At 50.4% G+C, this 127,583-nt stretch overlaps 4 protein-coding genes, 1 long non-coding RNA gene and 2 other non-coding genes across 11 annotated transcripts; 1 reads left to right on the top strand and 6 right to left on the bottom strand.

The window, feature by feature from the left end:
• Positions 1–16,129: 16,129 nt before the first annotated feature.
• Positions 16,130–20,187, bottom strand: LOC135976501 (uncharacterized). Its single transcript, XR_010593662.1, has 2 exons — positions 19,798–20,187; positions 16,130–18,210 (listed from the first exon to the last, which is right to left on the bottom strand). It is a non-coding gene; the product is annotated as an uncharacterized LOC135976501 (long non-coding RNA).
• Positions 20,188–34,075: 13,888 nt separating this feature from the next.
• Positions 34,076–40,083, bottom strand: RPL12 (ribosomal protein L12). The gene is made up of 7 exons (XM_005292645.5): positions 39,703–40,083; positions 39,138–39,211; positions 37,823–37,921; positions 36,772–36,853; positions 35,635–35,721; positions 34,272–34,384; positions 34,076–34,173 (listed from the first exon to the last, which is right to left on the bottom strand). The coding sequence occupies exons 1-7, from the start codon at positions 39,737–39,739 to the stop codon at positions 34,168–34,170; spliced, it is 498 nt and encodes a 165-aa protein (XP_005292702.1). The 5' UTR covers positions 39,740–40,083; the 3' UTR covers positions 34,076–34,167.
• On the bottom strand, positions 35,890–36,017 carry LOC112060524 (small nucleolar RNA SNORA65). The gene has a single exon (XR_002889833.2). It is a non-coding gene; the product is annotated as a small nucleolar RNA SNORA65 (small nucleolar RNA).
• On the bottom strand, positions 37,098–37,228 carry LOC112060525 (small nucleolar RNA SNORA65). Its single transcript, XR_002889834.1, has one exon. It is a non-coding gene; the product is annotated as a small nucleolar RNA SNORA65 (small nucleolar RNA).
• Positions 40,084–40,278: 195 nt separating the features above from the next.
• LRSAM1 (leucine rich repeat and sterile alpha motif containing 1) lies at positions 40,279–95,141 on the top strand. 5 transcript variants are annotated; one of them, XM_008174856.4, is made up of 25 exons: positions 40,279–40,417; positions 45,466–45,659; positions 48,233–48,289; positions 49,740–49,784; positions 53,138–53,215; positions 53,949–54,017; positions 59,083–59,167; positions 66,731–66,852; positions 67,279–67,369; positions 69,686–69,816; positions 72,270–72,299; positions 76,644–76,766; positions 77,284–77,423; positions 79,016–79,060; positions 80,249–80,319; positions 81,682–81,781; positions 82,786–82,873; positions 83,574–83,648; positions 85,590–85,670; positions 90,532–90,627; positions 91,321–91,419; positions 92,413–92,544; positions 93,107–93,188; positions 93,488–93,624; positions 94,481–95,141. In XM_008174856.4, the coding sequence occupies exons 2-25, from the start codon at positions 45,588–45,590 to the stop codon at positions 94,604–94,606; spliced, it is 2,175 nt and encodes a 724-aa protein (XP_008173078.2). In that variant the 5' UTR covers positions 40,279–40,417; positions 45,466–45,587; the 3' UTR covers positions 94,607–95,141. The 5 variants fall into 5 exon arrangements, with proteins under 5 accessions (XP_008173078.2, XP_005292701.2, XP_065428540.1 ...); XM_005292644.4 differs by having other exon boundaries at positions 40,284–40,417; positions 45,567–45,659; XM_065572468.1 differs by having other exon boundaries at positions 40,407–40,899; positions 45,567–45,659.
• A 13,975-nt stretch (positions 95,142–109,116) lies between these two features.
• On the bottom strand, positions 109,117–111,396 carry LOC135976500 (SRRM2 protein homolog rsr-2-like). Its single transcript, XM_065572469.1, has 2 exons — positions 110,738–111,396; positions 109,117–109,664 (listed from the first exon to the last, which is right to left on the bottom strand). Exons 1-2 carry the CDS (start codon positions 111,282–111,284, stop codon positions 109,117–109,119), a joined length of 1,095 nt encoding a protein of 364 aa, XP_065428541.1. The 5' UTR covers positions 111,285–111,396.
• A 5,203-nt stretch (positions 111,397–116,599) lies between these two features.
• On the bottom strand, positions 116,600–122,474 carry LOC112061361 (E3 ubiquitin-protein ligase TRIM23-like). The gene has a single exon (XM_024114335.3). It carries the CDS (start codon positions 121,870–121,872, stop codon positions 121,186–121,188), a length of 687 nt encoding a protein of 228 aa, XP_023970103.2. The 5' UTR covers positions 121,873–122,474; the 3' UTR covers positions 116,600–121,185.
• Positions 122,475–127,583: the final 5,109 nt, after the last annotated feature.

Genomic DNA, 127,583 nt, shown 5'->3' with positions numbered 1-127,583 from the left:
GCACTACCTTTGTAAATGGACTACATTTCACACATATCTCCTGTTCACAGGTGGCTCAGGAAATTGTTGGGCTGGTATGGAGAGGCTTAGTGACAGGGAGGGCAATATAGAGTTCATATTTTTAACACGCCAGCACATTGTAGCAAGAACGTTCAAGTTTCTATTAAAACTTCATTTTTAAATGCTTGTTTCATGGTTTGCACTTCCCAGTCTCCATTCTGAATTCCGAGTGGGGAGGGTGGGAGCAGGGGGATGCTAAGCCAATGGCATGCAATCTGCCATTAGCAGATGCACGCTGCTACCTGCAGCTGGTAATAACATTTGCATTGGTTCATAAATCAGAAATCCCTCCGATTCCTATATTAATACAAACATGGAGCTAGAAATTTATCAGGCTCTGGGGTAACATCTGCCTCTTTCATTTCTGCTGCTGGTTCTGCAGCAGGCTGCTCTTCTGGGAGTGATCAAAAAACTCCCCTGAGTAGGGACCCAGGATGTGCTGCAGCTGCTCAGGTGGCAAAGCTTCTCTGGGGACCCATGTCAGTAGCCTCCTCCAGTGCCTGCTGGCTCCCCTCCAGGCCTGTACAGGATTCAGGAGTAAGAAGATCGCCATCCCAACTGAACAGGCTGGCAGAAGGCACAGGTGGTGGCAGGAACTCAGCTGGCTCCTGGCGTGGTTGCCTAGCAACCCAATGAGCTTGGCTGGGCCACTCAGTGACCTCACTAAGTGACCGTGTTCTCTGATTGGACAGAAGGGCCAATAGATCCCTATTTAAGCCTGGTACCAACATCAGCACAGTGGCTGCTCAATGTGCTCCACATCTGAAGCTGCATCATACCTGCTTCCTGCTTCAGAGAATCATAGAATCTGAGAACTGGAGGGAACCTCGAGAGGTCATCTAGTCCAGTCCCCTGCACTCATGGCAGGACAAAATATTATCTAGATCAGCAGTGCAAGTAGGCCAGTACACTCCAGTATGCCGTACCAGCAAGCTATTTATAGCCAGTACAGCGTACCAGAAAGATACAGCAGCAGCCTGTCTGGAGGAGAGGGCTGGGAGTTCTGCTCCTTTCCCGCTGGCAAGGGCAGCAGCGGGGAAAGGAGCAGAATGCCAGCAGCTCCTCCAGTGGCTGTACTGCCCTGCCAGACTCACCCCTCCCAGCCCTGTCTCCTGTGCAGCAGGAGGAGGACAGAGCCCCCTCCCATCCCAGGTAACATGGGATGGATGTGGGGAGGGGACGGAAAGAGCGTGAGGGCCCTGGGCTAGGCGGTGAGGAGTCACATGGAGGGTCACATGGGGAGGTCACATGCCCCCCTTAGCTGGTGCTCCCACCCCTGTACTGGTAAGACATGAGTTTTACTTGCACCACTTATCTAGACCATCCCTGACAGGTGTTTGTCTAACTAGCCTTTAAAAATCTCCAATGACGAAGATTCCACAACCTCCCTGGGCAATTTATTCCAGTGCTTAACCACCCTGTCAGTCAGGAAGTTTTTCCTAATGTCCAACCTAAACCGTCCTTCCTGAAATTTTAGCCCATTGCTTCTTGTCCTATCCTCAGAGGCTAAGGAGAGCAACTTTTCTCCCTCCTCTTTGTAACAACCTTTTACGTACTTGAAAGCTATCATTATGTCTCCTCTCCGTCTTCTCTTCTTCAGACTCAACAAACCAAGTTTTTTCAATCTTCCCTCATAGGTCATGTTTTCTGGACCTTTAATCATTTGTGTTGCTCTTCTCTGGATTTTCTCCAATTTGTCCACATCTTTCCTGAAATATGGCACCCAGAACTGGACACTATACTCCAGTTGAGGTTTAATCAGCATGGAGTAGAGTGGAAAATTACTTCTTGTGTCTTGCTTACAACACTCCCGGCTAATACAACCCAGAATTATGTTTGCTTCTTTTCTTTTTCTTTTTGCAATAGTATTACACTGTTCGCTCATATTTAGCTTGTGATCCACTATAACTCGCAGATCCCTTTCTGCAGTACTCCTTCCTAGGCAGTCATTTCCCAGTTTGTATGTGTGAAACTGATTGTTCCTTCCTAAGTGGACTACTTTGCATTTGTCCTTATTGAATTTCATCCTATTTACTTCAGAACATTTCTCCAGTTTGTCCAGATCATTTCGAATTATAATCCTGTCCTCCAAAGGACTTGCAACCCCTCCCAGCTTGGTATCATCTACAAAGTGTACTCTCTATACCATTATCTAAATCACTGATGAAGATATTGAACAGAACTGGATCCAGAACTGATCCCTGTGGGACCCCACTCGTTATGCTCTTCCAGCTTGACTGTGAACCACTGATAACTACTCTCTGGGAATGGTTGTCCAACCAGTTATGTACCCACCTTATAGTAGCTCCATCTAGGTCAGGCCTGCACAACTCGTAAAGCGGCGAGGGCCACATTACTCCAAAGAAAACAACTGAGGGCCGAAACCCCCCAAGCACCGCCAACCCCCCCCCAGCGCCACCCAGCCCCCCTGAAACACAACCCCCCCAGCACCGCCCACCCCACGGAAACAACCTCCCCAGCGCCGCCGAACCCCCCCCCCCCCTGCGCCATCTGCTCCACGGAATTAAACCCTCTTCCCCAGCGCCGCCCCACCGAAACAGCAGTATTGAACCTCGGTAATATGTTATAGCGGCCCCTAAGGTAGTATAATTAAGGTAAAAGAAAAATGTCTTTTTGCTAGAAGTAGAATAAGATCTTCCCCCCCACTTTGTAATCAATTGCCCTGTTGAATGAATGAGGTGTGAATGAGGAAGGCGTGGAAGGCAGGCACCTCTGGACAGCTGCAACGCTTGGAGAGGGCAGGGATTTTTGCCGCCCCAAGCAAAAAAATTTTTGGCCGCCTCCTCTTTCTTTTTCGTGCCCCCGGCCCCACCCCAACTCCACCCCTTCCGAACCCCTTCCCCAAATCCCCAGTACCGCCTCCTCTCCTGGCGTGCCGCATTTCTTGCCCCCATTGCTTCCTACGGGCCCCCCGTGATGTCCCGCCCTAGCTCACCTCCGCTCCGCCTGCTCCCCCGGGCATGCCGCCGCTCTGCTTCTCCCCCGTCCCTCTCAGGCGAGGGAGGGCGGAGAAGCGGAGCAGCAGCGCGTTCAGGGGAGCAGGTGGAGCAGAGGTGAGCTAGGGTGGGGGGGCGCAGGAAGTAATGGGGGGGTTAGAGGAACCGCTCTCCACTCCAGCTCACCTCCGCTCCACCACCACCGCCTCCCCCGAGCGCCCACCGCTCGGCTTCTCCTCCCTTCCAGCCTTGCTGCGTGAAATAGCTGTTTCGCGCGTGGCAAGCCTGGAAGGGAGGGGGGAGAAGCGGAGCAGCGGCGCATTCAGGGGAATAGGCGGAGCGGAGGTGAGCTAAGGTGGGGGGTGCAGGAACTAACTGGGGGGTAGAGGAACCCTCCCCACTCCAGCTCACCTCCACCGCCTCCCCCGAGCGCCCCGCCGCTTGGCTTCTTCTCCCTCCCAACCTTGCTGCGCAAAACAGCTGTTTCGCGCGCAGCAAGCCTGGTAGGGAGGGAGAAGAAGCGGAGCGGTGGCGGCGCGCTCAGGGGAGCAGGTGGAGGCGGAGCGGAGGCGAGCTGGGGCAGCGAGGGTGCTTTTTTCCCATGCCCCGGAGTCGGCATCTATGATGGCCAGCGCCAGAATGCCGCCCCTAGAAATGTGCCGCCCCAAGCACCTGCTTGTTTTGCTGGTGCCTGGAGCCGGCCCTGGGAGAGGGGATGGAAGCAAGACCAGATCAGTAGAACAGGTCAGCAACCGACTCACCACTCGCCTCCTCAGCTCCTTTGCCCCGGCTCGCCTACTCACCCCCCGCCACTGCCCGCCCACTTGCCTCCTCAGCCCTCCACCCTCCCGGATCGCCTACTCATTCCCTGCCACTGCCCGCTCGCTCACCTACTCAGCCCCCCTCCCTCACCCGCTGCTTGTCTACTCACCCCCCCCTCCACCCGCGGGCCGCACAGTGAGCCCATCTACTCAACCCCCGCGGGCCGCACAATGAGCCCACGCGGGCCGCATGTGGCCCCCGGGCCGCATGTTGTGCAGGCCTGATCTAGGTTGTATTTTCCTAGTTTGTTTATGAGAAGGTCATGCGAGACAGTATCAAAAGCCTTACTAAAGTCAAGATGTCTGGCCCTTGTCTGCTCTGCTCCAGGCATAGGCACCGACTCTGGGACTCAAGCACCCTCGGAAAAAAAATAGTGGGTGCTCAGCACTTACCAGTCACAGCTGTTCGGCAGCGCCTGCCTGTGATAGGTTTCCCCCCAGGGTGCAACCTGGAACTGGGATACCACTGAGCCTTCTATCTCACCAGTCTGGGCTGTGTCTCACATTGTGCTGCTGTGACAAGCTGCAGACCACTCCCTGTCCTGCACTCACACAAACCTTGCCACAGGCAAGGACAAACCCAGCTGCAGTTACATGAAGGCTTCTTCTCCCCAACTCCACAGCCAAGGACCCCAGAACTTTACCGTTTTGCCCCGGTCAAAAGCATAACCGGTATAAGTTTATTACTCAGTCCACCTCTCCCTCAATGCACCAGTTTTTGTTCCTAAGCAGGTTTCCCAAGCCCACTTCTTCGGATGCAGTAGCCCACGAAAGCTTATGCTCTAATAAATTTGTTAGTCTCTAAGGTGCCACAAGTACTCCTGTTCTTTTTGCGGATACAGACTAACACGGCTGCTACTCTGAAACCTATAAATAGTGAGAGTACAGATCACAGCAGATTACCTAAGAAATAAGCAAAAATGCAGTCTAACCTTTATAAACTAGACAGGACTTGAACCAAGCAATATCTCGCCCTTTTAAATAGTACAAACAGTCCACCAAGCTTCCGTACACAGGCAGGCTTTATTTTTTCCTGCGTGGGACCTCCTTCCCCCATTCAGTCTTTGTTCCTAAGGTGTTTCCAGGTGCTGTTTGTAGGGGGGGAGTGAGGCCAAGTGATGATGTCACTTCCTACTTTTATATCTTCTTCCAGCTTGTTGGAATGATGTTTTACTGTGACATGGGTGAAACAGTCTCCATTGGGTACGTGCTATCTCTGAGAGGTTTCCACTGTCCACAGTTCCTGGGGTAATCCTTGTGAGCGTTCGTATTCTCCTCAATAGGCACTGTGACGGGATGGACTAGCCCTGAGGCCCCCTGCTGGAGGCCTTGTGGCACTCCTACCCCCTGCCCCAGAGAAGGGCAGTAGAGAGATCCTTCAAGCTGCCTAGAGCAGCTGCATGGGAAGCAGCCAATCAGGGCCCAGCAGGTCAGTATAAGAAGAGCTGCAGGGCCACAGTGAGTTCAGTTCCTTACTAGAGCTGGAGGAGAGTGGATGGTGCTCCAGGCTGGCTGTTGGGACTGCACAAGGACAAGGCCCTGAGGTAAGGATGAAGAATGTGCGGGAGCCATGGGGAAGTGGCCTAGGGAATTATAGCAGCATCACAGTTTATTTAAAGGGACATTGTGGATGGCTGCTATCTACAGGGTCCCTGGGCTGGGACCTGGAGTAGAGGGTGGGCCTGGGTCTGCCCCACCAACCAGCCACTGGGAAAGTGGCCTGCACTTTGAGGCACCCCAGAAGGGGAACTGAACTGTAGTGGCCCAGCTGAAGAGCGGGGGGCCAGAAAGGCCCTGAGAGGGCAAAGACACTACCTCCAGGGAAGGAGCCTTGGGGCACAGCTCTAGTGCAGAGCAGGGACAAACTGAGAGGCCCCTGTTGGACTTGTACCCGAAAGGGGTTTGCATTGCTTTTATCTCTCAGATTGTATATGACTTGGCTGGAGGGCTGAATCACTGAAGACCCACCACAAACACAGAGAGAGTGTAGGCATACACACTCAGCCAGGGGGTGCTCGCGAGAGGTGAGTGCAACCCCGTTACACTAGTACTGGAAGTGGGGATTATTCGGATCAGCCCCTGCAAACAAGGGGACCATGGAAAAGCAGATAAGAGCTGTAAGGCAGCAGGCTTCAGGAGCTGCAAAGCTCCAGAAAGTGGTCAGCAACAGCACGGCCATGGCGAAACCCTGGAGGAGCTTCAACAGTAGCAACTCCAGGATCACCAGTCTCACACTTGGTAGGGAGCTCAGCAGCCACAACAGTGTCCACCCAGGCCCAGCCGCCACAGAGGAAAGAGTCGGAAGACCCCCACTGTGGAGCGGCAGGTACTATGGGCAAGTGGGGCAGGCGAGATGGGTTTACCCTGATACAAGCCATGGTTGTAAGGCCAGACCAGTTGCCTTGAGCGCCACCAAGACCAGAGAAGTCCAGGCTGACCAAGACACCTGGCCATGAATGGCTGAGACCCAGGCTGTAGTGAAGGTGGAACAGAGAACCATCGGGACTCAGTTTAGGGCTTGGAAGGCTGCCCCCAGGACAATTTGTTTCTATTGCGGGGAAATGGGCCACATAAGAAGGTATTGCCCTGAAAAAAACTAACTCGGGAAAGCAGTACTGGTACTATCATAGACCCTGGCCTCCCTGTAGTTGGCAAACCTGGGTCAGACAAGGAAGCAGGACTGAGGCCCATGCGATAGAAATGGGAAAACATTCATGGGGCTTGAACAACCCTTTTGCTGAAGGCAAGACCCAGCCTACAGTCTCTGTTCTGAAGGAAGAGAACATGGGAAATGTGTCACAGGACCTAATGTGTCGCAGGACCAGGGCCCTGAAATGACTCCAGTGGAGAAGAGCCCAATGAGAGGCTGTGAGGAACAGTGGGGTTCCCTGATCAGGGCCGGCTCTAGGTTTTTTGCCGCCCCAAGCAAAAAAAAAAAAACCAACAACCTTTGAGAGCCTGACCCTGGGTCATTTTACCACGGTTTGGACCTCTCATGCCTTGTCAGCCCTTCTGCGTAGGGGCACAACCCAAGTCTTTTCGGCCCATCGTCAGCAACAGCTAGAGGCCGAACTCTTAGAAGACACTAACTTAATTTTTGAAAGGTGTGGGCCCCTTAATCCAGCTACCTTGCTTCCTGACCTGCCAGTCCTCCAGGATCAGCACGACTGTGTGGAAGTAGTTTATAGCATCTTACAGATAAGGGACAACCTGTTTGACGTGCCACTGGACAACCCTGATTGCATCCTCTTCTCGGACGGAAGCTCCTTCTATGTTGATGGCAAGCGTTTCACCGGTTATGCAGTCACCTCTGAATGGGACATTCAAGAGGCCGCCTCACTGCCAGGCAACTGGGGAGACCAAGCCGCCGAACTCTATGCCCTGGCCCGAGCTTGCCAGTTGGCCGCTGGTAAGACCGTTACCATTTTTACTGATAGCAAGTATGCTTTTGGAGTTGTGCATTGTCACATCCACCTCTGGAAGTTTCGAGGTTTCCAGACAGCTGCCGGTAAACCCATTCAGCACCTCCCCCTCATCCACAAGCTTTTGGACGCCCTCCAAGAACCCTCGGTTCTGGCTGTAGTTCACTGCCGGGCCCATACTAAAGATGATAGCCCCGTCACCCGTGGGAATGCCCTGGCTGACACCTCCGCCAAGACGGCTGCCGTCTTACCCTTAGCCATGCCCACGTTGGCTATTGCAGCCTCCTCCTTTACTCCACCGCACCCTGTACCAGTACCCACTGCTGAACTACAGTCGTGGGAGAGCCTCGGAGCCACTCTGGTCAAAGGGACCTGGCTTATGCAGGATGGCCAAGCCTGCCTCCCTTGCTCCACATACCCCGTGGCAGTTCGCTGGCACCATGATAAGGGGGGTCACTACGGCACGCACGCCCTTGTGGACACCATCGCTCACTTTTGGTATGCTCCAGGCATTCAACCCTACTGCCTGTCAATAGTGAAAGCATGCAGCACATGTCAGCGTAATGGACCTGCTCTGCCTCTTAACAAAATTAAGGGTGGAAGACCTCCGCCTGCTGCTCCATTTCAACATCTTCAAATTGACTTTGCAGATATGCCAAAGGCTTTTGGGGAAAAAGCACCTCCTTGTTTTGGTTTGCCCTCTGACTTCCTGGGTCGAAGCTTTTCCTACTGCTAATTGTACTGCTGCCACAGTGGCGAAGATTCTCCTTAGACATTGTACCCCGTTTTGGCATCCCTCTCGTGCTTGACTCAGATCGCAGACCTCACTTTACTGGTCATGTCCTTGGCCGTTTAGAACAAGGACTGGGCATTTCACACTCCTTTCATACACCCTACCACCCCCAGTCTAGCGGGAAAGTTGATTGTATGAATAGGGAGCTTAAGTTTACATTGGCTAAATACTGTCAGGAAACAGGGTTAAAGTGGCCTCAGGTACTTCCCTTGGTCCTGTTTCACCTTCGTACTCGCCCAACCCGTGTATTGGGATTATCCCCCTTTGAACTGCTCTATGGACACCCCCTTTCAAAGGCGGGGCGCTACCACGTGCTGATGTTTCATTATTGGGAGGGGATCATATGACCGCGTGCCAGTTTCTCTCCCTACAGGCTCGCCTCCGTACCCTTTGGAAAGCCTCGCAGTTTTCCCAGACCGTGCCGCTGGAAGAACAGATCCACCCGTTCCAACCAGGGGACTTCGTCTGGGCCAAAAAGTTCGTTCGTGGCGACACCCTCCAGCCGAGGTTTACTGGACCCCACCAGGTTCTTTTAACAACCCAGACTGCAGTGTTCCTGGAAGGACGCAAATCCTGGATCCACCACTCCCACGTCAAGCCAGCCGTAGTGGACCACAGTGACGGACCAGCAGCTCTTGCCACCACTGAGGACACTGCCTCCGACCAGTGGACCAGCTTACCTCTTTCAGACATCAGACTTAAATTGACTCGGCAAAAATGAGAGGACCTTTTATTCTGACAACTGTATGTTTTTTATTATGCCTTTTTAGTTTATTTTCTGCTTATGAAGATTAGATATTTCCACGAGGTTAAAACTCGTATTTTAGGAAATAGAAGTAATTGCTGGGTATGTACTCAATTTCCAGTAAATGCAGAACAGGGACTCCCCTTCACACCCATTCCCCTGACCACTGCTAATATGACTTGGATGCCACCGGCTAGAGTAAAAGATCCAGTCCAACACAATCTTACATGGGACAAAACAGGAGTGCCAATTAACAGATATCTCAGGGTAACCAATCAGACAGGATCACTGTGTTTTGTTAAAGAAAAGGGGTCAACTTTTGTGGGAACAAGTAAATGCAACATGTATTTTAATGGCACCGCCTTTAGTAAAAATCTTGGCTTCAAGCCCTGCGCATCCCACTTATCCCATATTTGGATCCCTCACCCCGATCCAACTTTTTCATGGGTGGGCAAGCCTTCAGAGTCAGCTTTTAAGAAGCCCTGCTCAGATCACGAGGGTGTCCAACTAATTGCTAAGGGACATACGATTGCCTTCTACAACTGCTCAAGCAGTACTACACTGCCCTTTGAAAACACCACTACCAAATTGTGCCTCTGCAGTTCGCACAATGACCCCTCTGCGTTACCAGGGGAACAGTGGTCCAACGGGTGGTGGGTTACCTCCTACTTTGAGAAATGGAATACCCAAAACGCATTGTATGCAACATACTGGGTGTGCGGGCCCAAAGCTTATTACTTTCTCTCCCCTGATTGGGCAGGGTCATGTTATTTAGCATGGTTAACACCGCCTTCTCGCATCTCCCTCACTCCCCCTCATTTTCCCCACGTTCGTAACATCCGTGAAACCTTCAGAGATATTAATATCCGTGATGGTTTGTCGTGGCAGCGATGGGCTGGTCTCATTAGCTTGAGGGGTGGTGTCATCCGTCTACAGGGACTACTAGAATCTTTAACCAATGAAACTGCGACCCTATTTGAGAATCAGGCCGGGGAAATGTCCCAGCTGCGCCAGTTAGCTTTGCAAAACCGAATGGCTTTAGACATAATGTTAGCAGCCCAGGGAGGAACTTGCACCCTCATAAATGAAAAATGCTGTGTTTTTGTAAATGACACCTACTCTGACACTTTTCAACGTACCAAACATCTAAGGGAAATGGCTAAGAACTACTCCTCTGGCCAGCCACCTTATGATTGGTGGGGAGCCTTATGGAATTGGCTGCCTGGATTTGGGTGGGTTAAAAAAACTCTTGGTGGGTATTGTTGGGGCCATAGTAATCCTTATAATACTGTGTTGCTGTATTCAGTGTGTCCCCTCCCTCATAGACTCATGTGGGTCAGTTTATTCTTTTCCTACTTCAGCCAAGGGCCTTACTGTCTTCGAGTTGGCCCAGGCTGAAATTGCCAAGCGGCCCTTGGCTCCTTAAAATGGGGTGTAGCTTTTGGTAAATAGTTATCCCAAAGCTACAAATGGAGGAATGTTGAGTCTGAACTTTTGATGAGCTTAAACTTAACCCAGACTTGATGTCTCTGTCTGAACTTTTAATCAAAGCTCTGACCTGCGAACTACTCATGACACCCCCCTCCCCTTAAGTAGCCATCTCCCCTTTTCTCTTGCTGAATTTACATTTTAACCTGTTTTATCCTGTAGAATCTTGATTGCTTATACATGACCATTATGATCTGTTAATCACTTTGTTTACTTCTGTGTATAAATATTGATGCTCACCCCTAATAAACTTGCCACACTTATTCTGAAGTCTTTCAAGCTAAGGATAGTGTGAGCCCGTTGATCAACGAATTAGTGTCTGGTCTCTGACAGATTGTGAGCCTTATACCAACTCCGCACGAACTCGGGTGCTGGAGAGGTGAGTAAGGACTTGCTTTTTACCTAACAATTGTACTGGGCTATCTTGATTATCACTTCAAAAGTTTTTTTCTCTTACTTAATTGGCCTCTCAGAGTTAGTAAGTCAACTCCCACCTGTTTATGCTTTCTGTGTGTGTGTGTGTGTGTGTATATATCTCCTCAACATTTATTCCACTCTATATGCATCCGAAGAAGTGGGCTGTAGTCCACGAAAGCTTATGCTCTAATAAATTTGTTAGTCTCTAAGGTGCCACAAGTACTCCTGTTCTTTTTGCGGATACAGACTAACACGGCTGCTACTCTGAAACCTGAACTTTGTTAGGAAATGTCTATTTAAAACTTAACTCATCTTTTAGTTTGCATCAACTGCTATCAAGTGCTTAACAGGTCTGAAAGCAACCACGTACTTGTTATTGCACAGTGTCACACAATTCATAGGCTCATTCATAAACAAAAGTAACAGCTGTATTGATTGATAACACTGGTCTACAATTTTTGAGAAGTCATCTGATTCAGAGATAAAATGTGCTATTTATTATGTATTTTGATGTGCTGAATTAAAATATGACAATTAAAACAACTGGCTACTGTTTCTAAGATATTTAAGTTTTTACATTTTATGTCTATGTATATTGTGTAGATGGTAGAGTTTTAATCATAAATTGTAAACCTAGGTCTTTTCATGTGTTTATGGTTGCTTTACATGATAATATTTCACCTGTCCTGTTTATGTAACACTTTAAAAATCAGTAAAAGGGTTATAAATAAAATTTATTATGAAACAAAAGGCAAAAAACTATTATGTACATAGTTTAGTCCTATTCAGTGTCTACTCGGCGCTTCTTGGCTTGTCTCTTGTATTCATTAAATGGAGCATCTCTTGTCACTGTCCAGCAATAGTCTGCAAGCATTGATGGGCTCCATTTGCCCTGATAGCGTTTCTCCATTGTTGCAATGTCCTGGTGAAATCACTCGCCGTGCTCGTCGCTCACTGCTCCGCAGTTCGGTGGAAAAAAAAATCTAGATGAGAGTGCAAAAAATATATCTTTAGTGACATGTTGCAACCAAGGCTTTTGTATGCCTTGAGGAGGTTTTCCACCAACAACCTGTAGTTGTCTGCCTTGTTGTTTCTGAGAAAATTTATTGCCCCAACTGGAAGGCTTTCCATGCCATCTTTTCCTTGCCAAGCAGTGCATGGTCAAATGCATCATCTCGAAGAAGTTCACAAATCTGAGGACCAACAAAGACACCTTCCTTTATCTTAGTTTCACTTAACCTTGGAAATTTTCCACGGAGGTACTTGAAAGCTGCTTGTGTTTTGTCAATGGCCTTGACAGAGTTCTTCATCAGACCCAGCTTGATGTGTAAGGGTGGTAACAAAATCTTCCTTGATTCAACAAGTGGAAGATGCTGAACACTTTTCCTCCAAGGCTCCAATGACTGTTGGAGTGGCCAATCTTTCTTGATGTAGTGGGAATCTCTTGCAGGACTATCCCATTCGCAGAGAAAACAGCAGTACTTTGTGTATCCAGTCTGCAGACCAAGCAAGAGAGCAACAACCTTCAAATCACCATAAAGCTGCCACTGATGTTGGTCATAGTTTATGCACCTCAAAAGTCGTTTCATGTTGTCCTAGGTTTCCTTCATATGGACTGCATGACCAACTGGAATTGATGGCAAAACATTGCCATTATGCAGTAAAACAGCTTTAAGACTCGTCTTCGATGAATCAATGAACAGTCTCCACTTATCTGGATCGTGAACGATGTTGAGGGCTGCCATCACACCATCGATGTTGTTGCAGGCTACAAGATCACCTTCCATGAAGAAGAATGGGACAAGATCCTTGTGACAGTCATGGAACTTGGAAACCCTAACATCACCTGCCAGGAGATTCCACTGCTGTAGTCTGGAGCCCAACAGCTCTGCCTTACTCTTGGGTAGTTCCAAATCCCTGACAAGGTCATTCAGTTCACCTTGCGTTATGAGGTGTGGTTCAGAGGAGGAGGATGGGAGAAAATGTGGGTCCTGTGACATTGATGGTTCAGGACCAGAAGTTTCATCCTCTTCCTCTTCCTCGTCTGACTCAAGTGAGAATGATTCTGGTGCATCAGGAACCGGCAGTCCTTCTCTGTGGGGTACTGGGCATATAGCTGATGGAATGTTTGGATAAAGCACGGTCCACTTTTTCTTCTTTGACACACCTTTCCCAACTGGAGGCACCATGCAGAAGTAACAATTGCTGGTATGATCTGTTGGCTCTCTCCAAATCATTGGCACTGCAAAAGGCATAGATTTCCTTCTCCTGTTCAACCACTGGCGAAGATTTGTTGCACAAGTGTTGCAGCATATGTGTGGGAACCACCTCTTGTCCTGATCTCTAATTTTGCAGCCAAAATAAAGGTGATAGGCTTTCTTAACCATAGTGGTTATACTGCGCTTATGTGATGCAAAAGTCACTTCACCACAAACATAGCAGAAGTTATCTTCACTGTTCACACAAGTACGAGGCATCTCTGCTCACTTTGGCTAAACAGAAATGTGTCCCTTTGCAAAATCAAACACTGACAAATAAGAGAGCATGACACTGTATGATTTCTAGAGCTGATATAAGGCAATTTGTTTAGCAGAGTGATGTAAGCTTCGTTATGATTGCATCATCCATGACTTCTAGGAATAACATGATGCAATTCATATCATGTATGACGCAATACCAGCTTCAGATTGCATCATTCATTGTTTTGCCTAAAAAGCAAGTACTGTCCAAACCCAGTCAAAGTTAGATCCAGTCAAAGATGTATTTTAGTCATTTCTGGTTTAAATTGAGATCCCTTCCCTTTATAACTCACTTATCCTCCGCCATTCCCAAGTCAAGGGTCATATATACTGACCCAATAGTCTTGAAAACTAGAGCCAATCAACAATTTTAAGCATCATTTTCGTTCTCAGTGACCCAGAATTAGTAAAGTTTGACTACATTTATTTCAGAAGCATTTTGGCTGTATAGCAGTGTAATCTTATACGCCTACATGTACAGCAATCACTACACAATTCCTAAGAGGCCACAAAAGAGCAGGACCAGGTAGAGCACAGTATAACAAAATGCATTACTATGGCTCACTGTTAAAATGGCCTTTCAAAGCCTCCCTGAGCCATATAGCTCCGCATTGAGCTCTTCTAATTGCCCTTGTGTCTGGCTGTTCAAACTCAGCAGACAGCTGTGCCACCTCCACCCCCTGGCAGAAAGTTTCCCCCTCCTTTGCTTCACAGATATTATGCAGGGCAAAGCAGGCAGCTATAATCATGGGGATATTTTTCTCATTGCGGTCCAATGAGACTTATGAGGAGAGGCTGAGCGAACTGGGATTGTTTAGTCTCCAGAAGAGAAGAATGAGGGGGGATTTGATAGCAGCCTTCAACTACCTGAAGGGGGGTTCCAAAGAGGATGGAGCTCGGCTGTTCTCAGTGGTGGCAGACGACAGAACAAGGAGCAATGGTCTCAAGTTGCAGTGGGGGAGGTCCAGGCTGGATATCAGGAAAAACTATTTCACTAGGAGGGTGGTGAAACACTGGAATGCGTTACCTAGGGAGGTGGTGGAGTCTCCTTCCTTGGAGGTTTTTAAGGCCCGGCTTGACAAAGCCCTGGCTGGGATGATTTAGCTGGGAATTGGTCCTGCTTTGAGCAGGGGGTTGGACTAGATGACCTCTTGAGGTCCCTTCCAACTCTGATATTCTATGATTCTATGAATGCCATGAGTAAACAACACTCAGATGACCAAAAGCATATTTGACTGTCATTCTGCACCTGCTGAGCTGGTAGTTGAATCATTCCTTGGTGCTGCTAAGGTGGCTGATGTACAGTTTCATTAGCCAGGGGAGCATGGGGTAGGCTGGGTCCCCCAGGATCTCTATTGGCATTTCAACATTCCCAATCTGCTGGTTGGAAAAGTCCCTGTTTGTAGCTTTCTGAACAGTCCTGTGTTCTTAAAGATGTGAGTATCATGCACCTTCCCTGACTACACTACACGGATGTTGGTGAAGCGTCCCTGCTGATCCACCAATGCTTGCATAACCATAGAAATGTAGCCCTTTCTGTTGATGTACTCTGCAGCAAGGTGGACTGGTGTCAAACTCAGGATATGCATGGTTAGGGTGATTAGACAGCAAATGTGAAAAATCGGGATGGGGTGGGGGGTAATAGGAGCCTATATAAGAAAAAGACCCAAAAATCGGGACTGTCCCTATAAAATCGGGATATCTGGTCACCCTATGCATGGTGGCTATTGCTCCACCGCAGTTTGGAAACACCATTGCTGCAAATCCATCCGCTGTCTTGCACATTGCCCAGTCACAGTCCTGCACAGCAGGAGATAATTAATGGCCCCCACTGTGGATTTCCTAACTCCCAATTGATTTCTGACTGACCAGTAGCAATCTGGTGTTGCAAGTTTCCACAGTGCAATCACCACTCACTTGTCCACTGTCAGTACAGATCTCCTTTTGGTATCCCTGTGCTGGAGGGTTGCAGCCAGCTCAGTGCACAGATCCAGAAATGTTGCCTTGCACATCCAAAAGTTCTGCAGCTACTGCTTGTCATCCCAAGTCTTCATTACCATGCAATCCCAACAGTCAGTGCTCTTTTCTCAGGTTTAGAAGTGGCACTCCACCATCTGCAGCTGCTCCATGAATGCCACAAACAACCATGAATTGGTTTTCGCTGTCCCACAGCAATTTGTTCTGCAAGAAATTGTCATGTCCTCCACTAATCTGGTTCTTCTTGCCGCTCTGCAAATACTCCAGGATCTTGCACCCAGTTCTTGCAACGCTTATGACAATATTGCAGAGCTGTGCAGGCTCCATGCTTTTGTTAGAGCTGGCAGACAGCAAAGAGGGCTGCACAGGTTTGTGGGATTTTTTAAAAAGATACAAAAATTATGGGATACAGATGACATTATGGGATGGCAACAGTTGAAAACTGGGAAGTTGACACCAACACTTCCAGTCACTCAGGTGACTCATTTTGTTCCCACCATGCATTGCCAAAACTTCCCAAAAGGCAGTGTGCTGGATGGTGGTGGGTTGCACAGTGGGATACCTTGTCATGGTTCACTGCACTGTGCATTGACAGAGACTCCTGGTGAGCGCACGCACGCACACACATACACACACAGAGCCAAGTATGCACGCATAGTAACTGTGGTGGCTTTATGCCAACATAACTTGCATTGAGATGAGTTTGTAGGGTAGACATGGCCACAATGACTGTGCTCCCTGATTGGACAGCAGGGCCAACAGATCACTATTTAAGCCTGGTAGTAACAACACCCTGATGGCTGCTCAATGTGTAAGCGGGGGAATGGTCCCACTATTGTGGGGAACTTTCCTGGCTTCTGCACTACCCCAGTGAAGTGGGCTAGCGAAAGGTGTGGCGACGACAGAGGAAAGGAAACAGAACGCCAGGTCTGTGGTAGCCAGAAAGCCTTAAAAGCCTCAAGCCGAAAAACCTCCCAGGAAAACTTTCCTGGGGTTTTTATTCTTTCTACCTCTCTGCTTACAACACTTCTAACTGGTTACATTCTTGCGCATAAGGAAAGCATACAGTGTACAACAACATGAGATAGCAAACCCATATCTTGTGCACGTGAAAGCCAGCTGCGAGGGAGACAAACAGGCCAGCCAAGAAGTTTCCCAAAACACAGACGCTGGGGTGAAGGCCACTCCTGCCTTGTAGCCATGGAAACAGTGTGCCGTAACCATGGGCTGGCAATTTGGGAGCTATGCATTCCTACATCCCCCCCCTTTTCTATTATAGATGCGGTGTTTAAACGGAGCACCCTCGCAGGGTAGCATGCACAATGCCACTAGATTGGGTACACACTAAACAAAGCAGCAAAATAAAACACTAAGGACTAAAACTAAAACCCCATACTATAAGAGGGTTTTTATCTACCCTGAGGGTAGCCATAACTAAATATAATTTCACTAAAAAGGAAAAACATCCTGGCAAATGACTTAAGCATAACATTTCAGCATATCAATTTGCTATTGCATGCAATTACTATTATCAGTAAGCTTAAAACAACACATTTCTTTTACTGTCTCACACCCCAGATGTTGCTGGGTGGTTTGCAGACAGGAACAAGGCAGGTACTTAACAGACCTTGCATGTCCGGGGCAACGGCCAGGCAGAAATCAGATTGATTTAATACTTGTGCCAGGTAAACCCAGATGTCTTGGTGAATTACCCAATCCCACATGCATCCTCCCCATGGACCCAGCAGGATACGGTATGTGGGATCCCACACCCCCTCAACCGGTCCATATGCTTGGAAGGAGCACTGAGAACGTGTGCACTTCCACCCAGAAAGTCTCCAAGTATGTCTCCATGGCCACAGATCAGATGGTACTCCTGATGTGTCTGTAAGGGCAGTGGGCCAAGCCTGATGCTCTAGATCATTTTGAATGGCCATTAGCTAGTCATTCCGGAAATCCTGAATTTCTGAACATGCTAGATCCCACTGCAATGCCTTCCCAGCCTCAGTGATATTCAATATCATCTCTGTCAGCAACTTCTGGGTCATTGACCTAAGGGCGGAAATGACATGTAACTCACCAACTCCAGCCTGTATCTGGGTTAATTGTACTCCAGAAACAAGGCCAATGGCCTTCTCTAATTGCCCCAATTTCTCATCATGTTCTTGGTTCTTAAAAATATTCCAAACTGCTGCTGCATTATTGGCCCCATCCCACAGGGATCTGGTCAAGTCTCTCTTCTTTCTAGAAGAAATAACCCAAGCCCTCTGTTGTGCTAATCTAATGGCAGACCCCTGTGAGCAATTTGGGTATGTAGAGGTAATCTGGAAACTGGATAAGGGCAATGAAAATTTAATAGTCCCTAGTGTAGTGTTAATCACAGTTCATTGATATCCTAATACATTTCTTTTTTGGTGTAGTACTATACCACATTCCCAAGCATGGGTCCCACAAGTTTCTTCCTGCCAGTGTATAATTCTTTGTTTCTTCACCAGGGTCAGTTCTTAATGTCTCTTGTAGTCAGGAATCCCTGGACTTTGGTGGTTCCAATGAAGCAAGTGTTCCTTCTTCTCTTTTCCTGAAACAGTGTGGTTTAGCATCATACAGGGGAGAGGTTACTAGCACATGACCCTGTAATGGTTTTGCTTCTTCTAGAAAAATCCAGAGGCACAGTAGGTCTGTCAGTGGACAAGGGAGAGGTTACTAGCACTTCACCTTGTCTTTTTTCCTTTTTCCTGCTGTCCAGAAGACACAGCAGAGCTAGAAGGAGAAATAGGCTTATCAGTCGGAGAGTCCTCCCGAGGTGGAGGGGTCTTTTTACAGTGAGAAGCATGGGTCCAGGCAGGTAGTCCTTGGCACTTCACAGCGGTGTTGGTGGTTAACAGGACTTGGAAAGGGCCTTTCCAGCATGGAGCCAAAGCAGTCTTTCGTTGATGGACTTTACATAGACTCAGTCTCCTGGTTTCAATGAATGGCAGGGGTGCTAGGGTCTTTGGGTAGCACTTCTCTACCTGTAAGAAAAGAAACCTAACACATTTAATTAATGCCTGGCAGTGTTTTGCAGATTTTACAGCTGCTTGGGCCCCCCTTTTCTTGGGGGTCAGCCAAGTTTTGGCTGTGACCTTGGATGAGCCTGCTGGCTGTATTTTCCTCTCAGTTAACTCATTCTGTGCTTTTTCCTCTTCTCCCTCTCTCAGCTTCTTTTAACCTACAAAGGAAACTTCCACTCTTCACTCATACACCTTTTCCCAACAATGAACACATACACATTGTCTTTATACAGTACATTAGTCTTATTATTTAATGTATGCCATGTACACCCTTCCAGTAAAATAACTTTATTACAGAGCTTTGGAGCAACAAACCGGGACAAGCACACCCACTTTTGAGGAGTCCACTCAGTACAACCTCTGGTGTCCAATAGCTTTCCTCCCTCCCCAGCCCTCTGGCTAGAAATCTGAGGTAGCCAGAAGGATCCCATGGGCAATATGGGGAGTGGGTTAACCTTCCATGTCCTTGTTTCCAAAGACTGTTGGTATGCAAATTTTAACAACAATTTTTCAATTAAAAAATCTGGCCAATGAAGTTTCTTTTTCTTACTTAAGCAAATGTATTGGACTTTAGTATATCACATTTTCCTGATTTATCCAAACACTTTGTATTCCAAGTTGAATAAAACAAGTATCTGCTTTTTGATTTAATCCTTCTATTTAATTTTGAGCTAGACTGTCTTAAGAAAATATTAAACCCAACAATTCTGGCCACAAGACAAACACCACAAGACAGGACAAAGAACACAAAAATAATCCCTATTGTACCAATAAATGCATGGTACATTGAATGCTGTTCAGCTGGCATCCGTTTTCTCTGATAATCTGAAAGACAAAAGAACCGAGGTCTACCCCTTCTGGGCAGTCAGTCATTGCTTAAAATATTTCCTTTATATACACATACTCTTGTTGATTTCAGGCAAAACAGAGGAATTACCCCATATTTCCTTGTATTTGTTTCATATGCAGCCCAGGTTTCAGTGGCTTCTACCTTATTAGTTAGAAAATTGCATTAATACAGATGCTTTCTGGCTTGCTTCCAGATCCAAAGCTATCCACAGCTTAAAGATTCTTACTTAAAAAGGGTCACAATTAACTTTCCCAGTCTTTTGATTGCCTTTTACTTCTAACTCCTGAAGACAGAAATTCATTAACCGGTTAACCAAAACCAAACCAAACCAGAACCAGATAGTGTCTCCTTATCCTATTAGGACTCACCTTATCGGAGCACGAACCCCAGGGGCTGCGGTGAAGCAGAGAAAAGGGGCGAAACACCCCGTTGGCGCCGTTCCCAGTTCGCCGCAGCCGTCCGGAGTCCAATGCCCGAGCTAGGAGAGTCCCGGCGGAGTCGCCAGAAACTGTTACCGAAATATCGGGTCCACCTAGCTGAGAGCCAATAACAGCCAGACAAGGATAAGGAGGAGTTGCTTTATTCTGCAGAATAAAGGAGAGCTTTGCACCTTGGTACAAAAACTCTGTCTCATACACATTTTACCATTCCAATTATCATCCTGGGGATTTGAAATCCCCATGCTTATAATTACTTACTCCTTTCCTTCCACTATGCCCTCAAAGTTTCCAACCTGTTTTCCAGTCAGGAAGCCATAACGACCCGCAGTCCGGATACCAGGGGCACTGGCGACCTATTTCCCTTAGAAGGTCCTCAATATGAGCGACTGGGAAAACGACACATGATCGCTGCCGTATAATCTTTTGTAACTCTCTTGCGTGCTCCTTCTGGGCACTGGAAAGTCCCCCCCCATACTCACGAATCAGGGGCGGCAAACGGCCGCGGGGGTGCACTCGGCGTATCCAGCCGGTGAGCAGGGGGTTATCACGTCGGGGTCACCAGCTGTGGCGACGACAGAGGAAAGGAAACAGAATGCCAGGTCTGTGGTAGCCAGAAAGCCTTAAAAGCCTCAAGCCGAAAAACCTCCCAGGAAAACTTTCCTGGGGTTTTTATTCTTTCTACCTCTCTGCTTACAACACTTCTAACTGGTTACATTCTTGCGCATAAGGAAAGCATACAGTGTACAACAACATGAGATAGCAAACCCATATCTTGTGCACGTGAAAGCCAGCTGCGAGGGAGACAAACAGGCCAGCCAAGAAGTTTCCCAAAACACAGACGCTGGGGTGAAGGTCACTCCTGCCTTGTAGCCATGGAAACAGTGTGCCGTAACCATGGGCTGGCAATTTGGGAGCTATGCATTCCTACAGAAAGGATCTGAGTCCTCGCTCCCACTTCCTTTACCCAGAGGCCTCCCTGCCCTTCAGGACTCCCCTTCCATTCTTCTGTCTGGCAGAGTCCTCATAAACCCCGACAAGGCTGGGCCCAGGATTCCTGGGGGGCTCGACCCCCAACCCTGCTGTGGTCACCCAGAACAGGGGCTAGGGTGTCCCCATTCTGGGGTACTCTCTTTGCACTGGGCACCTCCCTGACCCACTGATCATTTCATACAATTTAAAGCAAATACAAGTTGTTTAATTAACAATTAATTTTAAAAAAGAATAAGGAAAAATGGGAAAGGTTAAAGGAAAACACATCACCCCACTCTGTGGCAGGGAACATTACAAACAGTGTCTCTGGAACGTCAGGGCAGTTCACAGTCTGTTCCTTGTAGGTCCCAGGCTCCTTCTCAGGCCCTGGCTGTGCTGCAGAGACGCTGCCGGTTGGACACTTGCTCTGGCGGTGGCCACACGCTCTCAGGCTCTAGGTGGCAGGACCCTTTTTTCCAGCATCGCCCCTGCCCGGTCGGGGTTACGATCCCCCTCCAAGTCTGGCCTGCAGAGCCTCTTGGCTGAGGCGTCTCCTTGTGCTGGGCCCACTGCCCAGGGTCCCCCTCCTCTCCCCAGCTGCTCACCGCACCCAGCTCCGGACGGCTCCAGCCCCAGCTCCAGCCCCAGCCCCAGCCCCACTCGGCCTCAGCACGGCTGCTGCTGCTCTGCCTTCAGCTCCCTGGGCTGCTTGTCTGGCTCTGGTTGCTGCAGCTCTCCTCCCAGGGCAGGGCTGCTCTCTCTGGGCTGTGCTCTGGCTTTGGGGCTGCAGCTCTGCTCCCAGCAGCTCAGCTCGGGCCCCTGCTCTCTCCTTAGCTCGGCCCCACTCTGTCTGACCCAGGCAATTCCAGTTCACACGGAGGATTAGCTGCCCGCCCTGTCAATCAGGCTGATCTGGAGCATTGGCCTCTCCCCATTGTTCCTGGGGACTGTCCGTCTCAGGCTCCTGATTTGCCATCGACTCCTCCCCTTTTAGTGCTGGGAGCTAGCCAACCAAAACATTCCCACTGAATGTTAGTAAGGGGGCAACAGTCCCCTTACAAATGCATTCCACACCCACAGCTGCACCAGACCTGCTTCCTGTCCAGCCCTTGCTCCCGTCCTTCTCTGCTCCTCTACAGAGTCAGTCCCTGCCTGCCTCCAAACTCCTGATTTCTAATGCTCCAAACATTGGCTTGGATTTGACTCTGATGAGATGGCTTGCACCCTCAGCAAGTTCGCAGATGACACTAAGCTGAGGGGAGAGATAGATACACTGAGGGTAGGGATAGGGTCCAGGGTGAGCTAGACAAATTGGAGGATTAGGCCAAAAGAAATCTGATGAGGTTCAACAAGGACAAGTGCAGAGTCCTGCACGAAGGACAGAAGAATCTCATGCACTGCTTTAGGCTGGGGACCGACTGGCTAAGTGGCAGTTCTGCAGGAAAGGACCTGGAGATTACAGTGGATGAGAAGCTGGATATGAGTCAGCAGTGTGCCTTTGTTGTCAAGAAGGCCAACGGCATATTGGGCTGTATTAGGAGGAGCATTGCCAGCAGATCGAGGGAAGAGCTTATTCCCCTCTATTCGGCACTGGTGAGGCCACATCTGGAGTATTGCATCCAGTTCCACCCCCCCGCAAGGATGTGGACAAATTGGAGAGAGTCCAGCGGAGGGCAACAAAAATGATTAGAGGGCACATGATTTATGAGGAGAGGCTGAGGGAATGGGGGTTATTTAGCCTGCAGAAGAGAAGAGTGAGGGGGGATTTGATAGCAGCCTTCAACTACCTGAAAGGGGGGTCCAAAGAGGATGGAGCTAGGCTGTTCTCAGTGGTGGCAGATGACAGAGCAAGGAGCAATGATCTCAAGTTGCAGTGGGGGAGGTCTAGGTTGGATATTAGGAAACACTATTTCACTAGGAGGATGGTGAAGCACTGGAATTGGTTACCTAGGGAGGTGGTGGAATCTCCGTTCTTAGAGGTTGTTAAGGCCCAGCTTGACAAAGCCCTGGCTGGGATGATTTAGTTGGGGTTGGTCCTGCTTTGAGCAGGGGGTTGGACTAGATACCTCCTGAGGTCTCTTCCAACCCTAATCTTCTATGATTCTGGCTCTGCCTTCTGATTCTGCTCCAACCACTGGGTAGCACTGCCTACATCCCTGTGTGTGACAGGTGGTTCTGTGCTTGACGCAGTATCCAGCACTCCTTGTAAAAAGGAGAAGGATGATGGTGTATTCCAAGAGGTGTGGTTCTCATCCCTGGCTTTCCAGTAGTTGGTCATGAGCTGCTTAATCCTCTCTCTGCACTGGTCATCAGGCTGGTGAATCCCCAATGCTGCCAGCTTCTTCACTATTTCCTGGTACACATGGTCATTTCTTGTTAAAATTACACTTTTTGCTCATCTCACACCAGAGAGTCACCAAAATCTGGCTGTGCCTATGACCCGAAAACAGTGTGCTTGGCAAAGGACTTGTTCTGGTGGTGGCCATTGCAAATGCAGGAGCAGGTTCAATGCGTTTGCAGCTCAGCAATCAGAATAAAATTAAAGGGTTAAACACCGAGCTACTGTACTAGACCAAGAGGGGCCACTTCTGTGTCTTGGGAGTCATTCACCACTCTTGGAATAGAGAGGCTAAACAACACAACAGTGTCAGCAAACTCTCAGGGCCTGAGTCTGGGGGGGCCTTGGCCCAGGCCCAAGCTGTGTCCACACTGCAAAATGATGGCATTTGGGCTAGGGTTACCATTCGTCCGGATTCCCCCGGACATGTCCGGCTTTTTCGGGTTAAAAATAGCGTCCGGGGGGAATTTGTCAATGTCCGGACTTCCCCTCCCCCCCCCCCCCCATGCAGAGCATGCGCGCGGCTTACAGACCAGCCGGGGCTCCGACAGCCAGAGCCAGAGCCCTTCCTGCACTTCCCCCCGCCTCTCTCCTGAAACTTGACACCCCCCCTTCCTCTCTCTCCCTCCCCCTCCCTCCCTGCATTCACAGATCGCCGGGCTGTTCGTCTGGAGCTCCGAGCCTGCTGCCCTCCCCCGCTGTTGAGCGCGCTGCTCTGCAGCACAGTAAGGGGGCCGGGGGCCAGAGAAGCGGCAGGGAGGTTCTGGGGGAGGGGGTAATCAAGAGACAGGGAGCAGGGGGGAGGGTTGGATGGGTCAGGGAGTTCGGGGGGGGGCTGTCTGGGGGTTGGGGGTGTAAGGTTTTGGGCAGTCAGGGTACAGGTGGGGGGGTCTCAGGAGGGGGCAGTTAGGGGACAAGGAGCGGGGGGGGGTGTTTGGGAGTTCTGGGGGGGCTGTCTGGGGGTTGGGGGTGTAAGGTTTTGGGCAGTCAGGGTACAGGTGGGGGGGTCTCAGGAGGGGGCAGTTAGGGGACAAGAAACAGGGAGGCTTAGGTAGGGGGTGGGGTTCTGGAGGGCAGTTAGGAGCAGGGGGTCCCAGGAGGGGGCAGTCAGGGGACAAGGAGCGGGGGGGGGGGATCGGGAGTTCGGGGCGGGCTTTCTGGGGGAGGGTGGATAAGGTTTTGGGCAGTCAGGGTACAGGTAGGAGGTAGGGTCCTGGGGGACAGTTGGGGGGGGGGTCTTAGGAAGGGGCAGTTAGGGGATAAGGAACAGGGAGGCTTAGGTAGGGGGTGGGGTTCTGGAGGGCAGTTAGGAGCAGGGGTCCCAGGAGGGGGCAGTCAGGGGACAGGGAGCAGAGGGGTTTAGATGGGTCAGGAGTTCTGGGGGGGGGGCTGTCAGGGGGTGGGGGTGTGGCTAAGGGTTGGGGCAGTCAGGGGACAGGTAGGGGGTAGGGTCCTAGGGGGCCAGTTAGGATGTGGGGAAGGTCTCAGGAGCGGGCAGTCAGGGGACAAGAGGCAGGGAGTCTTAGGGAGGGGGTGGAGTCCTGGGGGGCAGTCAGGGGACAAGGAGTGGGGGGGAGGGTTGGGGGTTCTGAGGGGGCAGGAAGTGGGAGGGAGTGGAAGGGGCAGGGGCGGGGCTAGGACAGGACGGGGGCGGGGCTAGGACAGGGGCGGGGCTAGGGCGGGGCTCCTCCCGTCCTCTTTTTTGATTGTTGAAATATGGTAACCCTAATTTGGGCCTGAGCCCCCAGGGGAACCGACTTGACCCTTCCACCCCTGTGGAGTTCTGGGCCCAGGCCCAAGTCAGACAGAATTGTGTGTAAACTAACAGGGGGTTGGGCTTGCCCCTGGGTCTGAGCCCAGGCTTACATCACAATGTGTACGTACCCTAAGTCTCTCTGACGGGAGCCCTGCTTTGCACTGGTGCAGTGTCTCTACACTAGAGGTTTGAACTGATGTAACTGCTGGGGCAGAGTCCCCTAGTCTAGCCAGGCTCCAAGGGAGAGAGGGGAAGTGCCTTCCACAAGGTCAAGGCAGAGAGGGGAAGTGCCTTCCACAAGGTCACACAGGAAGGCTAGCAGAGTGGTTCCAGCTCCCCAGGGCTGCTGCAATAAGGGAGAATGGAACCTACAAATCTTCAGAATACAGGGACATGCTGATGTCATACAGAGGGGAGCTATTGTTCCACCCAATGGCTGGAGGACAGCCCCCCTCCCCCGCAGACACAAGGGCAATCCATCGCAGAAATGGAATATCAGCAAAAACTCACCAAATTTTTGGCCCAATACTACATGAACGGCAACCAGCACTGGAAACCACATGGGAAACCATTGCTTAACAAGCAGCACTCACAGTATCACTGGTAATGTTGGGCAAGCATGTTTAAAGAAGGGGAATTTTCTCGGTGCCCTCCCGTCTGCTGGGGCAGCTCCTGTGTGCCCAGGGGTTCTGCCCTTAGGATTGGTCACACACTCTGGAGGTGCCCATCTGAGGGTTTTCATTCTGCCCACAGAATCATGAGATTCTGATGCTGAGCTCAGGTTTGAAGAGTTAACTCAGATGTCGGGTTTGAGCTATTCGCTAACAGGACACTTCCATGACATTGTTAGAGCCCCCTTCCCTTTGGTTCACCAGGACTTCAGGGGAATGGCACTGGGACATTATGCCATTCACATTCAGATCACAGATTTTAGTAAGTCCAGACTGATAGCAACCAAACATATCACGACCTGACAGCTGTTCAGTGGCAGGGCAGCCGCTAGGTTGGTGGTCTCCAGTCACGGCATTCCCTCAATCTGCCATTTCCACCCCAATGGGCACCCTTGTCTGCAATCCCAGTGTGACTGAGCTCCATGATTCATCTCAGGGCTGGGTGGGGAAGATTACTGCTGCCTGAAACCAGCATTGAATGCTCTGTCACTCCCTAGCGCAACATCCCAGGCCAGGCCCTGTGCACAAGGGCTGGCCACAGACCCAGTTCTTTACTGTTTTTTGTGCTGTCTCTGTTGATTCCTGTTATAGTCTGTTTGTGCCGCTCCCCACATGCTCAAAGGCGCACTCTTTGAACACAGCTGGTATGATTCTATTTTATCTGTATTTGAAGCTGGTATCAGCTCCGTACCTTAATACTCACCTTGTCACTTGTGTGTGTCACGGGGGCAGCTCCTCCCAGAGAGGGCTCAGCGCTGCCCAAGGCTGTGGGGAGGGACTGACGCTCAATGTGTGTCTTGTTTGCAGGGGTCGCCTGAATAGAGAACCCAGCACGCTTCTGTTCCCGCAGATCAGCGCGCTGAAGGGCAGCAGTAAGTACAAGTGCTTCAGTGGCCTAGGCTAGGGGGAATCCTGCCTTCGACGGTGCTGCGGACCAGAGATGAGCTCAAACTACTTAGCTCAGCCAAGCTTGGGGTGCTCAGATCCGGCATTTTGCCCCATAGCCATATTTAGTAGGGATGAGAATCTCAGCAGGAATGACAATACTCTCTTCAGCACAAGCTTTCCGGGGAATTTTCACAGTGAAATGCTTTATCCTAGGGCCAGCAACTACTCCTTTTTATTTATTAACAAATGGCTGCTGCTGGAAAGCGGGGCCCTCCCTTCCCTCAGCCAGGCCGGCAAAAGCCCCCGTCCTGTCGACACCTGATGCTCCCCTGCTGCCAACCTTGTATCCCCTGCCCTCCTCCTGTTGGGATACCAAGGAGGCAGGTGTGCACTGTGCCGGATGGCTATGGTATGTCGGTGGCTACAATAGTCAGGCCGCAGGAGGCAATGGAGGCCGGCTCCCTCCCTTCCGAGTATCGTCATCCCTGCTGAGATTCTGGCCCCTACTCAATATGGCTATGGGGCAAAATGCCAGATTTGAGCACCCCAAGTTCATCTCCAGTTCCTACTGGTCTCCAAGAACAGGCATGCCAAGGGGGCTTTCACTGGGGTTTGGGGAGCAGCACTTGGCAGCACACAGTTGCAGGAGAGGGAGAAAGGTTAGCAGTAGCACAAATAGCCAGGCTCCCCATTTGCACGCCCATCTGCCCGAGACCACGTCCCAGGAGGAAGCATTGCTAGATTCCTAAAGCCCCAGTCAGATTAGCCAGCCCATGTGTGGGGAGGAAACTTCTCCCAACATTCCAGACCTGCCCAATGCAACCACAGTCGCAACCTAAAACGCTCTGCCGCTGGCTCTAACATGAAGGCCCGTGGTCCCGCCACAGAAGAGTCCCTGGTGTTTGAGCACAGGGAGGAGAGACCCCCATGGTTTGGGTCTAGGATCCAGAAGCCCAAACGTACACTGAGGTCACAAGGGAGGTATCTGCATTCTGCAGCACCAGCCATGCCAGGAGCCCGCCCCACTGTGCCAGGGCAGGGGGGGTGCCCAGAGCACAAGGTCTGTGAGGCAAGGCCAACCTACGCCTGTCACTCACCCTCCTACTGCACATCTACTGGAACAGCTGCTCCTGCTGTCCTCCACGATCCACCCAGCTCTGTCTTCACCCAGCTCTCCTCACAGGGGACCCCCCTCTCTTCTCACCAAACCATACCCCCGCTTTCCACGACAGGCCTCTCCTCGTCTCTCACTCTTCCACTCCCTCCCCAAAAAGCTATCTGCTCCCACTCTCCTCCCCACCCCACTGGGACAGGCTCTAGTTCTGGGTATTTCCCAACCAGTTGGATCAGACTTCTCCAAGCCCGTGCTGAGAGTGGCCTCCTCCTCCTCCACCCACAGAAGCACCAGGCTCTTGCTAGCACTGTGCCCCAGTGCCTTGTGCTGCTGCTGAGTCCAGCTGAGAGGCAGTTGGCAGAGGGGCTCGGGGCTCCTGTGTAGCCACGAGTGGCTCTATAGTGTTTAGAAGGCGTAGCATTGCTGTGCTAGAGCCACCTCCCACATGCCAGGGCACTGGCTTGGGCTGAACCAACCCAGGGATCTGATTGCTAAAACCTGGGACGGTACTGAACAGATGAGGGCTGCTAGCAGCTGTGCTTCCCCTGAAAGCCCAGCCAGCTCTGGAACAGCCCTGGAGCATGTAACTTACAGACGGGGCATGGACCACGCAGCTGGCCCTTTACCCCAATGAGCTTGGCTCCTTCACCACGTTGTGCTGTTTTCCTAGATTACAGAGAGGCAATGGGTAGCCGGCCACCGCTGGTCATCAATGTGGATAGCCCTGGACCAGCTGCCTACTCGCCCCCCACCATGAGCTGCAGGGAGAGCAGTGCTCCAGCCTACACTTTTGGGAGGAAGACACCCCCTAGAGGTACTCAGTGGGATGACCTGCTTTCAGTCACTGACGAGATGTCTCCCCTAGCTCCCTGGGGCATGAGTTGTGTCTTTGTTCTGTGTCTGGACAGCACCTAGCACCATGGTGTCCTGGCCCAGGACTGGGCCTGCTACATCCTACCCCAATCCAAACAATACTGGTATGTTTAACTTTTTGCCCTGGGACAGGGAGTAGTGAACTGCACAGCTGTGGCTCTGCAGGCATCTGTCTTGGTGGATTTGTTATTTCAGTCAGCTCTTCCCAAGTCCTATCAAGAGCTTGTATAGGTGGAGCAAAGGGCTCCTGGATGAAGGGAACAGCTCCCCAAACGTACCCTTTGCTGGTTGTTTTCTCCAGAGGGTGGAGGCCGCAGATCCTGGCAGAAGTCCTGGTTCCAGAGCAAAAGCCCCTTTACCAGGAAGGCGGATTTTAACACTGAGAGCAATGTAGGTGATGCTCGTTTTTCTCTTTGGTTGAATCTTTACAAATTCCTCTCCCCCAACAGAGCTCAGACTGGAAAAAACAGGAGGTGGTGTTCTCCCAGGCTCTGTCCTCTGCCAGCCCCACCCATCTGAGACAGAATGAGCAGCCATGGCATAGACTGTGTTTCTCACTCCTCTGGGTGCAAAGAGCCTTCATGGTGGGGAAAAAAGATTATTGCATGGCCCCGGACCTTGTGCAGCCATTCACAGCAGCCCAGAGCCAGTGCAAAAGGCTTGCCATTGGGAGCTGGTAGCATTTTACATCCACTCTGCATGAGTTTTACACTGGTGTACATGACTGTCCAAGGCACAGGGCAGGGATGGAAGAGGCTCAGACTCCAGTTGAGCCTGTGGCCAGCAGGATGACACAGGCAGTCACAGTCACATGGGGAGGATACCTCAGGCAGTAGGGGAAGCAGATAGCAAAGATAGTGTAGTCACAGGTTTCAGAGTAGCAGCCGTGTTAGTCTGTATCCGCAAAAAGAACAGGAGTACTTGTGGCACCTTAGAGGCTAACAAATTTATTAGAGCATCAGCATTTGAGTGTAGTCACAGCATTTAAAGAGCTCTACATCACCCAGTAGAAGTGGAGGAGCCTGGAGCCTCAGCAGCTGAGGCTTTGGAGTCTGCAGGCTGCTCCTCTTCACTAACGATCACCCTGACCATCACTTTAGCCACCCATGACCTCACCCTTTCTGTTAACTGAGGGGTCCCTGAGTGTTCTAGACCCTCTTTCCCCATAGACCCATGGTGCACGAGTCTCCTTGATGCTCCTGCAGTGGGATCTGCCCTGCACAGTAATGTCTGTTGCTTTGCTTAGCTCTGTGCTTTGATAAGAATAACTCTGTTCCGGTAGTGGCCGTCTCCATTCCACTACACTCAGCCCTCGACCCTGGGCCCCCGGCAGGCCAGCAGACCAGGGTACCCGAGCTACAGCATTGGGAGAAAGGGGAAATTCAGCCTGGTCAGCAAAGGTGAGTGCTCTGATCAGGGCCATAACCGGGTGGGCGAAGCAGGGCAGCAGCCCAGGGCACAAAGCCATGGGGGTGGAAAAATGACCAAAAAAACCCCATAGGGGGCACAAATATGCTCACTCACCCCAGATGCTAAAATGCCTAGTTACGGCTCTGCTATTAAGACCGACTCCTCCGAAGTTCCTGTGCCCAGTAAGGTGGGCTCCTCTTAACTCTCTGACCATCTTCCCCAGCACAACTCTCTGAGCTGCTGGCTTACACTTCACTGCGATGGATGGGTCCCTCTCTTCTGCCTAGCTGATCTCAGTGCAGCTCTCAGCATTAGCAGTACTCGGTTGTTCAAGGCCTCATTTAAGAAGCGTGCTTCCCAACACCAAGTGTCCGTAGTCTCTTGGTCTATCCAAGGCCATGATCAAGTGTCTTGATGTTTTTGGTCTTTTGGCCTTGAGATGAAAACCTTGTCTTTGCTTCTGGGACCTTGAAGTGAAAAAATATATTCTACTGTAACTCTCTAGCTGTCCCCCATGCAGACACTGAGAAGAGCTGGCATTTTACCTCTTAAAAGGACATGGTTAAAGTATTTTTTTTTCCATTCTTTTTCTTCACTGTTACTCAACCTCATAAAATTTTGCCCACTCAAGGAGGGGTGTGACTTGACAAGGCAGGTAAAATACACATCAAATCAAAAACCTGTTAGCACAAACACAGCACGTTGTTGCTGTAGAGCTACATGTGAACACAGGAGTTGTACACTGTAGTTGGTTGTTGAAAAGTCACAACACCTGTATATTATGGGAGCTACAGTCCTAGGGCCTGATTCTAAGCTGTTAGCAAGACAATAGGGCAGACCCCCAACACCACTATCTCTTCAAAGTGTCTCCAGATTTTGTTTTAGGCCTGAGTTTAGTGTCATACTTTCCCATTTATTTTTCCAGATGCTCAAATTAATCCAGCACCAAATAAATATGACACAACACCAGCGTATTTCCAGGTGTTGCAGACCTCACCTTCTTATTCTATAAGAAGCCGGCCACAGGGGACTCATCAATGGGACAGTTCAGGTAAAGAAACATCAAACCCCTCTGCAATTAAATCTATTGCTCTCTGGCTGCATATACACTTCACCATGCAAGCTGAACAGCAGTTAGCTACAGCACACTCCTTGTTCTTTTAACTTCCCACACACTCCCTGCATTATTGCAATTCATAGAATATCAGGGTTGGAAGGGACCTCAGGAGGTCATCCAGTCCAACCCCCTGCTCAAAGCAGGACCAATCCCCAGACAGATTTTTACCCCAGTTCCCTAAATGGCCCCCTCAAGGATTGAATTCACAACCCTGGGTTTAGCAGGCCAATGCTCAAACCACTGAGCTATCCCCCCCTCCCCTATTCTTCTTACCATGTTCCCATTTCTCTTCCTCTCTGAGATTTTTCAGGGGAAGGGACGGAGCAGACAGATGCCATTGTTGAAAACATGGGAGTAGGTCCTGTCAAGCTGGACACTAATAATTTCCACACTCATTGGTAACAGTGAAATGGCACCGACAGAAAAAACTGATTGAGCAGAAGTTACAACCTTTATGAAGATAAAACAGATAGCAGCAGCCAACCTGGGGGCCACATATTTTGTCAAAGTTCAGTATGAACTAGGAAACATTCAGTTCTATTCTACATGGGAAAGTACCCACAGCAAAACAAGCAGTTTTGACTTAGTCCAGTGGTTCTCACTATGGGTCATGACTCAATTTTTCTGCACTGTCTTTTTGACAATTCTGTGCTGGTTTAAAAAAAAAAAAAATCATTCCCCCCACCCACATTACTATAGTAGCTGAAGTGTAGAGCTGGCCTTGGTTGGCATTTGGACCAGAGAATTTTCAGATTTACAAGATTGTCAAGAGTTTAGCTCCCATTTAGGTACCTCAAGAAGTGGCAAGGTTTTTAGGATTGCTCAGCATCCCCTTGAAAATCTGACCTCAGAACACAGGAATTTCTCTCCCGAAAAAGGGAAGCTGAGATAGAAAGATGGAAATAGGGACTGCTTTGTTCTAATCCCAGCTGACACCACCTCAGCAGCCAGGTTGGATAAGTTACTTGAGCTCTCTGGCTCAGTTTCCCCTTGTAAACTGGAGAGGTGAGCTGGGGTGGGAGGTAGCACATGTGCTAGGTAACAGCTGCAAAGTATTTTGAACATGAAAGGCTGGACAGTTGACTATTGTTCATATTTAGGAGATGCACAGCACTGCACACACACTATTGTAAATACTTCCAGAGACACATCCCTGACCTTCACACCATGAAGAGTAGGCTGTTCTAGCTCAGGAGTTCCCCAGCAAAGGCTGCATTGTGTTTTGAGTTACAAGTTGTAGCCTGGTTCAGACAGACTGTATAATTGGCCTGATAGGAGTGGATGTTACACTGAGATGAGGAAGCCAGGACAAAAACCATGTACAGAATGTGGCTCTTACACACAGACTAAATATTTTAGGAGTAAATTCTGTGGTGAAACTGCCATTGTAAGTAGGAATGGCCCAAAGTTACTGGTGCACTGGGCACAAATCACCGAAAACATGCACTGGTGTTCCTGCCTAGGGTGATCAGATAGCCCAATTTTATAGGGACAGTCCTGATATTTGTGTGTTTTTCTTATATAGGTTCCTACAACCCCCCCTCTCCTTGTCTTGATTTTTCATATTTGCTGTCTGGTCACCCTATTCCTGCCATTCATGTATTTGGCTATTATTATGTGCAGTTACCCAGCCTAGCTCTAAAATTACTATTTTAAGCTCTCTGGAAATCTAGCTCTTCAAGCATTGTTTAAATTAGTACTTTTCCATTGAAGGGGTGGTTCACTTATTCTAGCATGTAGGCTCCTGCACTAGGGTATCTTCATAACTGGAACATTTAAATTAAAACAAGCAGGCTGCAGCATCTGAATTTCATTGGGTCTCTCTACATCTAAACAACCCAGGCAGACACATCAAGTGGGGCAGAAGCAGCTATGGAGTTGGTTGTTATGAGCTTGAGGATTTCACCTACAGCTGTAAGATGCATTTCACATGCTAGTAATTAATTCATGGACACAGCACTAAGATCCTGTTTTCATGTTGTTAGGAAAGCCACTGGTGAAATGCTGAGCAGAGACTTAGAGGGAGCCTTTTAGTACTAAGAGAAGGGCAGATAGTCCACAAGTTTAAAATGTACCAGCTGCTGGATTCTCTTCCTTTCAGGGAACACGCCAGGACCAGGATTATATGATGTTGAGAAGGGGCACAGAGCTCGTTTGCCCAGCTCCCCAAGTGTCATCATCCAGGGCATCAGAAGACCTAAGAGACATGAAACCGGGCCCTTCACAACTCTCTGAACAGGAGCTGCAAAGACCAAACTTTGCTCAATTTCCATCTGCTTGACAGCAGCCCATGTAGTGTGTTCATCAAAGAGGCTCACAAAGTTAACACAGCCTAAGATTCATTATGCCGTATACTTTATTACTAAGTCACCTCCCTACACTGTGATTCTGATCAGAAACTACCTGTTAATTCAGAGGCAGAAGTACAAGCCCAGTACACCTAAAAAGCTTGGAGCTGTACTGTAATAATGGGTAGCTTTCGCTGTTAGAAATTGAGGATGCTGCCATTCACCATACACTTACTAGTAATAAACCCTTGAAAATTGAATATTTGAATTGGACTAGGTGCCTATTACACACCAAGACTGAGGGTGCCTGCCTTCACTACCACTCAGGTTGAGGCGTTTGGAAGCACTCACTTTTCACCTGTTATTAAAACTGACTTGTCCAAGTATATTTAACATGGCTGGGTGTTCAGGAGAAACTTTCCATTTAAGAGGGTAGCGTTATATGTCAGGATCATACTGTATCCTGTTTCATCACTACCATGCATAAAAGCTTCATAATTTAAATGAGTTAGTGCTTAAGCTAGCCACCTGAACAATCTGCCTGCAGGCTGTACTACATTTTAAACCATGACTGCAGTTCTCCATAGCCTACACATGCAAAGATATCAGTATTATTTATGCTCTTCTAGCTGCTAGGTACACATAGCACTTGAGCATAAGTTAAGATTTGCACAGATTTACTATTCTAAATAAACCACCTGCTGGTGTCATAGCAAATATGACTAAGTAACTTCTGACAAGCAGTACATATATTTATGATGGCAAGTTTTAAGAGGGATAGGAGTTAAGCAAAGCCAGTTCGAGTACAGTGACACTTTATGTTCTACAACATGAGGTATTGTCTCTAATTCTAATGGAGACTATCTCCACTTTTAACCTTTGTAACATTTCTGTAGCATGTTTTCTCCATTCCAAAATGCAGGGGGTGTCTCAAGTACAACCCGTTAGCGTAGCTAGTAAATATTAGTTCACTGTGTGACCAGAAAAAATCCTGTAATCTTGATGTGGCATGTGGCAGAATACAGACTGTCTGGAACCAACCATGTGTTTGGATTCCAGCATTTTGCACCTTCAGATGACAACCTAAATCCTGTATTTAAACTACCAGACCATTCTCAGACAACTGCAGGTTTTATTGAGGTTTCGTAATTGTTACAAAAAAAATCTTTATTAACTTTCATGTTGTGAGTTCTTGGCTTCTGTCTCAGTTCTGTTGAAAAAAAGAAAAAAAAAATAAGCCTCCCATTAGTAAAGAGATATTTGTTCATAGTCAATGCTAGTCAATTTCAACTGAAGTTTGAGACTCACAGCTGGGCACTCTATTGTGCCACTGTTGATGTCGTCAATGACATCATGAGGATGTCTGCCATCGATATTGCAGCCAACAGACTGAGCAGTTCCTAGAATCTCCTTAATGGTTCCTGTAACAGAGAGACTGCATCTTAGCCCCACCCCACAACACAGTGGTGTGACATAGACCAAGCCTGACTTGCTTTCAGAGTTCAGCTTTTTCCATTAGAAGAATATGGGGGGGGAGGGGGAGGGAAGTGCCCCTGCTAGGTATGTTGGTAGCAGCAGTCAGTGACTTATGACAGCATGTTACTTCCTGTGCACATCTCCCACCTGGTGGAAGTCAGGGTCCAGTGACCCCTAAAAAAATGGAGGTGCAGACCCCTGTGGAAATCTTAGGCATAGTCTGGGGATCGCCAGGGATTGATGGAATCACAGGTTGAAAGCTACTGCCCTATGCCATTTTTCTACCTATACAAGCCATAACCTCCATTCTCAGAGGTCTGCAAGGTGCATTAGCAGGATTCACAGCTGAGGGGATAATGAGCATGTCCTGGAATGTGGGTCTCCTGCATGAGTGCAGAGCATTGACATACCCAGGAGATAACCTAGAAAGGTCACTGATGTTTCAGGACAGACAGGAAGGTACATGGAGCCTTCCAGAAGGACATTCACAAGTTCCCTTGGGGGGGGAGGGATAGCTCAGTGGTTTGAGCATTGGCCTGCTAAACCCAGGGTTGTGAGTTCAATCCCTGAGGGGGCCACTTGGCGATCTGGGGCAAAAAAAAAAAAAAAAAAAAAAAATCAGTAATTGGTCCTGCTAGTGAAGGCAGGGCCTGGACTCTATCTTTCAAGGTCCCTTCCAGTTCTAGGAGATGGGATATCTCCATTAATAATCCCCCTTAATAGCTGACTTGGCTGAATGTAAGACAGGCCTGTTACTAAATGGGTCTGACCAACTTCTAAGACTAAGGTATCTTGAGAAACTGAATCAGATATGCAAGCTACTCAAGAGGATTTATATTGTACTTTATGAAGCTAGCTAATGCCCAGGTACCTGTCAGCAGAGGACCAGTTAGTCCCCTTTGGGAACAGACTGCACTGTGACAGGGTCAGAAGTATGGGGCAAAAAACATGTTCTGCCTCTGCCAGCTTGACTGTCCAATGCTCTGAAACTACCACTTCACACCAGGAGTATTGTAAGTGAAAACCTACAGCAGAGGCTGAAGTTGCTGGCATGGAGCCCAGCTAGTGGGTAGAAGAGCAGGATGAGGGCCTCTGCAGCCCATCTGAGTTCAGAAGGCAGAGCTGGTTCAGGCACTCAGGACCAGCCTATGGCAGCCACCACATTAGTAACCCACTAGCAGCATACTGCTCTTACCAGAGAGCTCCCGGGCCAAGGACCTGTGCCTCATCTGGCGTGCGATGTTTACTATCTCATCAAAGCTGACACTGCCACTGTGTTTAACTGTGAACAAAATCAAACCACCTCTGAGTCCTCTGAAAAGTATTAACCAAATCAGTTCAACTTCTCAGCCTTGGGAGTGGAGAGGGTAGGGGGATAATAGGGAGTAGAGAGGGTAGGGGGATAATACACCAGCACACTCATTCCTTATGAGGTCTTGGTTTTATCATCGGGTGTTCCCAGACTTTGGCACAGAGTTACCCACAGAGAGAATAACCCTGTTTCCTAAGCTGGTGTTTTTTATCAGCTCACCACTGGATTGTACCAGCCACTTCATACTAGACAGGTACAGTGGCAGGTGGCTGTTTTACTGAAGTTTTAGACAAGTCAATCTCCAGCTAGTCCAGGGGTTCTCAAACTGGGCATTGTGACACCTCAAGGGGTCATGAGCTGTAGGCGCCAAACCCTGCTTTGCTTCCAGCGTTTATAATAGCATTAAATATAAAAATGTGTTTTTAATCTGTAAAGGGGGGTGTCACACCCAAGAGGTTTGCTGTGTGAAAGGGGTCACCAATACAAAAGTTTGAGAACCATTGAGCGGGTCGTACAAGTACATCATACACAGGCAGATCATTTCAATTCCCTGCATCCTAGGGAGTAATTTTCCCTTCAGATAGATTTGGATTGTACTTCTGTGCTTTGCAGGTTGGAATCTCGAAGTGTTTCACAACATTAATGAAGACCCACAATCCCCTACAAGGTTGGCAAATATTCCCATTTTGCAGAGGAGTAAACTGGAGGCAGGCAAGTTAAGTGACAGCCAGCCAGATCTGGGCTGGCTGGATGCACCACTTAGCACTAGTAACCAATGGAAGTTAGCAAAACGGAAATCTTAGGGGGCAGGGATAGCTCAGTGGTTTGAGCATTGGGCCTGCTAAACCCAGGCTTGTGAGCTCAATCCTTGAGGGGGCCACTTGGGGATCTGGGTCAAAATCAGTACTTGGTCCTGCTAGTGAAGGCAAGGGGCTGGACTCAATGACCTTTCAGGGTCCCTTCCAGTTCTATGAAATAGGTATCTCTCTATATTATATTATTATTATAAATTAATCTTACTGTTCTTCTGCTTCTTCCTGTCACGAGGAGGCTCCTTGAGGGCTTTGATGATTAGAGCAGAGGCAGAAGGGACAACCTCAATCTAAATGGGGGAGAGGCACATGTTTTCTTTAGGAGATACTGAGGTCAGAAAGCAAATGCAGAATCATTGACAGAAGAACTAGTCAGTCTCAGGACAGAGCTAACTAAACACATCCTCCGACTCACACAGAATTGTAATTAACCTAAATACATTGTATTTACTAGAAAATAATTACAATCACCCTCCCACCTGTGTGTACTGGACATGCCTGTTACTATTCTTCTCTATGGAAAGACGCGTGACTCAATGTTCCCAGCCTTTCGGCACAGAGCTCTCCACAAACAGAATAGCCCTGCTTCCTAAGCTGGGGATTCCCTCTCAGCTCACCACTGGAGTACACCAGTCACTTCAGTACAAGACAGGTATGGTTGTGGGTGGCTACAAGTATACTAAAGAGCAGTTGGAATATTTCGGTTTGGCACAGTGTTCCCCTGGTCTAAAAACTTGCTCTCCACCTCCCACCTCCAGTATTTATCAGTCAAAGGTTACACCTTAAATACTCTCGGAACCATGACAACACTAATATGATACCAACCCTGGCAGACCGATGAACCCATTTGTTTCTCTCCGCTCTGTTGTCATTAACCTTGATGGTCAGTTTGATGCCTGCTCTTGACTCAGAGACACACAGCTATTTCTGAGCACAGTGAAAAACACAGCACCGTCGGTCTAGACAGCCCTGAATTACACACTGAAATGCAGCCGCCTCTGGATGGTGGGCCAGAGGCAGTTCTGCCCTTGGATACTCCCCAGCTCTTCAGAGCCTACAGAGATTAGGAAGGACTTTGTTTTTAAGGTCTTGTCCAGGAGACCCCCACACAGTAAACTGCATGGAACTCATTTTATCTACCTCGAAAGGATGAAGGGCTGAGTCGACCCTGCCGGGATTGACATTTGTGGTTCCAGCTAATCCAGGTGTTTCAAGCCTGGCGCTTCTACCACTAAGCCATCCCTTCTGGCGTTTAGTACCTGAGCTTGCCTGTTCTGGATAGTGAGTTTCACTGTGATCCTCAGCCCCTTCCAGTCACCTGTTGCCTTGGCGATGTCATCACCAACCTTTTTGGGAGACTGAAGACAAGAACAAGCATTTAATTGACTTTCTCTTCAGAATGAGATTTTCCAACACACTCATTTATTTGAGCTCTTGTATTATGTTGTACACTTCATGCCCTGTACCTGGAGTTATTTTTATTGTTGTACTTGAAAGATTCCCCTCTTGCCAAACAGCCAGCTAAATTCACTGATGTAAGCAAATACAAACCCTCCTGTGTATCTCTGCAATCTCATGGAGAGAGAAATGCCTCAGCAGAGCAAGCCACAAACCCAGAAGTGGCAGCAGGGACTGCTGGACACACATTAGACAGCTTTCTGCAGCTTTTCCTCTGCCCTGACTGGCTATTTGCACCAGGCCCCTCCAACCCTCAGGCCTTGGCTACACTTGCGCTGTACAGCGCTGCAACTTGCTGCGCTCAGGGGTGTGAAAACGCCCCCTCCCCCCGAAGTGCAGCGCTGTAAAGCGCCAGTGTAATCAGCGCCTGCAGCACTGCAAGTTACTCCCCTCAGAGGTGGAGTACATACAGCGCGCTGGTGGCGTGACTACACTTGCGCTTCACAGCACTGCCTGAATTCCCAAGTGGAGCCAAGGCCAGAGTCATTCCCCATCACACTTCTCACTCCCTTCAATGGCCTTTTTATTTTGCTAATCTTCCTCCCCTCCCCCCCTCAAAAAACCCAGCTCAATACCACAGCCCCCTCACACACAGGGAGGTACACTAACATGTTCACACACCACACCCAAAGAGATACAATAGTCCAGTTATACAAAAACAATGCTAAATTCAATTTATTGCACATTTGCTCTCAGCCCAATCACAAGTATCAAACTCACATCTATGACAAACCCTACAGCATTTTAGAAGAGCCAATGCTTTTTATGTAGAGCAATTTTCATGCACTGAGAGTAGCTGAACACTTTACAGAGACTGCTAAGGAAGTAAACAGAATTCCTAGCTAAAAGGGAAGTGGGTACACTGGATTCCTGTAGTTAAAGAGGCAATTGACTCAGTCTAGCTCAGGACTCACACAGAGTTAGATTTCAGCTCATGGCTATTCTGCAGTGGGGTTTTAGAGGTTCACGTTGGGACAAAAATCTCTAGCTTAGACTAAAGTAATTTAACCCTAATTATACCCTTTTAATAGATTAGCCATCCAGGTATCAGTTACAGCAGCATCTGTTTTAATACCGTGAGCTACATATAGCAACATCTTTCCCAGCACTACTTACCAAACCCAAAGGGCCGATTTTAGGTGCCAGCGCAGAAGTGGCACCGACCTCCCCGCCGGTGCATCTCAGGAACACTAAGGTAAAAGCAATACAGAGAGGTCAGGGAGCTCACACAGCCCGCGGTCGCTTGTAAAGCTTTGCTATAGCCACCTGCACCCAATAACGAACCCAAAGAGGGTCCGGCTGTACGCAGCACGTGCAGCCTGAGCTGCCCACGGAGAACAGCAGCCACGTGGCACCCAGGGCCGTAGCCCAGGCCCCAGCCAGGCGGCAGCTGCGCAGGGGACACCGGCTGGCCGTGTCTCATCAGGCGGGATGGGATCGGCTGTAACGCTGCACAGCCCCCGGCTGACCGGGGCGCGCTGCCAGGCCTCGGTTAGTGGCGCGCTCAGGACCCAGGCCGGGCACCGGCAAAGCAGAGCGCGCCAGGCCGCCCCACGTCAGACAGCAGCGGAAAACACCTCAGGGAGCGCCGCGCTCTGCTCCCCGCCCGGGCACAGCGGCTCCCCGGCGTGTCGCGGCCCCAGACCCTGCATCTCCCGGGCCGCCCCCCCAACCAACGTACCGACTTTGATCTCGTTGGGGTCGAACTTGGGCGGCATGGTGGCGGCGGGCCCGAGCCAGATGGAGCCGGATCGGGGGCGCGAGAGACAGGCAACTTCCCGTCACCTCCCGGCCTAGGATAGCGCGCACAAGAGACCGGAACCGCCTCCGATCGCGCAACATATACTAACCGAGATCTCGCGAGACACATGCAAGCCACACCCTGGCCACCATGTTAGCTGTGGGCAAGAGCCCCCAGGAGGGCGGGGGAGCTCACCCGCCATGTTGTGTGTGGGCAAGGCCCCCAGAGGCTAGCTAGCCGCCATGTTAGGTGTGGGCAAAGGCCCCAGCAAGGAGGTTTTAGTCGCCGTATCAGGTGTGGGCACAGAACTCCGCGGAGGGAGAGGCCCAGCCGCCATGTTATCTGTGGGCAAGGCCCCCAAGGAGGGAAGGCCAAGCGGGGGCCTAGGTCTCTCCCCTTCCCTCACATCAGGCCCTGGTTCCTAGCGAGGAACGGGTGGGTCGCACGATAACAAATCCCCCGTCTAGCTGCAGGTCCCTATGACTTCGGATCGCGGAGTGGCTCGCTGTGTAAGCACAGCCCTCACCAGGCCCAAGCGAATGGGACGCTCTGGCCTCTCTTGTGGCTCATCTCTGTGGCGGGTAGGTTAGGTCATGTGACCCCGCAGCCGAGGGGGCGGGGCACCCGGAAGTCCCTATTATGACAGCGGAAAGTGGTGAGTAAGGGAGCGAGATCGGGCATGAGATAAGTCCGCCTGGGGCAATGCCTGGGGGCGGGGAGAGGCTGTCTGTGGGGCTCCCCGCCGCCTCTGGCTGTAGCCGTCTGGGGCTCCTGGCGTTGCCCCGGGCTCGCTGAGGCTGGGCTGGCTGTACCACCGCGCAGGTTGCCAAGGTCCCGTGGGGCTCCCCCCGCCAGAGGTTTCCGTGACAAGCTGGGGGGAGGGCTCCCCCCTCCCGGCCCCGCTGTTCGGCCTGAGCTGGGAGGGGAGCGGTTGGTTGCCTTGGCGTTGTCCCCTCTTTCAAACTGCCCGTCAGCCTCCCGTCCTTTCCGTCCTGGCGAAGGCCCCTTCCTGCCTCTGATGGGTTCTGCACCCAGGGGAGATTCTGGCTGCACAGCTGAGTGGCTGGCTCGGGGTTTGTCAGTATCTTCAGAGACAGGCTGGCACAGTCACCCTTTGCACATCGCAGGTGATATAAGGTACATGATAAAAGAAGTGTATCACAAGGCTGTGCAACTTAGCATGCTCACAGGTGTGATGTGCAAATAATACCCAGAAAACTGTTACAAGAACATTATTAAAGGTTTGAAGTTCAGGCATGATTCAAAGTTAGGAAATGCCAGTATTCAGACTGGAAATAAGGTGTAAATGTTTAACAGTGAGGGTAATTAACCACTGGTGCAACTTACTAAGGGTTGTGGTTGATTCTCCATCGCTGACCATTTTTAAATCAAGACTGGCTATTTTTCTAAAAGATCTGCTCTAGGAATTATTTTGGGGCAGGTCTGTGTTGTATAGAAAGTCAGACTAGTTAATCACAATGGTCCCTGCTGGCCTTGGAATGTATGAAAGAGTGCTTGTGAAACCTTAAATCAACCTCCTTGTGTGTATGTATGATACAGTCTGTAATTACATGGTCATATGGTATTTGACATATTGACACCCACATGTGTCATCAGTGTGGTTAGAACCTTTAGATCCACCACATAGACCTCGGCCACTTGAGCTAATGGAGTAACTGATAGCAGGTTGTGCACTGGAGGAGAATAAGAACATAAGAATGGTCATGCTTAGGGTTACCATACGTCCGGATTTTCCCGGACATGTCCGGCTTTTTGGGCTCCAAATCCCCTTCCGGGGGGAAATCCCAAAAAGCCGGACATGTCCGGGAAAATCGGGACATGCGGGGCCGGCGGTTGGCGGTGCCGAGCCTGGGGCTCGGGGGGCGGGCCGACAGTCTGCGGTGCCAAGCCTGGGGCTCGGGGGGCGGGCCGGCGGTCGGCGGTGCCGAGCCAGGGGCTCGGGGGGCGGGCCGGCTGTCGGCGGTGCCGAGCCAGGGGCTCGGGGGGCGGGCCGGCTGTCGGCGGTGCCGAGCCGGCGGTGTGGCCGGCACCCCAGGGCCCGAGCTGACCCAGGCTGGAGACGCTGGGGGGGCCAGACTGGGCCGCGCCTCCTCCCCCCACACCGCCCTTACCTGCTTCAGGCTTCCCGCGAATCAAATGTTCGCGGGAAGCAGGGGAGGGGGCGGAGACTTTGGGGAAGGGGCGGAGTTGGGGCGGGGCCGGGGCCGGGGCCCCGTGGAGTGTCCTCCTTTTGGAGGCACAAAATATGGTAACCCTAGTCATACTGGGTGAGACCAATGGTCCATCTAGCCCACTATCCTGTCTTCCAGCAATGGCCTAGTGCCAAGTGCTTCAGAAGGAATGAACAGATTGGGCAATCGAGTGATCCATCCCTTGTTGTCCACTCCCAACTTCTGGCAGAGGGTAGGAACACTCAGAGCATGGGGTTGCATCCCTGACTGTTCTGGGTAATAGCCATTGATGGACCTATCCTCCATGAACTTATCTAATTATTTTTTGAATCCTGTTGTGGTTTTGGCCTTCACAACATCCCCTGGCAACAAGTTCCACAGGTTGACTGTGTTGTGTGAAAAAGTACTTCCTTTTGATTGTTTTAAAACTGCTCCCTATTAATTTCATTGGATGAACCCTGGTTCTTATGTTATGTGAAGGAGTAAATAACACTTTCTTATTCACTTTTCCCACACCAGTCAAGATTTTATAGACCTTTCCACATGTTTGTTGACCCCCTCAAAGAATTCTAATAGATTGGTGAGGCATGATTTCCCTTTATAAAAGCCATAGTAACTGTTCTCCAACAAATTGTATTCATCTATGTGTCTGATCATTCTGTTCTTTACTATAGTTTCAACCAGTTTGCCTGGTACTGAAGCTAGGCTAACCGGCCTATAATTGCCGGGATTGCCTCTGGAGCCTTTTTTTAAAAATTGGCGTCACGTTAGCTATCTTCCAGTCATCTGGTACAGAAGCTGATTTAAATGATAGGTTACCGCAGTTAGTGGTCTTCATGTGATCTGAGTGTTCCACCCATCCAACTGGCTCCCAGCCTTTCCACCCTCTGTTTTCTTCATTGGCTCTCAGTTCCATTTTCCTCTCCATCCCCACCCCCCTCCATCTCAGTCCCAGTCTCCTTGTGCATCCAATTCCAGCCTATCCTCCCCACACCAGCTCCACGCCTTCTTGCCCAGCCAGCCTCCCTGCCAAACTAGTCCTAGCCTCCCCTTCCTTCCTGACTCTCAATCTAGCTCCTTGCCCAGCCAGTTCTAGTCTCTCCTTAACTTCCTGTCACAATCTGTTCCCCACCCAGTCCCAGTCTCACCAGACTCCTTGCCCCAGTCGACTCCTTTCCCACCCCCATGGTCCAGCTTTTGTCCCTTCTGTATTTGGATCCTCCACACAGCCTGGGTGCCAGCGAGGTGGTGGTGTCTCTGAGAACACTCTGAGGACACTGAGAGCTCCGTGCTCTCAGTTCCAGTGACCTGTTCCGCCCCAGTCTGGAGCAGTAATTACAGGTAAAGTCCAGTTTTTCCACTGTAGCCCTGGATTGGTGCATGCTCAGTCACTTTGTGGGGATGGCCCTAGCGCAATCTGGTCACAGGTAGAAGTTGTGAGAGGATGGCACATGTTTAACCTATGTGAATTGTGATTTTTTTCAAAAGGCTTATAACTCAGCCATGTTTGGGTGGATTTTCACACGGAAGACAAAAAGCCTTTGGGTCAGCAATGTGCCATCTCCTTGCTGAATGTCACCAGCTCCAAAGCATGAGGGCACTAGAGCATGTCAAAAGATCGCCAGATTTTTTTTTAAACATTGCAAAAGGACTTATTTTTCCCTAGCATTGTTCCTGGAAATGGCTGAACCATTTTGGCTGAAATTTTTGAAAATAATTCAGTCTGTGACAGACACCTGGCATGGAGAACTTTACCTTAAATGTTTGAAATCTGGCAAAGTTATAAACAATTGAAAATAGAGTGTTATAATGGGATGTGTCAGGCAACATTAATAGGCAGTACTACCAGCCCACCAATAATATAGTGATGAGATAGCTTTCATGTACACAGCACCTATGGAAAAATGATAGTCATGTAATACGTTCTGTTTATCATGCACCCCGGTCATGTGCTGTGTGCCAGCTAACCCACATCTGTTGGATGACTTCCTGAATTTCTGAGCAGTTTCCAAGCAGCTGCCATTTAAAGGACCCAATTTGCCAGACAACCGGTCGAAATTTCTCCTTCTAAACTGCCCTTCACAGCAATCTTCAGTCTTGGACTAGTGAAAGGCCCTGAACATTGTATCAGTTTAGAAACCTAAAATCTTGCAAACACTTTTACAGTGTTTGACATATATAAAATATATGTGGGGATACGGTAGGCATTAAGAAACCCTGCCTTCCCTGACTCACTTGTGCCTTCACTGCTTGTGAGTTATGCAGCTACCCCAACATCAGCCAATAAAACCTTTGTAATGGACCAGTAACGTTGTGTATTGTGTGTGTAAATTTCTACGTAGAGTATCATTTTATAAAGCATTAGGAGCCATTCAAACAGCCAGATCTGGCTTGGCTGAATATTCCTAATTCTCTCATTCTGCATCTGGTGCTAGCTGCTCTTAGTTTAGTTCTGACTGCTGGACTTTTCCATTTTAAGGTTATTCTGAGGGAATGAAAGCTGCCATATTTTTCATGAACTTAATGTCATTATTTTGTTGTTTATATTATAAATCTTAATAATGTCTGGTGCTGTGGTGCTCCCTCTGATGGGACTGTATCTGCCATGTGCATGTATAGCAGATAGTAATACATTAGTAATACATAGTTCCAGTCACAGCTCATCTGAGAAAGAACCATTCAGTTACTCTTTGCAACCCTGTATCCCAAAGCTCTTTGAGGTTTTTGGTACATTATCTCCAAATGGTAGTAACCCCCAGTACATGTTAGTTCATGCAGGCCTCATTTCTGAAGATAGGAATGGTCTTGGTGTACTACAACACTCTCACCTTATTGCTATTGTTGCTACATGACTTGCGGTATTGTTTGCATAGTTGCTGGTTAATTCAGGATTGGCCAAATGTGTCCCACAGAGTCCATAATTCGGTGTAACAAGGCCACCTTAGTGTTTAATATGGCAAGACTGTCTGCAAAAACTACAGGTCGCAGCATCAATACTCAAGCTTGAGCTGAGAGGCTTGTCCTCCGGGCACTGCAGTTTGGAATTTATCGTCTCTGCAGCCCATGCCACTGCATATGACTAACTCGGTGGCAATCAACTCTGATTTTATGGGCAAAGTTTAGGTGCACTTGCGTTAACATAGGTCAGAATGAAAGTGATTATCTCTTGAAAAGTCTGCCAACTGAAAATGGGCTTTAAACTACTAGATGTTTTAAGCAAAAGTATTAGGTGATTAAATTGGAGAAGTATCCTACTTGGATTCTGTATTTCTGTCTAAAAAGCAAGTGCCTGAAAAGTATTACATTAACACAAGGCAAAGGTGGGGTTTAAAAGCATAAAATAATCTACTGTAATGGCAGATACTGCCTGGATGCAAAATAAGCATCAAATTGGGCACTCTAATCCTTCTGCCAACATGGAGTCCCATTGATTTATGGGGATCATCTGGCAGAGTCAGAGCCTAAACAAAGACAAATGCAGAGATGGTGATTTTCTCTTCTTTTTACTTAGAGTGAAATTCCTTAACACAGGCTCCCTGTCAACACCTGTTACATACACTCCCTGACTCTTCTGCCTTTGTTTACACTGATCGCTTTCTGCCACTGAGACAGATCTGGAGTGAAAAGCTAAAGATGCTGCTGTTCTTCCGTAAAAGGAAACCCAGTGATGAGGCCCGGAAGCGCCTTGAATACCAAATGTGCCTGGTAAGCTTTGGCGTGGTGCTTTTCCCTTTTCTGTATCACTCTTTTGGATAAGGGTGCTAAGTTGAACTCCCAACCACTGGTAACTACAGATTCTATGCCACTTTCACTACTAGGTGCTACTGCAGTGCAAATAATAATAATGAATGAAAGTCCAGGTGTTTACCTGCACTGTGATTTGGCCAGGACAGCTGGGGTAGATCCTCAACTGGTATAAGTTGTCATAGCTACATTGAAGTGAATGAAACTACAATGCTTTATACCAGCTGAGGGTCTGTCCCCTGGTTTATATTCTGCTTCCTTAAAACAATCCCCAGGTAGTTTTTTTCACCACTTCTAAAAGTAGTTGTAGAGTGGTGCTGGCATAGGATGACTGCTATGTTGTACCCCAGAGGCTGCCACATTTCGGTAGCGGGAGATTGATTCCTATTTAAGCAGATAGCAAAGTGCTTCAGGATGAAAGGCCTTATGCACTGTATGAGGTGTAGCTGGTGTAACTGAGAAGAGATGAGTGGTTTTAGCCTTTTTTCCCTATTCATAATTTTAATCATTTAGAGACACTAGCTAGCCAAAGGATCAAATGTTGCTTTGGATGTCTGCATCCAATGTGTGTATTTTAAACTAGTATGATGTATTAGCTCTGCCTCTCTAAGCACTTCCTGCTATCTTGCTCTGCACTAAAACCTTCGTTTAAAGCTGAATTTGGCCCCTGTATTTTCTGACACGTATCTGCATGACATCAGTTTCACTACCCGGGTTAATAACAGTAGTTACATCTAATTGTCTGGTGAAAACAGGAATGATTAAATATGTATTAATAATGCTACTCCCTGAAGTCATTACTTTGGAAATGATTAGACCCCCAAAATGAAGCTGCAGAGGACTAGAAGAACTCTTCTTCCAACTGGTCATTGTATCTTTTAATAGCTCAGATGAGGATGCTGAGTGTTATGAAGAATTGCTCTTGTGACTTGCAGCTGCTTCTAATTCTTCCTAGTAACCCCAGCAGCCTGACCAGTGAAAGTGATGGTTTTCTTTGTGTCTGAACATTACCGTGATTCATTTGTTCAGAGTCCAATCAACTAATTGGACTGGCTTGGCAGTTGTTGTTAGCCTCTGTCGGGTTCCCAATCACAACTCCCTTTCACTTTTATGTTCATGTAAGCTGCCTTCATTTCAGTAGACTGTGTGAAATGAATTTGTGGGGAGGGGGTCTTTGGCTAGTTCCTAGTGGGACAGGTGTACATGTAACAAAATACACAAAAATGGTCACTTATTGACAGTCTCAGCAGAGAGGCCAAGGACAGTGAACCCAGATATGGTTGCACCATGTCAGGATTGGCATATTGGTGGGGCAGTAAAGGGGCAGCTTGCCCTGGGCATTGCTGGGACTTTACCTGTTCTGGAAATAAATGGGAACTTTGGTCTCCAGGGCTATCAATCTGTTACTCCACCATCCCTAAAATTCATTCAAACTTTCACCTTCACCGATAAAGCTTAGGTGGTGTTTGGAATTGACTTTTTGCTCCTTGAAACTTGTCTGAGGGGCCCCAATTCAGCAAGGTGCATAAGCACGATAGAGCTTTTGAGTCAGTAGGACTATTCACGAGTTTAAAGTTAGTCATGTACTTAAATATCCTCCTGGATCAGGGCCTAGGTGCTTATGCACTTGAAGACCCTGATCCATCCCCCCTTGAAGTGAGTGGTGAAACTCCTACTGCTTGTAGTGGTGCAGGGTCAGGCACAAAGTGTGTCTCTGCTCTGGAAAAGTGTCAGTAGAACTAGCACTGTGGGGCCTGGTGTTTGTTGTCCCAGGATTATTGCCATAGTGGCTGTGCTTAGTCTCCAAGTGAAAGGATTTTTTTTCTAACTGCCATCCCGGTAGACTCAGTCTTGGCTCCTAGTCAAGCTTTACTCTTTCCATCCTATGAGCCTCACTAATAATAACAAGTTTGAGAGGCCAAGTTATGCTCACTGGTGCAACCTCATTATTGCCTTCAGTGATAGCAACAGGTTTACACAAGTGCTACTAACTGGAACATAACCGCTTTACACAAGAAGGAATGAATCCCAGCTCCCCTTTCAGCAGCTGAGTTAGCCCTGTAGCAGGAATAGAAAGCAGCAGCAATTACTTTTGTTCCTATAGATAGCAGAATCTGATTCTCAATGCACAAAGGGAGTAAGTCTGATGACTAAGAGGTGTCATTTTTACAGTAGTCCCTTTATGTAGTAGAGCCTCCCTCTCATTCATGGCATGATCTATTTCTCTCCAGTCCTAGAGAACCAGGAATTATGTCACTAAAACACTTTCATATGCTCTCTGTTAAAATCTTCTCGCACAAGTGACATCTCTGCTCTTGATACAAAATTCACTTTGCTGCTGCATGAGCAGGGCTGCAGGTATAACTATGGAATATACTTTGCATCTAATACTTGCCCTTGATTGTGGTGGCCATAACAAAGAGCTGTGATTAAATTTCTATGTCAGCAGGGTAGTTTAGCCAACAAGAGGCCACTTGTCTCTCTAAGCATTCTAAAGCTGCAGCACATATCTCTATCTCTTTCTCGCTCTGTAGGCAAAAGAAGCTGGTGCTGATGACATTCTTGATATATCTAAATGTGAACTCTCCGAGGTATGTGATTTGCAGAGTGAGGGGACCTGTCCAGCTCTCTCATTTCCTCCCAGTACTGAACTTCCGTCGTTATACTCTGATGAGTCTAGAGCAGTGGTCACCAACCGGTCGGTTGTGATCGACTGGTCGATCCTGGAGGATCTCCCAGTTGATCGTGATCTCCAGCTGCACAGCGGGGCTGCCTGCCTGTCCCGGACCCATGCCGCTTCCAGAAGCAGCCAGGGGGGTCGGGGGGCAGAGGTCTCCCTCCACCACACTGCTCTTGCCTGTAAGCATCGCACTCACAGTTCCCATTGGCTGGGAATGGGGAACTGTGGCCAATGGGAGCTGCGGGGGCAGTGCTTGTAGAGAGGGGCAGCGCCCAAAGCCACGTGCCGCCCGCCCCCTCCCCCTAGGGGCCGCAGGGACGCATTGGCGCTTTCCAGGAGTGGCATGGGGCCGAGGTAGGCAGGGAGCCTGCCTTAGTGGCAGCCACACTGCATCGCCGACTGGGAGCTGCTGGAAGTAAGTGCTGCCCAGCGGGAGACCGCACCCCAACCTTCAGCCCCGAGCCCCCTCCTGCACCCCAAGCCCCAGTCCTGAGCCCCCTCCCGGAGCCAGCACCCCCATATCCCCTCCTGCAACCCGAACCCCCTCCTGCACCCCAAGCCCCAGCCTTGAGCCCCCTCCCAGAGCCAGCTGCTTTAAGAAGAGAGAAAAATCCTAACTGCAAAGCAAGACCCCTCTCCTAGCTTTGTCTTCTTCTAGGCTTCCCACAAACTTGGAACAACCCAGATGTTGAAAAGCAAGGACAGTAATAGTGAGTGAGGAATTGCCACGCCCTTTAGCGAGACACATCTTCACATTCTGGCCCCCTGATAGTCTGTGAGATGCAAACCCACTGATGTTTCACCTTCATGTGAACAAGACAGGTCAAAGCATCAGTGGTTCCAAATGTGCCATGGTGCTTGGTACTGGCTAAAAGTGTGCGCTGATCTCAGTTTTCTGACTGCCCCCTGTGTACAGTTGCCAATATATGTAAAGGCATCTATCCTCTCCCCTTTCCCATTTGGCCAGGGTGTGTGCTGGGGGTTACAAAGACATGCTGGGATCCCCATTTGTATAGTGACTCATTTAGAATGTGCCTGGGCTCCTGAGGGATCTGCACACTGCCTGTTAAGCTGCTCAAGTCCTGGACAGCTGCCCAGACCTAGCAGCACATTCTCTGTTAGCCCGAAGTCCCTGTTGTGCTGCCCAGAGCCACTGGTTGATGTTCACAGCAGTGCAGTGAAGTGCTGGGGACCAGCTATTGACTAATGACAGAGACCAGTAATTTTAGAATCAGTTGGGTTTTTAATGAAAGCGGATTGTTCAATCCTGTGGATGGATACTTTAGAAGTGCTTAGAAAAGTAATGGCACATTGCAATGTATCATTGTGATATACTGAGCTATTTTTGTGCTTGATTTCAGATTCCTTATGGCGCTTTTGCAACATGTAAAGTTTTGCAAAAAAAGGTAAGAGAAGTCTAAATACTAAGCGTTATTACAGTATGTGATGTGCCTGTGTAGCGTATATGGGCATTTAGATGATTCTTCAGAGGAAGGTGAAATCTCTGTCCTTAATGCACTTGGCCAGTTGTGCAATGCTATATATAGAGGGTTTTGTGATGTTTTCTTGGGGCACCCAGGATTCTGTTATCTTGTTACTCCCCTGCCTCAGCGAGAGAGAGAGACTTGCTGGTGCTAAATGTGGTGTCAGTTCCCTATCACTCTAGTCAAACAATCTACTCAGAAGCTCTGCCAGCCTTGCTTTACCGTGCCAGTTAACTTTAGGTGCACTCCAATCCCTCTTGAAGGCATTCCCTGCAGTATCCAGCCCCGTCACTGGACTCTCACAGAAATTACCAAGTTCGCTATCTCCAAAGGGACACTGCACACACCAGCCTGTTTGATTCAACTAAGGATTCACACTTTGCTTAATATTACAGCACTGAGATGTACTTATGATAAAATCAAGAGAAATTTATTAACAAAGAGAAAGATTTAAGTGATGCTGCATAAAGGTAATGGAAACAGAATTCGTTAAAAATAAAAACAAAAATATCACACACTTCTAAGAGACTAAACATAACTTTAGCAGGCTACAGTCCTTTGGCTAAAGCAGTTTTCTCACCCTCAAAATCTGTCTGCAGAGCTTGCTGGTTTTCAGTCAAAACCAGGATCCATAATGGTCACGAATCACTCCACTCTGCCAGGGGCATGAATAACAAAATGTCTTTTTGCTTCTCCTTATATTTCCCCAAAACTCATTGTTTTGACCCCAGAGACAAGACAACCCCCCGGTGGTTTTAGTCTCCAGTGCTTTCCCAGGCTGATTTCATACTCTCCGCTTCCCCGGTCAGCCTGGCTTTTCCTGTTGACTTGCATGCAAATGCAGCTCCCATCATGTTGGCTTTTGCATTGCTTGATTTACCTGCCTGCCAAGGTCTCTGATGTAAACCAACATTCCTGTCTGTGACAAACTTGTTCATCAGCCCTGCCTGGTCATGTCGTTTGAACACATTTGTAGCACACTGTAACGATGCTGGTTCTGGTGGGACCCAACTGAGAGTGCCAATTCAGGACAAATTGCTTAAACAGGGCAGTTACAGCCCAAGGCTGGGGTTTTTCCACCTCTAAGGCAAACCAAACCAGCCAGACTAAGGGTACGTCTATACCCAGCCACTAGTTCGGCGGCTGGCAATCGAACTTCTGGGTTCGACTTATCGCGTCTTGTCTGGACGCGATAAGTCGAACCCGGAAGTGCTCGCCGTCGACTGCGGTACTCCAGCTTGGCGAGAGGAGTACCGCGGAGTCGACGGGGGAGCCTGCCTGCCGCGTGTGGACCGAGGTAAGTTTGAACTAAGGTACTTCGAACTTCAGCTACGTTATTCACGTAGCTGAAGTTGCGTACCTTAGTTCGATTTGGGGGTTTAGTGTAGACCAAGCCTAAGAGGACTTTGGTTTCACCCCACTGGCTAACCACAAGTCACACAAGCAATTCCCTTAGACACTCCAGTTTTCCAGTATCACCACCAGTGCCACTCGTTATGGGGACAAATGGTTATGAAAACCAATACACCAATAAAAGAAAAAAGGTTCTCTCGATCCCAAAGGACCAAGCCCCAGACCCAGGGCAATATACAAATTAGATCTTACCCACAAATCACGCTGTTACCAATCCTTTAGAATCTAAAATCTAAAGGTTTATTCATAAAAGGAAAAAGATAGAGATGAGAGCTAGAATTGGTTAAATGGACTCAATTACATACAGTAATGGCAAAGTTCTTGGTTCAGGCTTGTAGCAGTGATGAAATAAACTGCAGGTTCAAAATCAAGTCTCTGGAATACATCCCCAGCTGGGATGGGTCATCAGTCCTTTGTTCAGAGCTTCTGTTTGTAGCAAAGTCCCTCCAGAGGTAAGAAGCAGGATTGAAGACAAGATGGAGGAGATGCATCAGCCTTTTATAGTCTTTTCCAGGTGTAAGAACATCTCTTTGTCCTTACTGTGGAAAATTACAGCAAAATGGAGTCTGGAGTCACGTGGGCCAGTCCCTGCATACTTTGCTGAGTTGCAAGGCATATTTGCCTTCTCTCAATGGGTCATTTGCATAGCTGATGGTCCTTAATGGGCCATCAAGCAGGCTAGGCAGAGCTAACACCAACTTGTCTGGGAAGTTTCCCAGAAGCATAGCATAAGTTTGAAATACAAACAGTATAGAGCCAATATTCACAACTTCAACTACAAAATTGATACACACATATAGACAGCATAATCATAACCAGCAAACCATATTCTTGTCTTAGACACCTCATTTGACCCCCTTTATACAAGATTTGGTGCCACTACAGGACTTTGGTTGCAACAATGATCTATATGGTCCCAGATTATATTAATAATGTCACACACATACATACAACTTCTTAGTTACCACCCATATATACATCTCACAACGCCTACGATAACCAGTATACCATAAAGCCAGAGGTCCCCAAAGTGTGGGGCGTGCCCCCCATGGGGGCATGGAGGAACATCCGGGGGGTGCTGTGGGGCCCAGGCCAGCTGCCATGGGGGCAGGGAGGGAATGCCACCCAGCCCCTCCCCGCCCCCAGCTCTGCTCTGCTCCCGCCCCCAGGCGTCCCCGGCCCCACGCTTGGCCCTGGCCCCAGTCTAGGTGTGGCTCCACTCCTGACCCTGCACCAGTCCCCAACCTCAGCACCCTCACCACAGCTGGGCTGCGGCCCCACTCCCAGCCCCAGACTCACCCCTGGCTGCAGCCCCAGCCTTGGCCCCTTTACCCCTGCGGCTCCATTCCTGACCGCTTTGGGGTCCCCTGTTTGGGGACTGCTGCTATAAGCTTTCATGTAATACCTCACATGACCTTCTTTACAGACAAATACTACGATAGCAGTATGTTAGGTGTAGTGAGTTTGTCAAGCCTGATAGGAGTTGCTATCAGAGAGTAGTGAACCACTAATGGGCCTCTGTTTCACAGGAGAATATGTGTAGGAATTCTTGCTGAACCCCTACAGGAGTTAACTTAGAATGAATCAAATCTCCTGCTGTCTTAGCTGGCATGACCTCAAGTATTATTGATCAGAAAATTATCCAGACCCTGTTTAAATCCAGCTGTGATATCTGACTCTGGTCTCCTGTGGCAGCCAGTTCCACTCATGCAAATAATTATTTTATTTAATATTTAATCTAATCAGGTCTGAACCGCTTACAGAAATAAAATAATTGAATACAGAATGAAATCCACGGGGATGTGGTTGTTCAGGCTGTAATATCTCCTGTGATGTTATTCCAATGTTATTTTTCTTTTCAGGTGCTGATTGTTCATACAAATAATCTAACATCTCTGGTTCCAAAGTCCTGCAGTCTCCTGAATCTCATAACTGTGAAGGTAACCTGTGACCCTGTAACAGTGTCTCTGTGCTGCAGAGTAAACCAAATAAACCCCCTACCCATCAAACTGATTCTCGCCTCTAGGGACTGGCAGCAAGGTGCAAAGGCTTCTTCACTGAGCTCATCTCTTCAGTTTCATCCTCGGGAGGCAGTGGCAGGAAGTTTTTACCATCTGGTGGTTGTTGAGCTACTGTCACTGGCACTACCGTGAATCCATTTGTTTGCAGAGGCTGGGTTTTTCTTAGCCATAGAAATGCAAGGCTGGACGGGATCGGGAGAGTTCATCAAGTCCAGCCCCCTGCACTGAGGCGGGACCAAGTAAACCTAGCCCATCCCTCACAGCTTTTAGTCCAACCTGTTCTTAAAAGCCTCCAGTGACAGGGATTCCCCACAAGCTCCCTTGGTGACCTGTTCCAGTGCTGAACTATCTGTAGAGTTAGAAAACTTTTCTTAATATCTAACCTAAGTCTCCCTTGGTCCAATCTGAGTCCAGGTTACTTCTTGTCCTTCCTTCGCTGGACATGGAGAACAATGGATCACTGATGGGGGTAAGGTGCCCAACTCCTATTGGAAGTCAATAGGAAATGGATGCCTGATGTTCTTAGGACCCTTTGAAAGTTGCAGCCTGGCAGACTGACTTTCACTGCTGGGTAACTGCTCTCCTTTCGTGCTTATAATGTGACACCTCACCACAAGCTTGGTTGAGATGGAATCTTCTCCTCCTGTCCTAGGTTTTAGATCTCCATGACAACCAGCTGACATCGCTTCCTGATGATATTGGCCAGCTGACATATCTCCAGGTAAAGGGTTTGTGGGTTGTGTCCTGGGTGCCTGCTTTAGGATCTCTTCTAGGGCAGCATGGTTGATTTGTATTGCTATTAAATAGCTAACTAGTATTTTAAATGATAGTTGTCAGTGGCTTGGATCCTTATCACTTTCCCCAAGAGCCAGGCTAATCGCAGTGAAAATGGCAGTATGGGGCATAGCAGACGCTTCACATTTCTTGGTGCCAGTTTACACCACTCTGCTATAATTGGCCTTCAGGCTAGGGCAACGGCTAGCAAACCAGGTCACCAACCATGTGCCAGAAGCAGAAGTTTCCAGTCCTATTGCCTTTCTGAAATACTCAGGTTCTGCAGCTCCTATTCATAGAGAATCATAGAAGATCAGGGTTGGAAGGGACCTCAGGAGATCATCTAGTCCAACCCCCTGCTCAAAGCAGGGCCAATCCCCAGACAGATTTTTGCACCAGATCCCTAAATGGCCCCTTCAAGGATTGAACTCACAACCCTGGGTTTAGCAGGCCAATGCTCAAACCACTGAGCTATCCCTCCCCGCCAATGAATGTGTTGGGAGCGACAGTCCTGGAGTGCCTATTGTAACTCTGATGTCCAGTTGCCACTGAAGAAAGAGACTAGTCCTCCCCTCCTGCTCTGCGCTCTTGCTGCAGAGGGCATTGCTCTAGGAAGTTACCGGACATTCCACTATGAGAACCCACTGGAGCATAGGGATCTTGTCTCCTGAGAAATGAGGAAGAGCATTACAAGACTTAAAGTATGTGTGTATTGTACATAATATGGAGGGGGCACATGTCCTGTGCAGCCTGTGAGAGACCTGCCCTCAGCAGTGACTTTGGGAGCCCTGTTCCATAGACCATGAGAAGCTGTGCATTGTGGAGGAGGGAGATGGTCTCCGTGGGTAGGGCAGGATTGGACCGTTATGTGAACAAACTAACTGAGACCTCAGCCGCATGCTCTGATTGGGTTGTATGCTCTGCCCTTCTGTTGGGAAGTTGGTGCTCTAGCAATGGAGGCTGGGAAATATGTTCCAGATGGGGAAGAAATAAATCAGCATCTGCCAGTCTGAGGGGGGATGGGACTTTTTTCCATGCTTTGACTGGGGGTTCCAGTCAAACACTGAGATTCCACAGTAGTCCCAGGCAGGGAATAATGGTTGCAGTGTCTCCTGAAAAATAGACTAAGCAATGGCTAATTAATCTTTAGATGCTAACGATGATAGACTGGCCCTCTTGGAAGTTACTAGCTGATCTTTAGGTCCCTCTGCCTGGTATGTGGACTTAGTTCCATTATTGCGAGATGCCATATAAAATATGAATAAACCAACAAAATTCATTCTGATTACACCAGCTTTGGTAGAGGGTTCAGCTGGGTTTCATGCCCCTAGACCAGGGGTAGTCAATAGGCAGACCATGGGCCAAATCCAGACACTTTTGAGTGGACTGTAAAAGTCAAATTGGCTGAAGCCAAGCAGGGCAGGATCCATGGGGAGGGGTGGGTGGCTGGGCCAGGCTGCTGGGCACAATGTGTCTCCAGGCGGCTGCTTGGTGCAGCTGCAGCCTCACCAGCTCCATCCTCCACCAGCTGGCAGCAGCACAGGGATGGAGCGAGTGGGCCATATGGGTGAATGAGCAGGCGCTGGCATCTGGGCTCAGTGAGTGGGGCAGTGGGAGCCTCTCTGGGCAGGGACCTGGTGGGCAATCTGGGGACTTGTGGGGAGCTGGGTCACCCAGCCCACCAGGTCAGCGCAGCTGCCATGCATCTCTCAGCCAGGTCACCTGCCCCACCACGGGGCCTCAGAGCCAGGCCCCAGCTCCCCACCCTGGAGAAGGGGAGAGGCAGGGAAGCGCTGACTGATGGGCTGGCACTGGGTCCCAGGCCTGCACCAGCCACCCTGACACCATGGCATGGAGCAACACTGCCCCCCACCTTGAGAGTGAGGCCCCAGGTGCTCCTTCCAGCACTCCCCAAATACTTCCTCCAGCACCCCGCAAAAGCCCCCTCCCAGTACACAGACCCTCCAGAACCCCCCAGGAACTCCCTCCAGCACCCCTCAAATGCCATCTCCCAGTATACATCCCCCTTCCAACATCCCCAAATGCCCCCTCCCAATACACGCAGCTCTCTTGTACCCCCACAAATACTCCCTTCAGCACCCCCCCAAATCCTCTCCCAGTACACAGACCCCACCACGTAACTCCTCCAGCACCCCCAAATTCTCCCTCCCAGTGCACCCACCCATCCTGCACCCCTAAATATCCCCTCTTAGTACACACCCCTCCAGCACCCCCAGTTATCCCCTCCCAGTACACACACTCCTCCCTCATTGCCCCAAATATTCCCTCCAGCACCCCCAACTGTACCCCCAGCTTCCCCTCCCCTTCTGTCAATGTCTTCTTTTTGGGAACTTGAAATATGGTAACCCTAAGCTGGGTGTGGTCAGCTGGGGGCAGTAAGGGGAGAGGAGCTGGTGGGGAGTGTGACGGGTTGGATCACAGAAACCCCCTGGGAGCTTCCACCTGATGTGCCAAGACTACCTCTGCTCCTGTTTTCCCTGCTAGCTCAGGACTCCAGCAGCCTGTCTTGCTGAGCCAGACATTATAGAGACATTCCCGTCTGCTCCAACACAGACCCAGGGTCTGAATTACTTGCCCCAAAGCTGCAGGTTTACCTGAAAGCAGCTAACAGAAGTGTTCCTGTCTTTAACACTCAGATGCCCAACTCCCAATGGGGTCTAAACCCAAATAAATCCGTTTTACCCCGTATAAAGCTTATGCAGGGTAAACTCATAAATTGTTTGCCCTCTATAACACTGATAGAGGGATATGCACAGTTGTTTGCTCCCCCAGGTATTAATACATACTATGAGTTAATTAATAAGTAAAAAGTGATTTTATTAAATACAGAAAGTAGGATTTAAGTGGTTCCAGGTAGTAACAGACAGAACAAAGTAAGTCACCAAGCAAAATAAAATAAAATGTGCAAATCTATGTCTAATCAAACTGAATACAGGTAATCTCACCCTCAGAGATGCTTCAGTAAGTTTTTTCCTCAGACTGGACACCTTCCAGGCCCAGGCACAATTCTTTTCCCTGGTACAGCTCTTGTTCCAGCTCAGGTGGTACCTAGGGGTTCCTTCATGATGGCTTCTCCCCTCCTCTGTTCTCTTCCCCCCCTTTATATATCTTTTGCATAAGGCGGGAATCCTTTGTCTCTCTCTGGGTTTCCACCTCCCCTCACTGGAAAAGCACCAGGTTAAAGATGGATTCCAGTTCATGTGACATGATCACATGTCACGGTAAGACCCCAAGCCTTCATTCCTCCCAGCCTGACTCACTGAAAGGCTTGCTAGCAAACAGAGCCTCAGTCAATTGTCCTGGTTGATTGGAGCCATTAAGATTCCAAACCATGATTAATGGCCCATACTTTGCATAATTACAATAGGCCCTCATGAGTTATATTTCATATTTCTAGTCCCAGATACAAGAGTGGTACATTTATACAAATAGGACGATCACACTCAGTAGACTATAAGCTTTGTAATGATACCTTACAAGAGACCTTTTTCATGAAGCATATTCCAGTTACATAATATTCACTCATTACTATATTTTTATAAAACCATATAGACTGCACAACGTCACGGGGGTAATCGGCGGGGTTATATGCCTACAATAATTTTATTTGACAAACCAAAGTTAATACTCCTTGTAAACTCAAAACAAATTCAAACTTAAAACAATTGTCTGAAAATGTTTTAATGCTAATATTTGCATCTGACATTTTATCGATGTATTTTCTCAAAGTCTCAGATCTAATTTATTACATCTTTCCTGGAGGTTATTTTTAGGTTATACAGTGCACTAGCAATATAGGCCCTGGGTGTATTACACAGCATTGTATGTGTTGAACAGGGGCACTTGTGGTGTGAAAAATGTTTCTCTGAAGTCTGGACCTTGACTGTACCCTGGCCAAGAAATGTAGACCTTGACACAAAAAAATTGACTACCCCTGTCCTCGACCCTAGTACTCCTCAGGGAATTCTGCTCTATTATGCATATGCAGAAGTCATGTGTCCTGCTGATTTTTTTTTTTTTTTCAGCAGAAAATACATTTCTGTCCCAGAAGTACTGCAGTTCTGCCTTTGCCCAGCAGAGGCCGCTGTGGCACCAAAACAGCTAGCACAGAATTCCCCCAAGAGTAACTCCGAGGAGTCTGGGACAGCCATGGACTGTTATGGGTTACTGGGTCCTCAGCCTATGTGGCAGTATATAGCACTCATCTGATCATATCCGGATTATTTTTCTGTGCAAACAAAGGGAAAAGGTGGGCATTTAGCCATGGCAGAAGGTCAGTCTGTTTTCCACCTGCTGCACCTGGACTCAGTTCTGTGTTCTACTTTCACCAATGAATGGGGATCACCATTGTTCTGAGTAAATGGACATGCTCTGGGTCTTGCTCCTAAAGGACAGCTCTGCAGGGTCTCTTACTAGCAAAGCCAGACCCTTAGGCCATGTCTACACTACAGCCTGTGCGTCGGCAAAATGTATGTTGCTCCACGGTGTGAATATTCCACACACCTCCGAGTGACATAAGTTACACCAACCTAAGTGTTTGTATGCACAGCACTATGTCAGTGAGAGAACTTCTCTTACCAATATAGCTTATGATGCTCGCGGAGCTCTCTCCCGTCGGCATAGAATGTCTTCACCAGATGCGCTGCAGCGGTGCAGCTATATCGGTACAGTTGCACCACTACAATGCTGTCCATGTAGACATGGCCTTAGGGACTGCAAATTGACAAATCCTCTTAAAGTGACTCAGTGGGAGCTTCCAAGAACAGCTCTTCCCAGCTAGGCCAAAACTGTGCTCTTGTCTTCTGGTCAGCTGCAGACTCCCAAGTCTCCCTGAGTGATTGGCCAATGGCTCTTTCCAAGAGCTTTGTTACCCGAACAGTTGTTCTTAAACCCATTGGGCTCGTGGGCACTCAGACACAGCATAAGCAAGCAGAGGTTCTGAGGCTTACAGAATGAATCGCTTGAATATCTTCTCTCTCTTAATATCCTAGGTCCTAAACATTGAAAGGAATCTCTTAAAATCTCTTCCATGGTCTATAGGGGACCTCGCCCAGCTCCAGACCCTCAATGTGAAAGGTATGGCAAACTTTTCTAAGGCTGGCCACCAGGAGAGCATCAATAACAACTTCCCAACTCTTAATTTGCATGTAATTTACATGTTTTAAAACCATATTGAACTCTCACACCCATGGTTCTTGCTTGTCCTTGTATCTTCCTCGTTAGATGATCAGAAAATGTTGCTTGTTCAAGCTCTCCAGCAATTCAAAATAATGGTCCTGTGCCTGCTCAGACCAGTAGTTATAGGGAGAGAGCAATGGACAACTGCATTTTAGAGCTCCCCAGTCTATATTTCGCCCTATGGCTGCACTTTGGGCACCTGATTTAGATTATACATCCCTTGAATCTCCCAAGCATAGAGGGGAGGAGAGCAGGGCAGCCTGCATCCGTGGAGGGAAATACAGTCAGAGAACCAAAGTAATCTCTTTCTGCCTGGTGACTTTGTCTCTGCAGATGCCAGTGGTGCTAGGCCGGAAGAAGAGGACTAGAGGGCAGGGGAGTGGGAATGCTGTGTATGCTGGGTGGGATACTAGTGATCTCTCAGGGAGGGGAGGTGTAGATCACATGCCAACTTAACCGGTCATTTCCTCTATTTTGTGGGCTTGTTACTGATGTACAAAGCCCACTGACACCTCAACCCTTTGTTAACAAAGTTTTTGTGTGGAAATTTCCTTTGCGTAAATTCAGGCACAAAACTCTTCTCTACTTAGGATATGTCTACACTCCAGGATTAATCCGAATTTATATAATTCGAATTTGGGAAACAGATTGTATAAAGTCGAATGTATGCGGCCACACTAAGCACATTAATTCGGCGGTGTGCATCCATGTTCCGGGGCTAGCGTCAATTTCTGGAGCGTTGCACTGTGGGTAGCTATCCCATAGTTATCCCATAGTTCCCGCAGTCTCCCCCGCCCATTGGAATTCTGGGTTGAGATCCCAGTGCCTGATGGGACAAAAAACATTGTCGCAGGTGGTTCTGGGTACAGCCTCACCCCTCCCTCCCTCCCTGCATGAAAGCAACGGACGGCAGACAACCATTTCGCGCCTTTTTTCCTGGGTGAACACTGCAGACTCCATATCACGGCAAGCATGGAGCCCGCTCAGCTCAAGACAGCAGTCATGAACATTGTAAACACCTCGCGCGTTCTCGTGGAGTTTATGCTCAGCCAGGACCAGAAAAACGAGGCGAGGAGGCAGCGGCGGCGGCGGCAGCGCAGCGACAAGCGTGATGAGGACATGGACACGGACACAGAATTCTGTCAAACCGTGGGCCCTGGTGCTTTGGAGATCATGTTATTAATGGGGCAAGTTCTATCCATGGAACACCGATTCTGGGCAAGGGAAACAAGCACAGACTGGTGGGACCGCATAGTGTTGCAGGTGTGGGATGATTCCCAGTGGCTGCGGAACTTTCGCATGCGTAAGGGCACTTTCATGGAACTTTGTGACTTGCTGTCCCCTGCCCTGAAACGCCAGAATACCAAGATGAGAGCAGCCCTCACAGTTGAGAAGCGAGTGGCGAGAGCCCTGTGGAAGCTTGCAACGCCAGACAGCTACCGGTCAGTCGGGAATCAATTTGGAGTGGGCAAATCTACTGTGGGGGCTGCTGTGATGCAAGTAGCCAAAGCAATCACTCAGGTGCTGCTACGAAAGGTAGTGACTCTGGGAAATGTGCAGGTCATAGTGGATGGCTTTGCTGCAATGGGATTCCCTAACTGTGGTGGGGCGATAGATGGAACCCATATCCATATCTTGGCACCGGAGCACCAGGGTACCCAGTACATAAACTGCAAGGGGTACTTTTCAATGGTGCTGCAAGCACTTGTGGATCACAAGGGACGTTTCACCAACATCAACGTGGGCTGGCCGGGAAGGGTTCATGACGCTCGCGTCTTCAGGAACACTACTCTGTTTAAAGGGCTGCAGCAAGGGACTTACTTTCTGGACCAGAAAATAACCGTTGGGGATGTTGAAATGCCAATAGTTATTCTTGGGGACCCAGCCTACCCCTTAATACCATGGCTCATGAAGCCATACCCAGGCAGCCTGGACAGGAGTCAGGAGCTGTTCAACTACAGGCTGAGCAAGTGCAGAATGGTGGTAGAATGTACATTTGGCCATTTAAAAGGTCGCTGGCGATCGTTACTGACTCGCTCAGACCTCAGCCAAACCAATCTCCCCATTGTTATTTCTGCTTGCTGTGTGCTCCACAATCTCTATGAAAGTAAGGGGGAGACCTTTATGGCGGGGTGGGAGGCTGAGGCAAATCGCCTGGCTGCTGATTACGCGCAGCCAGACACCAGGGCGATTAGAAGAGCACACCAGGAAGCGCTGTGCATCAGAGAAGCTTTAAAAACCAGTTTCATGACTGGCCAGGCTACAGTGTGACATATCTGTTTGTTTTTCCTTCATGAAAACCCGCCCCCTTTATTGACTCATTCTCTGTAAGGGACCCACCCTCTCCCTTCCCCCAGCTTGCTTTCAAACCAAATAAAGTCACTATCGTTTAAAAATCATTTATTCTTTATTAATAGATTATAAAAAGAGGGAGGGAACCCGGGTGGGGTTTGGGAGGAGGATCGGCGGGAAGGAAAAGGCCACTAAAAAAAGGTTAAAAAAATGACAGCCTTTTGCTTGGGCTGTCCACTGGGGTGGAATGGGAAGGTGTACGGAGCCTCCCCCCCGCGTTCTTACACGTCTGGGTGAGGAGGCTATGGAACATGGTGAGGGGGAAGGGAGGTTATACAGGGGCTGTAGTGGCACTCTGTTGTCCTGCTGCCGTTCCTGAAGCTCCATCAGACGCCGGAGCATGTCTGTTTGCTCACGCAGCAGCCCCAGCGTTGCATCCTGCCTCCTCTGATCTTCCTGCCGCCACCTCTCATCTCGAGCGTCTCTCCTGTCCTCACGTTGGTCCCTCCTGTCCTCACATTCACTGGCTTCTTTCCTATACTTTGAAACCGTGTCCTTCCACTCATTCAGATGAGCTCTGTCACAGCGGGTGGATTCCAGGATTTCTGCGAACGTCTCGTCTCGCGTCTTCTTTTTCCGACGCCTTATCTGTGATAGCCTTCGGGACGGAGGAGGGAGGCTTGAAGAATTTGCAGCTGCTGGAGGGAGGGAAAAAAGGAGAGAATTTTTTAAAAAGATACATTTTGCAGAACAATGCTTATACTCTTTCACGGTGATCAACACTATTCACATTACATAGCACATGTGATTTCTGTGCAAGGTCGCATTTTGCCTCTTAATATTGAGTGCCTGTGGCTTTGCTGCTAGAGATCACAGACGCAGGTCCGGGCAACAGAATTCGGCTTGCATGCGACCATGGTAAGCCATTGTCTTTCGGCTTCTGCGCCCTCCTTTCCCACATACCAAGCAAAGCCCGTTGGTTTTCCTGTTAACATTCAGCAGCAGAAAACAAACTAACCCCCCCCCCATCCAATTCTCTGGATGATCGCTTTACCCCTCCCCCCACCGCATGGCTGGTATCAGGGAAGATCCCTGCTAGCCAAATGCGAAAAGCTCTGGCCCAATTCCCCCCCCCCCCCCCCCCTGCGCTTGGCTAACTGCAGGGAAGGATTTCTTTTCAGCCACAAGCAAACAGCCCAGTAGGAACTGCCACCTCTGTCCCCTTAATTAAATTCCCGTATTTCAACCAGGTTACCATGAGCGATATCACTCTCCTGAGGATTACACAGCGAGATAAAGAATGGATGTTGCTTGAATGCCAGCAAACACCGGGGCCATACGCTGCCAGGCTTTGTCATGCAGTGATACCAGATTACTTGCTGCAAGCATGGCGCGGTCAAGTGTCCTACCATGGAGGACGGAATAAGGCTGCACTGCCCAGAAACCTTGTGGCAAGGCTTTTGGAGTACCTCCAGGAGAGCTTCATGGAGATGTCCCTGGAGGATTTCCGCTCCATCCCCAGACACGTTAACAGACTTTTCCAGTAGCTGTACTGGCTGCGAATGCATCCCAAATTCTCAGGGCAAAGTAATCATTAAAAACCCTTGCTTTTAAAACAAGTTTTATATTTTAAAAGGTAAACTCACCTGAGGTCCCTTCCATGGGGTTGTGGTCTTGGATACTGGGTTGGGAGGGTACTTCAGTCAGGCTGAGAAAAAGATCCTGGCTGTTGGGGAGAACGGAGTGCTGGGTGCTCTCTGCAAGCTCGTTGTCCTCCTCCTCCTCTTCCCCGTCCGCAGAATCCTCAGGTGTAGCTGATGAGATTATCCCCGCCTCGGAATCCACGGTCAGAGGTGGGGTAGTGGTGGCGGCCCCCCCTAGAACTGCATGCAGCTCGGCGTAGAAGCGGCATGTCCGCGGCTCTGACCCGGAGCGACCATTTGCCTCCTTTGTTTTTTGATAGGCTTGTCTGAGCTCCTTGACTTTCATGCGGCACTGATCTGAGTCCCTATTGTGGCCTCTCTCCATCATGCCCTTGGAGATTTTTTCAAAAGTTTTTGCATTTCGTCTTTTTGAACAAAGTTCCCCATATAGCGATCAGATCCAGTACCTCCCGTACGGTCCATGCTGGTGCTCTTTTTCAATTATCGGCCTGCATGGTTTCCTGCGCTGAAGAGCTATCTGTGGTCACCTGTGCTCTCCACACTGGGCAAACAGGAAATGAAATTCAAATGTTCGCGGGGCTTTTCCTGTCTACCTGGCCAGTGCATCCGAGTTCAGATTGCTGTCCAGAGCGGTCACAATGGTGCACTGTGGGATAGCTCCCGGAGGCCAATACCATCGAATTGCGGCCACACTAACCCTAATTCGAAATGATAAAATCGATTTTGGCGCTACTCCGCTCGTCGGGGTGGAGTACAGAAATCGATTTAAAGAGCCCTTTATTTCTAATTAAATGGCTTCGTTGTGTGGACGGGTGCAGGGTTAATTCGATTTAACGCTGCTAAATCCGAATTAAAGTAGTAGTGTAGACCAGGCCTTAGTGCTATGTTTTGGGAGCGCATGTAGCGACTCTTAATACAGATGATGGACATGACAGGAGAAGTCAGGCAAACAGAAGATGACTCTTAAATATTTGAGTGCTGGGGTTGTTTCTCAAACACGCTGATGCACCTCTTGCTCCGTGATCTCCTATGAAATCCCCCTGCTCTGAACCAGGCGCTAGGTTGGTTCAGTTTTCTGCTAGGCTGATAGAAAGGGTAGGATTGACAGATCTGCTGTAGGCTATTGAAATACCCACATTTTAGTTTAGTTGTGACAATGCTTTTGGTGTGGTGTTGTGGGGGATGGGAAGAGCTAGACTCTGTGCTGTGAGACTAATTTCTGGCAACAAGAGAAGTGAGGGGCTATAAATATAGAAATCTCTCAGAAAACCTGTCTCTGACACTATGTATAGCAGCAAGGTAATGAGAGAGGTGGGCAGCAGCAGAGGGGTAGGTCAGGTGTTGTAACAAGCAGAAGTAGCTGCCTGGAAATAGCTTGCGCTAGCCAAGCTTTAAGGTAGGCCCACCAGAACTCAGCAGCCAAATAATCCTCCTGGATTCGCCAGGCCTGTATCTCTGCTTTGGCCACAGTGGGCCAATGTCCCTAAAGAGTAGCACAGGCTTAGGAGAACCCACGAGAACACTCTGATAAAGGGAACATTGTGAAGCAGGGATTGGACTGGAGTGTGTGGGAGCTTAGGTAATTGCTGTGTTCAGCTGAAACCCTGGCCTCTTTCCCCTTAGATGCACAGGCCAATAATCAGTATCCTTCCCTCCCATCCCATGTCTTTGCAGTGGAGTTAAGATGTTCCAGCACCGCGTGTAGTTCTCTTAAGGTACATCTACACTGCAAAAAAACCCCACGGCAGCAAGTCTCAGCGCCTGGGTCCACTGACTCAGGCTGATACTGCAGGGCTAAAGCTAGCAGTGTAGATGTTCCCACTTGGGCTGGAGCCTGGACTCTGAGACCCTCACCCTTTGCAGAGATGTACCCACTGACTCAAAGTCTCAGTAAGGGCTTGTCTACACTACTGTGTGGGGTCGATCTAAGATATGCAACTTCAGCTACGTGAATAGCGTAGCTGAAGTCGACGTACTTAGATCTACTTACCGTGGTGTCTTCACTGCGGTAAGTTGACAGCTGACGCTCTCCTATCGACTCTGCTTGTGCTTCTCGTTCTGGTGGAGTACCGGAGTCGACGGGAGAGCGCTCAGCGGTCAATTTATCACATCTAGACGCGATAAATCGACCCCTGCTGGATCAATCGCTGCCCACAGATCCTAATGTGACTAAGGAAGGAGGTTCTGTGCGTGCTGAACTGCCCAGCACATTGTAGTGCTTAGGAATAGCTGATTTGGTAAGCCTCAGGCTGGGGCTGTCAGGATAGGCCCTGATGACCTTGCTGGCTGTGGCCAGCTAAGGCATCTAACAAAGCATTAACCATACCAGAGTGTGTGTACAGTTTGTGTAGTTTAATAAAAGGTCTGGAACCAAGAGGTCCCACAAGCTCAAAGACTAGGTCTCACTCTGAACTAGGTAGCTGGCAGAGCTGTTTTCACTCAAATGACCAAGAACAGCAGTTTAGCTGTTTGGAAAGGCTAACTTTTCTATGTGTACTGTCCCTTTAAATGTTAATACCTCTGTCAGGGGCTGGGGGCATTTGTGCCTGCTCCTGGCTTCCTCCCCATCTGTTCCCCATGTGCCCTCGCTGTCACATTAGGCTCCTCACCCCCATCATGGCTGTTGGCAAGTCTTGTCATTTGTGGTTGTCCACAGTCTCTATGCCCCAGCCTCTCCCCTGCTCTTATCCATACGGTGACATTCTCACTGCCCTGCCCCCCGCACCCCACCTGGTTCCTCTCCAATCTGGACACTGCTGCCAAAATCCCTCTCTCCTAGCTGCTCAGCCCTGGGCACTTCTCCTCTTGGAATCCCTCAATTGTCTTCCACTCCCTTCCAGTGCCCTGTTCTACTCCTCTCCTGCCAGGCCCTGACCAGCTCCACCCCTTCCTCAGCTCCCCTCCTGCCTCCTGAATTCCCTTTGTGCGTTTTTCTCCCACTTTCACTTTTGTTCCTTTCATGTTGCTCCTTAAGCCTGGAGTCCCTTCCCTCTGCTTAGGGGTCAAACCCTGCCTCTCCGCAAAGCCCCTCACACTCAATCCACTGAGTCCTTAACCTGGTACATTTTTGTTCTGGATTGTAGCTAGTCAACCTCTTAGGCCAGGGACCACCTTCCCTATATCTTTTGTAAGGGGCTGGCTGGTCACATGGTGTTGGCTTCCAGCTGGCTGTGTCCCACTGTGACCTTCCCAGGGAAGCAACTGCTGTAGTGACCTCAGGGATGTTATGTGGCATTGCTGGCGAGCGATCTTGACTATGAGGGAGGCATCTACATTGGTCTCTGTGTTAAAATGTGCTGAGCTTGCACCAAGTTTTGAGATCCCCTCATGTATGGTACATAATGTAGGGACAAAGTGATTTTTATTCACAGACTAGTGTAATCTCAAGTCAGTGTATTGAAAATACCAAACTAGCTGGCAGCTGAGGGGCTTGCAATTCAAAGGAGTGAATTCTCTGGAGGGTCGATTTTGGGGGTGGACTAATCAGCGTCCCTTTTCTCCCTAGGTAATAAGCTGAAGGAACTGCCTTCTACCCTGGGTGACCTGCGCAGCTTGCGCACCCTTGATGTCAGTGAGAACCTGCTGCAGGAATTGCCCCAGGCGCTGGCTCACATCCGCACGCTGGAGGTATGCAACCCCTACATACAAATGGCAGCTTTAGGCACCCATAATCCAGGCAACTGCAAGGGTCCCCGAGTCAGTGAGAGGACCCCGGATATGGTGACTCAGTTACTTGTCCCTGGTGACAAACACAGTTGCAGCGGAGCTGGAACACACCCTACTGTGCGGATGATTCCATTTTTTCTCTACAGAATGGCATCCTCTATGCACAGTGCATGTGAGATCACGCTGGCTGCGGGTGATGCCTGCTAGTGCAGAAGCATTTTGCCATTCAGTTATGGTGAGGTGCAATGAAAGTCTGGCAGATCAATCTCTAGGGTGAAACTGTCCTTTTCTGCTGCTTTGACCCCCTGGCTTTGAGCCAGTGGGACTCTGTCTGGGTTGTTAGATTGTGAATGAAAGCTGGAGCTCTGTGTGCTCTTTGTTTTGGAGACTCTGACGCTGGATGCTTCGTCCATGACCTACCCGCCATATGATGTTTGCAGTGCTGGCACAGAGTCTGTCCAGCAGTTCCTGTGCAAAGGTAAGCAAGGGGAGCAGCCTGTAGATGGGGGTAAAAGGTCAAGGGTCTGCTGCACAGCGTACCTGCAGCTAAATACCAATCGGGTCTTGCCCCGAGTTCCAGGAATGTGTCTGTGAAGGCGTGATGTTCCAAAGGCAGTTGGTACTTCATGAGCTGTACCTGGTACCTCAGGGAGCTCTTGATTGGTGTTTTTGCTCATGTGGCAGATACATTAGACAGCATGTAAGCCGTAGCTGGCAGACAGCCAGAGTATGAGCTACGGGCTGGGTATTGACTTCTTACTGGCTTTTTGAAATTGATGACTGTTAGAGAGCTTATTCCTTCACTCTCAGAGAGCTTATTCCTTCACTCTCACACTTCGCTGGTCCTTCTCGCATGAACAGAGAGCAACAATACCCAAAGTCCGAAGGTGCAAACAATTCAATGTTTATTGGGGTGAACTTCCAGCAAGCTTAAATCCAAGTTCCTTTTTCCTTATTTTCGAATTCCAACTTACTTCCTGTTTGCCCCTAATTGATATAGTAATATTTTTAGCTATACCTTAACCAATCATTCTACTAAAATTTACCTAACAAATCCTAACATATTGTAACATGATTAGCTAACCAATTATATCCCACTATCTTAATTAGTTTACACCCAGCAAAATTAATTATACAGCAGACAGAAACAATTACAGAACCAGACAGAGACCATGCAAATAAACATACAAAACAATACAGAAGGGAGGATTTCACAACTACATCTATACAGACATAAGCGTTTTCCAGCTGTGTCTATTGATAAGTGAGTTCTTACCAGACAGAAAACTATCAACCTAAGTTTCCTTTTATATCTTCTAGGCTCTTCCCTTTCTCTGGAGGTGATAGGAATCAGAACACGATTGTATTCCTAACAGCCCAATAGCACCTTATTTCCATGTGACTAGTTTGGAATGTGAGGATGTGACCGTACACTTCCCAGTTTATGGCTGCTTCTGCTGCTTAGCCGAAGGCCTTAGCCTAAGAACCAGGCCTCAGACTGTTACAGTGAGAGAAGGCTCTTACACATACAGAAAGTGATTTTGATTCTTTCTTTTATACCTCTATAACTAGCTAAATGATAAGAATACACCTAAATTCTTAAAGTATAGGCCTTTACAGACAGGCCTGAATATCTATATCCTAACAATGACCAATTTCTGAAAGGGGCAAGGTTGGTCTTGTGGTTAAAGCATAGGCGTGGGAATGGGATGGCATATGCTGACCCCACACTGGCGAGGAAAGGGTAATGAGCTGCTGTGGGCTCAGTCAGCCCTGCCCCACTCCACCTGCAATAGGCTCTCACTCTGAAAGAGGCGCCTGACTGGGGCTGCAGACTGCTTGAAAGACAGCTGGCTGCCAGACCCTTCCCGGGGAAAGGTGGGCCCGATGCAGGACTGTTCTGATTTGCTACTGATGACTCGCCTGCAGTTGCAGAAGCAGGTGGCTGCAGGTATCGCCCCGCCTGAAAGGGGCGACAGCCCGATAAAACCCTTTTGCCTTTTTACACCTGCCCAAGGACTCTGTAGTGGTCTGTCCTGAGCCCAGGAGAGATCTAGGTGCATGGAGTCTGGATTGCTATTCCAGGCTGTGTTACTGACTGTGTGACTGTGGACAAGACACGGTCTCTGCATCTTCTGTTTCTCATCCATAAAATGGGGACAATGTGACTTCTCTTCCTCATGGGAGGATGTCAGGTTTATTTCACAAAGGGCTTGGAGGCCCTGGGAGAAGGACAAGGGACTGGTATTAAAACACAAACATTTAAGCCTGCTAGGGGAGAAGAGGGCGAGGGAGGAAGTGCTGCTTGTGTATGTAAGCTATATAGCCAATATGGGGGGTGCTAAATGGAGTCAGACTTTCAGCTGAACTCCCTGCGATAAGAGCGATCAGGGCAAGAGTCAGAACTGTAAAATTACTGTAATTCCAACTGGGCGCAATCTCCCCCTCGGCTGATCCCCATGCAGCCCAGTCGAAGTGGGTCTGGTGACTCTGAGTAGCCTTGTTTGTCCCTGAGGAGAAGGGGACACTAATGCTCCTCCCACCCCAGTGCTTGAGACCATTCATCACAGCTGCCATCTTCCTAGGTGAGAACAAAGCCGCAGCACTTCCTTCAGAGCCTGCCATTGCCAGCTCCTAGCTGGCTCCAGGGATCAGCGAGCTCCTTCAGGCACTCTACCAGGGTGGGGAGTGAGAGACCGTGATTGGAAGCAGAGTCTCCCTGGGCCAGCCCTGACCCACATGTTGTGTAACTGGGTGGCTCTGTGTGATTTGCCTAGTGTCTGGTGTCTTCCAGAGTCGGGAATCAAATACTGCCCTCCCTCCCAGTATCTTCTTCCGGTGCTGGAAAGTGATGGAGGAGAAACATCAGTGGATGGTGTCGACAGACGTGTGCATAAATACATGGAGGAAGAGAGTGAGTGGCAGGTGAGGATCTCAGCCACATACAGAGCAGAATACTCGCACTTTGCACTTCTGCAGCACCTTCCATCTGTGGATTTCCATGCCCTTAGCTCACTAAGCCTCAGGATCTCTCACGCCTGGGAGGTATGGAAGCATCATCCTTACATCCTTTGGCTAAACGGAGTCACTCAGGTCATGGAGTGAGTTGGTGGCGGAGCCCTGATGCCCTGGAACACAGCTCCATCACCACAGCCCTGCTGCTCAGGGTGTTCAAAGTGCTCTATGCAACTGGCTTCCAGTGCACATTATACATATTCATGTTAGTATTTTCCTGCACTACCTTCATTTTAGGTCATCATCTTGAAAGCAAGGAGGCAGGATAGCTAGAGGGACGCGCAGAGTGTAATGCGATGTGTGGCCTGGCATTGCAATACTGGGAAATTCTGAGTCTTCTCCAAGGGGCATCAATGGAAGCATTAAGTCTCCATATAGGCGACTTTCCCATTCAAAGGTCAGGCTTTAGAATGGGAAGTCCTGCAGCTCCACCCAAGAAGTGTGGAGTCAGCCTCTGTAGGCCTCAGTTTGATACTGATTAGCTACTGATGCCACATGACAAGTGTGCTGGGAGATCTGTTAAGAATCCTTCTCCTGTAAGCCCTACTGTGTTTTATTTGAACCCTTGGGGTATTGTATACAAACCAGCATGCCCCACTGCTTGCTTCTCATTTGAGGCCAACGTGCCTAATTAGGCCCAGTTTACCACCGTGTAAATCCAGAATCACTGCTTGTGGTCAACAGATTTACATGAGAGCAGAATCTGGCCCATCAGCTTCTGTCTCTAACATCTCAAACCTTTCCATGGTAACTAATTGGCATTGGCTTTAGATGGGCCACAGTACTGCAAACTGAGGACCCAGATTTCTAGACATACACCTCTACCTCGATATAACGCTGTCCTCGGGAGCCAAAAAATCTTACTGTGTTATGGGTGAAACCGTGTTATATCGAACTTGCTTTGATCCACCGGAGTGCGCAGCCCCGCCCCCCTGGAGCGCTGCTTTACCGCGTTATATCAGAATTCGTGTTATATCGGGTCGCGTTATGTCAGGGTAGAGGTGTAGTATGGGGCATGCAGGGTCAGCCCTGTACAGGGCTGTGTGGAGAAGAGCTTTTTCATTGGACCAGCTTTAGCTATTAGGGTAGGGCTAGATATCTTTTCAGTTACAGGTTCCCTCTGGGAGCTTAGCTGGGAAATCTACTGCGTGAAAGTAGGTAGCTGTAAAACCCTCATATTCGTTTATTTTTTTGTAATAATGAAGAGATTTGTTTGTATTTGTATTTCCCCTATCTGCAATCCCGACATTGCAGCCTTGTCCTAGGGCATGAGAACCCGAAAGTGACAAACGGACTGCTCGGCTGCAAGCTGTACAAATGTAACAATAATGCTAAGCTTCCCCATGGTATATCTGCATCCTTAGATTGCCAGTCTCTTTACAAAGGGGGATGAGCCTCGTTATCCCCGGTTTATCAATGGGGAGCTCTGCATGTTCACAGCCCTTGCCCACCTCTTCCGTGGAGTTGGGTTCTTCTGGGACTCAGAGTCTGAATTTCCTCCTTTGCACCAAGTGTGGCTCCTTTCACAGACATGGAGTTATTCCTGACTTACACCGGTGTGAGAAGAGAATCTGGCCCCGGGCACTGGTAGAGGGAACTGAGGCACCCCTTACAGGCTTGGCCCTGAATCTTCAGTGGCCCCAGAGCATGCTGCTTTCCACCAGGTTCTGAATCTCAGTGGCACCTGGCTGGGACGGGCACTTCTCCCAAGTGTGGCTGGGCAGGGGCAGCATGCTCTCAGAATAGTGACTGTGGGTCGAACCATTTCCTCTTTGATCAGATTTAACAGATTGTCAGGTCATGTCTGCGCTACAGCAGCAGCTATGCTGCTTCCTCCTACAGCGACGAAGGGTATTTCTGTCTGTAGGTAATCCACACCCCCGAGTGGCAGTAGCTAGGTGGACAGAAGCATTCTGCCATTAACCTAGCTGCATCTACCCCAGGGGTTAGGTCGATATAGCTACAGAGTTCACAAGTGTGAAACACTGTAGCTATGTCAACCTAGCAAGTGTAGACAAGGCCATGTCTACCTAGAGAGCTTACAGTGGTGCCGCTGTAAAATCTCCAGGGTAGCCGCTCTATAATTAAGCCACCTCCAACAAGCGGGAGTAGCTGTGTTGGTGAGAGAAGCTCTCCTGCCAACATGTACTCTCCTGTCCATACCGGTACTTACATCAGTATAACTTATGCCACTCAGGGGGAGAGTATTCACACCCCTGAGTGACATAAGTAATACTGATTAAGTGGTAGTGTAGACATAGCCTCAGTCGAGGAAGAGGGAACGGAGTGCCCTAACATTACCTAGAGAATGTGGTTCCCCTGATTTAAATACCTCTCTCTTAACAATTTCATTTATTTTTCAGAACAAATTCTTGGATTATGAGAAGAGGAAGGTAAGGAAGAGTCCCTGCAGAAGCCTTTTCTGGGAGTTCTGAATGTGCTCGTTTCTCTTTCTGTCCAGTTGAGCAAACCAGCACTGAATGCCTTGAAACCCGGAGCTCTGCAAGCCCCCCGCTCTCTGAGTGAGAGAGGCGTCAGAACACACACTCCACATCTGACTCTGAAGGCAGGAATTGCCTGACACGCACTAGTTGTTTTCCTTTCAGATCAGTTTGTTTTGGCAGCCGTGGCCTATATTTGCGTGAGAAGTCCCAGTTCAGGTTAAGCATGTGTCCATCTCCATGTGGAAGAAGCAGGGCTGCTTCTAGTGCTTATGCTTTCTGAAGCCCTCCCAACCCTTTCATCACTTCTTTTCGACTCTCTAAGCTTCAGGAGTTTTGGTGCCTGGCTAGATCCACACGTATCCACACTCAGCTGTGCCAGAGCACTCGCGCCCTGACCTACAGCCTCCTGCTACTCCAGCCCTGGGCCCCATTCTGCCGAGATACCTCAGTACTGCCCCACAGCAGCTGCTGTTCCTGACCCTCTCCCTCCTACCATATAGCTCTTCCAGTGCACATCCAAGCCAGACCTGCAGCTGTAGCGAGAGCCCTTGTTGCTGCTCCACTCCTTTGCACATGCAGCTAAAATGTCAGTGATCTTTTCTGCAGCCAGAGTGTTGATTTGCTGTCAATTGTCACCCCAGGACTGACATTACTGCTCTTCTGGCTTCCACCTCTCATTGAGCCTCTGGCTCTGGGATTCTTTCCCCCGATGCATTTTTCCCAGTGACATCTCACTTTATTTCCTGCCCTCGCTGCTAGGCCGACACCATGAATGTTCTGCACTCACTCTGTGTGTCACCCAGTCCCCCTCCCTCAGCTCAGACTTTCTGACTGGCTCACTCTGTTGCTGACGGCCTTCTCCGCTGGCATTCTGAAGTTCCTGGGGATTTCCCTGGCCTTCCAGAGCCTAACTATACTAGGGTTACCATACGTCCGTTTTTTCCCGTCCGGGGGGAATTGCCAAAAAGCCGAACATGTCCGGGAAAAATACCGGCCGGGCACTTCCTCTCCCGTGGCTGCTCTGCTCCTCCCCTGACTCAGACTTTGGCTCTGTTTAAGAGCCAAGCTGCCCGAGCCAGCGCTACCGGCTTCGGGCAGCCCCCGTGCCTCCGGACCCCAGCCGCCGGCCGGGCACTTCTCCTTCCCGGCTCCAGCTGCTCTGCTCCGGCGGCGCAGGGTCCAGAGGCAAGGGGGCTGCCCGAAGCCCGTAGCGCTGGCTCGGGCAGCTTGGCTCTTAAACAGAGCCGAAGAGTCAGGGGAGGAGCACAGCAGCTGGAGCCTGGGAGGGGAAGTGCCCGGCCGAGGGCGCAGGGTCTGGAGGCATAGGGGCTGCCTGAAGCCCGAGCGCTACCGGCTTCATGGTTTGCCGGGCAGCCTCCAGACCCTGCGCCCCCGGCCGGGCACTTCCCCTCCCAGGCTCCAGCTGCTCTGATCCTCCCCTGACTTTCGGCTCTGTTTAAGAGTCAAGCTGCCCGAGCCAGTGCTACCGGCTTCGGCCAGCCCCCTTGCCTCCGGACCCCGAGCCGCTGGCTGGGCACTTCTCCTCCCCGGCTCCAGCTGCTCTGCTCTGGCGGCGCAGGGTCCAGAGGCAAGGGGGCTGCCCGAAGCCGGTAGCACTGGCTCGGCAGCTTGGCTCTTAAACAGAGCCGAAGAGTCAGGGGAGGATCAGAGCAGCTGGAGCCCGGGAGGGAAAGTGCCCGGCCGGGGGCGCAGGGTCCGGAGGCAAGGGGGCTGCCTGAAGCGCGAGCGCCAGCAGCTTCACGGGTTTGCCGGGCAGCCTCCAGACCCTGCGCCCCCGGCTGGGCACTTCCCCTCCCGGGCTCCAGCTGTGCTGGGGAAGCGCCGGCCGGGGGCGCAGGGTCTGGAGGCTGCCCGGCAAACCGTGAAGCCGGTAGTGCTTGGGCAGCCCTTTTCGCGTGGCTGGGAGGGAGGAGGGGGAGTTAGGGCGGGGACTTTGGGGAATGGGCTGGGAATGGGCGGAGTTGGGGCGGAGTGGGGAAGGGGCGGGGCCAGGGCCCCGTGGAGTGTCCTCTTTTTTTATTTTTTAAATATGGTAACCCTAAACAGTACCTTGCTGCATCTCTCTCTTCCATACAGCATGTTGTGGGGCTGGGGGAGAGGGTGAACTCACTGAGTGAAATGACTTTCTGACCATGCTGAAATGTTGATAGCAAGGCAGCTGGAACAGCAGTTTCCTCTTGATGCTGTTTGGATTCCTGTGTAGGAATCACTGGATTTTTCTAAAAAACAACAGAGGGTCCTGTGGCACCTTTAAGACTAACAGAAGTATTGGGAGCATAATCTTTCGTGGGTAAGAACCTCACTTCTTCAGATGCAAGTAATGGAAATCTCCAGAGGCAGGTATAAATCAGTGTGGAGATAACGAGGTTAGTTCAATCAGGGAGGATGAGGTGCTCTGCTAGCAGTTGAGGTGTGAACACCAAGGGAGGAGAAACTGCTTCTGTAGTTGGATAGCCATTCACAGTCTTTGTTTAATCCTGATCTGATGGTGTCAAATTTGCAAATGAACTGGAGCTCAGCAGTTTCTCTTTGGAGTTTGGTCCTGAAGTTTTTTTGCTGTAACATGGCTACCTTAACATCTGCTATTGTGTGGCCAGGGAGGTTGAAGTGTTCTCCTACAGGTTTTTGTATATTGCCATTCCTGATATCTGACTTGTGTCCGTTTATCCTCTTGCGTAGTGACTGTCCAGTTTGGCCAATGTACATAGCAGAGGGGCATTGCTGGCACATGATGGCATATATAACATTGGTGGACGTGCAAGTGAATGAGCCGATGATGTTGTAGCTGATCTGGTTAGGTCCTGTGATGGTGTTGCTGGTGTAGATATGTGGGCAGAGGTGGCATCGAGGTTTGTTGCATGGATTGGTTCCTGAGTTAAAGTTGTTATGGTGCGGTGCGTGGTTGCTGGTGAGAATATGCTTAAGGTTGGCGGGTTGTCTGTGGGCGAGGACTGGCCTGCCTCCCAAGGTCTGTGAAAGTGAGGGATCATTGTCCAGGATGGGTTGTAGATCACTGATGATGCGTTGGAGAGGTTTAAGCTGAGGACTGTAGGTGATGGCCAGTGGAGTTCTGTTGGTTTCTTTTTTGGGCCTATCTTGTAGCAGGAGGCTTCTGGGTACACGTCTGGCTCTGTTGATTTTGTTTCTTTATTTCCTTGTGTGGGTATCGTAGTTTTGAGAATGCTTGGTGAAGATCTTGTAGGTCTCTGTCTGAGGGGTTGGAGCAGATGTGGTTGTACCTCAGCGCTTGGCTGTAGACGATGGATTGTGTGGTGTGTCTGGGGTGGAAGCTGGAGGCATGAAGGTAGGCGTAGCGGTCGGTGGGTTTTCGGTATAGGGTGGTGTTAACATGGCCATCGCTTATTTATACTGTGGTGTCTAGGAAGTGGACCTCCCGTGTAGATTGGTCCAGGCTGAGGTTGATGGTGGGGTGGAAGCTATTGAAATCATGGTGGAATTCTTTCAGGGTCTCCTTCCTATGGGTCCAGATGATGAAGATGTCATCAATGTAGCGTAGGTAGAGAAGGGGCGTGAGTGGACAAGAGCTGAGGAAGCGTTGTTCCAGGTCAGCCATAAAAATGTTGGCATATTGTGGGGCCATGCGGGTGCCCATAGCGGTGCCACTGGTCTGGAGGTATATGTTGTCACCAAATTTGAAATAATTGTGCGTGAGGATAAAGTCACAGAGCTCAGCAACAAGTTGTGCTGTGTCATCATCAGGGATACTGTTCCTGACAGCTTGTATTCCATCTGTGTGTGGGATGTTTGTGTAGAGAGCCTCTACATCCATGGTGGCTAGGATGGTGTTTTCTGGGAGGTCACCAATGCATTGTAGTTTTCTCAGGAAATCTGTGGTGTCACAGAGATAGCTGGGAGTGCTGGTGGCGTAGGGTCTGAGTAGGGAGTCCACATATCCAGACAGTCCTTCAGTGAGAGTGCCAATGCCCGAGATGATGGGGCGTCCAGGATTTCCAGGTTTGTGGATCTTGGGTAGTAGATAGAATAACCCCGGTGGGGGCTCTAAGGATATGTTGATTTGTTCCTGTGTTAGTGTAGGGAGTGTCCTGAGTAGATGGTGCAGTTTCTTAGTGTATTCCTCAGTGGATTTTTCTAGTTGAGCACTCCAGCTCCCTGGCTGGTTTAGCCTAGACGTACAGTTGGGATCTCATTGCCCTGATACTGTTTTCATCAGCCTGGGTCTTGGTTTGAATAGTGGCATAGTCTGCAGGCTGCCGATCCCTACCCTCACTCTGCTTCTCGCTCCTCTGCCAGGAAGAGAAGATGCTGGAGAAGCTGGATTTCGAGCGTCGCCTGGACATGGGGCAGAGGGAGCATGCTCAGCTTCTTCAGCAGAGCAGCAGTCAGAAGGAGGAGATTCTGCAGACTGTGAAGAAGGTACATCAGCTGGGGCCCAGGCTCTGGCACCCGGCCTGTGGCTGAGGAGTACATTTGATCAGGACTGTCCATCTGTCCTGCTCTGGACAGACTTGACCCTTGCCCACCTGCTCCCTTTCAGAACAGGCATTTCATGTATCGACATGTGGGCCCCACCCATGCAGAGGGGGCCCCCAGAGGCAGCACTGACAGGGCTCCTCTCAGCTCTCTGTCATTTTTATTCCCAGTTTCTCCTCTCCTTTTGACTCTCCAGAGGGTCTTTCAGGGACTGCAGGGACAGTCCTGCACTGGCCTAGAGGTGACCTAGCATGTCTATGCTCTCTCTAGTGTCTCTAGCTTTCACGTGATGCTGTCAGTGTCGGTGTAAGCTCTGGATAGGCTCCCTGTCCACCCTCTTGGAACCTTTCAGCTCCTTGTAATAAAACACCATCCTCCGCGATTCTCACGGGCTGTGGGCACAGCTCAGCAGAGTTGTCACTTCTCCCTTCGGCTAGTTTCCCTTTTCCCCTTGCCACAGGAGCAGGTGAGGCTGGAGAAAGGTCTGACAAAGCATCAACGCAACCTGGAGGGAGAGCACCTGAAGCTGCTGGAGCAACTGAAGCAAACGGAGCAGGGCATTGCCAGCCGAATTCAGAAGCTTCTGGAGGAGAATCGGAGGTTGGCCTCCTCCCTGGACACCTTGCCATCAGCGCTGCCCCTCTGCACATTTAGTTCTCTGTGTCCCATTTTGCGCTGACCTGCTGCTTGTGACCTGTCCATTTCGCTGAGGTTTTTCCATAGTCACACTCCCCAAGCAGCACAGAAATGACTGAAAGGGGTGCGGGGAGGGATAGCTCAGTGGTTTGAGCATTGGCCTGCTAAACCCAGGGTTGAGAGTTCAGTCCTTGAGGGGGCCACTTAGGGAATCTGGGGAAAAATCAGTACTTGGCCCTGCTAGTGAAGGCAGGGGGCTAGACTCGATGACCTTTCAGGGTCCCTTCCAGTTCTATGAGATAGGTATATCTCCATATAGTATTATAGCAGTGAGGGTGAATCCCTGTGGTGCTGTGGCCGGGCAGGGGTGAGGCTGGAGAACAACCCCAAGGGAAACCTCCGTGCTGCAAATCCTTGTTTGGAGGCACATTCTATCACAGCCTTCCTGGTACAGACTGTGGGCAAAACTAGCCAATGTGCCTAAGGCCTTGTCCATACATCCAAGGTGTCCTACTTTCTATGGATATAAGCCTCTAGTGTGGACACAGTTACATGGTGTCTCTATGCCTTGTCCCCAGAGCGCTGGCCTTGGGCTTAAGACACCTCACGGGGACCTGAGCTTTGGTTTCACTTCCCAGCCCTGCTAGTCTTTGCTTCTTCTCTGGCTTTAGTGAGGTTTTTGGAGGTCCGACTGAATGACCAAAATGGTCCTGCCGCCCCAAGTCTGAACTCTGAAATTTGTTAGGTGCAAATCAGCCACAGGCAGTTGTCACTGGGGCTGGCCACTGGAGGGCGGCGTGATCACATGTGTTTGGCAAACGGGGGACAAACCTAAACTTTCAGCCCAGAATTCCTGGTGCAAATAACTGAACAGAAAAGTTTGGGCCATGGTGGAAGCTGCTGCACCTTGGGTGTCCCAGCTCCCACTGCCTGTCCTGAATCTGCTCGGCACAGAGCTGCAGATGGATTGGTGCTGACCTGAGCCCAGATACTGAGGGGAGGGAAATGTTGCAGAGGTGCTGTATCCCAGGAACTGTGTGTCCTCTTGCTTTGCACGAGGGGGGAACACCAGCTAGTGTGTGTGGTGTATGGAGTTATATGATGAGGCTGCCAACGGTAAGGAAGGCTGCCAAGCTCCTCCATGCTCCAAGGGGTAAATCCTCTGGCCAGCGCCTAGCCCAAGCCCTTGGAAAATAGGTACAAGGAAGGAATCCTGCTCCACCCCCACTCCTCCCATCATGGGGTTGGCCTCCCAGTGGCTCCCCCGTGAGGGCGAGGATGGGAAGATCTACCCAGAGGTAGTGTCGCCCAGCCCCTTGCCTTTTCCACTGATGCCTGTGCCCTGAGTGGGGAGGGGGAGCTCACATAGCTCCTGCCCCCATGTAGCAGGACTGCACCCTGGCTGCAGCTGACAGCTCCACCAGCACAGAGGCAGGGACAGTGGTCAAGCCAGTGGATTGGTGGTAGTGGCTTGTGGCTTGCTCAGGGAGGACTCCACTCCTTGGGGAGAGGGGTGCCCTGCTCTGCAATAAAAACCTTCTGCTTTATTTTTCTAGGCAGAAACAAAGTTCAGAAATTTTGAAATCCCTGGAGAACGAAAGGTAAGTGCCCTGCCTAGGATAGGCTCCTCTGGGCAAGGGCGAGCGGCTGGGATGGAGGGATGGACTCGTTCACCTCTAGGCCATGATTCTGAATCAAGCTCAAGTCAGCAGGGATAGAAAGTTGTTTGCATCTGGCAGCCATTGGGTGGCCTGTGTACAATGAGTTTGTTGGGTCTTGGCCTGGTTCCTGGTGAAGCAGGAGTCCACACCACAAGAACCAGATCCATGGTTGGCAATAATTGGCCCGGGTGCTGGCAGGCTCAGCAGAGAGTTCAGGGACTAACCAGTCTGTGACCATTGCTGTGGATAACCAGAATACCCATGGTTGTTACAGCTAACAGTGTGGGAAGGGCGAGGAAACGGTGTCTCACTCTTCAGGATCAGGATGAGATGTAATGTGGGGGCAGATTATCCCTTGTCTGCCTGCTGCAAGATTCCTTGCACCTTCCTCTGAGTCATGTGCTTTGGGTGCTGTCAGAGACCTGATACCAAGCTAGATGGCTCCAGTCTGTAATTCCAATGAGAAAATTGACCTCTCCTCTCCCCCACAAAGAGGAGGTCCCTGCAATCTCCTGAAGTGCTAAATGTGGGTCAGAGGACCCAGCTACATCTGCTGGCTGTTGTAGGGCAGAGGGTTTCCAGGAAGGTGCCGCGCTGTTGGGTTGAGCACTTTGGGGCCATCCATCACCACCATCCTTGTTGTTTATGCAGTGCCATTGATGTGGGTAGCAAGGCAGAGATACAGAGTCCTTGGCACTCTAGAGGCTGGGGGTGGGGTGTATATGGGGGGACCCCAGAGAACAGGAAGCAAAAGGAGGGGCTCACTGTTTAGGGAGAGGAATAGAGGTTTCATAGAAGTTATTTTGTTTCACTTATTTCTTACTCCCTTGGGTTTTCCCAAAGGCAGCCAGCCTGCTGGCAATGCCCTCTGGTTCGGCCCTGCTGGGAGCAACGTAGGCACCCTCCCCCGTGGCAGCGTCCTGTCTGTGGCTGGAGATTCCTGAGCCTCTGCAGGTCTCCTCCTGGCATCTCTCGCTCACACGGATGAGTGACCGGATGGAATCACTCAGCCATTCAAGCCCAGGGTGCAGCTTTGAGGAGGGTGGAGAGGGCATGGCTGGCTGGCTGGCAAGGGTGAAATGTGGCTCTGGCAGAAGCAGTGGTTGAATGGACCTGCTTCTTTCTTAGAATAAGGATGGACCAGCTGATGGCAATAACGCAGGAGGAGACAGAGCAGCTACGCAGAAGGGAAGTGGCCTGTAAGTCCAAGGGAAGGGGGTTGTGGTGGTCATCTGGGGGATGCGGGGGGCTGAGATGGCCATATCCTCTGGGGGGTGGGAGGGCCGAGAGGGCCATATCCTCTGAGGGGTGGAGGGGGGCTGAGAGGACTGTATTCTCTGGGGGGGGGGGGGGGGGGCTGAGAGTGCTGTATTCTCAGGGGGATCGGTGGGGGGGGGGCTGTGAGGGCCGTATCCTCTAGGGGAATCGAGGGTAGGGGCTGTGAGGGCCGTATCCTCTAGGGGAATCGAGGGTAGGGGCTGTGAGGGCCATATTCTCTGGGGGAACGGGAAAGGGAGGGCCATATCCTCCTAGGAGTGGCTCCTGACTACACATGACTCTTACTGCTATAGCTTGCCTGAAATAGTGGTGTGAGCAGGTGTGTAGCTAGCACTGGGTCCCTGGATGCCAGCTCATCCATTACCCTCCTGCACTGCACCACTAATCCCAGGGGAGTCACATCCCTCTGGCCACTACCATGGCTGGAGCAGTGAGAGATCTGGCAAGGGATCAATCCCCAGCACACACATAGCACGTTGTACATTCAAACCAGCTACAACTGGCAACCAGCCAGGTGAATGAGGCAGGGCTCAGACCTGCATAAAAGTTACGACGGGTAAATACTGTACCCTGGGGGGGTGGGGTTTGGCGGTGCTGCCTGGATCCAGCTGTGCCGTATAGGAGCAGGAAGAAACTGATTTTGAAGTTTGGAAAGCAGCCCAGTGTGTGCGCTCGTTACACAGAGACACACGTCTCACCTATGCTGCCGGCATTTGCTGCTGGGATTAAAATGTGTGTGTGCAGGAGCAAGCGTGTGCCTTGCTGCGACAGAGACAGCTAAAGCTATCTCAGAGCCAGTCTCCTGCCTCAGCCCCTATTCGTGGGTATTTCAAACCTCAAAGCAGTGACTTAAACCTGCCTTGGTGGGATGGCAAAGTTTTCACCCATCTCTCTAGTTCTCTCTCCTTCAGCAGCTGGGTGGAGGCCCCAGGCTGCAGCGGGGAGATCAGACCTGCAGCCCAGTGAGACCACTAGTTTGTGACTCTGCTCCTGCAAGCAGCTGCTGGGGAGCTGAAACTGGGGTGGTGCCCTGCAGAGGCTGAGAGCATTGTCTGTGTAGAGCAGACTCCACAGGGCACTCTCCTGGCTGGCCTCTCATCAAGCCCTGATTAGTGGTTGCCCATTGGGAGGGTGCAGCTTTACATGGAAACAGGAATGGAATAAAAATTGGAGGGGGGACCCCAATTTTAGCATGTTCTTGTAGCTGAGTGGGGAGCAGGAACGATGCTGGACACAGTTTTAACCTGCTTCTAGCACTAATCACTCCTCTTCGTGTCTCCCAGCTGCCATGCAACAAATGCTGGCGGAGAGCTACAAGAACAAGCTCATCCACATGACCTCCGAATCTCGAAGGCAAGACCTCGTCAACCAGGCCTGCTCCAGGTACCTAGAGAGAGCAGTGTGACTGGTAGCAATCTTATAGAACCCCTTTCACTCCAAAGGGCCCCAGCACAATTCTGAGACATACACTCAGGGATCTCTGCAGCCATTTCTGGAGTGGAGCACAACGGCTATTTAACAGCACACAGCAGCACTAAAAATTGAAGAACAAAAGGGTCCACCAAGATAGAGCTCTTACATTTAAACACGAGGAATATGAGTGTTAATAATGCTCTGGATTAGTAAGAACTGAAAGAACAGTATAATGAAACCAGTCATTTCATTTTTGATTAGTCACTTTCACTGCCATGCAGTCACACAATGCTCTTTGGGGGGCCTCTGCGTGGCCTGGAATCCATGGGGCACTTTGGGGAGAGGAAAAGCATGAGAATGTTGGTTCTTATCCCTTGAAAGCAGCCAGAGCAGTTCTCTCATTGATCGTCAATCAGTTGCACTTACAGCGCAGTTCTGCTCTGACAGTGACAGTACAAATAACCCACTGGGATGTCTTTTTACTTAAGAACTGAGACAATTTCCTCTGCGATCACTGAGGCAATGCACTTCATGGGACTATTTATACAAAGTCCCCTCTTGGAGCAGAGGCCACACTTTACATCCGGGGAATATGATCCCCACATTTGATGTTTTATAAGCTGTCGGGCATGGACACTGAGTCACTCACAGCAGGTGCACCAGTAAGTTGTGCCTCTGCTTTTGTTTCATTTATCAGCCAGGGTTGGTTGGTGGGAAGGAGTTTACACACCTGCCAACTGCAGGTTAGATAAATAGTCTTTGTATAGACTTTGTATAGACTTTTATAAATAGTCCCATGAATGGCACAGTATGAGAGCTCTGGCTGTCCACCCATGCTCAGTAATAAACTCTCCTGTTTTAGGAAGTCCCCATTCTTGGATTTCTCTGAGTTCATTTCCATGGCCAGCTTGACCTCTTATTTGCATTGCAGTCTGAGACCCTGTAGAAATCCCCTGGTTATGTATCTCTTGCAGCCTGGCAGAGATGGATCAGAAGTTCCAACAAATCCTGGCTTGGCAACAGCTGGATCAGAACAAGGCCACTAGTCAGATCCTGGAAGAGGTAGGCTTGTGACCAGGGAAGCTAAGTGCATGCTGTAATGGGGGTGGGGAATAGAGCTGGCATGACAAGCACATTGGCTGCTCTAAAGCCTTGTTAAAAATAGTTAGTTAGGTGCAGAAATCTCTGGCAATCTGGATAATTGGTTGCAGTGGCTAAAGGGAAGCTATGTAATGACTTGTTCTCTATCCAAAGAGCCAGCAGGAAGCTTTGAGGCATCTGTGAGAGGAGGGCAGGTGATGGAGATCATGGGAAGCAAAGACAGTCAGGTGACTGAGGCAGGAGACATGGTTTTGGGGCTGGGTGACCTAGAGCGAGTCACAGGCCAATGTTTTCAAGGCAACCACTAACTCTGGGTGCCCAGGGAAGATGCTGTGGGCCTGACTTTCAGAGGTGCTAAGCCCCCTCAGCTCTCCCTGATTGCAGATTGCTGATAGCATTTGGAAAATCAGCCCCCAGCTGTTAACACCTGCTTTGAAAATGTTTGGCCTTAATTTCTCCGTGCCTCAGTTTACCAACTGTAAAATGGGGCAATTGTGTTTTCTTTCTTGGGATTGTGAGGAGGCACCCAAATTCTGCAGGGGTGAGCACCAGGGAAGTGTTTGTAAATCAGATCATTTCAGTGTACTGAGGGTTGCTGGTGTGTTTGCGTCCCCATGATTGGGCCTTGTTCCTGGGTTAAGCAGAATGTAATGTTTCATAGAGTGAAATGCAGAAAGCGGCCTTTGAAGCCCTTCAGGTGAAGAAGGATCTCTTGCACCAGCAGATCAGGAACCAGGTGAGTTGGCACTTGCAGAGCAGAAGCAACCAAAGATTCAGCTTGTTCATCTGAATGGTGAGACCATTGCAAGGAAAGTTGCAGTGCTGCATATGTAGAGCAGGGTCTGAGGAAAACCAAGGACCCTTCTGTCTCTGTAGGGCTGTGTAACACAAAATGTCAGGCAGCACTGATTTGATTTAACAACACTTCTCTCCACCATGGAGGAGTGACGGTGAGGTCTAATAGATCCAAGGGAAATGGTGGAATCCCCATTACTTGAGTCATCTGAAACTCAACTAGCCAAAGCACGTGAGAATGGGTTATAGAGAGCAATCCTGCACTGGCTTCTAGGGATGAGCCAGAGGGAGCCAGGCCTCCGCCATGTGACAGGCTGCATAGTGAGCGGGGCTGCTGTCTCCATAAGAATCCATTGCATCTCCATCCAGACCATTAGACTTGCACATTGCGGCATGAGCTCATTATTATTTGTTTCTGTTGCCAACCTGCTGTTTGATCTCCATTTTGTTAAAGATGAAGCATGTTACTGGGGGTGGGTGGTGGAGACAGTTCTGGGGAGCACGGCACCAGGATGCCCCTCTGGTTAAGCGACAGAGAGGACCTGGCCAGTTTCTCAGCGAAGTGCTCCAGGCTTTCCCCTGTCTGACCCTAGGAAAGGAGCTCGGTGTAGAAGATGGGGAGGAGAAGTTGAACTGCTTTGCTTTGCTATAACAAGCTAAACAGGGCCAGTCTTTGCAGCTTGTGGGAAGCCCACAGGCCTCGCCAGTGATCAGATCACACAAATGTGCTTTTTGCTTGAACTTGTACCTTCCTTGCAAGGTTCCGTCACTGGAGTTCACCAGCAACAAGAAACCTTGTGGATGATGAGTCTACTTATCCCTGGTCTACAGTCCTAGGGCGTCTTTGGGTCATGTCTGGCCCTCAGGCCTCACTGCTGGGCTCCTCTCTGTTAAACGCTTCGCTCCTGGGCCTTCACTTCCCCTGCATTCCATTGGCATGCTGTGCACCTAATGCAGTGTTAGGATGCCCCTGGAGCAGTCAGCTGCATGCCAAGGGTGTCTTCCTGGATGGTCGTGGGATGTATGGCAGCAGATAAAATAGGGTGGGATAGCTCAGTGGTTTGAGCATTGGCCTGCTAAACCCAGGGTTGTGAGTTCAATCCTTGAGGGGGCCACTTAGGCATCTGGGGCAAAATCAGTACTTGGTCCTGCTAGTGAAGGCAGGGGGCTGGACTTGATGACCTTTCAGGGTCCGTTCTAGCTCTATGAGATAGGTATATTTCCATTTAAAAAAAAAAATGGTTCAAGTACAAGCCTGAGTGACAAGCGATCTGGGCTCTGTTCTTGGCTTTGCTACTTATTTGCTGTGGGATTGTGGACAAGTCACTTTGCCTCTCTGTGCCTCAGTTTCCCCATCAATAGTATCTGTTATTTGTATTGTAGTAGCACCTAGAAGCCAAATGTTGCGTGCCCAGTACAAACACCTAGCAAAGAGGTGGGCCCTGCCCCACGGAGCTTACAATCTAAGGAGCTGCATTAACACAGAGTTAATGTGTCCCTACTTTCCAGGCTGGCTGAGAGGCTTGAATGAGCCAACTGACTGCAAAGCACTTCAGGGCCATAGGATAGAAGGTGCTTAGAGACAGGCACATAAAGCGCGTTCTGTTGTGTGGGGATGGAACACAGCTAGTTAGCATCAGGCAAGAGACTAAGCATGAGTAGCTGGCAGCGCAGTCATGCAGGCAGTGCAGTGCAAGGCAGCTTGTGGGTTGTTTACTTGGCCCTGGAGAATTGACAGAACGAAGGGAGAGGACAGGCTTCCCAAAGCGCAGTCCAGCCCCCTGTCTCCCCAAGGGCAGCTGTGCAGTTAAGGCCGGCGCTAAAGCAGCTAAATAAAAGTCATTTAAAATGTCAGTAAAAAACTCTTTCATCTTCTGTTTAGATTAAGTTAATAGAAACAGAGTTATTGCAGCTGACACAGCTGGAGTTAAAGAGGCAAGAACTGGACACAGAGACACTGCAGGTATGTAGGGCTCCGGGGCTGCCCCCTCTTCTACCCTGTACCTTTGCTCTGGGGTCTCAGAAGCTCTGCTCACTTCCTGTGCTCTTTGCAGTTTCTAGGTGGTTTCATGCTTAGTCAGAAGGGGATGTTCCCCAAATTCCCCCTCTCCTGCTGCTTTCTGCAAACATTGCTGCTGCTCCTGGAGATCTTTCAGTTTGAAAACTTGGCAGAAGCAGGCTCATTGGGCAGGGCCGGAGCATCTCCTAGCACACATCTTCCAAGCATCTCATGTTTTCTTGCATTGTTTTTTTTTATTTTAATTTGTTTAAATATCTGCCAAAAATGACCCACACCTCTCTTGTCCTCCTTTCTAAGCCATGTCTCCAAGGTCATCACAGCATCCCCTCTGCCAGCCAGCCTCCCATCCCAAGGGCAGTATTCATCCAGCTGTATTGAGCTCAAGTTGGGTTAAAGCAGCTTAGCTTTAGTTTTCTTTCATGTGCCTTTGCAGGAATTGTCTTGCTATGGGCAGGTCTTCACTACGGGGGGGGTCGATTTAAGATACGCAAATTCAGCTACGCGAATAGCGTAGCTGAATTCGACGTATCGCAGCCGACTTACCCCGCTGTAGGGACGGCGGCAAAATCGACCTCTGCGGCTTCCCGTCAATGGCGCTTACTCCCACCTCTGCTGGTGGAGTAAGAGCGTCGATTCGGGGATCGATTGTCGCGTCCCAACGAGACGCGATAAATCGATCCCCGAGAGGTCGATTTCTACCCGCCGATTCAGGCGAGTAGTGTAGACCTAGCCTATGTGAATTACCCCACAGGGTAATTTGCCAGTTCAGGTCACTGATCCAGTAAGTCTGGTATCTGTAACCAATAGCTGATGTGTCAAAGGAATATAGTTTGCTTAGTACACCCTGCACTGATCAGTTGGCACCCTGAAGCATGAGATTCGATTGCCACTTACTCAGTGTGTGTGACTGTAAATACTATTAGTCATAAAACATCCCAATAACTGACCTCTGGTGGCAGGGAACCTTCCAGGCTCATTATACCTGGGGAAGCAAGCCAGTCAGAATTTCCTCTCTTCTGGGAGGCTGCCAGATAGCTCACTGTAGATTGTTAAGAGCTGGGCACATCCCTATGCACCTGATACACAGCCCAAGGATCATGGCACAGCTAGTTGCAAAGTAGCGGCTACAAGGGGAAAGAGTGAGAAGTCCTGTGGTCAAGCGAATGAGACGGGACTGGGGTATAGGCAAACTGTGGCAGTGCCAGGGATGTCGGTAAAGTGTCAGGAATGGTGTCTTTACCCTAATTGTCAGCTACTCTCAGCACCGACCGCTTAGAAACTACAACTGAGCCACATTCCCCCTGGTAACCCATTAGCCAGCGTGGTTATAAACAAGCCCATAGCACAATCAGCATGGATTCACCAAGGGCAAGTCATGCCTGACTAACCTAATTGCCTTCTATGAGGAGATAACTGGCTCTGTGGATGAGGGGAAAGCAGTGGATGTGTTATTCCTAGACTTTAGCAAAGCTTTTGATACGATCTCCCACAGTATTCTTGCCAGCAAGTTAAAGAAGTATGGGCTGGATGAATGGACTGTAAGGTGGATAGAAAGCTGGCTAGATTATCGGGCTCAACGGGTAGTGATCAATGGCTCCATGTCTAGTTGGCGGCCGGTATCAAGCGGAGTGCCCCAAGGGTTGGTCCTGGTGCTGGTTTTGTTCAATATCTTCATTCATGATTTGGAGGATGCCGTGGACTGCACTCTCAGCAAGTTTGCAGATGACAGTAAACTGGGAGGAGTGGTAGATACGCTAGAGGGTAGGGATAGGATACAGAGGGACCTAGATAAATTAGAAGATTGGGCCAAAAGAAACTTGATGAGGTTCAACAAAGACAAGTGCAGAGTCCTGCACTTAGGACGGAAGAATCCCATGCACTGCTACAGATTAGGGACCGAATGGCTAAGCAGCAGTTCTGCAGAAAAGGACCTAGGGATTACAATGGACGAGAAGCTGGATATGAGTCGACAGTGTGCCCTTATTGCCAAGAAGGCCAATGGCATTTTGTGCTGTATAAGTAGGGGCATTGCCAGCAGATCGAGGGACGTGATCATTACCCTCTATTCGACATTGGTGAGGCCTCATCTGGAGTACTGTGTCCAGTTTTGGGCCCCACACTACAAGAAGGGCGTGGAAAAATTGGAAAGAGTCCAGCGAAGGGCAACAAAAATTATTAGGGGGCTGGAGCACATGACTTATGAGGAGAGGCTGAGGAAACTGGGATTGTTTAGTCTGCAGAAGAGAAGAATGAGGGGGGATTTGATAGCTGCTTTCAACTACCTGAAAGGGGGTTCCAAAGAGGATGGATCTAGACTGTTCTCAGTGGTACCAGAGGACAGAACAAGGAGTAATGGTCTCAAGTTTCAGTGCGGGAGGTTTAGGTTGGATATTAGGAAAAACTTTTCACTAGGAGGGTGGTGAAGCACTGGAATGGGTTACCTAGGGAGATGGTGGAATCTCCTTCCTTAGAGGTTTTTAATGTCAGGCTTGACAAAGCCCTGGCTGGGATGATTTAGTTGGGAATTGGTCCTGCTTTGAGCAGGGGGTTGGACTAGGTGACCTCCTGAGGTCCCTTCCAACCCTGATATTCTATGATTCTACAGTAGTTTCATGCATTGTCTTGAACCCTTAATGCAGGATCAATGCCCAAAATGGGGTGCAGCAGGAACTCACCTGAAGCCCAAGCGTTGCACTAGATAAGCATCAAGTGGAGCAGACTGCAGCTGCCACCCTCTTTGGTATCAAAGTGCTGCCTGAAGAGACGCTAGGTCCCATTATACAGTGACTGGCCTGAGCACCCTTCCAGCTGGTGCGAGCTGCAGTCTGTGCAGGCCACAACCAACCAGAGCAGCATTGGAGACCTCTGTGGTTGCACTCCAGCCACATGTGCTCCAGGGGGCTAACCTCCTGAATCGGTACTGCGTTTGAATGTTCTCCCCGGCGGGGCCTCCGTGAAGTGGGTACATTGGGCATGCCTGGGGGCTGTGAGGAACCTAAGAGAAGGCCTGAATAACTGGCCGAGGAAAGCTGGCCATGCGGGGAGGGGAGCACCAGGCTGGATTCGTCATGTGAGAGCTAAGCTGCTGCTTCTGAGCCATGCATCAGTGGCTAAAGCTCCAGAGCTATTACTTACCCTGTCCCCTGAGCAAAGGGGAGAGGCTCAAACCGCTTGGAGTGGGACAGCATGGCGGGGACGGGAGCGGATTGCTCACAGAAGTATGTTTCCAGCAGAGCTTTCCAGGGGCTCTCTCCAGGGTAGTGGGACAGCATGGCGGGGACGGGAGCGGATTGCTCACAGCGGTATGTTCCAGCAGAGCTTTCCAGTGGCTCTCTCCAGGGTAGTTGTCTTATGACCTTCAGGGAAGCTGATCAGTTCTGTGCTCCAAACCAGCCCTTTCTTGCTCACAGAATCCATGTGCCTGGATCTGTGTCTCTGTGGAAATGAAAGAAATCAACAGTTACAAACAAACATGAACACAACAGTTCTGTGTCGAGGGAAATGTCTTCTCCAAATGAGATCAGCACAAGACAGAGGGGTTGTGTGGCTGGTGTCCCATGCCTAGTAACCTTCCTTTGGGACAGAGAGGAAGTCAGCGGGTATTTCACAGACCTCAGACACTCACCACGTTCATGGAAGCTGCTGCCCACATTTTGTCTGCAGACTCCTGCTGCACCACCCAGGGTTAGGGGGCTCTGTCATTAAATCCTCTGCTGAGACATAACCCCCTCAAGAGTTACGCAAGAGCAGCGACCAGAACCCGCCCCTGTTCCTGTCAGAGGAAATTCCTGCCAGCAATGTGTCTTAGCCCTGTCAAGGCCATGCTTGATGAGAGCATCTGTCTGCTCCCCAGGCCTCTTCTGGGGGCTTGGCTCCAAATAATGTTGCTGGCACCTTGGTCCCAGCCATCTAAAATTTCCAGATCCAGTGTTCTTTTGGTTTCACCAAACTAACACAGAGCTAAGTGGGATAAACCTCTGCAGCTGCACCCCTGTCGTGACCAACGAGAGGCGCTGTGATTTGTAATGTCCCAGGGGTATTCCAGCTGTTCTGCTGTCATCACTGTCCTTGATGACAATGGTTTACAATGAGGACTGCACCTCTACAGCATCCTCTCCTCCCCCACAGCCCCAAGCTCAGGGCAGCATACAATAGAATGAAGATCAAATCCCAGCCCCGTGACATACAGCTCCATCAAACCAAACAAGCCCCCTGCCATGGGGCCTGATTCTATCTGATATTCATGAGATCTCGAGGAGTCCAACCATCTCCAAGGCCATGGAGATGCTGTTGCCTAGGCCCGTCCCCATCCACCTGGGTACCTGGCAGGTTTGCAGAGCTCAGCCTCTGTGGCCTTGCTGCAGATAAGGAAGGGGAATACAGTTGTTCCTGTTGCTATAGATCGAGGCAGAGTCACCAGCTGGAGTGTGCGGGTGGATTATGGATGAAGGGCTGCCTCAGTGAGTCTGGTCACTCTGCACAGTGTGTGGCAGGACTGGGGTAATGGACAAGTGCAGGGCGGTACGTTGAGAATGGGGGAACTGCCATTACTGGGTCTAATGCGCACGGGAGCAACCCCTGGCCCCCAGCAGAGATCTCCCCAAGAGTGGGATTGGGCGTCTGCTCAGCTTTGCTGAGGTTCAGTTGGACATGGCTCAAAAACTTTGGTTGAGTATTTGAGCAAAATAAATGCTCTGCCCACTGGAGGTTGTGGGGTGTGGCTGAGGGACAAAGCTCTGCAGCTGCACCCCTGCCATAGCCTCCATGTGGTCTGGAGACAGGGCTGCCTCTGCTTCTGCTGCAGGAGGTGATCACAGAGCAACGCCGAGCCCTGAGCTACATGCTGCAGCAGCTGCTCAAGGAGAAGAAGCAAAGGGAAGAGGAACTGCAACAAATCCTGGTATGTGGTGGGACTTGTTAATGACTCTGCGTAGACCAGGAGCAACAGGCAGTGCTATGTGGGGGGTGGCCAGGGGGGAGAAAAGGGGACCAAGACGACGGATGTGATATTCTGTGCTCATAGGGCCCATTAGTGTCAATGGGAGCCTTGCCAGTGACTTTGGAGAGCTTTGAATCAGGCTCTTAGTGTCTCTGGACCAGTGTGGGCACTGTGTTTGGCAGAGGTCATCATGCATACTCCCTCCCTGCCAGAGCAATGGTATATACCTCTGAGGAAGGCTTCTAACCAGTGATTACCATTGCAGTGGTTGTTTCTAGGGGAGGAGGGAAGTAGGACACCAAGACCCTATGCGATATCCATGGCCTGCCGACGTGCTTCATCTTCTCAAGCCATAGCCACTGGCAGCCCCTTAGCACAGTTTGGTCCCAGCGTGTGGGACAAGGGTGCCTGGAGGGTGGGGGCGGAAGGGAGATGGAGAATCCTGGGGGTGAGCAAGAGGAGGGATGTGGGGATCAAAGCAGAGCCAGCCCCAGGAGGCCGTTAAGGTTCCAGCCCTGGCGCTCCATGGCAATGTGAGCTACCATTGGGGGCTCTGAGCTTGCTCTACACTGACGGTGCTGTTGGCTTCCCCTTTGGCTCTGCAATTCAAACTCCCTAGAGCCCGGGTTCTAATTCACCTTCTTTTTCTTGTAGCTGGAGATGGAGGCAAAAAGTGAAACGAAGCAGGAGAACTACTGGCTGATCCAGTATCAGCGCCTGCTGAACCAGAAACCTCTCTCACTGAAACTCCAGGTCACTGCGGGGTAGTGCTGGGATTGTGGTAGTCCTGGGGGCCATGGTACTAGGCGCTGCCCCAAATCTAAGCCGGTAACAAGCACTTTCCATTGCCCTGCCCACGTGCTCAGCTGGAGCTAGGGCTGGAGAGCGGTTCCATTAGCAGTGTCACCACAACGGCTGAAACGCTACCAGATCTGCTTTCCTCTGATCCCCTTGTGCGGTGCCTTGCTAGACCTCCCTGCCCTAGGCAGGGTTGGGCTGCTCAGCATCTCCACAGAAATCCCAGTGCGCCTGTCAGGAGGAGATGCTCTTCCCTTTGAGCCTGCAGTGAGCCAAAGCCAGCATGGCATTGGGGGCGCTGGGCTGCCAGAGGGATGGGCCTCAGCCTGAATTTTTAGCTCCTGGTGGTGATTACACTGTGAGCTGTTTTAAGAATAGGACTTTTGGTATTAGCCAAACTTCAGCTCAGGTAGCTGCATTCAGCTTCCCCAAATCCCCCTGCAATTTCAGTTGAATGCAGGAGTCTTTTCACTTCCTGCCCATAACTTTTGCCCTGTGTTGTGCACTGTTACAGAGCTGCTGGAGTGGTGGCTCGGGTGGCTGATTTCAGCAATGGCTGAATTGATCCCGGTTGGCTTGCATATCGACTGGAGTTTGTAAAGCACTTTGGGAGGGCAGGTACCTGCCAGAATGGAACTGTCAAACCCTTGGTTTTACTCTTCCAGAAATGGAACATTTGGGACGTGGCAGGTAAACTAGAAAGGTGCAAATGCTGCTCAGATGCAGCAGTGCTTCCAGGGATCCAGCATCTCTTTGGGAGCAAACATACCTCTGAGGAAGGCTTCTAACCAGTGATTACCTAGAGCAGGGGGTTGGCCTAGAGAGCCGGTTTGGGAGCAGTGCTTGTTCCTCTTATGTGACTTTGGAACAGGGTCTCCCCCCGACCCAGGGCTGACCTCGCGCGCTTCCTGACCGGGGGATGGCTGGGACTTGCCTTGTCTTTTGCAGGAGGAGGGCTTGGAGAGGCAGCTGATAAACCTGCTAATCGAACTGTCGGCTGAACAGTACGTACCAATCTTTGCCCATCATCGGCTGTCGCTGGAAATGCTCAGCACCATGACCCTCAGCGACCTGGCAAAGGTATGATGGCAAACGCCCCTGTAATGTCACTCCCTGCCTCTGCCCTGCACTCTAGGGGCTGATCCTGCCATGGCCCTGGGCCTGGGCAGCCTAGGGAAGCCCTGTTGGGTTTTGTGCTTACTGTTGTGTGTGCGGGGGGGAGAGAAGAGGAGGCTGGATGAAGTGCCTCATGCATGTGCCAGATCCAGTTGGGTGCTCTTCCAAGGGCCTGTCCCCTGACACAGGGGCCTTACCAAACGGCTGCTGCTGTGCAGAAGCTACCCCCTGCAGCATCTGCTGGGAAGGAATCTGTACAGCTGGCTTGGCACCTTCATCCTCCCTTGAGTGCTCTCCGGGCCTTTTGCTGGCCCATGCCAATAAATGCTGTTCTGCTCCAGGGCCTAGTGGAGACGCAGGAAGGCATCGCCTGCTTCCCAAGGCATTGCGGCATGAAGCCGACGAGCCTTGCCCAGGCTGTGTATCCTGCTTGGGGAAACATGGCCTCCCTCTCGCTCTGCCTCCCCAGGGGCTCTGTTCTCAGCCCTGGCCTCTCAGAGCTAACTGGCCTCTCCTTGTGTTGCAGATTGGAATCACAGAAACTGGCCTGCAGCGCGCGATCCTCAGGCGAGCCCAGGAGATCCTGGCTGTGGCTAAAACAATCCCAGGTACCATCAACTTATTCCTCTGCCTCAGTGTTCTATAAGCGTCCAGCAGCCTCCTAGTCCTCTGGGCTGAAGGTCTGCAGCTCTGTGCAGGCACTGGACAGCCCAAGTGGGGAGTGGGGAATGTGCAGGGCTGAATGGGAGCTGGAGAAGAGGCAGACCTGGGAGGAGCTGCAGAGCCTGTTGTTGCTGCAGCCTCCCACTGTTCAGATGGAAGGGCTCCGTGATATACTGCTTGGCCTGGGGGCTGGTGTTAAGAGAAGGCTAGTGCTGGCACTCATGCTTTCTCCTGCTGACTGCAGAGCTGCTGAAGAGCACTGAGACCAAGGGCCCTGCTGCCCCAGAGCCGAGCGCCCCCCTTGAAGAAATCCTCCCTTCTGCACCCCAGCTGGAGCTGGACGAGAGGAAGTCTGAGTGCGTGGTCTGCATGGAACAGGAGGTGAGATCCTGGAGCTGGTGGAGGGACTGATGGCTAGAATGCTGCAGCTGTGCAGCAGTGTATAGCAGGGAGCTCCCGGAGCTGACCTACTGGGTGCAGGGCCCTCTCATCTCTCCCATTGTGGAGGCTGGAAGGCACACGACACCACCTCCTGCCTCAACAGCTGGCTGCTGTAGGGAGCTGCTTCTGATCCTCGGCACTTGCCAAGAGCCCAGTGTGTCCTCTTCACGTCTGCGAGCCCAGCCCTGGGCTGCCAAACAGCTGGCTGAGAAGAGCAGCGAGTGGAGATGCTGACCCTTCCAAGGGGTGCTCACAAGCGGGATGGGGGAGTAGGATGAGTCACTTGGCAGGTGGGGGAGAGATTTGAGTTTTCACCTGGGTTTATCCCTGAAAATGGGGCAGGGCAAGATACAGGGTCAGGCGGGGGTTGCTGACAGCCCTGATCCCCGCAGACTAGCTCTGTCCAACCCCAGCTCTCCAGAGTGGTGGTGCCTGAGCTCTCTGCTTCGCGAGCCCTGCTTTGCTCAGTGTATTCGGGAACATAGGAGAGTGAAAGCTGGGCCCAACACTGGATCTGCTTCAATAGAAACATGCAGTGCTTAGAGAAAGGGACCAGAGATCAAGACACCTGGATTCTAGTCCCAGCTCTGCCATGGACTCACTGAGTGAGCTTGGGCAATTCACAGCCCCGCTCTGTACCTCAGTTTCCCCTCTGTAAAAGAGGAGTGACACTGCTCTTCTACCTGGAGGGTGCTGCAAGGCCTAGCTGGTGATTGTGTGCACCAGGCTTTCTGCTGTGCGGTGGATGGGGCAGGAGCAGTATGAACCCCATCTCCACTCTGCCTCCTTCCTGCAGGCCCAGATGATCTTCCTGAACTGTGGCCATGTGTGCTGCTGCCAAACATGCTGTGAGACCCTGCGCATCTGCCCCCTCTGCCGCAAAGACATCGTGCAGCGCATCCGCATCTTCCACAGCAGCTAGCCAGGGAGCAGCTGCTGGGCTCTTGGGGCTGGAGGGGCCATCAGCTGGGAAGGCCTGCTGCCCAAGGCTCCTCGGAGGCCTGGGTGGGTGTCAGATCTGCTCATCCCCATGCCACAGCGTATCAACCGCCCCTCCCAATGTCACGTGTACACTTTGCACTGCTCAGAGCCTGTGACTGTGAGGCTGCTTTGGGGAGGACTGGAATGTGCACTGTCCCCTCATGTCCTGGGGGGGGGGGAGGGGTAACTCCGGGGCTGAATGTTCTCATATGCTCTTGTAGGCATGTTTAGCCACACCCCTCTTCCCCCCACAGTAACCCCTGCAATTGCCCCCTGTGCTATGCAGATGGAAGCAGACGCTGCTGAGTGACTCATGGTCTGTCTCAAGTCCCCATGAGTGTCGGTGGATTTCTGCCTCCCTTGCCTTGCCTGTCTGTGTGCTCCCAAGATGCCTGGGGGGCTACAAGCCCGTCCCCTCCCTGTCTAATGTATTTATTTGCCTTCAGCAACATGATCCACTACACTGTTTCCTCCAAGCCAGAGAAGACTGGTTCAGTCAGTAGCTTCCTTTTGTGCTCTGAGTACCTCCCTTTCTGCATGGACCCGGGCACTTGGGAAACCAGAGCTCCTCCAGGGGGTGCTGTTGCTGGGAAAGGACAAGCACTTGGCAGCAAGCATGGGATTCTCTGGGAGCCCTGTCAGGCCCTCACAACCCGACTGCTCCAAGCCCTCACACTCCTGCACCGGAGGGATCTGACCCTTAACCAGCTGACCATGCTGGGAGAACCATGATTAGCACCCCCAACACACACACTTTAACCCAGCTCCCATTGCAGGGGGAGGGCCCGTGTGTCTGCTGGCAAGGAGCTGTCTGTCAGGTTGGATCTGCTAGCTAGACATAGTGGGGGCTGGTTCTGAATTTAAGTGGCTGCTCCAGTCTTGCACCTTGGACTGCAGGCTGATAGCGCAGGTCAGGCATGGACTGGGAGGGCCCACTCCTGTCACTGGGTTTGGGGAGGGACAAACCAAGTAGCATCCGGCAGCGATGTGACTGGAGAACTTGCAGATGACCCTGCAGGATGGGGCCCACAGCTGCTCTGCACAGGTGGTCCCGCTGGAATTGTGGGGCCATTTGTCCAGCCCTGCCAGGTCCTGGCTGAAAATAAATGTGCATCTCCGAGCTAAGGCTCTGATTTCCTTGGGCCGCTGCTGCCACCCTGAGCCAGCACGGTGGGGGAGAGCAGGGCACTCGTGTCAAAGCTATGGGCGGGAGCTAGCCATGCATGGGGTGATGTTCTTGATGGAACTGTTGGCAGCTTTGCATTGGGAGCAGGGCATTTGGTTAATTGCTTCTCCATTTTAATTAATAAGTAACGATTTCAGTAAGTCCCTGCTCTCTAGACCTTGACCTACAAGCTGAACCAGCCTGTCTCGTTCCTCCGGGCGCAGCTGGTTTGTGCTGATGGCTGTTTACTCATGTTTTCTTAAGTGTGAGGGCAGTTGAAGGGTGACTCAGTGTTGGGTACTGGCCTTTTACCTCCATGGGCCGAGGTTCAAAGCCTGTCCTGGATCCCCAATGGCAATGGGAGTGCTGGGATCTCACTGGTTATCCTCATCTGTCTGCATCAGCAAAGCCCAGCTCCTCAGAGCTGGTGGTGTTGGCTCACCTGCCCCTCAGAGACCAGCAGGGGGCACTGCAGGGTGGCGGCAGAGCTGGGGTGTGGGAAGGTCATGGCATAGGACTGGGATAGGAGGCTGTAGGACTACAGTGCAGGTGGAGCTAGACCTGCTGATGCCAGGCCTGGCTCTCCAGAGCAGCACTAGGCAGTTCCCTCACTGATCTGCTCAGCGGCTGAGCTCTGGGAGGAAGGCTCTGGAATGTAGGACCCACTGGCTGCTTCTCTGGCCCCGGCCCCATGACTGGCAAAACAGTGGAAGGCTGATGGGCCCAAGGCTGCGAGACGTGCCTTGGGGGAGCTGCATGCTCTCTCTGTGCCATGGTCAGGTGGCATTACGAGCATCCCTGGTCGGGGGGGGGGGGGAGTCACTTCCCATCTGAGGGACCCAGGAGGGCTGGAAGAAGGGCCATGTCAGTGGGGTCCCAGGGCGTTTCTCAGCACAGCAGGGGGCACTACCCACACCAATGACATGGAGGAGCTGCCTAAATGAACTCAGATTGAAATGGGGCAGGGGTCCCACAGAGGTCACTCACCCCATCCCCAGGGCCTTTTATTGCTGGGTCCTGATCCTGTGGGTGGCTGAGTCCCCTTCGTTCCCAGGGCCTTCTGTGGGGAGGTGGAGTGGGGAGAGGCAGGATCGGGCCCTTCCTCCCTGATACAGGGCTCAGTGCTGGAACAGCAGGTTCATGCTGGAGCTTCCTTTGGCATCTTCCCCAGCTGTCCCGCTCTCTCTAGGCTCCAGGACCCTATGTGGGGGCGGTTCCAGGCTGAGGACTCTGAGGAGGTGCATCTTGGGACATGTCTGATTGGGGATCCAAAGTCAGCATTGGGTCTAGGCAAAAAAACCCCAAAGGCCCCTCTGCCTTTGCCTCAGAGAGCAGGCTGGTCCCTGGCTCAGTCTAGGAAAGCGGCTTTGACCACTCTCCAGAGCCCCTCTCACAGAACAGTTGCTGTGCCCCCAGCGTGGGGCAGGGGGGTCAGAAGGTGGCATGGGCTTATGGCAATGGCAGCAGCATGCACAGCACCTCATCCCCACGTCTCATCCAGCTCAACTTGGCACTGACCCTCGCAAATGAGTCTGGGGTCTGAGTTCCCAATGAGCTGGAGCCTGTGTCCCACAACTCCCCCTGCCCCCAGTGCCATCTCCCCACTGACCCTTGGGGCCGATCTGTAGGCCATGGTGCTATGGGCCTTGCGAGTTCAGTAGCCAGAGCTGCCCAGCCAGCACCTGTTTACTAGCTCCCACCTCACCCACCCACTTTGGAAAAAGCAACAGAGGGTCCTGTGGCACCTTTAAGACTAACAGAAGTATAGGGAGCATAAGCTTTCGTGGGTAAGAACTTCACTTCTTCAGATGCAAGTAATGGAAATCTCCAGAGGCAGGTATATATCAGTATGGAGATAACGAGGTTAGTTCAATCAGGGAGGGTGAGGTGCTTGGCTAGCAGTTGAGGTGTGAACACCAAGGGAGGAGAAACTGCTTCTGTAGTTGGATAGCCATTCACAGTCTTTGGAAAGGCTCCCTCCCCTGCCGTGCTTGCCCCCAGCCTGTGAGCCAGGCCTTTCCACAGCACGCTTCCCGGTGGCACTGAGGTGCCTGAAGCCCTTGGGGAAGGCTAAGAGCATAGTATAGCCATCACACGTATGTATTTCACTACTGAGCCTGTATGTGAATAAATGCCTTCAAAGGATGGGTCCTGGCAAAGCCTGGATTGAATTTCCTGCCCCTGTGGCTCTGGCAGGTTCAGAGCTCAGGCAGGTTGTGAACTGGGGTGTATTGGGGGACAGGGTGGGGGCAGGGAGGGAGGCTCCAGCAAAGACAAGCCCTTACGTGCAGCTGTTTGCTGGAAACGTGGCAGTGTCTGTAGGGAAAGGCCCGCGTCCCATTGTTGTGTCTCTGCCCTGGGACTGTCAGGTTAGATCCTCCAGCTGCTGCTCCGGGGGCAAGGCCTGGCATGTGTGAATGCAGCATCACAGGTGTTTCTGTAACACTCCCCAGCCACCTGTGCCAAAGGTAAGGCAGAGGTAATGAATGACCAAGCCAAGAAGCAAGGTCCACAGCCTGCCCATAAACAAGCCTCAAGCCAAAGGTCCTTGGAAAATGCAGAGCTAGGAGAAAGTGTTTCTTGGCCCTCCCCCCATGTGGTAGCTGGGATTGGACTGTGGGAATGAGTCTCGCCTGTCGCTGCTGGGAATTGCTGGCTGCTGGTTGTTCAAACCTATTTGTGTCTTGTTTCTGGCAAAGAAAAGAAAGGAGCATGAAACTGAACAATAACAAACCAAGGGCCCTGCTAGGAGCTAGCACTCCTTCCACAGCCCGTGGCAGCTGCAACAGCTAAGGCTCTGCGTCTTGGGCTATGGCAATGCCAGTGTGGGGGGGCCTATGCTGGTAACACAGGTCAAGCCTCATGTTCCCACCTGAAGCCTCCCTTGCACCCTGGGTGTTCTGGTCACACCTTGTAAGTTAGAGAGGAAGGTGGGTCCTGCAGACAATGGACGGATCTTCCCTCTCAGCAGCCTCCCTCCTACCCACCTCACCTTACCTCCCCCACCAGCAGGCTGCCTACTTCTTTGCCAGCTTCCCTCCTTTCCCTTTTGGTTCCATGGTGCCCTGCCATCCCCAGCCCTTGATGGCCAACCTCCTGCTGCCAGCCTTGGACAGATACTGGAGAGAATTTCGCCAAAGACCCTCTCAGAGTGCAGCTACTGTTGGAAGAGCTGATGTAAAAATGGTACCTTTTTATTGCGCAGCTCTGTGACCTGCAGGGAGCGTGCTGATCATCTAGTCAGAGCTCCTGCAGAACCTAACCCAGTGGTTTGTGTATCTAGCTCAATTCCTAAGTGCAGCTTTTGGAAAGCCAGCCAGTCTTGATTTTAGACACCAAGTGATGAGGAAGCAGCCTGGGCTCATTACACTTCCTTTACATTTTGCATCTTGTTTTCAGTTTGAATTTTGCTGACTTCAAGTTCTGGCCATTGCAGCTTATTTTGCTTTTGTCAGTCTGCTCAATTAAAGAGCCCCGTAGTATCAGCAAGACTTCGATGTAGGTACCGAGAGACCATGAAGAAATTACCTCTGCCCCTTCTGTTGGATAAACTAAATATAGATTGAGCTCCTTCAGTCTCTCACTGAGCTCTCATGGGGGGTTCCAGGCCCCAGGCAATTCTTGTAGCTCTTTGCTGAACCATTTCCAAATCTTAAACCTTTCTTTAATGTGTGGACAGCAGAACTGGATGCAGTATCCAGTGATAGTCTCACTAGGGCCATGTACAGAGGTAATACCACCTCCCTCCTCCTAACTATTCCCTTCCATAGTGTGTTAGCCAACAGTATCGCACTGGGAGTGCATGTTCAGTTGGTCCTTGGCCCTTCATCCTTCCCAGACGTACAGATTTAACTGGCTATGCTACATTGTCCCTGCATTTCTCTCCTGTTAGCCGTGCAGAGCTGATGCTGCTAAGACTGCGGTGGCTGTACTGCACTCGGGGGCAATTCAAGGTGTGACTGCAGCAGGGGTAGGTGTACCTGTATCAGGAAGGGTTTGGATTTGTCTGTGCCTCATGCCTGAGATGATGGAGCCTGGCTTGGTTCTTGGATCCTAGGGGTTGGGGCTAGGAAAGAGACTTCTTTATTTTCAAACAAAGCAGATTTACTCTGGAGTCAGTTAATACCGATGCTCTTCCACACGACCCCTCCCTGCAATGCTGTACAGAGTTGCCAGTGCCCCCTATTGTTAAGGTGACCTGATGCTTCCCTTTACAATACCCTGTTTTCAGTGCTTATAACTTTGCCAAACGTTATGCATTTGGACTGATATTTCCCAGGCCCATGTTTGCCTCAAGCTGAATTATTTTGGGAAGCTTCAGCCAAACCCACTCAGCCACTTCTCAGAATGAGATCAGGTAAAATACGTTCTTGTGCCCATGTCAATCAAAAACTCTGACCCGTTTCATTCTGGAGCGGGAATGTGAAATGTGGCAGGGGGTGGCCTTGGGGAGAGAGACACATACACACACACTCTCTCTCTCTCTCTCTCTCTCTCTGAGTGAAGAGCTATCAGGGCTGAGCAAGACTTCTCCTGCGATTGCTGCTCCCAGCTGCTGGGGGGCCAGGCACAAGTACTGAGAGCAAAGATTGTCAATCCTACAGCCTAATTGAAGTGCAGAACGGAGGTTGGAAGGGGAATGATTGGGGGTGCGGAGTATTCAGCCTCCTTGTGCATATACAGTGTTCTCATGATCACATTCGGTGCAGAAGTTGGGCGCTGTGCCATGCATGAGGCAAGGCTGTAGGAAGAGAAAAGAGTCTCGTGGTTATGGCAGCTGAATGCTGCCCTGAAGGACTCAATTCTATCCCTGTCTCTGCCACAGAGTTCGTGTGTGGCGATGGGTATGTCACTTACACCAATCTTTTCACAGTTCATTTTCTGGGTGCCCAGCGCACGCCCCTGGCCCATAGGCAGAGGGAGGGTGACTATGGTTGGGGAAGCTAACACTTAACAGCTACCTGGAGGGTGGGGGTAGGACAGTGAGCTCGTTGGGCCCTGCACTCACTGGGGGCTGTCGGAGAGCAAGCTAGCGCTGGCTCCTATCCCATGGCCACAGGAGGGCTGCAGAGCAAGCCCTCCTAGCTATGTCCTGTCCCATGGAGGGGGTTGGCCTGAGCCTGGCTTCCCCCCACCCCCAGCCTTTTGGCTCTTTCTCACCACAGGTTGGGTCAGGGCTTCCCCTCGAGCTGGACATGCATGTGAGGGGCAGTTGGGGAGCTGGGCTGATAGATTGGGGGGGCTGAGCCCCCGCTAGCCATAGCCCCCCGCCACCTGTACCCTGGGGCTAGATCTGCAACTGCTGCAGCTGAGGTCAATTGGCAGTCTGCTTCGCACACAGAACGGGCTATAAAAACACTAACTGGCCGGGAAAAGCAGGAACTGTGTCACAAATTGGGCGACCAAAGCGAGTGTCCACTGTTGACGGTTTTGGCCTTCCGTGGTCTGTGCTGTGTTCACCAGCTGGATGAGGAGGATGACGCTACCACCTACTTGCAGGGGGTGGTGTGAAGCTGAATTCATGAATAGCTGTGCTGGACTGAGGTGCTGTGGTGAAAGCAACATAGCAAAGCACCTGAGGAAGCAACTACTCTTGTGTTCAGTGCAGGGTGCTGTGGTAAATAATGCCCAGGACTGCCTGCTGACCACAATGGATAAAAGAAATAAGGAGGTGCCTGTGGAGAACAGAGCCTGTGACGACTGAATCCTGGTGCATACACACAAGGGGGTGGGTCAAGGTAGCCTAGGCAACTGATTTCTGATTCTGAGGGCTTGATTCTGCACCTTCAGGATGCTCTTTGGAGGCAGTTGTTGGATGGAGACTCAGTCCCCTGGGAGAGAGCCGCTGTGCCAACCCAGCACCTCTGGGCACTTGGTTGAAATGCCTGATGGGGGAGAGCTGGAGGTTCAGAGCAGCCATAAACTCTGGGGCAAGCTGAGGCCTGGGAGTGCTATGCTGCCCCACCCCCCACCCCCGCCTGAGCCCTGCATGTGCTGCAGCACGTAGAGGGTCACTGTTGCAACGCTTTGTCCTGCAACCCCAGGATCTCTGGGGAGGAGAAATTGGATTTCAACATCCTCATGTCAATAGTTGCCTGGTGGGGGCGGGGAGGGGACAAAGAGTGGGGCCAGGCCTGAGCCATCTCAGCCAGTCGCTGTATTTGCCTTCTGCAGATAACCAGCTAGGCACTTGGGGGTGAGGAAAGAGGGAGAAGGATTCCACCCCACGCCTGGGCAGTAGAGGGGGTCAAAGCAAAGCCTGGGAGCAGAGCTGAGGTAAGTGCTCTGACTCCAGCCATGGTGGAGGAGAGGGGCCCTTCCTGAGCCCACTGTGGCCCAGGAACCCCTCATTGCAGGCCCCCTCCAGTCTGTACTGCAGCATGCAGCATACATGGGGGTTTACCGCTGAACCCCAAGGTGCTATCACCCTCCCGGCGTGGGGGCAGGGCTGGATTCAATATGGGAGCTGACGAGAGGATGGCAGAAGTGGTCCAGGGCTTTCCCCTTTCCCTGAACGTTCCCTGTTCCAAGGCTGTTGTCACACACACGGTAATCAATGACTCCCACGACTGGTGAGCGGCTCCTCCCAATGCAATACTGTGTTTCCTTGCCCTTTGCACCAAGTGCCAGATGGGTGGGCTGGCAGCTTGGGGGAGCGCAGTCGCAGAGCCCCAGCAAGTGGAAGCAGTTTCCTCAGAGTCTCACCTGCTGCTGGCTGGCTTGACTCTGTTCAGCAGCTATGCTGGTGCTGGGATGGCTGCTGGAAAGGTAGGGGCAAAAGCATGTCCCTGGCTGCTGCGTGTGCTCCCACCCACAGCAGTGGGGACCTGGGGCTGTTGGATCAAAGACCCACCGGTTTTGCTGCTGGGCCAGGTCTTCTGAGCTGCCTTACCCCGCTCCCAGCTCTGCTCCTACCGGCCAGTATGTCGAGTAGGGTCTGACAGACAGGGCTTTGCAAGATCCGGCTGAATCTGGGGGAGCGGGACAGGGCAGGGAGCGGAACTGAAACGGCTGCTGGGGATTGGGGGGGAGGGGTGACGTACTAATCTGTAGTGAGCTCAAGGCTGTGGCATTAGGCCAAGTCCCATACTGCACCAAACAGCCCTGCACAGGGGGGAAAGGAAGCAGACTAGTGGGAAATGTGGCAGGGAATCCACCCTGGCAGGTGCCTCCCAGTGTGGTGGTGGCGAGGGATAGTTCAGTGGTTTGAGCATTGGCCTGCTAAACCCAGCATTGTGAGTTCAATTCCTAATGGGGCCATTTACGGATCTGCGGCAAAACATTGAGGTCCCTTCTAACCCTGATATTCTATGACTTCTCTGCCCTGAGTTGATTGACTACCTGTTTGCTCCCTCCCTCACAGCCACATCACCTCAGCATCATTTCCCTTACTCTTTTCTGTCGCCCCAACCACTCACCCTTTTCCCCTCAGGGCTCCTCTCCCTTCCCTTTAGCTTATTCCTTCCAAATCGCACTCCCCCACAAAAAAAAACCATGGCACTGCCATGCAATTTGCCACTGTCCCTGCTCAGGTGCTCTCTGCTCTCCCTGCCCCGTCCAGGGTCTGTCTGGGCTGCTTCGAGTGTCAGCGCTTTGGGGCTGGGATGTTTTGTCCTGTACTTGCATGGCGCCTAGCACCCTGGCTGATGGCAGAGACTCACAGGATTGATGGTAAGACATACAATAAATAATAACAATAAGCCACACCAGCCAGGCATCGTCTGTTCCAGGTTAACTGCGGGGAATACCAGCAATGAGGAGGGCTGTGAGAACAAACATGAACACGAACACACACACACTTATGTCTGACAATGGGGGGGGGGGGGTTACCCCATCCAGCTCAGCCTCCCCCTCCATACTTTGCTGGTTGTGTTTGTTTGGCCAGCACTTTCCTCTTAAGCTCTGCTCCCGCCCCCAAGGAGTCACAGCTGCCAGGGGGCAGATTGGTGTGGATACACCATGGCCCCGCTAAGGAGGGGCAATGAAGCTGAACATATCAGTGACTGCTGTTAACACAGCCTGGCTAAGCCAGTGACCAGCCAGTCCCATTTCCAGCCTTTGGCCCTGTGCAAACAGCGCCCTGAGGTGCGCGACTCCCCAGCCCTGGCCTGTTATTCCGACTTGGACTACGCTTAGAAATGACGTTGGTCAGAACAGTCAGAAATGTTACGCTCTGAGTCCTGAGATTAAACTGAGCTAGCCTGGGGTGGATGAAAGAATTCTTCCACCTTAAACCTAGCTACCATCTTGGAGGAAGTGGATCTACCACTGCACTGGAAAATCCCCTTCCCTCAACATAGGAAGTGTCTACACTTGAGTGGCACAGCTACAGCACAGCAGCCTCAGGCCTCGTCTACACTAGAAAATTAAGTTGGCCTAAATATGTTGCTCAGGGGTGTGAAAAATCCAGACCCCTGAATAGAGTAGTTAAGCCAACCTAACCCATGGTGTAGACAGTGCTAGGTCAATAGAAGAATTCTCCTGTTGCCCTAGCAACCGCCTCTCAGGGAGGTGGATTGCCTATGCTGATGGGAGAACCCCTCTGGTCAGCGAAGGTGACGTCTACACTGAAACGCTCCTGCTGGGCTCAGAAAGCACCTTGGCTTCTCCAGGCAGGTCTCTCCATTGCAGGGCACTGCTGGCTCCCTAGGGCTGTTGCCAGCACGGGTGGGTCACAGCGAGGAGCTGAGGCAGCCATGCCGTTCCTGCTTCCGCTGCCTGTGTTCAGGGGCGGCTCCAGGCACCAGCACACCAAGCGTGTGCCTGGGGTGGCAATCCGCGGGGGGGCGGCCTGCCGGTTGCTGTGGGGGCGGCACTCAGGGAGCCTTCGGCGGCATGCCTGCGGGAGGTCCGCCAGTCCCACGGTTTTGGCGGTGGTTACGCTGAAGACACAGGACCGGCAGACCTCCCGCAGGCATGCCGCCGAATCCACGTTACCAGCCGGACCTCCCGCAGGCGCGCCACCGAAAGCTGCCTGACTGCCATGCTTGGAGTGGCAAAATACATAGAGCCGCCCCTGCCTGTGTTGGCTTTGGCTTGCCTCGGGGACTTTGCGCTCTCTGCAGCGGCAAAGCCACAGGCCAGGGGCTAGCTCAGGGTAGGATCCGAGGACCCAGACAGCCAGCAGGGCAGCCAGGACTCTCTTACTGGCTGATTTCATCCCTGGGGGAAACTTTCCTCAGCACCCAGCTCCTCTGGTGCGGGAGCCAAGGCCAGTCCAGCTCCTGCAGCCCTGGGGATGGGCCCTCAGTAATGAGCCAGCGAGCTCAGCTGGGACCCTGCTGCTTCCCCAGGACAGGTCCCAAGGCAGCAGGTCCCACCCCAGCCCAGGCCTCATGGCGCTGGCTCCGGCTGATGTCCTGCTGGACGTGTGTGCCAGGGAGTGTGTGATTTGCTACGAGGCCTACAAAGCGGCTTCCAAGTGGCGGGTGCCCAAGCTGCTGCTGTGCCACCACTCACTGTGCTTCTCTTGCCTCAGGAAGCTGGTGACCCTAGCAGGATGGTGACCCTAGTGCCCGAACAGGGGCTGCAGACCCTGCAGAATGATGAGGAAATGATGAGCCCCGGGGTCCTGGCGGGGGCCAGCTCGGCCCCAGGGAAGGAGGAGAAGGAGAAGGAGGAAGAGGAAGAGGCGGCCCCCAGCACCTTGGAGTACTCCACAAGCGATTCCTCTCTCTCCCTGGACATGGAGTTTAACTACGTGACCCATTCATCCGTCTTCACTATAAGCAGCATGGTCTCCCCGTACGGCTTGGCGGTACTGGGCAGCCCCAGGGCCTTGAGCGGGTTCCACATGCAGGAGGTGCAGAACGCCTTCTTGGTGGGGCTCCCAGGCCGAGCGGCATCTGCAGATGCTCAATGGGTATCTCCTCAGTGGAGAATCTGCGCCTGTGCTTCGCCATGGGCATCCTCATCCTCATCATCTCCGTCTTCTTCCTGCTGGTGTTCCTGAAGTAGGTCAGGATCTGGGGGTGCAGCAGGAGGAGTGGCTGGAACCGGCCCAGGACAGAACTGACCCAGTAGCCATGGTTGCAGGGACCCAGGCTGCTGATGGAGCAATGGGGAGAGGCCTTTTCAGATGGATCAGCTGAGCTCTGACCTGGGACTCCTGCAGGAGCCCAAACGTGGTGGCCTCCACCCAGAGCCTCGCTAAGCCACATGCGTGGTGTCCTCAGTGCTGGGGACGCAGGGTGGGCTGAGCGTGGGTGACAGGGGGTATCCCCTACAGCCACCTAGTGGCAGCATGAGAGTTGGGGGTGAACACTGGCCCCCACGCATGGGGCGGTACTTAGCGTCTCTGGGCAGGAGGCAGCGCGCTGCATGACTGAATTGGCTGCAGATTTGTCTATGGCTGAGTGACTCAATGTGGTGTGGGCACTAGAATAGTTGGGGGTGGGGATGGCATGGAGGTTTATCCAGAGCTCTCTGCTGGGTGCGGGCATTGTGAATGCGCAGAACTGTGGACAATTCAGCAAAAGCTGGCCCAGCTGGCCTCCAGAGACAGAGGCCCATTTTGGATACGGCCTCGTTTAACAGGCAGGGATTGAATAGCTCCCTGCTCCAGCTTGACTGAGTTAATGGCTAGAGCTCACCTCAACAGCAGCAGCTGCGTCTCACCCTCCTTAAGTGCTAAGGCTTCTAGGCCCAGATCCTGAAAGGTACTGGGGCTGCCTCCCAATGTCCATTAAAGTCAGTTGGCGTTAGAAGCCTAAATAGCTTTGAGGGTCTGGGCCTTACTGCCTGAGCATGAGCACGCTCGGTTGGGTGCACTTGTGTGGTGAGAACCCCCCTCACCCTCCATTCCCTACACCTGGAATTGCTTCCCCCTGAACAGTGTCAGCATTGCCAGCCTGTTGCCGGCACAGAATGCCTGAGGACAGCAACAGCGGGGTTCATTGCCCGGTGTGCTTCGCGCCAATAAACACACCAGGGGTGGAGAAACAAACAACGTTTATTTGGGATCCCAAAGCGGTGCGAGGAGACTGGCAAGTCTCAAATCAAGCACACTAACAGGAACAGTTTTTCTTCTTTTATACATTGTGCAGTTAAGCCTCACTCCCCACCCCTTTCCCCTCCCTTCCTCCCCTTCTACCCCTTCCTTCCCTGGTAACAGTTACTAAGCAAATAACGATTACATTTAAGCAGTTAAGTCATTCTTGGCAGCTATAAGCCTAGCTTGTTAGTAACTTCTTTAAACTGTTATCTTGTCCTTTTTCCCTTCAGCCAGAAACATGCAGGCCTCATTATTACCGCTTGATACCGGTGTGAGCAGGAGGTTGCACACAGATAACTGGTTGCTTACATATTCCAATTGCACCTGGCTTTTGAGGTTGATTAGAGTTTAAACGTGGAAGAAGTTTGGTTCATATAGGCCTAGTGCAGGAAGGCTTCATTGACACTTAGGGTATGTCTACACTACGGGATTAATCCGAATTTATATAATTCGAATTTGGAAAACAGGTTGTATAAAGTCGAAATGTATGCAGCCACACTAAGCACATTAATTCGGCGGTGTGCGTCCAAGTACCGGGGCTAGCGTCGATTTCTGCACCGTTGCACTGTGGGTAGCTATCCCATAGCTATCCCATAGTTCCCGCAGTCTCCCCCGCCCATTGGAATTCTGGGTTGAGATCCCAGTGCCTGATGGGACAAAAAACATCGTCGCAGGTGGTTCTGGGTACAGCCTCACCTCCTCCCTCCCTGCATGAAAGCAACGGACGGCAGACAACCATTTCGCGCCTTTTTTCCTGGTTGGGTGAACACTGCAGACTCCATACCATGGCAAGCATGGAGCCCGCTCAGCTCAAGACAGCAGTCATGAACATTGTAAACACCTCGCGCGTTCTCGTGGAGTTTATGCTGAGCCAGGACCAGAAAAACGAGGCGAGGAGGCAGCGGCGGCGGCAGCGCAGCGACAAGCATGATGAGGACATGGACATGGACACGGATACAGAATTCTGTGAAACCGCGGGCCCCGGTGCTTTGGAGATCATGTTGTTAATGGGGCTGGTTCTTTCCATGGAACGCCGATTCTGGGCAAGGAAAACAAGCACAGACTGGTGGGACCGCATAGTGTTGCAGGTGTGGGATGATTCCCAGTGGCTGCGGAACTTTCGCATGCGTAAGGGCACTTTCATGGAACTTTGTGACTTGCTGTCCCCTGCCCTGAAACGCCAGAATACCAAGATGAGAGCAGCCCTCACAGTTGAGAAGTGCGTGGCGATAGCCCTGTGGAAGCTTGCAACGCCAGACAGCTACCGGTCACTCGGGAATCAATTTGGAGTGGGCAAATCTACTGTGGGGGCTGCTGTGATGCAAGTAGCCAAAGCAATCACTCAGGTGCTGCTACGAAAGTTAGTGACTCTGGGAAATGTGCAGGCCATAGTGGATGGCTTTGCTGCAATGGGATTCCCTAACTGTGGTGGGGCGATAGATGGAACCCATATCCCTATCTTGGTACCGGAGCACCAAGCCACCGAGTACATAAACCGCAAGGGGTACTTTTCAATGGTGCTGCAAGCACTTGTGGATCACAAGGGACGTTTCACCAACATCAACGCGGGCTGGGCGGGAAGGGTTCATGACGCTCGCGTCTTCAGGAACACTACTCTGTTTAAAGGGCTGCAGCAAGGGACTTACTTTCCGGACCAGAAAATAACCGTTGGGGATGTTGAAATGCCAATAGTTATTCTTGGGGACCCAGCCTACCCCTTAATGCCATGGCTCATGAAGCCATACACAGGCAGCCTGGACAGGAGTCAGGAGCTGTTTAACTACAGGCTAAGCAAGTGCAGAATGGTGGTAGAATGTGCATTTGGCCGTTTAAAAGGTCGCTGGCGATCATTATTGACTCGCTCTGACCTCAGCCAAAGCAATCTCCCCATTGTTATTTCTGCTTGCTGCGTGCTCCACAATCTCTGTGAAAGTAAGGGGGAGACCTTTATGGCGGGGTGGGAGGCTGAGGCAAATCGCCTGGCTGCTGACACCAGGGCGATTAGAAGAGCACACCAGGAAGCGCTGTGCATCAGAGAAGCTTTGAAAACCAGTTTCATGACTGGCCAGGCTACAGTGTGAAATATCTGTTTGTTTCTCCTTCATGAAAACCCGCCCCCTTTATTGACTGATTTTCTGTAAGGAACCCACCCTCCCCCTTCCCCCAGCTTTCTTTCAAACCAAATAAAGTCACTATCATTTAAAAATCATTTATTCTTTATTAATAGATTAGAAAAAGAGGGAGGGAACCCGGGTGGGATTTGGGAGGAGGATCGGTGGGAAGGAAAAGGCCACTAAAAAAAGGTTAAAAAAATGACAGCCTTTTGCTTGGGCTGTCTACTGGGGTGGAATGGGAAGGTGTACGGAGCCTCCCCCCCCCACGTTCTTACACGTCTGGGTGAGGAGGATACGGAACATGGGGAGCGGGGAGGGGGGTACAGGGGCTGTAGCGGCAGTCTGTTTTCCTGCAGCCGTTCCTGAAGCTCCACCAGACGCCGAAGCATGTCTGTTTGCTCACGCAGCAGCCCCAGCATTGCATCCTGCCTCCTCTGATCTTCCTGCCACCACCTCTCATCTCGAGCGTCTCTCCTCTCCTCACGTTGGTCCCTTCTATCCTCACGTTGGTCCCTCATGTCCTCACGTTGGTCCCTCCTGTCCTCACGTTCACTGGCTTCTTTCCTATACTTTGCAACCGTTTCCTTCCACTCATTCAGATGAGCTCTGTCACTGCGGCTGGATTCCATAATTTCTGAAAACATCTCGTCTCGCGTTTTCTTTTTACGACGCCTTATCTGTGATAGCCTTCGGGATGGAGGAGGGAGGCTTGAGGAATTTGCAGCTGCTGTAGGGAGGGGAAAAAAGAGAGAATTGTTTAAAAAGATACATTTTGCAGAACAATGCTTATACTCTTTCACGGTGACCAACACTATTCACATTACATAGCACATGTGATTTCTGTGCAAGGTCGCATTTTGCCTCTTAATGCTGAGTGCCTGTGGCTTTGCTGCTAGAGATCACAGGTCTGGGCAACAGAATTCAGCTTGCATGCGGCCATGGTAAGCCATTGTCTTACAGCTTCTGCGCCCTCCTTTCCCACATACCAAGCATAGCCTGTAGAGTGCTGCGGTTTTTCTGTTAACATTCAGCAGCAGCAGAAAACAAACTAACCACCCCACCCCACCCCTCCCGCCATGAATTCTCTGGGATGATCGCTGTACCCCTCCCCCCACCGCGTGGCTGGTATCAGGGAAGATCCCTGCAGGAACCAAACTAACCACCCCCCCCCGCCGCCGCCCCCCTCCCGCCATAAATTCTCTGGGATGATCACGGTACCCCTCCCCTCACCGCGTGGCTGGTAACAGGGAAGATCCCTGCTAGCCAAACGCGAAAAGCTCAGGGCCAATTTCCCATCTGCGCTTGGCTAACTGCAGGGAAGGATTTATTTTCCGCCACAGGCAAACAGCCCAGTAGGAATGGCCACCTCTGTCCCCTTAATTAAGTTCCAGTATTTCAACCAGGTTACCATGAGTGATATCACTCTCCTGAGGATTACACAACAAGATAAAGAACGGATGTTGCTTGAATGCCAGCAAACACCGGGACCATACGCTGCCAGGCTTTGTCAGGCAATGATACCAGATTACTTGCTGCAAGCATGGCGTGGTCAAGTGTCCTACCATGGAGGACGAAATAAGGATGCACTGCCCAGAAACCTTGTGGCAAGGCTTTTGGAGTACCTCCAGGAGAGCTTCATGGAGATGTCCCTGGAGGATTTCCGCTCCATCCCCAGACACGTTAACAGACTTTTCCAGTAGCTGAACTGACCGCGAATGCATCCCAAGTCCTCAGGGCAAAGTAATCATTAAAAACCGTTTGCTTTTAAAACAAGTTTTATATTTTAAAAGGTAAACTCACCTGAGGTCCCTTCCATGGGGTCAGGGTCTTGGATACTGGCTTGGGAGGGTTGGGAGGGTACTTCAGTCAGGGTGAGAAAAAGATCCTGGCTGTTGGGGAGAACGGAGTGCTGTGTGCTCTCTGCAAGCTCCTCCTCCTCCTCCTCCTCCTCCTCCCCCCCATCGGCAGAATCCTCAGGTGTAGCTGATGAGACTATCCCTGACCCGGAATCCACGATCACAGGTGGGGTAGCGGTGGCAGCCCCCCCTAGAATTGCATGCAGCTCGGCGTAGAAGCGGCATGTCCACGGCTCTGACCCGGAGCGACCGTTTGCCTCCTTTGTTTTTTGATAGGCTTGTCTGAGCTCCTTGACTTTCACGCGGCACTGATCTGAGTCCCTATTGTGGCCTCTCTCCATCATGCCCTTGGAGATTTTTTCAAAAGTTTTGGCATTTCGTCTTTTAGAACGAAGTTCTGCAAGCACTGAATCCTCTCCCCATATAGCGATCAGATCCAGTACCTCCCGTACGGTCCATGCTGGTGCTCTTTTTCGATTATCGGCCTGCATGGTTACCTGTGCTGATGAGCTATCTGTGGTCACTTGTGCTCTCCACGCTGGGCAAACAGGAAATGAAATTCAAATGTTCGTGGGGCTTTTCCTGTCTACCTGGCCAGTGCATCCGAGTTTAGATTGCTCTCCAGAGCGGTCACAATGGTGCACTGTGGGATAGCTCCCAGAGGCCAATACCATCGAATTGCGGCCACACTATCCCTAATTCGAAATGTTAAAATCGATTTTGGCGCTACTCCGCTCGTCGGGGTGGAGTACAGAAATCGATTTAAAGGGCCCTTTATATCGAAATAAATAGCGTCGTTGTGTGGACGGTTGCAGGGTAAATTCGAATTAAAGCTGATAAATCCGAATTAAAGTCGTAGTGTAGACGAGGCCTTAGTGGCCTTCCACCCTCCTGAGTTACCTAGGGTTATGCCTAGTGACACCAACAAGCCCCTAGTGGTCAGGGGTCAGGCCCCACACGCAGAAGCCTGAACACTGGTATTTCTTCTTTGAATGATTGCTCATTTGTATTCCACAGTAGGTGTGCGTGCTGCATCGGAGTCAAAAGCTTTTTCCTTAGCAGTACCCATAGGGGAGCAGGCAGTTAGGCTTGGAGGAAAGGACATGCTAGGAAGGGGTTCAGCACATCCTCTTGGAAAGCAGGCGACCTTTCATGTGCTGAGCCTACTTGGCAAAGTGGTCTCAGTTTTTCCGATGGGCGGATGAGCAGGGTGTTTCCCCCATGGCTGCCCCAATACAGCTAATTTTGGACTACCTCCTTCACTTTAGGGCCCAGGGCCTGGCACCCTCGTCCATTAAGGTGCACTTGGAGGCCATATCTGCTTTCCATCTGCTGGTGCGGGGGGCCACATGGTATTCTCCCATGCTATGACTGGCCTATTCCTTAAGGGATTCAATCATCTCTTCCTGTGTGTTAGTCCCCCAGTCAGACCTGAACCTGGTATTGGCCCGCTTCACAGACCCCCTGTTTGAGCCACTAGCTATGTGCTCCTGGTCGCATCTCTCGTGGTGGTGATCACGTCAGCTGGGTGGGTCTTGGAGCTCAGGGCCCTGACCTCTGAGCCCCCGTACATGGTGGTCCATAAGGATAAGGTCCAGCTCCGCCCACATCCTTTGTTCCTCACGAAGGTGGACTCTGCCTACCACATGGGTCAGGACATTTTCCTGCCAGTCCTCTGCCCCAAGCCCCATGGGTCCAGTGAGGAGCGACGCCTCCACACGCTGGATTTGAGACAGGCTCTGGCTTTTTACCTGGAGTGGACTAAGGCATTCAGGAAGTCCTTGTAGCTGTTCATCTCCTCGGCCGAGTGCATGAAGGGTCAGCCAATCTCCACTCAGCGGCTCTCCAACTGGATCACCTCGTTCATCCATACCTGTTATGACCTGGCAGGAATCCCTCACTGCCAATTGTGAGGGTGCACTCAACTAGGGCGCAGACCTAGTTGGCTGCCTTTTTAGCCCCTGTCCCCATTCAAGTCATTTGCAGGGCTGCCACATGGCCTTCAGTTCACACATTCACCTCACATATTATGCAATTGTCTCCCAGACCAGGGAAGACACAGGGTTTGGCAGGGCAGTGCTCCATCCCAAGTCTCTGTGAACTCCTACCCACCTCCAACAGATATAGCTTGGAATCACCTATTGTGGAATACACTTGAGCAATCACTTGAAGAAGAAAAGACAGTTACCTTGTCGGTAACTTGTGTTCTTCAAGATGTGTTGCTCACGTCTATTCCACGTCCTGCCCTTCTTCCCCTCTGTCAGCATTGTCTGGCAAGAAGGAACTGGGGGGGGGGAGCGTGCCCCCCTAAGCCAGCAAGTTAGAGTGCTATAAAATGTAAGTGTAGACAAGCCCTAAGGGTATATCCTTGATGCAGAATTTTACCTGGAGTTAACTGATGGGGCATTAATTGCACCTAATTAATTATTGTAAAGCTGGTGTGGACTCTCCCCAAATGTTATCCATGGTACAGAGTCCTGCCCATCCTTACAAACATGGGCAATCAATTAACTCCAGGGGAACTCTCTCTTGTAGATAAGCCCTTCATGGCAAGTTGACCAGGAGCCCGAGGTGGTTAGCAAGGGACTCTGGGCCAGATTTTTAAACGTATTTAGGTGCCTAAAGATTCAGAGATTCCAAAGCCAGTGTGGAACCTGGTGATCATCTGGTCTGACCTCCTGTACAGCACAGGCCAGGGACCTTCCCCAAACCAATACCTCAAGTAGAACTTTTACATAACATAAGAACGTAAGAACGGCCGTACTGGGTCAGACCAAAGGTCCATCTAGTTCAGTATCCTGTCTACCAAGAGTGGCCAATGCCAGGTGCCCCAGAGGGAGTGAACCTAACAGGTAATGATCAAGTGATCTCTCTCCTGCCATCCATCTCCACCCTCTGACAAACAGAGGCTAGGGACACCATTCCTTACCCATCCTGACTAATAGCTATTAACGAACTTAACCTCCATGAACTTATCTAGTTTTCTTTTAAACGCTGTTATAGACCTAGCCATCACAACCTCCTCAGGTAAGGAGTTCCACAAGTTGACTGTGCGCTGTGTGAAGAAGAACTTCCTTTTATTTGTTTTAAACCTGCTACCCATTAATTTCATTTGGTGGCCCCTAGTTCTTGTATTATGGGCATAAGTAAATAACTTTTCCTTATCTACTTTCTCCACACCACGCCTGATTTTATATACCTCTATCATATCCCCCCTTAGTCTCTTCTTTTCCAAACTGAAAAGTCCTAGCCTCTTTAATCTCTCCTCATATGGGACCTGTTCCAAACCCCTAATCATTTTAGTTGCCCTTTTCTGAACCTTTTCTAGTGCCAGTATATCTTTTTTGAGATGAGGAGACCACATCTGTACGCAGTATTCAAGATGTGGGCGTACAATCTATTTATATAAGGGCAATAATATATTCTCCGTCTTATTCTCTATCCCCTTTTTAATGATTCTTAACATCCCGTTTGCTTTTTTGACTGCCTCTGCACACTGCATGGACGTCTTCAGAGAACTATCCACGATGATTCCAACATCTTTTTCCTGATTTGTTGTAGCTAAATTAGCCCCCATCATATTGTATGTATAGTTGGGGTTATTTTTTCCAATGTGCATTACTTTACATTTATCCACATTAAATTTCATTTGCCATTTTGTTGCCCAATCACTTAGTTTTGTGAGATCTTTTTGAAGTTCTTCACAGTCTGTTTTGGTCCTAACTATCTTGAGCAGTTTAGTATCATCTGCAAACTTTGCCACCTCACTTTTTATCCCATTCTCCAGATCATTTATGAATAAGTTGAATAGGATTGGTCCTAGGACAGACCCTTGGGGAACACCACTAGTTACCCCTCTCCATTCTGAGAATTTACCATTTATTCCCACCCTTTGTTCCCTGTCTTTTAACCAGTTCTCAATCCATGAAAGGACCTTCCCTTTTATCCCATGACAACTTAATTTACGTAGGAGCTTTTAGTGAGGGACCTTGTCAAAGGCTTTCTGGAAATCTAAGTACATTATGTCCACTGGATCCCCCTTGTCCACATGTTTATTGACCCTTCAAAGAACTCTAATAGATTAGTATGACACGATTTCCCTTTACAGAAATCATGTTGACTTTTGCCCAACAATTTATGTTCTTCTAGGTGTCTGACAATTTTATTCTTTACTATTGTTTCAACTAATTTGCCTGGTACTGACGTTAGACGTACCGGTCTGTAATTGCTGGGATCACCTCTAGAGCCCTTTTTAAATATTGGCGTTACATTAGCTATCTTCCAGTCATTGGGTACAAAAGCCCATTTAAAGAACAGGTTACAAACCCTAGTTAATAGTTCCGCAATTTCACATTTGAGTTCTTTCAGAACTCTTGGGTGAATACCATCTGGTCCCAATGACTTGTTACTGTTAAGTTTATCAATTAATTCCAAAACCTCCTCTAGTGACACCTCAATCTGTGACAGTTCCTCAGATTTGTTACCTACAAAAGCCAGCTCAGGTTTGGGAATCTCCCTAACATCCTCAGCCGTGAAGACTGAAGCAAAGAATTCATTTAGTTTCTCCGCAATGACTTTATCGTCTTTAAGTGCTCCTTTTGTATCTCGATCATCCAGGGGCCCCATTGGTTCTTTAGCAGGCTTCCTGCTTCTGATGTACTTAAAAAACATTTTGTTATTACCTTTTGAGTTTTTGGCTAGCCGTTCTTCAAACTCCTCTTTGGCTTTTCTTATTACATTTTTACACTTAATTTGGCAGTGTTTATGCTCCTTTCTATTTACCTCACTACGATTTGACTTCCACTTTTTAAAAAATGCCTTTTTATCTCTCACTGCTTCTTTTACATGGTTGTTAAGCCACGGTGGCTCTTTTTTAGTTCTTTTACTGTGTTTCTTAATTTGGGGTATACGTTTAAGTTGGGCCTCTATTATGGTGTCTTTAAAAAGCGTCCATGCAACTTGCAGGGATTTCACTTTAGTCACTGTACCTTTTAACGTCTGTTTAACTAACCCCCTCATTTTTGCATAGTTCCCCTTTTTGAAATTAAATGCCACAGTATTGGGCTGCTGAGGTTTTCTTCCCACCACAGGGATGTTAAATGTTATTATATTATGGTCACTATTAGAAAAAGATCCAGTCTTTATTTACAAATTGTCAGCGATGGACCCTTGGTAAATTGTCCCAATGCTTATTTACCCTCAAAAATGTACACCTTATTTCCAGTCTTAATTTGGCTAACTTCAACTTCCAGCCTTCTGATTGTTATACATTGCTCAGCTAGATTGAAGAGCCCATTATTAAATCCCAGTCAGTCAGTATGGCCTACATTTGTTCCTAGATGTTTACATATAGCCATATTAAAATGTGTATTGTTTGTTTAGCCCAGTTAACCAAGCAATCCAGTTCTTGCTGTGTCAATGACCCGTCCCCTTCATTATTTACCACTCCCCCAATTTTTGTGTCATCTGCAAACTTTATCAGTGATGATGTTATGTTGTATTGCAGGTCACCGATAAAGATGTTAAATAGGGTAGGGCCAACAACTGATCCTCGAGGGACACACACACCTCAGAAACACACCCACTTGATGGCAATTCCCCATTTACAATTACATTTTGAGACCTATCAGTTAGCCAGTTTTTAATACATGTAATGGGTACCATGTTGATTTTATATCATACTAGTTTTTTAATAAAAGTGTCATGCAGTAGTAAGGCAAACGTCTTACAGACAGCAAAGTATATTATGTCAGTGTTACCCAAAATTGGCCCAGCCAATAAGATTAAGACTAATGACCCACCAGAGTTTGGCAAAAAGCAGCACGTTTATTATACTGAGAGCAAAGCTCAAAAGAAGGCGGGCCATCACACTCGCACTCGCGTACTCATTCTCCCAGGACAGGCACAGCACAGGAGATGTCAGGATCCTTCAAGGTAAGTGTCCCACAGCGCAATGATGGATGGTGTGATGAAAGTAAGTCTTTCCGAGGCACGATGGAATGCAACGCAGCCAGGTGGTCTGGGCGAAGGGCCTTCACAGGAGGTACAAGTTTGTGAATGCACTGCCGAGCACATGGCTCCTTTCCTTTTTAAGGACCTGCTCCTCATGGCCTGCGACTAGAGATGACTTGGCCGCGTCTGGTTGGTCACACTCCACCTTGGGCAGTGTCCATGCATTGGGTGTGTGAGCGCTGCCTAATTAGAGTCCCAGACACCTTGCTTATCTGGGAGCTCTTCTGATCTTCCAGTTGTTTAAGCAACCCATTCATCCCACAAGCATTCCAGGGGGGATGGGGAGGGGGAAAGCCACTTCACAGGTATTCAAAGAGAGAGAGGAGACAAAAGTGGCGGGGGAGAGGGTGGGGGGAGAGTGTAACAGAGACCTTTTGAGCATACTGGTTATACATAGCATACAGACCCCTGCTGTTCCTACAACAGTCAGCACTGATACTGTTATCAGCCAGATGCAGAGGTGGGCCAGGGCATCTGCCCATAAAGGAATTTAGGCTCCTAATGCCATTGAAATCAACAGACACTAGGAGCCTAAATACCTGTGTGCATCTGGGCCTTTAGGCACCTTTAATGTCGTACAAAAATCTGTCTATGCCTGAATTGGGCGCTCAAGAAATTTGATCCAGTTACTGTGCCCTCAAGCCCTGGCTCCACTCACACGTTTGTAAAATCCCCTGAGGGATTCCCAAGTTAGCTGGCTCTGGTTGTGTAACCAGGGCTGCGCCAGCTAGCAGCATGGATGGTGGCACTGCCAGCAGTCGCAGGGTAGTGTAAAGGCCATTTAAAAAACTGCTCTGGAGCAGAGTGGCCTGGTGCCTGTATTTCCCTCTCCCCAAGGGGCAAAACATTTTTTTCTTTTTCTTTTCTATTTAAATTCGGCGTGTTTTTCACAGCATGAATGCCTGTGGGATGAGCCTGGGTCGCGCTGTGGGAAGCTAGGCACTGGGAAATGACAGCATCAAAGGAGCCAAGTGGGAAAACTGAACTATGGAGAGAAGAGGGGATTTTTTTCCTCCAGCTTTTAAACTCTTGGACAGGGCTCTTCTCCGTTACCACTTATTGCCTGTCAGTGACTAACATAAGGTTGAGATAAAGGAACCCTTGGTAAAGATCCAGCACCCTTGCCTCTGCTGAATGGCTGGCTCTCCCAGCAAACCTCCCTGATCCCACCAGGGTTCTCCCACAAAAGCAGGGCAGAGTAAACATGCCTGATTGTTCTAAGGCGAAAGAGATGCAGTTAAACACACAAACAAACAACCTCCCCTTTCAGGCTCTCTTAACACATGATAAAGCAGGAAAAAGGGGGAATAAGTCCAATTAGAAAAAAATCCTCTGTAACAGCAAAGGGGCAGGCGACAAGTGGAGAGGGGCCTGGACTAGCAGGTAAAGGGAGATGGTGGACTAGTAGGCGATGATGTGAGTAACTTCTTTCCGGAAGGGACAAAACACTTATTGTATCTCAGACAATTAAAATATGTGAACACTTTCCTTGTGTCACTGCCATGTACGGAATTGCCATGGGGCTGCTCCATGCTTGCAAAACGCAAAACATTCTCTCCACCACAGTGCTATGAAAAGTTTAAGGTAAACTGCCTCTAACACCGGGGTGGGTTAGGGTTTTAATCTGTTTTAATTGCCCCTTGAGCTTCCGCTGGGGAGTGACCAATGGGAGCTGCAGGGGTGGCATCTGCGAACAGGACAGCATGCAGCAGACCCACCTGGCTGTGCCGCCACGTAGGAGCCGGAGGGGGAACATGCCGCTGCTTTTGGGAGCCACTTAGGGTAAGAGACCCCCTCCTACACCCATAACTCCTCATTTCTGGCCCCACCCCAGAGCCCGCAGCCCCACCCAGAGCCCTCACCCCCTGGCATACCCCAACCCCAATTTCGTGAAAATTTATGGCCCACCATACAATTTCTATGCCTAGATGTAGTCCTCTTGCCAAAAAGTTTGCCCACCCCTATTCTAACATAAGGTACGTTGGCGGTAACAGTTCTCACATCCCTAGGAAACTGCACCGAGAACTACGAAAACATATTGAGGAAAAGTCTACAAATTCAAGCAAGAGAGTGAGACCTCATCTTGCAAGGCAGGCAGCAAGAGGGGGGAGGGAGTATAGGGGGAGGTTAATGATGGTTTAATTTTTAAACTTGGTGATCTGTTCAGGCATTTCCAAAAGATGAGCACTATGTCTGCTCAGCTTTAAAGTTTTGGACACATGACCCTGATACTTGGCACAGGGCACTTAGCTGTTCATGAGTCACTCCCTGGACATGCCTAGTCCAGAATCAAAGGGCCTTGCTTCTGTTTATCTTAACCCACAGTGGGAACAAGGCCCTGCTTCTGGAAGACGTCCACACTGAGTTATTGAGTCACTGCTGTTCCTGCGTAGCACCATGTATGAACAAGCCCTTAGGGTTGGGGTGCTGAACGATTTCCCAAAGGCTGGTAGATGTCCCCATTTTACAGCCGGGGTAAGAGACTTGCATAGATAGCTCATACTTCTCCCAATTCTCAGCCTACTGCCTAAAACAGACAGCTGGCACTCTCCTTGACTAGTAGCTGTAATCCATGATGTTACCATGTGCTCTGCTCAGGGCCAGCTCCAGGCACCAGCTTACCAAGCAGGTGCTTGGGGCGGACACTTCGGAGAGGGGCAGCACGTCCAGCTATTCGGCGGAGGGTCCCTCACTCCTGCTGGGAGTGAAGGACCTCCCACCGAATTGCCGCCACAGATCGCAATCGCGGCTTTTTTTCTTTGTTTGTTTTTGTTTTGTTTGGCTGCTTGGGGCGGCCAAAACCCTGGAGCCGGCCCAGGCTCTGCTCCATATGCCAGAGCTGCAGCAGGTTTATGTATAATTCTGTGTCGATGGACTGACCTTAGAGCTAAGCTGTGTCTGCTGATTACTAGCAGGAATCCAGACACACCTCTGTAGTTCATGCATTTCCCTTGTCCTGGGAGGACGTTATTGTTCACGTTCCCAGCAAATTGTACACTCTGCATGCTAGGGATCAACCAAACAGGAATGAAGTTGGGCTGCACAGAAAACTAAATGAACCACCAACCAGTCCTAGGAATGAGAGCATGGCAGGCCACCCCAGTCGGAGAAGGAGCTGGCACGGGGACTCTGTGCTCAGGGCCTAGAAGGCAGGAAAGCCGCAGGCTCCTCAGTACAAGACATACTCATCCTCCCCACACATAGCGATAGAATCCTGCCCAAGCAGCTGGGCCAGATCCTCAAAGCATTCCAGGTGCCTAACTCCCATTGCCCACAATGACCAAATCCCCCCGGCCTCCTGCCTCAGCCTGGCTGCAGGAACAGGACCACTGTGGCTCTTGACCCCACTCCACAGGCCCTCCTGAGCCAGCACAGAGCCCTCTTGCCCACCCGACCTGATGACCCCCATGGTGGAACAAGGGGGGCAGTTCTACCCAAGGCCTGACTGTCCTGCTGCAGCAGCACTGGGCCTTTTCCAGCACAGCAGACTCCCCCCACCCTTGGGAGCCACAGCACTGAGCTGCCACCTTTGACTGCTAGCAAGATCGGTACCACTGCAGGGAGTAGGGGTCTGCGCTTGTGATCCCCCGTGGCAGGCAGGCCCCCATCACCCCCCCATCACGGACAGGATCCCCTACAACCGCTCTGTCCCAGCAGATACAGGCAGGGCCTTCCCTTGAGGCAAGTGGAGAGGGGTGGGGGGGGATAAGCCCATGGCAGGGACGCTGCAGCCTGAAGGGGAAGTGGGCAGAGCTGCAGGGCTGGTAATGGCAGTTTTCTGGCTGGGCTGGAGGCTTTGCTGCTCCGGGTTCCCTTTCCCTGTTTACAGGGGTAGCCCAGGCTCTCATGGCTCATTAGTGGCTCCTGTTCCGCCCCATGTGGCGCTCCCAGAGACCCAGCACGCCAGGGTGGAGGTGAGTGGGAAGCTGCCTTTATTTCCTCTTTCCACAGACTCTTACCGTCTTGCTCTCAATGACCACCATAGGGGCCTCACCAGATTGTCCCAGGCTCGGGGAGCACCCCCAATGCTTGCCCCCCCCCCAGCCTGGGCCAGCCACTGTCACTTCTGTTCGTCACACAAATATTCATGTTAGGACTCGTGCTGGATGGCTGTAGGCAAATCCTCTGGCACCCACGCTCAGCCCACCCTGCGTCCCCAGCACCGAGGACACCACGCACATGGCTCAGCGAGGCTCTGGGTGGAGGCCACCACGTTTGGGCTCCTGCAGGGGTCCCAGGTCAGAGCTCAGCTGATCCATCTGAAAAGGCCTCTCCCCATTGCTCCATCAGCAGCCTGGGTCCCTGCCGCCATGGCTACTGGGTCAGTTCTGTCCTGGGCCAGTTCCAGCCACTCCTCCTGCTGCACCCCCAGATCCTGACCTACTTCAGGAACACCAGCAGGAAGAAGACAGAGATGATGAGGATGAGGATGCCCATGGCGAAGCACAGGCGCAGATTCTCCACTGAGGAGATGGGTGGTTGAGCATCTGCAGATGCTGCTCGGCCTGGGAGCCCCACCAAGAAGGCGTTCTGCACCTCCTGCATGTGGAGCCCGCTCCAGGCCCTGGAGCTGCCCGGCACCGCCAAGCCGTACGGGGAGACCACGCTGCTTATAGTGAAGATGGATGAATGGGTCACGTAGTTAAACTCCATGTCCAGGGAGAGAGAGGAATCGCTTGTGGAGTACTCCAAGGTGCTGGGGGCCGTCTCTTCCTCCTCCTCCTTCTCCTTCTCCTCCTTCCCTGGGGCCGAGCTGGCCCCCGCCAGGACGCCGGGGCTGCGCAGGCTGCACTGGGCCGATGCCTCCCGCAGAATGTCCTCGTCGTTCTGCAGGGCCTGCAGCCCCTGCTCGGGCACCAGGGTCACCATCCTGCAGAAGGGGCAGACCACAAAGGAGATGGCCTGGGCCTGGCAGACCAGCTTCCTGAGGCAAGAGAAGCACAGCGAGTGGTGGCACAGCAGCAGCTTGGGCACCCGCCACTTGGAAGCCGCTTTGTAGGCCTCGTAGCAAATCCCACACTCCCTGACACACACGTCCAGCAGGACATCAGCCGGAGCCAGCGCCATGAGGCCTCGGCTGGGGTGGGACCTGATGCCTTCGAACTTGTCCTGGGGAAGCAGCAGGGTCCCAGCTGAGCTCGCTGGCTCAGGCCGTTACTGAGGGCCCATCCCCAGGGCTGCAGGAGCTGGACTGGCCTTGGCTCCCGCACCAGAGGAGCTGGGTGCTGAGGAAAGTTTCCCCCAGGGATGAAATCAGCCAGTAAGAGAGTCCTAGCTGCCCTGCTGGCTGGCTGGGTCCTCAGATCCTACCCTGAGCTAGCCCCTGGCCTGTGGCTTTGCCGCTGCAGAGAGCGCAAAGTCCCCGAGGCGAGCCAAAGCCAACACAGGCAGCAGAAGCAGGAACGGTGTGGCTGCCTCAGCTCCTCGCTGTGATCCACCCGTGCTGGTAACAGTCCTGGGGAGCCAGCGGTGCCCTGCAATGGAGAGACCTGCCTGGAAAGGCGAAGGTGCTTTCTGAGCCCAGCAGGCGCAATCTGCTTATGTAGCCTTCAACTTCCTGGCCGGCTGCACTGTAGTCACTGAATAACAGGCCAGCACTCCGCCCGGGGAGTCCCACACTGCAGGGCACTGTTTGCACTGAGATAAAGGCTGTGAACGGGAATGACTGGTCACTTGCTTAGCCAGGCTACACCCTGGCTGAACGTTAATCACTAATTGATGATCTGCTAAGAGCAGGAGCTGGCATGTTTGGTGCCTCCCCTCCTTAGCAGGGGCCACAGTCTGCCAGGACTCCTGGGGATGGGAGCAGCCCATGGCCCAGCAGCAGTGCTCAAGAGGGAAGTGCTGACCGAACAAATGTAATCAAATGCGTGGTGTGGTTAGAGACCCGTGGCTGGAAGGAGACCGTGGCCGGTAACTGTCTCCAGTCCCACTGTTAACAGCAAGGGGTACGAATGCCTGCCTGCATTGGAATTGCTGGGATGTGCCTCTCTCCAAGGACATTTGGTCCAGTTTGGGTCCTGGCCCAAAGGCAGAGCAAGAGGCATTTTACCAGTACAGGTCTTTCCCCAGCTATTGCTTTCCAGCATGCTGAGTCAGCACACAGCAGCCCCAGGCACTGGCCTTAAGAGCTAATTGTGTTAATAGTTAAAGAACAGGGCAGCAACTTAATGCATAGCAATAGCTAATGAGAGTCCTGATCACCAGTAGAGGCTGTTTGCAAAATTGTCTCCTCCAGGACTGTCATCCTCCAGGACTGTCAGGACTTTCCTTTCAGGAGATGCCCAGATGGTGCCAAGCCCTGCCCCTCCTGGGATTTGTCACCCCCCTTTTAGCCTTGGGCTTTTATTTTTATAGTCAATGAGCTAACCTGGTTTTGAACCACCCCTTTAACTATCTCTGCAGGCAGTGCTGAGTGCTGTTGTGAGTCATTAGCTAACTTGATTAAAAACCCCTGCCTTTTCACCCTTGTGTAGACATGACCTTGGAGAGTGGATGTCCTGGTGTCTGTCTCCTCTGAACAGATGACATTTCCTACCTAGACTGAGTTATTCCAAGGCCAGAAGGGACCTTAACTACTTCCTGTTTGTGCTAGAGCAGATCTTTTAGAAAAACATCCTGTATTGATTTAGAAATTGCTACTAATGGAGAATCCTCTGTGACTCTTGGTAAAGTATCCTAATGAGTAATTACCTTCATCAATAAACATTTGTGCATTATTTCCAATCTGACTTTGTCTAGTCTTGCCAGCAAGTTAAAGAAGTATGGACTGGATGAATGGACTATAAGGTGGATAGAAAGCTGGCTAGATCGTCGGGCTCAACAGGTAGCTATCAATGACTCCATGTCTAGCTGTCAGCCGGTTTCAAGCGGAGTGCCCCAAGGGTCAGTCCTGGGGCTGATTTTGTTCAATATCTTTATTATTGATCTGGAGGATGGCATGGATTTGACCCGCAGCAAGTTTGCAGATGACACTAAACTGGGAGGAGTGGTAGATATGCTGGAGGGTAGGGATGGAATACAGAGGGACCTAGACAAATTGGAGGATTGGGCCAAAAGAAATCTGTTGAGGTTCAACAAGGACAAGTGCAGAGTCCTGCACTTAGGACGGAAGAATCCCATGCACTGCTACAGACTAGGGACTGAATGGCTAGGGAGCAGTTCTGCAGAAAAGGACATAGGGGTTACAATGGACAAGAAGCTAGATATGAGTCGACAGTGTGCCCTTGTTGCCAAGAAGTCCAACGGCATTTTGGGCTGTATAAGTAGGGGCATTGCCAGCAGATCAAGGAACGTGATCATTCCCCGCTATTCGACTTTGGTGAGGCCTCATCCGGAGTATTGTGTCCAGTTTTGGGCCCCACACTACAAGAAGGATGTGGGAAAATTGCTGACATCCAGCAGAGGGCAACAAAAATGATTAGGGGGCTTGAGCGCATGATTTATGAGGAGAGGCTGAGGGAACTGGGATTATTTAGTCTGCAGAAAAGAAGAATGTGGGGGGATTTGATAGCTGCTTTCAACTACCTGAAAGGGGGTTCCAAAGAGGATGGATCTAGACTGTTCTCAGTGGTAGCAGATGACAGAACAAGGAGTAATGGTCTCAAATTTCAGTGGGGGAGGTTTAGTTTGGATATTAGAAAAAACGTTTTCACTGGGAGGGTGGTGAAGCACTGGAATGGGTTATCTAGGGAGCTGCTTGGTTGCATGGATACACAATCAGGCCAACGATGAAAGCATTAAGAAAGGCTACTGGTGAACTGAGAACAAATGCCAAATAGGTGCTGAGAGTACAGAAGGAGCATTTTGATAAAGTGCTGAATCCTGTCATTGTGATGCAAGCATTTTAGACATCCTAGAAAACAGGGCAACTTGCAAGGCTAAGTGGATATCAGCTCTGAACTGAAATCAGAAGAAGAAATAGGAAGAGCAGTGAAGCAATTAGAAAATTAGAGCTGCAGGAATATACGACGAATGCTATCAGAGCATTAGAAAAATATCCAAGAAGGTAGGGGAGCAAGAAGAGATACTAGCTGAATGGTACAACTACTGCTTTAGACAACCATGAAGAAAGGTGTTACTGATGATTCCCAAAAATTATAGTGATGTAAGCTTATTGTCAGTACTGGGAAAAATCATGATGAGAGCAATTATTATTAGATTAAGGCCAATTTTAGAGGAAGTAGTAGGCAAGGAACAGCGTGGGTTTAAGACCAGGCCAAAGTTGCATTAATCAGATATTCATGCTCAGATAGTTGATCGTGGGGGGAAGTGAGAATGGGGATTAAAGATGTTTGCAGTTTTCGTTGACTTCACAAGCATTTGATTCAGTTTGGAGGGAAGCATTATGGAAAGTAGCAAAGTCATATGGAGTTTCAGATAAGGTAATTGCAATTATAAAAGCTATGTACTAAAAGTCATAAGAATTGGTGGAAAATTTAAGCAACTGGCTCAAGTCAAATGGTGTAAGATACTCTTGTCTCTATCTTGGAGAATTGGTGTAGTCAACTTGGTCTTGCAATAAATGCCAAGAAGATGAAGTGGTTGCATGTTGGAAAAGGAACAATTGATAGTGCTGAAATGTATCAGTGGTGAAGTCATAGAGCCAGTAAAATCTTGTATGTACCCAGGAAGCTTGATTAGTGCCAATGGAAGTTAAAAGGCAGTGTGCCTTAACTATGAGTGTTGCACTGAAACTGATGAAATTATGGACTGATAAAAACTATTGTTTAGTACCAAAGTGAAAAGTTGTCAAAGCAGTGTACTAACAACATTACTCTATGGTCTGGGAGCAGCTGTGTTAAATGAAACAGACATCAGAACGCTGGAGGAAGCAGAGATCAGCGTTCGTTGAAAGATGATAGGTGTAAAGTAGAAGGAGCTTAAGAAAAATTAAATTAGAAGAGTGGGATGTGAAATCAGGGTACAGGATTTTCTAGAACCAAAAAGATTGCAATGATGGGGACGCTGTCAGTGGTATAGTCCTGAATGGGCTGTACACTACTGGAACGCCCCACTGGTGTGACCTCGCACAAATGTGTGGAGGATGCCATTTGGCTCTATAGAATGTTGTCTTCCATGTGGCATGATCTTGCATGTATGGTAAGTGTGAGATGACGCTATGCAGAGGGTGCCATTTTGAAAGAGAAATAGCATCCTCTGTGCAGCAAAAGTGCTGGAATGCTGATGATAGGATGCCAAAGAAAGCGCACACAACCAAGGTCAAGCCAACCTAAAGCTGACCATCAGCTAGCTGTCAGGACATCATATACAAAGACATGACCAGGCTGGGCTTAATGAAGGAACAAGCCATGGACAGGAATAAATGACAATGCTGAACTGCTCCATCTTTCTGTAAAGATGCTTAGGGATGAAAAGGAGAAGGTTTTATGACTTAGCAATTCTGATACCAAAAACTAGAACAATATAAATGCATAGGTGCAGCTGTGTGCATTTTGCCTCTAGCCTTCAAGTGAACAAGTTATGATGAAAATCTGACCATAATCCCAGAAATTCCAGTTGGAAAGAGCCTTGGAATTTATCTTGTAAAAGTCTTGGAGCGTTTTGTTCCTAACTGGCTTTTTACATTGTCCATTCAATCAGTACATCATTATTTATTGCTATGTTGTACTTACTCCTCTGTGTGACTGCATCCCTAGCTCACTTTTCCGTTACAACTATGTGGTTCTAGCAGCTCATACGTGGATGGACTATGCTGACATCTTTGTGACCAAATATATCCCACTGAACATTGTGGTTGGGGCCCATTCTTTTATGTTGTAGTTGTATGGAATATTCTGATTGTCACCTGAGTACTGGTGAGAGATGCCAGACCAACAGCCCTGGAGGCTGGAATCTTTTTATTCAGAGAACAGATCCAACCTGGAAGTTGTAGCACAAACTTTCCTCTGCCAACCATGAAATGGAGGAGGGCCTCATCTTATCATCTGTTGACTAGGAAATGAAGCCACCATTGTATTTAATATATTCCATTGGTTATCAGAAGGTAACAACTTTCAGTCACTATTCACCTGATAGGTGTTGTACGAGCAGCAATTATCTGTATGCCGCTGTATAACCTGTGTGCTCAAAAGGTCTGTTACACTTGCCCCCACCCCTCCGGCTTTTGTCTCCTCTTCCTCTTTGAATACCTGTTAAGTGGCTTTCCCCCTCTTCTTCCCTCCTGCAATGCTTATGGGATGAATGGGCTGCTTAAACAGCTGGAAGAACAGAAGAGCTCCCATGTCTGGGACTCTAATTAGGCTGTGCTCACACACCCAATGCATGGACACTGTCCGAGGTGGAGTGTGACCAACCAGACGGGGCCAAGCCATCACTAGTCGCAGGCCATGAGGAGCAGTCCCTTAAAAGGGGAAGGGGCCATGTGCTCAGGAGTGCACTCACAAGCTTGTACCTGCCGTGAAGGCCCTTTACCCGGACCGCCTGGCCAGTGGTTCACTGCGTTGCATTCCATTGTGCCTCGGAAAGACTTATCTTCAGCACTCCATCCATCGTTGCGCTGTGGGACACTGACCTTGAAGGATCCTGACATCTCCAGTGCTGTGCCTGTCCTAGGAGCGTGAGTATGAGAGTGTGAGTGGGACACTCCCCCCTTCTTTTGAGCTTAGCTCTCAGTATAATAAATGTGCTGCATTCTGCCAAACTCTGGTGGGTCATTAATCCTCCCTTTACCCACCCAATTTCAGGTAACATTAATGGTGAATGCAGGCACCTTAGTGGAGGATTTGAGTAAGGGTTCCCTGGTGTCCCTGGTGCTC

This window comes from Chrysemys picta, chromosome 18, assembly GCF_011386835.1.
Source record: "Chrysemys picta bellii isolate R12L10 chromosome 18, ASM1138683v2, whole genome shotgun sequence".
NCBI classification, from domain to species: Eukaryota; Metazoa; Chordata; order Testudines; family Emydidae; genus Chrysemys; species Chrysemys picta.
The sequence above is the reverse complement of the archived record's forward strand: the minus strand, read 5'-3'. Positions and strand labels throughout refer to the sequence as shown.

Bases quoted from the DNA above. Each gene is read 5' to 3' on its own strand.
- RPL12 (XM_005292645.5), bottom strand. From the start codon at position 39,739: ATGCCGCCCAAGTTCGACCCCAACGAGATCAAAGTCG. The intron at 37,922-39,137 runs GTAAGTAGTGCT...TCTTGTCTTCAG, and splicing joins AAATCGGCCCTTTGGGTTTG to TCTCCCAAAAAGGTTGGTGA. The intron at 34,385-35,634 runs GTAAGAGCAGTA...TCTCTGTTACAG, and splicing joins CTTGGCCCGGGAGCTCTCTG to GAACCATTAAGGAGATTCTA.
- LRSAM1 (XM_008174856.4), top strand. From the start codon at position 45,588: ATGCTGCTGTTCTTCCGTAAAAGGAAACCCAGTGATGAGGCCCGGAAG. The intron at 76,767-77,283 runs GTACATCAGCTG...CCCTTGCCACAG, and splicing joins TTCTGCAGACTGTGAAGAAG to GAGCAGGTGAGGCTGGAGAA. The intron at 93,189-93,487 runs GTACCATCAACT...TGCTGACTGCAG, and splicing joins TGTGGCTAAAACAATCCCAG to AGCTGCTGAAGAGCACTGAG.
- LOC135976500 (XM_065572469.1), bottom strand. From the start codon at position 111,284: ATGCAGGCCGATAATCGAAAAAGAGCACCAGCATGGACCGTACGGGAG. The intron at 109,665-110,737 runs GTGAGTTTACCT...CCCTCCCTACAG, and splicing joins CCCCATGGAAGGGACCTCAG to CAGCTGCAAATTCCTCAAGC.
- LOC112061361 (XM_024114335.3), bottom strand. From the start codon at position 121,872: ATGGCGCTGGCTCCGGCTGATGTCCTGCTGGACGTGTGTGTCAGGGAG.